Below are 144,179 nucleotides of genomic sequence, written 5' to 3' on the forward strand. Positions count from 1 at the left end.
AGGAATGTGACACAGGGCTCGTCTCCCTCTTGCCAGTATCTAGTTGCTCCCTCCGCTTATCAGAGTAATCTGCCAGTGTATCCTATCGGTACTGTACTTCACGGCTCCCTTAAGTGGAAATTCGCTCAGATTGCACAGTCGCTGCTAATTGAGACTCTCATACCTCTACTACGTGTTATTCATATAATACTGTATTAGCCTCTTATCACTGCTACTATTTACGACATAGATTAGCTATTATGCCTGCTCAGAACCTTTAAACATATATTTTTCTGGGACAAAAGTAAAAGTGTACTCATCTGCTTGAAGAGCAGGAATAGAAGAGGAGGAGTCTAGGGGCAGGAAGTGGTCATAAACTGGACTGATATTAGGAGGACTACAGTGTCAGTGGGATTTGTAGTTTAAGAAAAAGAAAAGTTGAAGATAGACCTTTTCACTGTTTTCTTATGTTTGTTGTTGAAACTGCTGAAGAGTGAATAAAAGAAGTGAAGCATAATGCTTACCTCCTGTCTTCAATCTAAAATATCTCCATCCAAATTGAAGTAGGGCATGAGGGTGGAGGGTTTCGAAATTTCAATTCAATGCTCTGTCATACAAATCCACCAAAATCGTAAATTACATAAAACCTGCACAAATTGTTTTATCAAGAAATTGTTCTTGATGTTTATACACCATGGAGCTCATTTTCGAGTCCTCCGGCCTCATCACGAGTTTGGCGGTAACCTTTAAATCCGGCGGATTTAAGGGTCCGCCAAATCAGGGCTTCGTCAGATTTCTCCCCAGCTCTGAGCTGGGGGGAAATCCGCAGAAAATGTGCGCTATTACCGCCGGCGGGAAATCCGCCGGCGGTAAGAGCGCGAAAAAATCCCCATTGAGCCCAATGGGCAATGGGGCATTCCCGAATGGGCTCAGTGGGGAATGGGGAATTCCATTACCGCCAAACCCGTGATCCGGCGCTAATAGCGCCGGGGGTTTGGTGGTAGGGCTAATATCGCCGGCGTTACCGCCCAACTCGTGATGAGGCGTGAAGGGAACCTGTTACGTTTCACTTTGGTATACACAGGTCCTATCTGCATAATGTTCCTCATTTGCACATCGGAGTGCAAAAGAGAGTAAAGTGTGTGCAACTTGAGAAAGCACTGCGTTCTCCTCACTTAGGAATCCACAGCATTTGCACAAGCATGAACATTGAGTATTTGTATGGTGGAGAGGAAGGGGGAGGAATAGTAACTTACAATACCCCCTCCTCTCTTCCATACAAACAAATGACAATGAGTCTCACTGCTAATTAATTGTGTAAAAGTCCTATGCAGGACTTTCACACATCTAATTAATTGTACGGCTCATTGAAAATGAGCTCCCGTGCATACTGTGCTGGATTGAAAATTACCCCCAAGTGTCTAATATGTTTATTCATTTAAATTCCTTGCCAAATTCAAAATAGTTATACATCATTATTATGGAATCCTGGAACAGAGAACATCACATTCACAACAAATTTGGTCTGTACTATTGTTGTGAGTACACACTGTGTTTAATCGTTGAACAAAGTCCACAAACCAAACCACTCAGTATGAGATGTGTACATTTAGGACCAAAAAAATATATATAAATGTGCCTTTGCGTCAATTCTGCAATGCACACGTGGAAGAAAGAATGCAGTTATATATGTCCATTTAGTGAATGAAAATGTGCAAATCCCAATTCTGGCCGTGCGTTTCCATAAATACATGTACATTAAGCAGTGGAAATTGTTCAATGAATAAGGTGCACATGCAAAGTGTTTGGGCATGGATACTAATGTGAGGTAACATACTGAAAGTGTCCCCAATAATGAACAGTGCCACAGGGTACTGTCCCGAGCGTATTATGAATTTCAGTGTGGTCAGGACAGAAGCAATTAATATCACTGTGGCCGTGTTGTCACTGATTTCCATATATTCTTTTCAGGATCAGGAGTAACAAATATTCACTCTCTATGGGATAATCACAGCTGGATCCCAAAATCTGGTCATGTGACAAGAGACAAGCAAGTATATAGACAAGTATATAAATGGCTATTTGTTTGCGGCTGCTTACCTGTGGCCCGCTTGTTCATTGAGGAGGACCGGAAATACCACAATCCCTGTGGTGGTGACTGTCGGTCTGCATGCATCGTTTTAACTGCCGTCCCAGCACTTAAAACACCTTGCTATCTATGGGCTATACACATTTTTTAATTGGGGAACAAGGGGGAAGATTAAACCAGCGCAGCTCCAATGTGGGGTTATTAAATAAAAGGCTGGCAGCATGGTGGGAAGGACTAAGTCCAGAGGACAGGAAGGTAATGTGCTCTCTGGCATCTTTTCCGAACCTGTTGGAGAAAGTAGGGAAAGTGGGGGAACTGGTGCAGGGACACCCCTTAAAGTTGAATAATGAAGGCCACTGTCACATGTATGATAGGGAGGTGAGTGAGAGGAAGCGCCTGCTAACTGAAGAAATCATGTCAGTGAAAAAGTCTAAGGGGCAGAATAGGCTAGAGAAGACAAGGGCCCTAAGTTCCCTGAAGCAGAAATATAGACTATGGAGAAAACACCATAAGATACGGAAATACATCTACAACAATCAGGTCATCCTACTAAAGTTGGTCAAGAACGATACTCAGGGAATATGGTGGATACTATATCAAAAGAGTAGACTCCAATCAGTGATTCAGACGTCGGTTGTGGGTGTGGAAGATTGGGTACATTTCTTCCAGTCAAAGTTTAGCAATGACACTGTGCAATATAGCCAGGAGGCTTCGGACGAGGCACAACTGCAAGCGTGGGGCATTAAGTTCGAGAAGGACGATCTGGAATTAATCATTAAGAACCTACATAATTCCAGGGTAAGTGTGCCAGATGGCGTTAGAAATAACGTATTTAAAAATAATCTGCATTTATGGGCTGACATCTTGCGGAATTTATTTAGGCAGATAGCTGAAAAAGGGTAGTGCCCGGATTCACAGCCCAATTCTATTCTGATCCCTATTTTTAAAAAGGCCGATAGGGCGTCCCCTGGGAGCTAGCAACCTATTTCATTATTAGACACCACCTCCAAGGTGTTTGCGACAATGGTCCTGAGAGAATTGATAATCTGAATTGATAATCTGAGCAGAGAAGAAAAACAGAGTAGATCTGCTACAGACTGGCTTTAGGAGGGGGGTGGGCACCTTACAGAGTGGACTGACTCTCCACGCCTGGCTGTCAGAGGTCATCGGTGGCATGCACGCAAATCTGTATGTAACTGACCTCTCGGCAGCCTTTGACAATGTTGATCTCCATCGTCTTTGGAAGAAGCTATTGGACTGGGATATTGACCCGGGGCTGTTTGCCATGATTCAAATGCTATACTCCGGCAGAAAGACGAAAGTCAGGCTTAATCGCAGGAGAGTTCTCTCCAGAGACATTACAGTGTCAAGGGGTGTCCAACAAGGCTGCGTAGTTACACCGACCCTCTATAATCTGCACAAGGCCGATTTATGGAAGGAAGCTAAGACATGGGGGGATTTGCACTGAGGTGGGGGATTTGCAGCTGAAATGCATTGCCTATGCAGATGACGTAGAGCTGATTGATTACACCCCGGCACGCTGCCTGACAGGACTTGGAAACTACCTGCAAAAGAACCACCTTACGGTGAACCCAGCAAACCCCTTAATGACATGCTGTAAGAGGAGGACAAAATCAGTTACACATGGAGGATCAATGAGTCACCGATAAAGAAGGTGGATTGTTTGCAATATCTGAGCTTCTCCGTGTGTTTTTAAAGAAAAAGGAGAACTGATGATGGTAAGATGGAAGAAAGGGTTGGGGCATGTTTATCTTTGGCTAAGAGGGTGAAGGGTACTCTATGTGAATTCTCACTCCTGCCTCTCATGGAATTTTATCGGGCCAAGATATCTAGAGTGGTTTTGTATGGCTGTGAGTTAAGTACCGGCAGGTGTAGAACGTTCTTCAATGTCATGGAAGAGAGGATTCTGAAAAGAGTCTTGGGGCTTCCAACCTCTGTGCCTGCGAGTCTCATTAGACTCGAGTTCGATTTGGGGCTGGTTTATTGGTGGGCACCACTGATGTGGGCACCACTGATGAACCACAGCCTCACTGTGTGCTTTAAGATGGTGAAAGCAGAACATCCACAGATAGATTACTTCTTAAATCTCACAATGGGAAAAGGAACAGATCCCTTCCATCTAAATTTAAAAAAAGAGTGAAAGGTTCAAAGAACAGCTGGATCTATGGGGTCCAGTTTCGGATGCCCTACTTAAAGCAAGGATAAAAAGGTGGAACAATATAGCGGACTTGCGAGACATAAGTCGACTGAGCGGATGCAGGTGTTATGAAGCAGTGTTCCTACCAACAAAGGAACACAGACTATATGTTAAAAAATTCACTTCAGCTAAGCTTCGAGAGTGGTACCTAAAGTTTCGGTTTAACTGCCTGCCAACTCTGAAAGTAAAGGGGCCAAAGTGGGGGATGCCTCCAGAGATGAGAGCCTGTAGACTGTGCGGGCAGGAAACAGAATCACTGAAACATTTATTAATGGACTTTCAAAGGTTACTAGACAAAAGGATTCACATGTTGGGGCTGTTTGTCAATTCACCAGCGGGCATTATAACAGCTGACTTGTGGCACAGGCTCTTGATAACGTCCCACCTTCCACTTACATTGGCCTTGGTGAAATTCTTCATTTTGATTTTTGAAGGTTTCGAGGAAGTGATGAGGGCAGCCAAAGTAGAAGACGAGAAACTGGGGATGGTCTAATCTAGGGGGATCTTAGAGGCCATTCCAAAACCGCATGAATAGAAAGTTCAGAAGTATCAGGGTAACTTGTGGAATGTGATTTGGATTGTTAAATGATTTATTGATTAACTAGGAGGGGGTAAGGCCAAATTAGTTTACTTATTTTAGAGGGCTTAAGTGCTGTGCATTTGATTTTGTATCATGTTAGTCAGTGTGTGTATTGGGATTTTTATAGTGAAAGTTACATGCAATATAACGTAACCATGTGTACTAAAACATTAATAAAAAAACACCTTGTAGAGCACTGAAGTGGTACTATTTCTTTGCTGCTGCTTACCTGTGATGCACTTGTTCATTGAGGAGGACCATTTTCGATTGGCCCTGTGATGCAGGAATTATTTGTATCACCCAAGTACACAAAGAGGTGCAAGCGTTTTCGGAAGGTTAACAAGCCCCTTATGAAGTTCCACAGATTAATACTGAAAAGATAGGAGCGAAACATGTTGGGCAAATGAATGGAAAATACATCTCTAGCTAGATCTATACACCAGCTGCAATATTTGCATATTTTGGGTGTTTCATACACTTGGTTGCATTCTGCATGATTACACTTTTACACACTGCACTTTATAGATGGTTTTATCATAATGTGTTTTTAAATGGATGTATGTATTCTACTCTGTCTTGTATGTTTATAAATATACCTTCAACTGAAAATCACAAGTGATCATGAAATCTTTGATCAACTATAAAATATTAAAGTAATTGTAATTCTTTGTTGATTTAATTGTTTGACTCTACCTATACTAGCAGCCCAGGTTGGTTTTGTATATGTAGAAGCTTGTTTCACCAGGGTCAACCTTTCTGCTGCTTTATCAATTCCCCTGGTATCTACTGTTATGATGTACTTGCGTCATGTGAGCATGTGTGCAAGGAATGCTGATGCGAGCCAGCATGGAATGCTGCGTGAGCCAGCAGAATGTTTGCTGATGAATCTAGCTCCAAGGTTCTAGCTTGGGCAGTTGAGCCTGGGTGATGGGACCCAGTGGTCTCCAAAGTTAACAGCGTAATGTAACTTGCACTAAAGTACTTGTAAATAAGCTCAAGAAGACTACAGAAGCTGCTTTCTAACATCTACCATAGTATACTCAAGGGCCACAATATCTGAAAGGCTTAAACAATGTTAAAATCACTGCTAACATGAATCGGGCTAGAATTATGGGGTTGTGGCATTGCAAGAATCCTGGATCCCTGATGAATTAGTAATTGATGGCACTATTCAGAGGTTGCCTACTACAGGTCCTTGAAGTCACCCCAAAGGAGGGGTACTAATTTGTGCTAATCCTTCTTTTAGCCTTGATAAGATTGATGTCCCCTTTGAGTTGATAATAGTTGGCACCTTGACAGTTCATGCTTTATTGATCGCAAATGTATACATCCCCCAGGCCATTAGTCAAACTTTACCCTCATTCACTCTGTGAAAGACCTCCTAGCGAGATACTACATTAGCCACCGACTTATTATATTGGGAGACTTTAATTCCAGAATTAGTTGACCCTCTATACATGAAGCTACCCCTATCACAATTCTTAAACATGCTAGCTATGCTATATGTGGGTTAACATGGGCAAAGCTATTATGGTTGTTTGGCCTCATTATTTTAAATGGTCATTGCCAGGGAGATTGGCCATGATATTTCACAAGAGTGTCTGCAAACAGCGCCTCAACCATTGACTACATTTTTGTTTCACAAACTCTAATTAGCCAAGATACTAACATGACTGTCATACCAAAAGAGGAGAGCAATCACTTTCTGCTGGTTGCTTATTTGGGGCATCTGATATCCAAGACCACAAATTAAAATGTTGGGAGTCTAACGATTAATGGTGGTCAAAATAGGATCAGTTGGAATCCTAGAAAAATTAGCAAGGCTAATGTGTACTTGACAACCATCCACCTCTTTCTCCTACAATGTCCCAGTTGGCAATTTCTTCCTTGTTATGACATGGCTAGCAGAGTCACTGTTATGGCAATCTTGGTTCTAGTGAACCGAACCAGATGTAGCTGTTGCAGCGGCTCCAATACCAACTAGTGCAAATGATAAACCCATATTAGCCTGTTACGAAGATACTATGCAAAGATGATTAGATTACATCAAGGGAAATAGGAAGGGATTTACAAATCGGGCTGACTTGCACTACCGAGTCAATCACAAGCATGCATATGACTGGGCAATATGCAATGCAAAGAGGTCTTTAAGACGCGATCAGCATCTACTGACATCTCATTTGAAACATGGAGTCACTCTCAGTAATGAAGTCAGACATAGGAAGGCTACTGACATTAAATGGTTACGAATGTATCATAAGCAAAACATTCTTAATCAATGCCTGACTCTATTTATGCTTTCTAGAAGAACCAACACCACAGGGTTGTGAAACCTTGTTAAACCTGTATCCACCTCAACAGCAATCATGGGTGGTGCCTCCCAAGGACTGGGATAAACATATAGGGGAAACTATTGGCTCACCCGCCTCCACTGAGAAGGGGTTTCCTGATATACCTGCGTAGTGGTCCTACACAGGTGATATATCTACGATTTATCACCAACATTAAATCTTTAAAATTCTCTGGCTCCTGGTCCAGATGGTGTCTGAAATTATTTGTTAAGAAATTACCCTATTTTGATGGAGATAAGTAGGTGTGGTACTGTACCTTCCATAAGGCATAAACATATCATTCATGTATCATAATCCTTGTCTTTAAGAAAGGGGCAAGATGAAGGAACTGTGGGATTGTAGCTATGCTAGATATTCTCTTAAAAATCTTTACGAGAATCTTATGAGCATAATTAAAGAGTTGAATCTTTACCAATGACATCATCTCCTTAAATCAGACCATATTCCGGAAAGGTTATTGTGCTCAGGTCAATTTATTAACATTATCCTCTATTGTTGAATATGCCTGTTGGTTGTTAAATCTGACTGTCTATGTTACTTATATCGACTTCAGTTCCGCTTTTGACACTGTTCAGATGAAAGTTTTCTGGCACAAGTTGACATGGTTGGGTATCCCTATGAGTTTATTAAAATTATCATACTACTGTACAGTAACACCAGTGTCAAAGTTAGATTGTCTGCTGCTGGAGTTGCAACTAATTAGCTGCCAATCTTTGTCGGCCTAAAGCAAGGCTGCATATTGGCTTCTGTACTTTTGAATCTCTATCTTGCAGATGTAACGCATTCACTAAAAACTGCAATTAATTCACCCCCTGGATTAGGCCCAACCCATATTCAATGGCTCAGCTATACTGATGACCTAATTTTATGGGATTATACTGAGGTCTTCAACAACAATTAAGCAAGTTGAGTGATTATACAATCAAGAACGGCCTTACCATCAATGCAAATAAAACAGACATAATGATTTTAAACATAGGGACGAAGAAACCCCCACATAAATACACCTGGACGATTGGCTAACAGGACCTTACATTTTATCATGTTATAATTACTTGGGAGTAACCATAGATTATAAATTAGCCAGGCATCCCCAGATAGAAAAACTAGAACTAAAACTGCATCAGCAAATTGGGGCTATTAAGACATTTGCCAAAGAACATAGTTGATACTCCATTGCCTCTCTTTTGAAAGTATACAAGGACAAGAACCCTTAAATCATTGTGTATGGTGCAGAACTATGGGGATATCTTCAAGCTACCAAAATTAAGAAGTTGGAAGCATGGTGTCTTAAATCACTCTTTCATTGCCCAAGCAACTTTCCGATAGATTACCTTAATATTGAGTTCAGCCTTAGCAGTATCATTAGTCAATTTAAGAACCGCAATGCATCACTCTTCTGGAAATTGGTAAACAGTCCTCAGAATACCCTCTTGTACTACATCTTTGAGGCCAGACAAAATACCTATTGCGGGTATGGGAATGATTGCTTAATTAGGCTCACCATTAGTGTAAGCTATTGTTATCCAAGCCTTGGGTTAGACCTCAGTTTTATCCTATTACAACACTAAATACATTTGACCCTCTTTGGATAAGGAGTAAATTGTTACAGATTGGCCATGTAAATCAGATGGCTGCAAGTATATTAACCAAATCTTGAAACTGACGTCTTTTCCCATCTACCTATTGGATTCCCCTCATAATTTCATAATCCAAGAATTCCTCTGCTTTAAATTTAATCTAGTCAACATCAGAAGTTATGGGATTGAGAATGGGACGTTTTTATAGGTAGGCGGTTAGGCAGACTGTGTGGCAAAAATATAAGTGTGACTGCTCATCATCTTTTGATACATTGTGAAAGCCTATTGCTGATATGGCATCGGATGTATCTGACTTGTGAGAGGCATGTGCCTGAGGAAGGTAGGAATGAAGGGCTTTGGGAAAGATATTTTGTTTGGAATAAATTGGTGCTTATTTATCATATGACTAAAATGGAGTGTCCTGTTGAGCAGATTTAGAATATTGTGACCATTTAGTTGTATATTCTGGGAGGAACCTGAGGGCTTACTCACTTCTTTCCCCCATGTATCCTCCTCTCGGGTGGCCAGGGAAAAGCCATCACTCCTGGATTCTGACACTGGGGTGGATATGCAAGGAAGGATCACCTGGGTGGTGGAGACTTGGGAAGTGGGGATGAGGCACCTTGAGGTGAGACATGGTTTGCACCATTTCCCTTTCACAACAAGTCTTCTGTCCCTCAAGCTTTTATAAGCTATTGTCAATCCTTTCCCTATTATTCCTCTAAAGTATTCTCCAAGAAACACCAGTTTGGTACTGGGATGATGAGGAGACCAACTAGAGAAACACATCCTCACTTTATTAACACACACTCATGCAAACATCAGTAGTGTACTGGGACAAGGAGGAGGTCAGCAAGAGTAATGCAGGACTCCCGATTCAACAAAGAGCAGTCTAGTCCTTTTTGGACCAATCAGTCTGGCAGGAACTTTAAAAGCAGGAAGTACTGTGAAAATGTAATTGGCTGTGAAAGCAGGGCTAAGGACTGCTCAGTGAGAGCATACCTCTCAGGCAAGGCGCATGGCAAGCAGAGTGCTCGAGAACCATTGGAGGATGCAGAGTGTATTCAGTATCAATCAAAGATGAAGGAAGCTGGAGGCCGGTGGCAGACCACGGAAAGAGAACTGGTGTGACTAGGTGAAGCTGTTAGAGAAGCATCGCTGGGTGAGCGAAGCCACAGAGAGTTGCTGGGAGACAGAGCAAGGCACCTCACGAGAGAGTGAGAGCTTGTGGTGGCAGGAGGCCTCGCTGGGACGCCGTAAGCACTGACTGTTGAGTCAACCAAGCAAGAGCGACACCGGGATGGCAGATGAGCACACAAATCTAGTAATGAATACTGATTTGAATGAAAGCAAGTATTTTCTCGGATACTGATGCAAATGAAAATGAGAATATGCACTTTTGAATACCGATCTGGTTGAAAGCAAGTTTGTGAAACTTCCAGAATATAAGGAACTGTGTGATTTGGGAAATCAAGCATTGGTGTAGAAGCATTGGCAAGAACCATGACAGTATAAGGAATTCTTGTGTGATCTGAAGTCAAGGAACTGAACTGTATATATAAATTGGTGAACGGTATCCAAATCAGAAGAGCTGGGAAGTGTCCCAAGGAATCGTGTTGTCTTTGGAAAGCTGAAAGATTTCAGTTCTTGGCAAAGGGAACCCCTGTGCATTGTGAACTATTTTGAACTTGGGGAAGAGAAACCTGTTTACAGGCCAAGAGCAGGAAGAAGTTCTGAACTTTTATTTGAACACTAGTTATTTTGATGTTGACATCCCTACACATTGTATACGTTTAGATGTGAGGGCAAGTATAGGTTTTGGACACAGACAGACATGTGCTTTGAACTTCCTGACACAGACTAGTCTTAATTTCCTTTAGGTAGGAAATCTCACCTTAACATCGGGCAAGTTAGGCCATTTTCCACTCTATCTTTGTAGTTAATAAAAGTGTATAGCCTAAGATGTAATCTGTTGTCTGTGCATGCTTCGTAATGCCTTCGCAGTTCTTAGTTTGTATATATGTTTTATTTGTCTGGTTTTTATTCTTCTGTATAAAAAGCCATATTGGCTAAAATATAATAAATAAATGCATTTCCTTGTATTTGCATTTTGGATGCATATGCATCTTAGTCTGCATGCATGTATGTATGTAGGTGATGTATATAGCACAACCCTATCTAGAAAGTAAAGGAATGCTGTACAATAAAGGGAATGGAACATAGTTGGGGGAGGTTGTCTTGTCGGTCTATGGTCCTCATTTGTCAGTGAAGTGTTCCTTGAAAAGCAGGGTCTTCATATCTTTGCTGAATTGCAGAAGGGAGGTAGCCATTCTGATGTTAGTAGGAACACTCTTTTCCTACTTGTTTTCTTTGGATTGCAGTCTGACACTTCTGAGGGTCAAGTCTATTTTGGTAGGGTGAGTTTCAGGTAGGCATTTGCCATCCAAGCTTGAATGGTTGTAGTGATGAAAGTGTATCAATTATTGAATGCTTTTGAGGCAGGTGATGTTCAGGTGTAACTGTGAGTCAGAATATTGGTGAATGTTGATGTTGCGTTTGCCAAAGAGTGCCCGCAGGGGCTACATCTAGAGGTTCAAGTTGACAGAGCAGAAGATGAGGCCTTGTGGGACTCCACAGGTCATTGGGCACTGCAAGGGTCTGCAGGTGCCCATCTTGAAGAGCTGGTATACTGGGCATTATTAGGATCTACAGGTGCCTATCTGGATTAGCTGGTGTCTGTGGATGAAGTAGTAGTGAAACATTGATGGACTGTGTCATTGATAACCATGACGGCAAGACAGCCTGTTGAGCAGCACTTTGTGGTCAACCAAGTTGAATGTGGTAGAGAGTTTGGGCAGGAGAAAGAGGCATTAGTTGCCTTTTTCCATGATGAGGATTGATGGCCTGGATGAAGACGGTCTCGGTTCTGCATCTTGATTGGAAGCTGGTCTTGTATTCTTGAAGTAGATTATATTGGGAAATATTTAAATGTAGTTGGCGCATGACAGTTTTCTCAATGATCTTGCCAATGATGCTTAGAGTAATGGGGTGGTAGTTTTCTAGGTCATCTGGGTCAAATGTAGGCTTCTTAAGTAGGGGTAGGATCTGGCCAGTTTTAATTGCTTCAGGGAAGATGCCTTACATGAGTGAGGTGTTCATAGTATGAAGGAGAGGAGTGAGAGCATTTCCTGTGATGCCTTTCTGGTTGCAGGCTTAGAAGATGTGATGCTCACAGGAGGTGGACTTCAGTAATGCAAGGAAATTTGCACATTCTTGAATTCTGACCATCTTGATCTCTCTGAACATTTCTCAAGTACAATCTCCCGCCCAGATTTACACTTGCCAGGTACACATTTAAAAATTGTGCAACCCATTATTGATGATATGCATATGTTGTTCTGATATAGCCATACCGATGGTAACAGCAGGCTTCAGTCAGTCCACATAACTTCCAAGTCCACATGGAAGACTTCAATGTCCATGCCATAGCTTCTTTAACTAGATATATATTTAGACAAGCATTACATAGTTTATTTTAAAATACAAAACTAGAACAGAATCCGGGTTCTATCTGGTCAGACCATACTTCAGTGAAGTTTCCTTTTCCCGTTTTACACAATTGGCAATTAAAGGTTTCTTCGAGACCTACCTCATCTCAGCAACTGGTTCTCTATGTAGAGAACCTTTCTTGTAGGTAGCCTTCCTGCACCTGGATCCAATACTATCACATTATTTTTATTTCCAAATCTATATTAGTTAGAAAAGAAGAGAACTGAAGAACCGGGACAACATTGGGGAAACAATATGCTTCTCAAAATAACATATCCTGCAACCAATTGTTAGCTTAATACATTACTGAATCAAAGAAGTCGAACTATTACTGTTGTCCAAATACTCATTAAAACATTTGGGTCATTGATTTGCATAGTAATCAATCTATGAGCATGAAATCACTGCGTTATCACCTCCCATAACCTTGCCAATATTATAGGAACAAAGTAAGTCTGGGATTAGTGCTAAATGCGAGTTGCTGTAAAATGCACATCTCCTGCCATTATTCTTTACTGCCCTCTATCTATTAAGGACACAAATGGCAGCTCCTAAAGTTTCAGATTTTCATTGATACTGAGGGTGATTAAAATGCTGCCTTTAAATGTATAGACGTTTGGAATACGGATACAGAGGCAGCTGGGTGGATTGCAGGCATTTATTAAGACATCTTCATCAAGCCCATTGCAGTACAGCCGGAGCACCCTTCCAGGTCTCTCCACACCTCTCACCTTTAACTGTCACTCTCCATCTCATTCTCATTCCATTCCAGAACACACTCAAACACATACATTCCACTCATACACACACATACCATAATCTACATGCATCACTAATCCCACTACACACCTCCCTCCCCAAACACTCAAAGGATGACCTAGGGGTATGTCACATTCCATTCATACACACATACCATAATACACATGCATCACTAAGCACACTGCACATGTAGATGACAATTTCCCTATTTTAATGTATAGAATTGTGATGCATAAACACATTGACCCATCACACAATCCTTGACCTTCATAGGACTCACCTTTTTCCCCAATGACCTCCTTCCTATGGCCTCCACACTCTTCAAGCTAGCCTCACCAATTGCATCAGGAGCACTCTGCTCCTCAACCTTCACCACTCTACTCACATTCCATGTACTACAATCCTCAGTCATCACTGCATTGTGAAAAACGTTCACAACTTTACATGGTTTTGACCATTTCAATGGCCCATCCCTCAACGGTGCAGGTAACTTCACTCTCACCACATCGCTGGTGCTCATGCAACCATCCTTGACAGCTTTTCTTCTGTCATAGTTACTTTTGTTAGATAATTGTCTCTCCTAACTCGCAACTTCGCTTGAAGCACACTGTCCCATGACTACTTAGCCCTCATCATCGAGGGGGGACACAACGTGCAATTTTCTCATGTTCCAACACTTAACTCAAATGGTGACACCCGTTACACCATGTGGCAAGAATTGGTGTCCTTCGATTCTGCTTTTCACCACACTCTCCCAGTCTTCACCATTCACCCACGCCCATCTTATACATACCTTCTTGTTGAATCTTTCAGCCATGCCATTGGGCTGTGGTTGATAAATGGAGGTACATGAATGGCCAATACCATTCTCCACCAAATATTGACACATTTCTTTGGACTTAAATTGGACCCCATTGTCTGGGATAAGTATGCATGGATATCCTTGCTGCCTAAATACCAGTTCCATAAATCCTATTACATAATTAGTAGTGATACTTCTTTTAATCTTCACTTCTATCCATTTTGACAGTATGTCAACTAGAACTATGCAGTACTTCTGCACTCATTCTGCACTCCTTTACTCCATATTGGTTAATTCTCATCCCAACTTTCTCCCATGGCAAATTCTGATGCACATTGCATAGACCATTCAAAAAGGACTTTTTTTTTTATAACAATCTCATATGAATTGTTTTATTTGCAAAATTGTGTATGAACATTGCATAGAATTCAGCCATGTCGAGAAACGAGCGCAGTTGCTCTTTACTATTTTGCTTGCCTACATTTGTCATGTTGTCCACTCATTTTTTTTTTTACATTCACTCAATTAGCTGATCGGTGTGTTCAAGAAATTGTTTCCTGGTTGAATTTACACTTTTCTTGACCTAGTGTTACACCCCTCTTAATCCGCATGGTCATTACTCTTTCCAATCTGCTATCATGTGTCCTCTGATCAGGACTGAAGACTAACACATCGTCCTGGAAGCATTTCACTCCTTCATCTTTGAATATCTGATGCATAATCTTATGAAACATGGAGGCTGTCGACACCAGTTTAAATGGCATCCTCATGAAATGAAAAAGCCCTTCTGCAGTGATAAAAGCAGTCAATTGTTTAGATGTTTTGTGTAACTTTATCTGGTGGTATGCTCATTTGAGGGATAGTGATGAAAATATTTGTGCCTCTCCCAAAGTTGAAAGGGTTTATGTAATGTTTGGAAGGGAATGGCAATCTGGAATGACTCCTATTCAGCTACCTCAGATCGACACTGAATCTTAGTTTGCCGTTGGGTTTGGCAACTACTGCTGAAGGTGACACCCATTCTGAAGATTCAAATCTCTCAATTATTCCCTCCTGCTCCAGTTTCAATAGATCACTTTGAACTTGTTCTCAAAGAGTTATAGGGATAGCTCTCAGTTTACGTACTACCGGTTTTGATCCTTGAGTGAGACGTATCTTATACACAAAGCCTTTTAGACACCCAGTTTTGTTACTGAAAATCTGTGGGTGTAGTTTCTCCGCATCACATAGGAGAACACATTCGTCATCATTTGGGTTCAACCGGATGCTCAAATGTTTTTGTTGTAGCCAGCTAAATAGTTGCATGCTCCCCTTTTCAGTTACATACACATTTGCAGATGCAGATTTGCCTTTGAACTGAAACTGTGCCATGAACCAACCTAGTACTTTTATGTTAGCACCACAATATGCTCATGGATTAATGTCAACATCACTTAGTGTACTGCTAGGAAACTCTTTCTCCCAGCCGCTTTTGGGCATCAATGCATACTTAGCTCCAGAATCTAGCATCATCCATACTTGTTGGCTATTAATGCAAACCAAATCTTTAGGAGCATTTTGGTCCTCACCTTACTCATATACTACAGCAAACACAGCTTCTTCTGCTTAAGCATACCATTCTTCTATCATGTTGATAGTATTGGCCCTGCAGCACTTAGCTAGGTGACCCTGGCGTTTAAATTTCTGCACTTCACCTCCCACACTGGACAACAAGTGTAGATGGCTAGATGTCCTACTGCATCGCATCTGTAGCAACGTCTCTGTGAAGGTGCATTCAATTGTTTTGCCTTATTGGTGATGATCTTAGATTTGACTGCATGTTTGTTGTTTGTAATGGCTACAGAATTTTCATTAGAGGCTTTAGCTAGTTTATTATGTTGTGCTCTCTTCTTGAGGGTCTGTACACACTTAGTGGTGTGCTCCACTTCTTTAGCCACTCTTGAGTACTTCATCTAAAGGGGGGATTTCTCTTTTCCCCATAATCTCTCTCCTAGCTATCCATCGCAACACTCAAGTATTATACTAATTTTTGTTTCATAATGTTTATTTATTTGTACATTTATGAAGCAGTGCACAAAGCCTGCTGGTAACTAGCTACTGGTTACAAAGGTTGAAGGAGAACAGAGATTGGGGGGGAATATCTCAGATACCAGGGGAGGGATACATAGGGTCTCATCACAAGTCTGGCAGTATCCTGGCTACAATACCTCTGGGATACCGCCAGCGCAAATAGTGCTACTGATTCTCGGTCTGGTGCTATTAGTGCCGGAACAAGAGTAGAGTTTGGGCTTTTATTGCCCATTTCCCATTGGGTCCCGGGTTGGGGGCGCTAATAGCATAAAAAACGAGTGCTTAATGGGATTTCACCTCCAGCAAAAAGCTGGAGGTAATACAGCCCATTTAGAGCCCAACTCCTGATCGGGCCAGCCCTTAAATGCTGCGGTAACAGCGCTACCAATACATTTAAGGGATACAGCCCAACTTGTGATGAGGCCCATAGATGAAGAAGGTCAGTTAAACAGGAATGTTTTGAGGTTCATCCTGAAGCAGCTATAAGATGGTTCTAGTTGCAGGTGGGGTGGCCGCATTCCATAGGGTGGAGGCTCGCACTGGGTATCTGGTGCCCCCTTTTTTTCCAGTGGAATCTTGGAGTATTGAGGTGGTGAACACAGACAGATCTTACTGGTCTTGTCGTGGAGTGCTTTGTGATTTTCTGGGATGGGTAGGGGGAGCGTCATTCGATAGGCATTGATAGGTGATGGACAAAATCTTGAAGTTAATTCTGTCCTTAATCGGGAGCCGATAGGGAGATTTTCTACCTTGCGAGATTTGTGTGACAATCTCAAGTGCAGCCAAAGGGAATTGTTTTGTTTGGCCTGCAGTTGGTTTACGTTTTTTTCGGTGGTGCTGCATAGGAGTGAGTTACAGTAGTTGAGTGTGTATCCTATAAGGGCATGTGCTACTTCAAGCTGGATCTTGGTTGAAAGGAAGAGGTTGCTGGCATCAATTAGCTTAGTTGCGTAGCCTGAGGATGCTGCAATGTGGTTGATTTGTCTGGTCCTAGTGGGGCGGAGTACAGGTAAACACCCAAGGTCTTGCTGCAGCAGCTACTGGGGTGGTATGGCCCTAATGGTGAAGGCTTTATAGGCTTGCCGGGCTGACAGGCCGATGAGGAGGAGCTCTGTTTTATCATCTTTGAGACAAAGGCTGTGTGTGGCCATCCAGGATTGAATGGCTACATAGATAGATGATACTCTGAGTGAATCCAAGAAGTGATCTCCGATGTGAGGGATAAGGATGTGTGTGTTGACAGAGTAGTTTGTGTATGATATGCGGAGTCCAGGTGGTCGGAAAGCAGCCTGATGTACTTGTAAAGTGTGGGGGAGACACATGAGCCTTGGGGTACACCACAAGAGATGGGTGTGGGTGTAGCTGCAGCGTCTCCAGTGAAAACATAAGAACTTCTGTTGGACAGGAAGGAAGCACCCCACTTGGCTGCTTCCACTGAGAAATAGGCTGAGGAGGTAAGGGTCTGGCACAGGATCTCGTGGTCCAAGAGGTTGAACGCTGCAGACAGGTCAAGCTGATTCTAGAGTTCTACGAGGGCTGTTTCGGTACCATGCTTATGGTGGAAGACGGATTGCTCTGTGCATACTATGTATGGATTTGCAGATAGGCAACTCTGTCCATAATTTTCAGGAGGAAAGGGACAGTTGTTATTGGTTCATAGTTGGTCGGGACAGCTGGTTTGAGTGTGGGTTTCTTGAGCAGGTGAGAGATCCAAGATTCTTTCAAGACAGAGGGGAAAGTGCATGTGGCAAAAGATGAGTTAATGATAGTAGCGATGAGAGAGTAGTGGTTCTGCGCACTCCTTCACCAATGAGGTGGGGCAGATGTCTCCTTTGCAGCGTGAGGGTTTGAGCCCAGCAATGGTCTTCACGAGGGTGGTTGTGCTCACAGGTTTGAAGCAAAAGAGAGGGGAGTCTCTTTGGATGTTGGGTGGAGTGGCCCTGTGTGACATGTATAGTGTGCCGGTTAGCTTGGTTTTTGTCTTAGATTGAGGTTGTATGATTTTCCCTGTGAAGGTGTCTTGGATGGGGTTACACCAGGCGTCTTTTGTGATGGTGGAGGGCGGAGTGATGGGGGTCTCCAATTCTCTGAGAATCGAGAACAGCTCAAGGGAGCTAGAGGCCGCTTTGGAGATTCTCTCGCTGTAAACAGCTGCTTTGGAATTCTGGATGGCGAGTATGTCGTGATGTGAAATATCAGAGAGGTGGGCCTTATTGACGGCAGGAGGTTATTTGTGCCAGGCAACTTCAGAAGCTCTTTTGGAAGCACAGGTGCCCAGAGATCTGGGGTGAAGCAAGAGTTAAGATGTGATAGCTGCTTGGTTTTCCTGGTTTTAAGGGTGGGTAGGAGGTTTACATTATTGCTGAACAGGGTATTGTAGTGCTCAACCAAAATGGTGGTGTCCTGGGTGGAGGGAAAGGGGGGTGCTGAGGAGGGGAATACCTTGTCACTGGTCAAGTTTTGAGTGCTGTGGTCCAAGGTGCTTGTCAGGTCAACTGCTGGTTTAGGTTGTGTAGTGGGGCATTTGTAGCGCACCTATACACAAGTGTTTCAAGACGCGATGAGGCAAGGAAAGGGGAACAGAAGGAGGACAGAAAAAACAACCTTACTAGGCTAAGTGACATTAAGAGCTCGTGCAAGTGCAGGGGAGTAGGGAGGGGAAAAGTGCCACAGGAAAGGAGAGGGGGCAGTGCTATACATGGGATCAAAACAATAACAAGAAGTGCGGCCAGCAGGTGGCAGGTGCACGGGTAAGTGCAGACAGCATGTGTCCAAAAATGCAGGTCGCGGGACTGTAGGATTACAGATACAGACCCAAGTACAAGGGTTGGTGGGAGGCAGTGCGGCGGTGCAACTGGGTGGGTTGGGACCTGGGCCCGAAATCAGAGGGTAGCCAGGTGACCAGTGCAATATCAGACAGGAAATCAGCAGGGGAGAGGAAGAGAGAAGGCAGAAGCAAATAGGAAGGTCTTGAGGTGCTTCCGGAACCAGAGATGGTTCTCCTCAAGTTTCATAGAGGCAGGGAGGTTGTTGCAGAGAGAGGCCCAAGCCGAAGAAATAGATCTACCACAAACTTGTTGATTGAAGAAGCGACTGACCCTGAGGGAGTTGGAGGTGGAGGAGTGAAGAGCTTGAGTAGGAAGGCATTTACAAAGAGAGAGTTGGAGGTATTGAGGACCCAGGCCCCAGTAGGCCTTGTGGACAATGCAGAGGGTCTTGAACTTAATCCTTTCAGCCACTGGGAGCCAATGCAGAGATTTCAGTGCTGGAGAGATGCGATCCCTGGACTTGAGGCCAAGGACAAGTCTTGCAGTCCTGTTCTGGATGAGTTGCAGAGGGCGGAGGGTAGAAGCAGGCAGATTTAGAAAGATGCTGCTGCATTAGTCCAGCCTGGAGTGAACCAGAGCTCTAGAGACAGTGAGCTTCTGGGGTGAGCTTCTGGGGAAGGAAAGGAAAGGAAGAATACCTCTGAGGAGGTGTAGTTGGTAGTTTGACTTCTTAGAGATATCAGAGATGTATGGAGAAAAGGAGAGTGTGGAGTCGAAGCTGACCCCGAGGTTCTTAGCCTCAAAGGTGGGAGCAGGAAGAGGGCCAAGGGAGGCCGGCCATAGAGTCTGGGAGAAACCAGACATATTAAACCATAATATTACTCCCATCCAGGATGACTGTATCAGAACTCAGAAAGCTTTTGCCGATAAATTGCTATGTGTGCAAAATAAAATTAGAAAAGAGCTACAGAGTCATAAATTAGACACAGACACCTCCAATGTTGGGAGTCTGTACTCTAGTTGTGCCATTGACATTGACTCGTTGACACCTACTGATAATGGCCTAAATCGGGAATCATCCCCGACAGGTTTTCAATTTCCTGAGATATCAGTTACTGAAACTGTTAATATCATGAAAGCTATGAATCCGACTAGCTGCCCTGGGCATCTTATCCCCTCAAAGGTAATTCTGAGTCACCAGGATATCTTTGCACCATTTCTATGCACATTCATAAATGCCTCCTTTAGTCACTGTATTGTTCCGCAAGCCGTCAAAACTGTGGCGGTGTCACCCTTTGAAGAAGGCAGGTCTTGACCCTAAGGATGCCATTAATTTTAGGCCTATTACTAACACCTAGTTTTTCTTGAAGCTGATTGACAAGGTGGCAACAAGCTATCTCCAACTCCATATGGAAAACTCAGGTTGGTTGCTTGGAAGACAATCAGGCTTTCGACATTTACATGGTATGGAGAGTGCTTTGGTAGACCTCCAGACTTATATGTTGACCATAGTGGAGAAAAGTAGGTCAGGGCTGCTGATATTATTGGATTTGTCAGCAGCTTTTGATCTGATAGATCACAGGATCTTGCTAAAGTGGTTACGAGACACAGCTGGTCTTGCTGACGGGGCGGTAAACTGGGTCAAGTTATTCTTGGAAGACAGAAAATCTAGAGTGTACTGGGGAGACTCTGCTTCTGAGGTGGAGACCATCATGTGTGGTGTCCCCCAGGGGGCATGTTTATCCCCCCTACTTTTCAACATCTATATAGTGCCTTTATGTGGCGAACTGGAAAGACTTGGCTTTCTCTTTACAAACTATGCCGAAGACTTCCAGCTGTCCCTGGTGTTGTCAGGTGATTATCAGGAGGACCAAGACAAGCTCAGTGATATCTACCAAGTCATAAAAAACTAGATGACCACAAATTGGCTGTGTCTAAATGCCAGTAAAATGGAATTAATGATATATGGATCCAAGAAATCTATGGAGAATTTAGCCCCTACCTTTTCCAGTTTTTGGGTGGAGGGCAGCCAGATAGCAGTTGTAAATAAGGTAAAGACCTTGGGCACATACCTGGAAGCTACCTTGAACGCAGGTGCACAAGTAGACACCATTGTGAAAAATACCCAATATTATTTGAGAGTGCTAAGGCAGGTGGCCCCTCTAATCTCTAAAGACAATCAAGAAAAACTGGTTAGGGCCGTCATTCTTCCACGAGTGGACTATTGCAATGCCTTACTGGGTGGCGACAGTAAGAAAGACATCTTTAGATTGCAAAAAATACAAAATGCGGCCATCCGTATAATCTATGGCATGAAACATAATTAACCTACCACCTCTGCCAGGAAGGAATTGCACTGACTGCCTATATCAGCCAGGATCTCTTTTAAACTCCTGACTCACTGCCATAAGTGCATTCATGGATCAGCAACTAGTTACCTGAAGGAAAATGTCTCTATACATAAATCTACTAGAGACCTTTGATCTAATTCAGCCCACCTCTTGAAAGTGGCTAGGGTCAAGAGAACACAGGGAAATGGACGTTCCTTCCCAGTTTTGGCCACACATGCGTGGAATGATCTACCACAAATACTTAGGGAACAAACGGACCACCTAGCCTTTAGGAAATCTCTGAAAACGACGTTATTTATGTAAGCTTCCATCACAGCTGCCATGTCTCTTCTGTTTCTTGTTTGTAAGTAAGCGCCTGGACGCCCTATGGCTTTTGGCGCTATACAAATGTTATAACATAATGGATATGTTACTTGTCATGACCCTTGCTCCTGGCCCTCACTGGCAAGTCAGCCTTCCAGTTAGGGCCAGGTCAAAGGCCTTAAAACCTCATCCAAGACTCTCTTGGAGTCAGTGCTGGCGCCTTTGGCACCAGGCTCATAACCATCATGAAGACCAACATTAGAATGAGACTATTTTACTTGGGATTATTTAACTTGGGGGGGTTCAGCCAACATGGAGGCACAAAACATAGCTCAGTTCCAAGGAACTGAGCTATGCGGTCTAGTCTTTTGGGTGTGGCAGGCCTGCGACTACTTTACCTGGACTACTTTGGGTGTGGCAGGCTTGGGACTATTTTACCTGGACTACTTTACCTGAGACTATTTAAACCGTAGGCAGCGTAACGCTCACCATGTCCAGTTCTTTGATGCCAGCTTACCTGAAACCAAGGACCTGCAGAGAGAGAAAGAACACTACGAAACTTACCTGGAACAGTATCCTGTCTTCAATCCATCGCAGACTTCAGTTCCACTCACCTGAAGGTACGAACTCCATCATCCGGCACCGCATGCATCCTGGAATACCATAACCTGGAAAGAGGAGAAAGAAAGACAGAATGAGTAAGCGTTTAGTCACGTTTCCTCTCGAATGAAGAAAGCCACACAATTCTTACCTGGTTAGTCATCTCCTGGCCAGTATCATTGTTGGAACATTAGGGCACTCGGTGAGGAACATCGCAACCTGCAAGGAGAGAAAAGACACAGGTTAGCAATATAAAAGGCGAAACAGCGCTGCGCATCGCGCATTACTCACCGGACAGCATCGCATACACCGCGCTTTCGCCTACCGGCACATGCTCATCTTCAAACTGCATGACAACACCAAAATACCTTTCCATACCTAAAAGGAAAGAAGCAAGACATTATTATTCGAACTAAAAGAAACATAAGAACTGCATATAAAGACTGTAAAGCAGCAAACCTACGGAGTCGCAGCAGGCCTGGATTCCCACAGGGCGGCTTGCACCAGTGAAGTAACTTGGTCGCTGCTCCCCCCCCCACATCTACGTGCCCCTGCCATGAGGAGCAGGACGGAGAATGCACCTTTTACAATATTAAGGTGAGGAGAGGGCCCAAGGGGAAGGAAGGAGTTGAGGCCAAGCGAGGTGGGAAAACATAAAGACAATCTGGCATTGAATCCAGCTCTCCTATATTGCAGACCCATCTTTGACCAGAAGCCTTACCAAGGGACCGGGAGAGGGTTCGAGAGTGCAAATCATCCAACCAGGGCTGGGTGGCATCCCTGTGGATACCAGGTGAGCGTAAAATACTATTGTGGTCCACTATCCAGTATAGGGTGCGACAGAGCGAGTGTGTGTGTAAAGTGATATGTTGGGTGCATCCAAGGGCTGTCAGAGAATTAGATAAGGTTGTGGCATCAGAATCCATAGGGTCATTGAATCCAAGATTAAGGTCACCCAGGAGTAGGAGTTGGGAGGCGGGCTTGATGTTGGTTGACAATAGCTGGATGAGATCGGTTTCAAAGCTGTTGATGTGGCCTAGGGGTTGGTAAACGAGGTAGATGGTGATGTGGCATTTTCCAGATTGTTTGAGTTTAGCTGATATTAGCTCACAATTAGGGAGAGTTGTGGTGTTGGTGGGGTACAGTGTGAGGGAGTTCTTATAAATAAGGGCAACACCTCCTCCCTTTTTGAGTATCCTATCAAAGCGCAACATACCATAACCCGACCGGATAGCCAAAGATAGCGCTAGGCCGGCTGTTGGAGTGAGCCATGTTTCGGTTATGGTAAGGATGTCAAGGTTGTTCAACGTGATGAGATTAAAGATTTCATGGGCATGGGTTGTCAGCAATCTGGCGTGAGGAGAGTACAGTGAAGGGATGTAGATTGCTGCTTTGCAGAGGGCGTGTCTGTTGAAGCTTGCAGGGCAAAGGACAGGGTGGCTACTAGTGGGCTTGTTGGTAATGGGAGAGGCGGGTGGCATAACGTGATGCAGTATTGTCAGTGAGCGTTGCAAACTTCTGTTTTGGGGGTGAGCTTAAAGGTAGTTGGAGGTGTAGAGCGAGATGTCAGAAGGGCATTATGTTCTTGGAGCTGGTGCTGGCATGTAGTATGCTGTAGGCAAGTTCTAGGTTTTCTTGCAAGGTTGGTAGTGGTAGGGCGCAGTGGGCAGCTCCTGCCTGTGACATGGAGATCCTTATTGCAGTGAGAGGCATCTGAACAGTCGGTGATGTGTGGCGATGGAATAGGCTGGCACGTGAGCGACGGCAAGAAGGAGGACATGTCTTTTGTGAGTGCATGAGAGGGTTGCTTAGCATGGACAATGAGCAAATGGGAGGGCGTTGTGAGATAGGAATCTCTCTGTTTAGGGGATGGTGATGTGGGCAGTTCGACTGAAGGTGCATATGTATCAAGATGAGGTGGCATGGCATTGCCGTGTAACTCGAGAAGTGCAGGTACATACAAGGTGGTCAGGGACTCCCCCTGGATGGAGAGGGAGAGGATGGCGGTTGGCCCATATATGGGGCAACAAGGGTGCTGTATGGTTCTTGGAGCCAAGGTAAGTACCGGGTGGCTGGGGGGGTGATAGAAGATGAGAATAAGATAAGGCACATGGGCAACATTTGGAGTGCAGGGGAGCCACAGAGCTTCGAGAGCACAGATGGGAGGGCAGCAAATGTGGGGGGGGTTGCGATAAGAGACAGGGGTGAGTGGACCACATTAGGGGGAAGGAGGGTGGGGCACGATTCATGGAGCATAGGTAGAAGGGTAGGGGTCAGTACGGACATAGCAATTGGGTTGCATATGCCTAATGATATCATGCAGGTAGGGGTGGTACTGGTAGCATGGGACCGCAGGGGAGGTTGAGATGATGGATGCAAGGAGCCATGCGGGTTAAAGGGGTACAGTAAAGAGAGGGGTGGAGGAAGGTTGTAGGTGGTGGCAGATAGGTACAAGCAAGACTGTGACAAATGGTGACATAGTAAGTGTAAGCATGGCCTGAAAGCACATAGGGTGAGGCGGGAAGGTGTCAGGCTAAAGAAGGATAGTAGGCGTCAGGTAATGTTTCATCACTTTGCTGGCTGAGACCAGCAGAGACCACAAACAATGGCCTTACTTGCAAGCGTTGTCTGCAGACTGGCTTCACCTCCTGGCTAAGCACTGCCTGGATAGGGCTACACGTTATCCAATCGGTTGAGAGCAGGCTGGAGGCAGGCTGGGAGCACTGCAGTGTTCCCCACATGATAGTGGCCATCTTCAGGTGGTCCAAGCTGCTCTGGACTTCGTTGCTGTTGTGGAGGCAATCTTGGCTTGGCTCCCTCGTGGAATGGGGGTCAAGTGCAAATCAGGCACCGGCAGAGACCATGGACAATGGCCTTACTTGCAAGCCTTGTCTGCAGGCCGGCTTCGCCTCCCAGCTAGGCACTGCCTGGATACGACTACATCTAAGCCAGTCGGGTGAGAGCATGCTGGAGTCAGGCTGGGATTACAGCAGTGTTCTCCGCATGGTGGTGGCCAGCTTCAGGTGGTCCAGGCTTCTCTGGACTTCGTTGTTGTTGTGGGGGTAATCATGGCCTGGCTCCCTGGTGGAATGGGGGCCAGGTGCAGATGCAGCACCCGTGGAGACCATGGACAATGTCCTTAATTGTCATACTTATCTAATTTCATTATGCACTTCTCGTTTTCATTGAGTCCATCAGCTTCGTCATCTCGTAAGTCAAGCAGGTCATCACATTTTTCTTGACCAGCTGTTCACAGGCAGTGCATTAAGAGTGATTTCTTCCTCTATTCACTGAAGTCAGTCCCACACACAGCTGCTGTGCTCAAATGTTCAAATGATTTCTTCCATCTTTTCCAGGGTACTTGAGGATCTCCTGGACTTTGGAGAAATGTAAGTGGAGGAACAATGTTTTGCATCATTTCTACACATCTGGAAGCTAAGAGTTGCCCCTTAACTAATGATACACTCTCGCTAAACCCTATATGAAAGTCGCAGCTGTTTGCACCAATTAAATAACATTATTATTTTTTAAGTAGTTTCTAAATAATAATTCATGAATCCATATGAAAATATCCCAATGTCACTTATTTCATCATGAAAAGTAGTATACATCCAGCGAGTCTCCCAAAAAATTGCCAATGCACTTCGGAATGCAGTCCATGATCAGGGCTGGACACTATTGTTATAATGTTATACAGGTTACCAAAAATATAATGCAATAATATATAAACAAATCAAAACCATATATCACAAAAGAATATGATGCATACAGATACATACCCCATAATTGGTGCAACCAAAGCACAGAAAAAAGAAAATGGAAACAAGAAAACTAGTCAGAAGTCCACAAGTATAATTCAAGCAAATGTTTCCCCAAAAAGCCAAAATGGAGAATCACAGTATGTTTACATGACTGCTTTTAAAACCTAACGACATCTAGAAAAAAACAGAAAATATGTGGAGAATTCAGTGTTAATGTATGCTCCATAGTTAAGGGAGCTAAGTAAACTGATACACATAACAGTGGTATGCAGAGTCTCTTTTCCTGGGAGCTTGGAGTCATCAATGCATGATGCTGTAAACAGAGATAATGATATAAAGTAATCCATAATAAGTTTTATGTAGGACCTTCATTTTATGGAAAGTGTACGTTGTTGTTGTCTGACCGGGTCAAGAACAACAGTTAGTGGAACGCTCACTTAACAAGCGTTCTCATCCTTACTTACCCTTTGAAATTGCCGCAGGGCACCGGGACGTCACGCGCACGGAAACCCTGCGAACCAAGCAGCATAACTCTACCCTTGACAAATATTTCAGCTGTGTATGTACTTTGTAGTTGGATATTAATGTGTTTTCTGTGACCCTATATTGGTGATTTTCTACTGTGTTAGAATTGTATGAGAGGAGGGGTAAGGAAGAGGAGTATTGGATATTGTGGAGATCTTTTATTGATTTATATGGTAATAGTACATGATTACTCTAAGGAAATGTTTACTTGTATTTGTGTTTGTCATGTTTGCTGTAGTGTATGTTTCCGCCCACCTGGTGCCTTTCTGCTTCCCGCTCTTTTTCACCACTTAGCAAGCCACGCCCACCTGGTGCCTTCCCTCTTGCAGCTCTGTTTCCCTACTTAAGGAGCCCTACAGCTTCTTTTCCTTTGCAGATGGGGAGCAGGTGCAAGTGGATCTAGGTCACCTGGCCTAAGCCCCGCCCAGCTGGTGCCTTCCTGCCTGCCGCTCTGTTTCCCTACTTAAGGAGCCCACCAGCTTCTTTTCATTTGCAGATGGGGAGCAGGTGCAAGTGCATCTAGGTCACCTGGCCTAAGCCCCGCCCACCTGGTGCCTTCCTGCCTGCCGCTCTTTTTCACCACTTAGCAAGCCCCGCCCAACTGGTGACTTTCTGCTTGCCGCTCTTTTTCACCACTTAGCAAGCCACGCCCACCTGGTGCCTTCCTGCTTGCCGCTCTGTTTCCCTACTTAAGGAGCCCTCCAGCTTCTTTTCCTTTGCAGATGGGGAGAAGGTGCAAGTGGATCTAGGTCACCTGGCCTAAGCCCCGCCCACCTGGTACCTTCCTGCCTGCTGCTCTTTTTCACCACTTAGCAAGGCCCGCTCACCTGGTGCCTTCCTTCACCATCACTGTCTTGTGGCCAATGCTGGATTTGACTTTTATGGACTTCATTCATTCACGGTGCGTCACTCTTTCTCAACTCTCATGCTGGACTTCCTTTGCATCTTGTACTCATGGTGGCCCTGAATCATGCTGTTCCCATCTTCATCTTGTATCCTGGCTTGCAACATTATGTGTTACTACTGACTTCTGCAATTGTATTCGCTCTCCACTCTTGCTTCTCCACTCTTTTTGACTGCTTACTCTCTTTTCTCTCCTCCTTTCCCTTCTCCCTTTTCCTATCTCCTCCCCTTACTTTCTTCTATGCACTTAATCTATCAGAATTGTCCCTGGACCTAATATGATAGCAACCTCGTCTGTTTCCTCCACCCTTCCATTACTGTTTTTTTCCTCCCCACCACCCCTCCAGCACTATCTGAAATGTCGTCAGGCCTAGTATGATAGTCGCTTGTTTTGTTCCTCCCCTCCCTTTCTGCACCCCTCTCCCTCACCTTTTGTTTTTCTCCGGTTCTACCAGAAATGGCGTCAGGCCTAGTACGGTAGTCGTCTGTCTGTTTCCATTTCCTTCCCACTCTCCCCCTCCCTTCCTTATCTATGTCTTAGCTCTTGCACTATCTGAAATGTCGTCAGGCTGAGTACGATAGTTAATTTCACATCCTTACTGTTCATGGCCTGTAAGAATGTGGTTGTATTTTCCCTTGTTCCCTCCCTTGCCTTGAAGCGCTTTGAAACACATTGTGTATAGGCGCTATATAAATAAACTATCATATCACATCATATATCATATCATATGTTTTATGTTTGTATGTTGGTAATTTGAATTTTCTTTTGTATTGGATTGTTTCATTTGTAAATGCAGTATGACCCCAGTGCATATGAATTTGTTTAATCTATGAATATTTCCTTGTTGAATTTTCTGGGGTATGATAAACTCTATAAGATGTATGTGCGAGATATACTGTATTTTGTGTTGAGTTTGGATGTATTATATCTTGCATGTACTGTGTGAATAAGATAAATAAAGAATACAAAAAAAAGAATTGTACAAGTGTATGAATGTGCCTTTAAATTTGAGAAGTTTTATCAGGCAGTGCACATGACGAATGCTAACTTGGTTATGATGTTCAACAATGTTCTTTTGCTTATTTGTGGAGATGTGTGGATTCTGCTAGCTTACTGGGAAAGGTAATTTGAACTGGTAAGTTTGGAGTGAACAATTCTTCTCTTGAAAAGTGGTATGGGAATTGTAATATGAAGTTATGGCTAAGTATGCCAAGTATTATTAAAGTCTTTTTGCATTTCAGGCAAAATACACTAGTTAAAGGGTTTCTGAGAAATTATGGAGGAAAGTGAAGAAGGTGAATTTATAGTGGCAAAGTGGGTAGGGTCTTATAGTTTGCATTTCAGCTTTTATGCCGTAATGTATAACATGTGTTTGACTCTTTCTATATAGGTATGAGTTTGCAAATGACAGGTTATGCATATATTTCTCTTAATATGTGACTTCTTTATCATGAATTGTTAGGTTATGAAAGAAATGGGTATTCTGGCGTATACGATTAGCTCACTTTTCATTTAGGCTTACATTCAAAAATTGTACTGTGCGACCCACAGATATATCACAACTCAATAAACTTAATGCCCACCTAGTGAAACTCTACTTTTCTCATCTTATTTACGGTATATGAGCTGCTGAATAGCATCCCACATTACTCAAGCACTTAGAGGAGAGGTCTACATGGGGCATTCTTTTATACTGCAGTATTTCCACTCCCATCTAATTGTTGTTAGTAATTTAGCAATAATAATCAGCAACCATTTTTGGCAGTTTCAAATTATGCTTAGAAATGGTGTGCTTTGGAAGGGCTGAACCTATTTGGTTTTCATGCTATGTAATCTCATATGTTATGCACTGACATAGGGAGATGTAACTTGAATAGGGGTGCATAGTAATTTTGATAACTAAACAAGCATCATACCTCTACCCTTGTCAATTATTGCTGCTATGTTTGTGCTTTGAAGCTGGATAGCAAGCTTGTCACTGTGATCCCATATTTGTAACGACTTTTGTGTTAGATTTGAGGATGATTTTGAATGTAGCCTTAAATATGAGAAAGTCACATGATGGAGTGTAGCTGATAAATGCTAACTTGGTTTTCATGTTGGCAAATATATTTTTTTTATTTGTGGTAATTCATGGATTCTACAATGTTACAGGGAAAGTTAATTTCAATTGGTAAGTTCCAGCAGACATTTCTTCTCTTTAGAAGTAGTTTCAGAGTTGAACTCCGAAGTTATGGTTACAGTATGTCAGGTATTACTGAAGAAATGTTGAATGGGATGGGGACAAGGGTATTATTGATGTGGGTAGCTTTCTGGGGCTGCTCAGGACACTTGGCCATTTAAACCCTAGTGAGAGTGTGGATGGGCAGTGGAGGGAGGACATTCATGCTGATATCCATTGTTGACTAGCAGTTGTAGCAATTAGTTTGTAGGTGAAATGCAGAATAGCGTGTCAAGCCATTAGCCCTATGACGCTTGAATAGGTGCAAACAGGTGAGGTGCATGACTTTGCATGTTCTTTGATGAGCACGCCTAAGGAGTTCTGAATAAATTGGTGGTTGGAGAAGCAATGGTGTGGCAGGGCCCAGTAATGGAATCAACAGTATACTCAATGCTGTGTGGCCTGGAGTTGACCTACATTTCTTAAGTAGAGGCTTGAAAGGCGTAAACATAGGAGCTGGGTGGAGCCACTAAGTGGCAGTGTATTATCTTGCAGCTCTATTCTCTTATCACCTTCCTCATGAATTGAGGACACACCAGACATGCATGAATTGTAGGTTGGTACATAAAAGCAAAGATGTGTAACAGGTTATTGTGCAACACCTTTATGAATGTGAATTGTATACTAATGTATGCCTTGTTTACTGTGCTGAGGTCTAAGATTCACACTTTACACCTTTAGTTTATAGTGATCAATTAATGTAGAGAGAGAAGAGCACATGCCCTGCTTTCAAATTTCTGGTGAAGGAATGTCTTTTGTCTAGTAGGTTGACATACCTTTTAAGTGTGTGAAGGATTGCATGTAGTGTAAATAAGATAAGCAAAGTAGAGTTTGGATGGATGGTAATTGAGTTTCTCAGTTTGTGATGCATTTGTGGTTGGAACAGTACATTTTCAAGATGGTAATACTGCATGAAACATGAGGTAATTGTATAGGCGATAGTGGCCATTTGTTTTACAGCCTTGGAAATCATAAAAAGGGATGCACATATGAAATGAAATATATGGCCAACTAAGGGAATTGCCAGGTCATACATATAGAGAAAGAAGGAAGGACATTTGACATGGGAAATGTATTTTGTTTCATCTATAACTATAGCATACCATGTGCTACTGCTTGAACACTCCTCAGAAAACACTGACATAAATTTGGAAAACCTTACTTTTCAAGTAATACCTATAAAGTGTATTAATTTACAAACCTAAATATACTGAATACATTTTATATAAAGAACATTTCATGGTATATATTGGCAATGTAAAGAAACACAACGACTGACCTTTTTACCATCCAAATTTCGTTTTTACAGCTTTTTTGTGAGATGCCTTTAGAAAGCAACAACAATGTGCCATAAAAAAGAATTGTGTGCAGGGAAGTCAAGTTTTGAAATATAATATTTTAAAAAGTAGTGTTCTTAAATCTGTAGGTACAAATACTGTAGATAATACAATACCTGTTATCGAAAAAAATACTTTTCAAAATCTGCAATTTCAAAAAGGAGATGTGCCAACTGAAGAAATTTTACCAATGTTGAGTTTTTACAAATCTTTGGAGAAGTGTGATACCAAAACCTAGATATGTGGTAAAGCATTTTTTTCAAAAGAAAAAGTAGAAGTAAAAATTAAAAAAGCTTTTCATAAGAAAAGAAAATTGTAAATTTTCATATTGAATAAAATTAAGAAATTACTTAAGGTGACTACTCCATTCTATACAAATATAAAAGAATACATGTACTTACACTGTACAACTTTTGTGATGTGTTTGGTGGAGAGTGGAAACACACCTCTCATACTGAAAGATTTTTTAATGAAGAGAGTTACATTCAAGGAAAGAATGTTCCCCTAGCTATTGATGAGAGTGGACGTAGCTATGAAGTCCGAAATGGTGTGATTTCTGAAAAATAAGAAATCCTAAGGTCTAATAATACAGAAATGGAAAGTTTAGGCCAGTCTATAATAAAACCTAAAAAGCATTGTGAGGTATGGATGTTTAATTTTGTGTGCAATATTGATACATTTTCATGTAAAGTATTAAAGAGATTTTTGTAAGATTTGCACAAAAAATAATAATGTTCAAATACAGATCAAGATGCTACAGAGTATGGATGACTGTAAAGTTTGAGAAAGAAATAGGACTTCTGGGTCACTCTCTAGCTTGTCTTGATGAAAGTAGATGTAAGAGTCAGTTTCATCATATACGGATGCTGGATTCACATCATACTAAAATGAAATACCTTATCGTTGAACTGTATGAGTGTAAAACACCAAGTATGTCTCTTGCACTTTTAAATCAAACACTTCTGACTGGAACTGTAGAAAGTTTAGTTTCTACAATGCAAATGATAAATATCATGCATTTAAAAGAGTATGTGTACATAGATGAAACACTTACAGGAAGTGAAAATGATGATCCTATGGTTTCAAAGGATCTGATTTTTCAACAGTATAAAAAATAAATTGCGATGTTTGAGTTGCCTTCTACTGAAAGACCTAACATTGTTTGTAGATCTTGTTGACACAGTTTTTATAAGTCTCAAGTGCAACTAGTGTACATTGAGGAGAAAACTAAACACAGTGTACAAGATGTTTGGAAAGCACTTTATCTGTATACGTTCGTAGAAGAACGATTTGACACAAGTGAGGCACTTTATGTTTGTAGAAACTGTGTTGGTTTATAATTGAATAAGTATTCCTCCTAGAAGTGTTTTGAACAACATGGTAGCGCCAGATATCCCTGTTGTGCTTCAGAAATGTAACATGTTTGAAGTGATTGGATTGCAAACTGTTTGTCCTTTCCAAGTTATTGTTAGATTGCTAACAAAGATGGCAAATCTGCCTAAATAATCAGTGCAATGAGTGAGAGGCAAAGTTGTGTATTTACCTCTCAACTTGGAAGAATATGTGAACACTCTAGGAGTGAAGCATACCATTGCAGATTCTTTGTTTGTTTTAGTAAATTGTGTTGCCACTAAAGATAAAAGCATTTGACAGCAGCTTATAGATATTGGAAAGGTGAAAAACGCATTGGCGTTTTTATTGGCGCACAATGATTTATACAAAGGCAGCCTTACTCTACCAGACTTGTCTATGCTTGATGTTGAATCAAAAAACAAAAGCAGTGAAGGTCAGTTCCAATGTCTATCTGTTGCAGAAGGAAATAGATTGTATGAACATTACACTATTCATCCTCTACAGTCAAATGAAGTCATGGGTGACAGTTTAGAATTGTATCAAATGAAGCAATGAAAGGTGCACCAATCAGTGTCTGGGAAAAGATGTTAGAAGATCATTATGTCCCTATGCTTTTCGTACTAATACAGAAGGTAGATTGGATGATTGGAAGTTTTGAATATCTTCTTCAGAATATTGTTGTACAAGAATGTATACTGAAGATTCCCGATTCCGCATCAATGTTGAATATGTTTTTCACTAATTGTATGAAAGTTCATTTTCAACATTATGTTGTGCTGTTGCTCATACACTTCAGACCGGAACTAGATTTCAAAATGTTTCTGCATGTGAGATGCTGCAACAGGTGAAAGAAAAAAATGAAGTTTTAGAGGGTTAACTTGCCAATATGCTTGCTATAATGAGAGGAACCAAGGAATATTTGTAATCTAGACACTCCAAGGTTAGATACATGATCAGAAACCTGGGCCCTCCAAATTGGTTTGTGACTTTAAGTTGCGCTGAGTATGGTTGGGATGACCTTGCAGAGTGGATTTGTTAAAGTAATCCACAGAACGAAGACATGGACCCTGTAAGTGTATCAAGGTTCTTTCATCATAGATTTTTAGCCATGTTACACTTTATATGTAATAAAGAAAATGGGCCATTAAGCACTGTGGAACATTTACTTTGGAGGAAAGAGTACCAAGCATGTTGGGCTCCATATCTAGATATGCTTGGACTGCACATATACATATGCTTTTGTGGATTAAAGAATCTCCTCAGTTTGGTAAAGAAAGTGATGGTGCTCTGATGGACTTCATAGAAAATTATGTTACTTGTTCCATTCCTGCTCAGCATGTGAATTCTGATGTACGGAACAAGGTGGAATGGTTTCAAAGCACTCATGTGGAAAGTACTGTCAGAGAAAATAAAAAAGTAAAGAGAAGTACTAAACTCAGTGGAGATTTGACTTTCCAAGGCCTGTGACACCAGTTGGTCGAGTGAATAGTTGAATGTCATCTGTTCAACAACATGTTATGGGTAAGTCACCAAAAATAAAATAATTTAAGAAGAAACAAGGAATTCCAATCCTTTAATGATTACAATGCTGTCATTGCTCAGCTTTGGAATGCAAATACTGATGTAGAGTATATTGCTAATGATACAACAGTTGTTGCTCGTTATGTTACAGCATGCATAACAAAAGCTGAAAAGAGCAATGCAGCTAAGGTGTGGGCAGATTTATAAATCATGAATGCACTTAGGTTAAGTCTTGGCCCAGCTAGTTCTAGAAATCGGGTAATGAAGCCTTTGAGTAAAATTCAGCAGTTAGCTAAAGCAGTACCTGACAGTACGGAGATTCTGAAAACCAATTTGATTGATACATATTATCCAAATCAATCTGTAGTGTTGGAGGATCTTTGTTTATATGAATGCTACTCGTGTCCAAATATTGAAGCAAACAGTGACAGAGGACGGTTTAAAGTACATGGATGTACTGGTTGTCCAGTGAGACATGGAAGGCAAGTCTTATCAACCACATGAAACTGTCTTGCCAAACAGCAAAGAAAAAGGAATTATTTTATTTTTGTCTTTTGGAGTTTTTAAACTTTCGAAGAATCATTGTTTGGTAAAAAAAAAAGGCTTCATTACATATCCAAAATGTGAGGAGTATTTGGAGTTACTGGAGAAAGAACAACGGCAAGAAGAACTTTTGGAGGCTGAACTGTCAAAAGAGACTCACGAGGGAAGTCAAGATTCGGCAGCAGGAAGTCAAAATGTGCTTGGTGAGCCAATTATTCAAACTGAAGTTGAGCTTGCCATGGAAGAATAGAAAGTACAATGCAACAAACTTAAGTTGCAGATGTGAATTGTGATGAAACAGTTAGTAAACTTAATGTAGAGCAAAAAGAAGTTTATTACAAAATTAAAGATAGCGGGCCTCATCACGAGTTTGGTGGTAACCCTTAAATGTGGCGGTAGCGCTATTACCGCTGCATTTACAGTCTGCCAAATCACAGCTTCAGCTGATTTCCGCCCAGCTCTTAGCTGGGGGGAAATCTGCCAAAATTTCACGCTCTTACCGCCGGTGGGAAACCCGCCGGCGGTACGAGCGCGAAATTTCCCCATTGAGCCCAATGGGGAATGGGGAATTCCCGAATGGGCTCAATGGGGAATGGGCAATACCCGTTACGCCAAACCTGTGATCTGGCACTATTGATATGATATGATATGATTTGGCATTTGTAACGCGCCTATACACAAGTGTTTAAAGTGTTTAGCGCCGGGGGGTTCGGCGATAGGGCTATTAGCGCCGGCACTAATAGCGCCGGCGTTACCGCCCAACTCGTGATGAGGCCCAGTGTCTTACATGGGTTACAGCATGACAAGCATGAATGTTCTTGTGTGAAATACAAACCTGTATTGTTGTATGTTAATGGACATTTTTAATTCATGCAACAAGAGCTATGATCCAAAATGTAATAGATTGCTCTTTGTCATATACTGTAACTGCTCCAACAGATTTAGCAGCATTTAATGTAGGAGCTGTTACTTTATATTGACTGTTGATGCTACCAGTGGAGCATTACAGCAAACTAGAATATCAAAAACTTGTATCAAGTGAAGCACAAGAAGTAGGAAAAATTCTTAGAAAATGTAAATCTTGATTGTAGATGAAGTAAGTATGATGTCTAACTTGATGCTGGCTTTCATTCACTTGCGAATGAAAGTGGTTTTGAAGACGGACTACAATGTTTTGTTTGGAGGTAAACATGTACTTGTTTTTGGAAACTTGTCTCAATTAACTCCTGTGATAAGTCAATCAGTTATCAAAATGCTGCAATCTAAGGATAGTCAAAAAAGTATAGGAAGTATTAGTCATTTTAACCTTTGGAATTGTTTTGAATTCCAGGAGCTTACCATTAATGTGAGGCAATCTTCACACTTAGAGTATGCAGAAATGCTTAATGAGATTCGTATAGGCATTCTTGAAGAGAATGTGAACGCAGTCTCAAGCGGAAAACTGATTTTTAACATGTTTCCTGCAGATTGCAGTCTGTCTGATGTCATGTTGACTCTTAAGGAAAGAAACATTTCTTGTGTTGCTTTGATGTGCACACTTGCAGAGTGTAACAAGTTTAACTCTACAATGTGACTGTCAGAGAAGCAAAATATTGTGGAGATAAAATCATGTGATGTTTTAGATGGTCATGTTATATGCCATTAGAGTTGAATAAGAGAGCTTGATTAGGTTAACTAGAGAATTCAATTTCTAAAACAGAAGGTCTGGTAACAGTTTTAAAACTGTGCATTAATGCACAAGTAATGTTAAAGAGGAACTGCGATGTAGGACTTGGTCTAGTCAATGGAGCAATGGAAAGAGTGAATGCATTTCACACTTTTCCTCACAGTACATATATTGAACATGTTGAAGTAAAGTTTGATCGTGTAGCAGAATCTCATTTGATTTCTCAGACCTCTGCACATTTCATGCTTTTGAAGGATACATTTGTGAAAAGAGCGCAGTTTCCATTGTGTTCTGCATATCTAATAACTATTCATAAATCACAAGAGTTTAGGAGCAGCACTTATTGACATTGGTCATACAGTGTTTAAAGAAGGCATGTCATACGTAGCGTTGTCACATGTGAAAAATATAGAAGGTTTATTTTTAATAAACTTGGTGAAGGAAAAGTGACAGCTGACATTTCTTGCATTAAAGAATATAATAGGTTACTTGTACTGTATGCTCCTCACCTGAACCTTATACCTGTAACTGCTAAGCTCTTAGTGAGGAAACATGAGTCAGTGAAAGTACATTCAAATAAAATCATTCCTCTTAACGCTAACAAACAAGTGAATCTACCCGGGTTGGAGAGTTGTTCAACTTTAACATACTCTCATTGCAGATTTAGTAATGAAACAGGAGTTGAATGCTATTGTAATGCAGCTTTGTGTATGTTGTTTCAAATGACTCAATTGATGTGAGAAGTAGCTTCCACAGCAGAGAAGCAGCAATGTGTGGAACTTTCATTTCTTAAAATATCTGTAGGTGAAAAACCTACGGTACACATTCAGCAATGTCAATCCGAAATGTAGTAGCTGTTACAAGTGGAAATCAAACATGTTCTCAAAATACACAGGAATATAGTCAAGAATTTGTAATGACTGTCTTTGATTTATTAGTGCAGGAAAGTATTAGTGTAGATAGGTATGTAGGAATATGTTACAAGTGGATTCATATGTGCCCACAAAGTAAGAAAGATTACAGTACTCAGGATCTTTCTGAAAGATTTGTATAGGTTCCTATCCCTGATCTGAAAAGTCTATATTGTTCTGATCTTCTAACTAAAGTATTCCATGACATGCAAATGCAGTAACTGGTAGGAAAATTAACACGTCAGTAATGCATTTTGTAAATAGTCAAGTTTCTATTAGTATTGTATTGTATTATTGTATTAGCACATGTATTAAAATGTTTGATACATGTGCAATTATTTTTCATGAGGGGGAATCCAATCACTGTGGACATTTCACAACATGGGTACATACAGAAGTAGATTGGCTTGTTTGTATTGACTCTATAGTCACACACCAAGCTAGATTGCCAAAAGGCTTCAAGAATGCTTACTTAATGTTATTAGAACAAAAGTTTTAAAATGTATGTTTTGAATTCTTTGTTAATATAAACATGTAAAATAAAAGTTTGAAATGGAAGAATAGGGTAATATGTGTTTCATGTAAAGTCGAAGATAGATTGCTGATAGGATGTATTTTAAAAACAGTATGAAACAATCTTCTACTTCAGTTTTATTGTATAAATCGCTGTATATTTTAATATGTACAAGTGTTCCCTATAAGTGCAAGGTTACATAAATGGTTCCATGTACATTATTTTGAGTGTTAGGGGATGTAGAAGGTCATGACTGTTTACATATGAAGCAAGTAAACAGTAGGTTGTAGATACTAAAACTATAAAGAACAATGTTTGTAAAATAAATGAGATATAACTACTAATAAGAGTTTTGGGAAAGAATTTAGATATACTGTGTTTAGTTGTTTTGTGCGTAGGTGGTGAAAATATGTATGCACACATTTAAAAAAAGTATTCCAATTCAATAAAAAAAATGAAAACAGCTTACTTGAAGTGTTCCTTTGTTCAAAGTTTAAATATGTTCTATGTGCAGTTTGGACATTTTCAGAAAAGTTGTACAATGTATTGAGTCATTAAACCATGATAGTTGTTCACTTTTTTATAGAAGGTTTTAGAAAATTGTCATTAGCTTTTGAGGTGTGTAGGCGGCTAAAAAAAAACGATGTGTACCAAATTATAAAAGAAGTATTGACTTGGCAATGTATACATGATTTTTATATTTTAGAATTAATTTTGACATCATAAAAAAAGTATTCCACAATCCACACAACTATCTGTAGCAATAGAAGCTTGAATAACAATTCCCAGTTTTTTAAATTTTTAAATATGATGGTACAAATTGAAATGTCATAATGAACTCATGTGTGTAGGTGGCCAAACAAAGGATGTACACATATTTTACTAGAAGTATGGAAATTACATTAGTTAGTTTATTAGTGTAGTTTTTGCTAAGTGTTAATATGTTTGCACCTACAAAGGTTCGTATTGTCTACCTATTATTTGAATATTGGTATGACTATACTAAAAAGATTTATACTCAAAATAATGTTACACTGGTGATATGTCTTCATTTATTTATTTGTAAAACTGAAAACATAGTTAGGTTATATGTCTTGGTTTCCTGATTAAGGTTGCATGAATTAATCTGTGAATTTGTCATCATTTAATATAAAATAATGTTTGTGCAGTATTTTAACATATTTTCATTGTAGTGAAATGGCTGTGTGGGTGCAAAAGCTATTGAGATTGCGGGCTATTCTTTTTAGAATTTGCTGATGTAAAACCAAGGTAATCAAACTGCATTTTTTTGCTATACTACACTGTAGCAACCCTTTCTTTTTTAAAGGATTATTTTAAAGTTTTTCTTGATACAATGTTATTTTATAAAATTGTCTACAGTTGTATTTCACATGTTATATAGGTATACTTGTAGAAAACAGGATAGTGTAAAATTTGTATATATATACACATATATATTGTTAAATATTTTGAAGAACTGAATCGAGTTATTTTACTCTATAACACAAAGTTTATTTCCTCTATTGTATGATTAATGATTACACACTTTTATTTGTTGTGTACTAGAAATACATTCAGAATTCATTTAGTACCATTATGAAAAAAACATGAATCTTCTTGGTTTTATTTTATTATGAAATACATAGTTATGGTTAAGTTGCTGTTTCCAGAGGAAGAGCACTTTTTGGGCGGCTTATAACTTTGCTCTCCCTGGATGGATCCTCACCAAACTTTGCAAAAAAAGTATTTGGGTCACCCTGAATGTTTTGTGCAAAGTTTGGTGAGGATTCGTCCAGGGGGGGGCAAAGTTATAGGTGGGGTCCCAAAACATTTTTTTTCCCATAGACTGAATGGGAAAAAATGTTTGCTCGCGTCTACAGCCCAAACCGCTGGACGGATTTTCACCAAATTTGGACCAGGAGCAGCGGCTTGGTCCCGAAAGTGTGCTTTTGCAAATTTGGTGAAAATCCGTCCAGTAGTTTTATTTTAAAATGACCAAAAAGTAGGTAAAAAAAAATGAGTGATATCTGTGTTCGGTCCGTGGACACACTTCCCTGTTCGCTCCGCGGACAGTGTCCTGATTAGCCAATCGGCTTGCGTGATGTTCGCGGACATGCAACGTGTTCGCTGATTGGACGGCGTGGAGCGTGAAGCTCGTCAGATTTTCGGTAGCGCCCGCCATGTTGGATTCGCGGTCGTCCGTGGACAGCGCGGTGAAACTTTGTTCAAAATGTGTATTTAGTAGAGTGTGTTGGTGTGTAGGAGTGTTTGGGGAGGGTGGGAGTGTATGAGATAGGATGAAAGTTGTGTTTTTTATGTGTTAGATGTTCTTTTTGTGTTCGATTTGTCTGCGGACACCACGGGTGTTCTGAAATGTTCTAAATAAACTGAATGGGGGGTGTTCTGAGGACTCAATATGTGTCCATTTTGTTCGCAAGCAAACTGAAACTGTTCTAAGAACACTCGCAGTGTCCTGAAATGTTGCCAAATAAACAAAATGGGGGTGTCCTGAGGACGCTGTCCATATTGTTCGTTGTCAAGTTGAATATGTTCTAAGAACACTCGCGGTGTCCTAAATTGTTCGCAAATACACAAAATGGGGGTGTTCTGAAGACGTTGTCGAAAACTCGCTGTGTCCTGAAATGTTCGCAAATATGAATGGGGGTTGTGGCTGACAAGTTGAATGTGTTCTAAGAACACTCGCGGTGTCCTGAAATGTTCGCAAATAAACAAAATGGGGGTGTCCTGAGGACGCTGTCCGTATTGTTCTCTGTCAAGTTGAATGTGTTCTAAGAACACTCGTGGTGTCCTGAAATGTTCGCAAATAGACAAGATGATGGTGTTCTGAAGACGCTTCTAAGAACACTCCTGGTGTCCTGGAATGTTCGTAGGGGGTGTCCTGAAGGCGTAGTCCGTATTGTTCGCTGGCAAGTTGAATGTGTTCTAAGAACACTCGCAGTGTCCTGAAATGTTCACAAATAAACAAAATGGGGGTGTCCTGAGGACGCTGTCCGTATTGTTCTCTGTCAAGTTGTATGTGTTCTTAGAACACTCATGGTGTCCTGAAATGTTCGCAAATAAACGAAATGGGGGTGTTCTGAGGACGCTGTCCGTATTGTTCTCTGTCAAGTTGAAGGTGTTCTAAGAACACTCGTGGTGTCCTGAAATGTTCACAAATAAACAAGATGATGGTGTTCTGAAGACGCTTCTAAGAACACTCCTGGTGTCCTGGAATGTTCGTAGGGGATGTCCTGAAGGCGTAGTCCGTATTGTTCGCTGGCAAGTTGAATGTGTTCTAAGAACACTCGCAGTGTCCTGAAATGTTCGCAAATAAACAAAATGGGGGTTTCCTGAGGACGCTGTCCGTATTGTTCTCTGTCAAGTTGTATGTGTTCTTAGAACACTCATGGTGTCCTGAAATGTTCGCAAATAAACAAAATGGGGGTGTTCTGAGGACACTGTCCGTATTGTTCGTTGTCAAGTTGAATGTGTTCTAAGAACACTCGCGGTGTCCTGAAATGTTCGCAAATAAACAAGATGGTGGTGTTCTGAAGACGCTTCTAAGAACACTCGCGGTGTCCGGGGAATGTTCGTAAGGGGTGTCCTGAGGACGCTGTCCGTATTGTTCTCTGTCAAGTTGAATGTGTTCTAAGAACACTCGCGGTGTCCTGAAATCTTTGCAAATAAACAAAATGGGGGTGTTCTGAAGACGTTTTTAAGAACACTTATGGTGTCCTGGAATGTTCGTAGGGGGTGTCCTGAAGGCGTAGTCCGTATTGTTCACTGGCAAGTTGAATGTGTTCTAAGAACACTCGCAGTGTCCTGAAATGTTCGCAAATAAAGAAAATGGGGGTGTCCTGAGGACACTCTCCGTATTGTTCGTTGTCAAGTTGAAAGTGTTCTAAGAACTATTGCGTTGTTCTGAAATGTTCGTAGGGGGTGTCCTGAAAACGCTGTTCGTATTGTTCGCTGGCAAGTTGAAAGTGTTCTAAGAACACTCATAATGTCCGCGGATATTAAAAGTTTCCATAGACCATAGTTGAAATGTTTGACTCTATGGATGTGATATGCTACGGTGGTTGTTGCCAGGGCATAGAGTCTTGGGTGCATGGCCATTTGGCCATGCACCCAAGACTCTATGCCCTGGCAACAATCACCGCAGCATATCACATTCATATTTGCTTATAACTTTGGGTGAAAAACAAATGTATAAGGAACAAAGGTATTAGATACTATGGATGTGATATGCTGCTATGGTTCTCCTTATTATTGTATACTTACTGTTTGGTCTAGTAACGGGAGTCCATGTTTTTCTTGTTCATTTCTGTGATAAAAGAAAATAGCATGTTAGTATTAGTATTTTGTATTGACTTATTAAATTGTATAATCAATATACTTTTTTTTTTTTTGGACCCTCATATTTAATAGATTACAAATCAGAGTACTGTGCAATTTGTTCAGTTTCTGTATTTGTTGCTAAAATCATTGGGTCTGTGGGAGAAAAAAAAATCCATGTTGGATTAAAAAAAACCTTTTCTGTTATGCTACAGTTTATTTGTTTGTTTGTTTTCAATGTTCACTTGTTGTTTCTGGCTAATGCTTTATAATTTGGCTTGTTGTATTTTTTTGGAGCAGTAACATATTATTTATTTGTTTTGATATTATAAAATTTTGGAGCAGTAAGATACTAATTAGCGTATTCTAACTGTCTATTTTTTTATATATTTTAGTGGTATTTATTTATCTATTTGGATATTGTTAAATTTTGGGACAGTTAGATACCAATTGGCGTATTCTAACTGTGTATTTTTTGGTCTAATTTAGTGGTATTCATTTATCTGATTAGTTGTTGTAGAATCTTTGAGCAGTTAGATAGCTTTTGGAGTATTCTAACAGTTTATATTTTTTTAACACAAGTTTACTTAGGGTTTAAATACAGTTTAGTTATCAAATTTTGGTTTTAAGAACATCAAATAAGCGTTTGTAAGATTTCCTGGTAATCTCTGCTTTAGAGTAATGGTACTATCATTACATTCAAACCATCCACATTTCTTTTTTATATATGCAGTGTAGTGCCCTGAATTGGTTGTGGCTCCTGCGTGGTAGATTATACCTATTGTTGTGAAGGTTTTCTTACCAAGTGATATTTGACCATGTGTGAATCCAGTCAGCTTGCAGTTGTTTTTGGTACCATCTGCATTGTAACGTAGAAGCATTAGTATTATATATTCACTATGTGTTTGTATTACTAACGTGGAGCGATTATCTGAATTGCACGTAGAGCATAATCTACCATGGTTTGCATTTTGTACAAGTCGCTGAAATGGAATGGATTCACAATTTGGTATTGATATATATATGAAGCGTTCATTGGGGATTTCTTCTTGTGTCACATTGTTGCAGAGAGTGCATGTATGTTTCCACATGTATGAAATCTGAAAGATTTCATTTATAGGTATGTTTTGGTTTTCCAGTACTTGTAGTAAGTACATTAGAAATTCTTGTGGATCTTCCTGTGAATTTATAGTGAATGTCACCATTCCAGCACAGTAGTCCAATTGTTGTCTTATTCCAAAAACACTATACATGTTGTCAGGATTGTTTGCTGCATTTCTGTGAAGAACTAACATTTGCAAACACAATGGGTCTGTTCTGTGTAAGTAAATGTTGTCAACAATTGGTGGTAATTGAAATAGAATATTCACTGCTACATTTGCGTAGCAACTTACACCAACTATATTTGAGAATTTAAATGGTCCAGGTAGTTCTGTATCTAACTGCTTCTTTTGGAGTTTGTCTTCCTTCTTTAAAGAAGTAATTGGTTTACTTTCCCTAATTGATTCTTTTTTGCTTGTGGTACTTGATGAAGTATTAGTTTCTTTTACTCTCTTTGGAGGATTTGCAGTGACATCCTGTTGCATTTCTGTTTGATTTATTTTTCTTTTATAACATTTTACTTTTTGTGGAACAGAATATGTGTTTAGGTGGGGGGTGTATAGTGAGCGAAGTCTATTGTATTCTAAAATGCAAGGAATATCAGCGTTTATTTTACTTGCATCAAAGTTGATTAGAAATAGACCGTCAAGTGTACGAAAGCGTGATAGTGCTACATAGCTCATGCCTTCTTTAAAGACTGTGTTACCAATATCTATCATTGATTTGTCTAGGGTAAGACCTTGTGATTTATGAATCGTGACTGCGTATGCAAGAGTTAGAGAAAATTGTTCTCTGCGTACATACTTATCTTTGAAGAGAAGGAATCTAGCTGTTGAGCGTCCTATCCTTTTTGCTTCTGAAAGTTTGTCAAAGAGTATATTGACAAACTGAATTCTGTTGTCGCGTGGGTATGTTTGAAAGCCAACAACTGTACCCAGTGCTCCATTAACTAGTCCTTGGTCCACGTCAAGGTTACGTTTAAGCATTACTCTGCAATTTAAGGATAATTTTAATATCTTTTCTAAGCCTGCTGTGTTTGAGATTGATTTTTCTAAACTATTTAGTCTTGTTGTGGCTTGGTCACACATGGGTAGTGTCATACCATGGACACAAAGTTTGTCTGTGGCTCTAACTTCCATGATTGGTTGCATTTCTTTACTTAGCATGATTTCATTGAATTTGAAACAGCTTGCAAGAGTTGGCATTAAGGCCATACAATTGACATTTCTGTGGGCAAATTGTTCCATAACATCTGTAGCACATGCATTATCGCCATACAGTGCATTAATGTGCCGGGTTTTCAATATTGCTTCTGCTTCTTTAGAATGTATACCAACTCTGATACTTTTTAAAATGTTGGCATAAGTGAGATCTGCAGATTGGCGCATGTTTTCTGTTAATTCTCTGTATTGTAAATGTTGCCAAAGGTTGACATTTCCAATGCTGCCAACAGTTTTACGGCAGAGTTTGTGTCCTAATGTTTTAAAAATAGGCTCACCTTTTGCTGGTGTTAATTGAAGCAGATCTCCAAAAACAATAATGTGTCTTCCTGCAAAGAGCTCTTCATAATCTGTTTTGAGTACTTCTTGTAATCTGAGGTGAATCAAAGCTAACATCAGGTTGGGGACCATGCTCACTTCATCTATTAGTAGCATTTTCATTTGTTTCAATACTCTGCGTAATTCCATTGCAGCTTCTGCAGAAAGTTTGTAATAGTCTAATTTGTTCTGGTGTTCTACTGGTAATAGTAGTAATCGGTGTAATGTAACACCACCTATGTTGTAGGCAGCTAAACCTGTGGGGGCAGTGACAACAACTGACAGTTTGTTGTTTGTCAATTGTTGAAGGAACTTACTAATGATTTTGATTAGGAATGTTTTGCCAGAACCAGCTTCACCACTGAAGTACAGTAGTATAGGTTTATAATTATGGCAGGAACATTCTTTATTTTCATGTTTTACACCATGTGCAATTTGTTTTGTTACTTCTTGAAAAATGCTACTTTGCTCATTGTTTAGTTTTGATTGTAGTATAGTTAAGTCTTCCTTATCTTCATACTGACACATGGTGTTTTCTACTTCTATCATAGCTAATTCTGCATCATTTATTATTAGTGGTTCTCCCAGTGGTTCTTGGCTTCCTGTTACAAAAGGTTGACTACTGTCAGGAATGTCCTTATCTAGTTGGGCTTGGAGTTCTTCTTCGTGTTGCTGTTCATTGTGCAACTTTTTTTGTACTGTGTAAAGTTTACATCAGTTATAGTGCTTTCATTTGCTTTGAAAGCATCCTCATATGAGTCATAGTTATCTAGTAATTGTTCTTCTTTTCTCCATGGTTTGAAGAGTTGTAGCAGGGTCATGTAATATACTTCTTTATGTTGAGGAGTCTTTAATGACAATTTGATATGATTAATTACATTTGGTTTAGTGAGTTTAACCTAGCTGCCTTCACAGTTTGCCACTCTATATTTACCTTTTTTTTCATCAGGTTTCATATTATTTTTGTATGTGTAGTTTTGGGCTATGTGGTATAGACATATGTTTTCCAAAGTATTACTTCTGTTTGGGTAGAATGTGTCAAATACATTGTTTTTTAAAATGTCTTGGCTGTTGGGATCATGTTTGGCTATTGTTTCTATATCTTCATATGATTTTAGAACTCTTTTTCTAGATTTTGCTGGACCAAGACTTAGCCATACTATATTTTCAGATTTACCATACAATGCAGTACCAGTTAAACGATCAGCTGCTTCATATGATCCACATTCTCTATGGGTGAGCATTTTTATGCCCAAGCTGTATAATTTCTGAGATACTGTTTTATCTGATGACAGGTCATTCCAGAGGTCTTGGAGCTCTGTCTTTTCTGCTTTAGTTAAGTATGCTGTGACCAATGTTCCCTCTAATAATTTTGCTCTGTGTGCAGAATTGCTAGGCTATTGTGCGCACATTATTTTCCATGTGCGCAACTGACCAATGAGGTAAGCCACTTTGAGAGCATGTGTATTTAGTGAACTACCGTCGTAGAAGAGAGCTTGAAAAAAATGTCCTCTTCCCAGCCACTGCAATTCTTGACAAATCTTACAACACTTTTTCCAAACACAAAGGCTAAAATAAAATATAGTATATGTGATTATACAGATAACTCATCAACCAGTCCAAGACTTCAACATCTGCCACACTACCTCGTAAACATTTTAAGCCACTGGAGAATCACTCAGGTGTACTACAAAATACAAATATCTCTTGTCCTAACTGATGTGGATGTCATGAAATTCAGACAGAAAACATTTGCTGATGTATTAATAGCAATTGAAATAAATGTTTCGAAAACATGCTGATAGGAGTTCAAGCCCCACTTCAATGAAGTAATTCAAGGGCCAGGAGAACATGCTTCTAATAATTTGTATAAGGATGATAATTACATCAGAATAACTGCACCTCAGAATATGATGATCAAAAATTCCTGTTCCTCTGCTTACTATCCACATTGCGTTCTCCTGTGTGCAGTTATAACACAAGCCTACAGCTAAGAGACATATGCACCATACATTTTGGCTCCCTAAAAAATGAAAATGTGCCTAGCAAAAATGAGAAACAATGAACATATCGTTGTTTCAACCCACAAAGCTCCACTGATATTTTTTTGAATTAGTGACCAGTAAAGCACTGGAATGGGAAGGAGCTCTAATATTAATGCCCGATCTCACGAGGAATTTTAAGGGAAAGAACATCTTTTAATAAACAGAAAGTATCCCTATTGGCAAAGCTAATTACCTTTTCACTCCCTGAAAAATCATTTGATTCCATGTTAGACCCCTGACATAGGAAGTGAAATAACAGGGCACATAATAACGTCTATTGTTTTGCCCACCCTTCCGCACCATAGCCTAGACAAAATTAAACAAGAGCCTTACTGAGGTTTATTATGGAGCCCTGCTAAAGAAAATAACATATATATGCCTTTTTAAGTAATAGCATCACTTCATTAGGGATACAACTGATTGAGTGCCTTCTTCAGTAACTATGGATGCCTCTTCTATAATTCTTTATCAGTTGCATACGATTGGGGGGATGCTAGAGACAATACACACAGAACACATGGTGACATTGAAAAGCCCTCCGCAGCTGAGCATAGAAAGAAAAAGAAGGTGCTGTTGTCTAGATGGGTGCTAGACTTTCCTATCCTTTAGCAAACAAACAACACATTTCCTTCAGTTTCCTGGACGAAACGTATGACTTGTTTTTTTTAATTTGCTGCTTTGTTCATCACCCACAAGGAGTGATGACCTGTGCTCCTCCACCCATACCCTTCCCCGGACCCTGTGCTATCCTCCAATCCTAGTTGATAGCGCACTGTAAAAAGTGAGGGATTTTAGCAATAAACGCTCGCTGGGATATTTGCAGGCCCACAATACTTTTTAAGCAAGGCATATTTAATGCCTCACATATTATGTGCATTTTAAGAATGGCATGCCTCTGCATGTACATAATTATTTTGCAGTGCATACAAGATTGTTTGCAGCATACCCCACCCTTAGATCATTGTGTAGGATTATGCAGTGCTCAGTGAAACCGTTTTTGTACAGCAGAGATTCACCCTATAATGTAAGAAGGTCTATGACCAAAGGAACCATGAACACTTGAAAACTATTCAGATTGTGTAAAAAGCATTCTCCTGTCTGAATATCCGGTGCCGTGATACTATGGACGAGTAATCCCAGGCATAGTCCATACCCATTATCCATTGTAGGGAAAGTAAATGATATTGCAATGTTGCTCTCCACTTATAGGGTAATGTTAGTGATGCTAAAGTATGAGACACTGAGCATCACATTTGTCCTCTCAAAATCCTTACAGGGCAAATTAATATTTGAGTTTTAAAATATGTTAATTTGCAAGGGGGCTGCTTCAAAGCACTTGCGTGATCTATGTACAAAGAAGAGCAAGTATGGGATAACGTTACACATCCAAGTAGCCTGCTTATTTACAGTCATTATCCGATATTTGAACTAGTTGTTTGATTGTATAGTGTGGATGATGCTTTTGGTAAGGCACAATGAGTATCAGAAATTCTGGCGTGTGTCTGTTATTCATATTACAACAAACATAAAACAAGTGGATGTAGGGACATCACTGCTACCCTTTCGCAGAGCCAAGAGAGGAAGAGTCAAGGTTTTCTGGTTGTATCTTAATGTGTTCTGGGGCAGAAGTTAGTTATAAGGTAAAAGTGTGGTAGAGTCAAGTTTAGGAGTCATGGGTGGGGAGGGAACATTATTTGGTTGATGATTGCAGGCATATCCTGGTTAGATTCTTCTGTTCTTGGAGCCAGTTTTTCATATTAGTTTTTAACCTCTTTTGTGTGTATTTTGCTGTTAGGGATTTTATGTGTTTACGGTCACCCTTGCATGGTAGTGTAATGCAAATGACCAGAATATCAAGACTAGTTGCTTATTTTAAGAGAAAGAACATTTCAGGTAATTACTGTGGATTGTGCCTTATTAAATCTTTTTGAATAGGTGAGAATTGTCTGTGTGCGCTGCTAAAAATCTTATGAGCGGCACTCAGAAGGAAGCTGGGCAAGCGCACATGCGCACAGCTTAGAGGGAACATTGGCTGTGACATATCGTGCAACTGCAGTAGAATTGTCTGCAATGTACTGCACATCTATGTTTGCATTCCATAAGTGGGCAATGATTGCATTATAATCATTGATATATTATTCTTCTTTTTTCTTTTTATGTAATATGTATTTTTAGGTGACTTACCTTTAACACTATGTCTAACTGAAGACATGAGGTTGTTCACTTGACCTGTATTTGTAACTGGTCTAGGGAAACCAAATCGGCATTTGGTGTAGTATTTCCCTTTGTTTTTGTATTTGCGACGACAATATTTTCCACATTTGTGTCTTTGAAATTGTAACATTTGTGCATGAAGATCACTATTTGTGGCTTCTGATGGAATTTCACAAGTGACATATTTTTCAATAAACTGTAAAACTGTTGCATCACTGTCTTGACCAAATTTAGGCGCATCTTTAATCCATAAAAGCATGTGGATATGTGGTGCTCCTCTGGCTTGGTATTCTTTTCTCCAAAAGAAGTGTTGCACTTCTCCAAGGGGAGGAACAGTTTTATTAAAAATAAAATGTAACATAGCAATGAAGCGATGGTGAAAATACCTTGAAACATTAACAGGATCCAAAGAACAAAGTTCTCCAGGTGTTAGTATATCTATGTTTGTTTTGTTTTTATTTGATATGCGTAGGAAATCATGTAAATCTTCCCATGCATATTTTGCACAATTTAATGTAACAAACCAAGTGGGTGGGCCAAGGTTTCTGATCATACAACGTACATCTCCATGACGTCGAAACCAGTACTCTTTAGTACCACTTATATTTGCTAATAGATTTGTAATATTTGATTGTAAAACCTCATCCTTTTGTTGCACTTTTTGTAATAATTGTGTAGCTGTCATATTTTGTAAGTGTGATCCTGATTTTAATATGTGTGCAACTCTGTAACATAAAGTTGCTAGTTCACTTTCAAAGAGTAGGTGGAATATGTATTACACATTTTGTCTAAATCTGGGATGTTCAGAATACATCCGTAATGAGCGGTATTCTGAAGCTGATATTTGAATAGGTCTATCATCATACCTTCCTCCTTTGCCAGTAGGAAAGAGTAGAGGAAAAGCACGTGCTTCTATACTTTTTTCCCATGTGCTGATTGGCGATCCTTTTGTTTGACGCATTTGGTAAGTTTCCAGTACATCTTCTACGGTGTCATTACTTTGCAAAGGATGAATTGTATAATGGTCTAAAGTATTTGATATTGTAGCAGGATCTAGTAGCTCTAATTGACCAGCTTCTTGTGTTTCTTGAGTTTTTTCAGTTGTATCTTTCAAGTTTTCTTCAATATTAATTTCTTTGTAATATTAATTATTCTCTTTAAGATATTGGAAGGCTTGTCTAACTTTATATAAATCTACCAGCTGTTGCCATATTTTTTTGTCTTTTGTACGTACTCCATTTACTAAGATAATTAAAGATTGCTGCATTGGACGTTGCACTCCTAGAGTATGCACATTTTCTTTTAGATCTAATGGTAAATAAACTACTTTTCCACGAATGCCTTTTACCAATTCAGAGGGAGGTAATTTTGCTGTTTTTGGTTGAAGGCGTATTATTGCTTGAAATGGGTGTACTGTTTGAATTATGATGCTCTCATCTAAATTAAGTTGTTGTAGGGGTTTTGGTACTGGGTATGATTCCAAATTATTTGTGATAGCACGTGAAGGAGTTTGGTTGTTGTCAAGTTTTGTAGTGCAGTAACTGCAAAGTATTAAGGGCTCAGTTATTTCGTGTTTGTTTTCTGTTACAAGGTAGAGAGCTAATTCAAACCATTTTGAATCTTCATTGTCTTCTATTTTGTATGATAGGTCTACAGTTTTTGTGTTACTTTTATAAAAAGTTCTACGGCAACATACACATATATGGTTTGGTACTTCAGCTGATGTACTTTTAAATTTTAGTATTTCTTTTTTGTATGTGTTTAGCAAAAGGTGCCATATGTAGAATTGTTGCTTAATTGGTTTAAAGCTATTTCATTCTGTAAATGGCTTTCACTTCCAAAATATTTTTTCTGGATATAGTGAATTTCTTCAAGTAGGTCTTTTGCTGTACCATGTAGAATGATATTATTTAACTTTGCTAGGGCTAAAGCAGGACTTTTAGCATAGTACAGTTTATAGACTAGATGTCTTATAGTTGAATGATGTGTTGATATCCTTTTGATATCAAGGAAAGTGGTTTTACAAGTAGGTCCTGTAATGCAGGCCAATGAATGTCCTTGTAGTCCTGTGTACTTGCGCACTGGACAGCTATCCATATTTTGCAGTAATTTAATTTTGATTTTGTCTTTGCTTTTTAAATATTTATTGAGGAATTGGCGTAAAGATTTGAAACATTGTTTGGGAATGTTACACATTGACGTGCATGGCCATTTGTACACTAGACGTTCTGATTCAGTTGAATCGAGGGATAACTCTAAGTTTTCAGGGCATATTTTTGTAAGGAGTACTTCTTGTTCCATTATGGTATTATTCACTTTTTCATAACCTCGACCACTGCTATGTATGGCAATTGTATTTGTTTGCTTTTGTTTGTACGCTTCTTCATTAAAATATGGTTCTGTGCTCGTAGTGTGATTCCATTCACCTCCGCAGATACTTAAGAAGTTCTTTCTGTTGACATTTCGCTTATTGAGAAGTCTTTTTTGTAATGTAGTTATTAGTTTTGTTAGTGGTTTCATTTTGTTTAACAGTAAAATAAATAACTTTCTTTTCAGAAGAATTGCACGGTCCATCAACGCTTCTATGATTAATTTCCTACGATAGGTTTTAAGCATTGAACCTGATTTCTCTCCTGTTCTTATAAGATTTTGAAGGACTTTGTGACGGTACATTTTGGCTAAAATACTTTTCTTGGTATGCTTACTTTGCACTATATTAAAATTTGAAGAAGTAGTTTTATCTGTAGTGATAGCTGATTTTCTGTTAATTGTTTTTTGGTTTGTTTAACATTTTGATAGAGGAGGCAACGTTTTTGTACTTGAAACTTCTTGTGTTTCACTAAATGACTGTATTAGCTGCTTTGTTTCAACTTTTTTTACAAATTCTGCTAGAGATGGATGCTTATGTTGGACACTTATTTTCATTTGCTCTACTTTTGCGTTGCTTTCTACGGACTTGACTTTTGGTAGGCATTCTTTAGGGTCTGTTGAAAAAAATAAAGAAGATATGGGTTGGGTGTTCTGGAATGTATGTGTGCTGTGTGCATGAGTGTTTGAGTAAGATGATAAAGATGTATGTAATGGTGTGTGATTGTGCATTGGGAACTACAACTAGCAGGGATAGGTATTCTTGGATTTATGTGTTACTAAACTGGGGTTCAGATGACAAAAAAAAAGTAAGCTAGTGGTGTGGAAAAGTACAAATAGTAAATCTAATGTATACAATTAAAACAGTTGTTTGTTCTATAATATGAAAATTGTAGCGGTTCAGTTGGGTAATTTGTGTGTCCAAAAATAGGAATTTGTGGGCCATTCTGGCTGTAAATCGCTGTTTAAGACATGGAGATTTTTGGACAAAATGGTACACAATCTCTATTTTTAGGCACCAAAATAGCTTGTATTAACGTTATAGTATGTTTGATTAATAATACAAATATTATGGTGATATTCTACTTACTTTTTTTCTTAAATTAACAGGTAACTTCTTAGTTCTTCTTTGTTCTTCGAATTTGGCTGCTTCTTTTCAGGAGACTGGTCTTCACTGCAATTGTAAAAGCTTCAAATTAGTAACTTTGTTTGTATATAGCGCTGTTTTTAATTTAGATATTGATTTTCTTAATTGAAATCCTCAGTGCCTTCTTTAAAACCATTAAACTAATTTATTTACATAAGATAGATTGCATCAGTTCAGTACATATGATATGTTCTTAATGAACAAATTGTATTGAATGACTAACTGTAGCAAAAAAATATATCTTTACTATGTCTTGTGAAATTTATAATATACCAGTGAATACCACTATTTCTGTAGGTAAGCTGTTCTAGGTAATAGCGCCTCAATGTCATGTCAAAATTAAAGTAATTAAGTAAATAAATAAATAAAAACAAAAAAATATGAAATTGTATAAGTATTTTTTTAAAGATTTAAACATAGATTGTGCTTGCTTGCAATTTTGTTTGAATATATGTAGTCTATATATTTCATTTAAAAAATGTTAGTTTAACATGATTTGAGTGTGTGTGTATAAAGAAAGTAAATAGTATAAAGGTTTATAAGTGATAGTTGATTTTAGGAAATTGAAAAAATACAGTAAATTCATTTTACAGATTACACAAGCTAAAAGTCTGTTTGAAAATGTGTTCATCTACTGTACAGAAAATATGCATACCTGAAGTTTGTGTTCATGCATATGGATATGCATGGAGCTGCAAGTAGAAATCTTGGAGACTTGTACAGTATTTCTGGTAGATGGTGCTTGCCAATGATATGACACTTGTACTCAGAGAGATTCACAGTACATTTGCAGTGCTGATCTATGATGATGCAGTTAGATCTAGAGGTCTTTAATGTGATTGGTGCATGGTCATGTGATTTTATAGCTACATCCAATGAGGGAATGGCAGAGAGAGTGAAGTGGAAATGGTAGAAGGGCTGTTCATGTTACGATATGTCCGCGGACATGACGGTAGTTTGCGGACATCGGGAGTTACATCCGGGGATTTTTGGGTTCAGAAGTCATGCAAATGAGGATCAGCACTGAAAGGGATTGGTCAGGAAAGTTTAGTGGGTGTGTTGTGCCAGGAGAGAGTTTCTCAGATACTGTTTTTGCTGAGAGAACAAAAGATAGCTATGGCTGTGTGTTTCAGAAAACAGATTGTTTGGATTTTGGGAGCTTCGTGGATACATTGGTTGAAGGTGCATGCAGAAAGCTGTGGAGTAGCTGTAGATCTTGGATTCCCACATATGGAAGTACACTGGCATGGAGTACGTGGAATGAAGTGGTTGGACTTGCTACCTATCTGTGCTACTTTGGAGACAAAGCAACATCCAGACATAATTGTAATTCATTGTGGAGGGAGCAGTTTAGGACATGTGACTGGAATTGTTTTGCAATTTGCTATGAAAGAAGGACTTGGGAAGGTCCATGTTTCCTAATTCTCAAGTGATATTTTCATGGATTGCGCAGAGACAAATGTGACTTCGTTCTTCTTCATTTGGTCCACAAATGGAAAAAGCAAGGCGCAATGTTAATAAGGCTGTTTGTGCCTTTGTAAGAGATTTTGGCATGTCCTCTTTTCACAATGAAAATATTATGTTTCGTAGTACATACATTTTTCGCAGAGATGGAGTCCATCTTACTTATGCTGGCAATCAGATTTTTCTGAGAAATGTACAAAATGCATTGCGACCTTTTTTGGAATTACAACAACCATTTTGAAGTGGGTGTTAAGCATTTCTAATTTTTGATTTACAAACACCACCCAAAGGCTCTTTTCAGAGCCACCACTTCTTCCCAGAGAAAATTGCAATGTTTGTGATGGGGTAGCAACACAATTTTTTAAAAGTTTGCGAACTGTCCGCAGACTTCTAAAAAATACAAAGGGCCCTGCTTCATTTATTTTCACTCCTATTTTTTAACTGTGAAAGGCGGCTCTGAAAAGAGCCTAATTTTTTTTTGATTTTTGATATGTTGTATTTTTTTGGGTTTTTTATACACGACACACTAGGAGAGGAGGGGAAAGGAAGGTAAAGGGGAGACACTAACCACAGGGATAAGAAAGGGCGAGCTGAGAGAGGAAGATGTAGAGTGGGTTTTATTTGGGTAGTGAGCAGATCTTCTCGTGCTCTGAGACGATAGTCTCAAAAGCACTACGAAGTCGCTCCCCCCTGCAGAGTACTGTGTCAGAGTACATACATACAACTGTGACCCTCGAAAGGTAAGGGTCATCAGCATTCTGTATGGCCTGTGAGGCAGCTTGAGGAAGACGCTGTCCCAGAGAGGTGGTCCTTGTGGTGACAGGATCAGAAACAGAGGATGAAGTAGAGGAAATCAACCTGCTACGTTCTTCTCAAGGTACAACCCTGCGAATAGCCCCAGAGTGAAATGACCTCAGGTGTCGCTTCATAGTAGTGGTCCCAAAGCTGTACTAACCGTGCTTCCCGCGACTGAGTATCATTTTGCACTCATTGCAGGTAACACGGTTCGCACGAGCCTTAGGAACATTACCATGAATGGTAAATAACCGCCACACCCAAGACTCACGCCTAGTGTGGGTAGTAGGGTTTTCCTCTACCTCATTCTCATCATCCTCTTCTTCCTCCTCCGTATCCTCACTCCTGTTCCCCTCTTCAGGCCCATGGGGAGGTGGTGGTGGTGGAGGGGGTGGTGTGGTGCTGAAGCAGGTGCAGCACCAGGTGGCAGTTCTGCAGCCAGGGATGCCATCTCGGTGGTGTAATCAGCAAGTTGCTGGAGAAATAGCTGTGCTCTGAAGAATAGCCAGAAACACAATTAGAATAAGCTCTAGGGCGTGGTCTTTTATAGGGGTGCTTGTGCACGGGTTCGCGGACATGCGCGCTGTCCGCAGACAGATCGAACACAAAAAAAAGTTTGAAAAGTTTCAAAAGTTATGCAGAAAATCAGGATTACTATGTGGGACTTGTGCCATGGTGAGATTTTATTGAAAAATATTATAGATTAATTGAAAATGTACTTTTAATTTGTTCGAGGACCCGAACAGTGTCCGCATTCAGAACACGTGATCAGCGTGGGCGCGGTCATATGATCCGTTCGCGTACAAGTCTGCGAAGGAAGGTCATGTCCGCAGGACACCAAATACATGGAGATTGGCTAGCGCATGCGCGTTGATGTTCTACGGACACTGTTCGGGTCCTGAACTAATTAAAATTGCGTCACACGTGAAACGAACATTTCAGGACACTGCGCTTGTTCTTAGAACAGTTTAAATTTGCTAGCGAACAGTAAGGACAGATATAGTGTTCTTCAGGACACGTTCAATTTCGTTTATGTACGAACATTTCAGGACACCGCGTGTGTTCTTAGAACAGTTTGAACTTGCTAGTGAACACTACGGACAGATATAGTGTTCTTTAGGGCACTTTCATTTTTTTTTTTACGAACATTTCAGGACACTGCGTGTGTTCTTAGAATAGTTTCATCTTGCTAGCGAACAGTACGAACAGGTATAGTGTTCTTCAGGACACCTCCATTTTCATTTATTTACGAACATTTCAGAACACCTGCACTGTCCGCGGACACCTACATTGTTTTTTTTTTTTTTTTTAAACGAAACTATTTACAACACAATATAAAAATTAAACTTTATTTAACATATATTAATAATTTATGACAGAGAAGGTGAGGCAGAAACAGAAACAAAAACAGGAGAATTAGGGGTTTCATCATGATTGTTATTAGGTGAAGAAGGGATGGAAGTCTCATCAAAACGTTTTGGGTTATGGAGAGGGTTTGGGGATAATTGACTGGGATATGGTGAGGAGGGACAAGTACATGTGGGGCAATGGTACGAGGTTTTTGGTTTAAAATGATCTTCCACAAAAGTTTTCAAATTATTAAAATTAGTCAACAATAAATCCATTTTTTCTCCTATACTGTGAAAAGTGTTATCCATAACAGGTTTTTCTGAAGTATTTTCTATTTTGGTATGCTCTGTACAAAAAAAATATATATATATATGTTAAATGTATACAAAATAATAATAATTAAATGGTTTATATTATAAAGTGTTTAGCATTAGTTTCACTATCTTGTGACATTTCTTCATGTGGAAAATGTTCCTCTAGCCATTCCAGAGTACTAGACATTTCTGTGAGAGAAAAAAAAAGATAATATATGTTTTTATCTAATACAGAAAGTTTATAAATATATGAATACAATTAAGTATACTTACTATTTCAGGTAAGATATGTCCTATGTACTCAGTGGGTCTGCTCTTGTTCTCAGTTCTGTTGTGTTTGTGAGGTAATTATGTTGGAAGCCAATTTATTTTTTTGTGGTATATTCCATTTTAGAACATAGTGCATTTAAATGAATGGTTAGTGTGTTGTATATATGGGTTACATTTCTTATGTATTAGTACATATAATGTGTTTGTGTGCTTTTTTTGGAATTTGTTAAATGTTCCTATGTTATGATATAACAATCAAACATACCCCCCAGAGTTTTTTAGGTAGTGGTACTGTTCTTCGAACATGTCCGCGAACATTAAATGAGTTTGTGGACATCAAGTACAGTAGAAGAGATTCAGTCAGTTCCATATGATATTTATATAAAGTGGAAGTCATTATTGTTAAGTTGCACTACTAAAAACCTACGAAATTCAGTGAAAAAACTTTGTTAAAGGGACGTTATGGTTAAGTTGCGCTACTAAAAACCTATGAAATTCAGTAAAAAAACTTTGTTAAAGGGACGTTATGGTTAAGTTGCGCTACTAAAAACCTATGAAATTCAGTGAAAAAACTTTGTTAAAGGGACGTTATGGTTCCAAGTAAAACCAAAAAACCTTTGAAATTCGCCAGTTATGGTAAGCTAAGCAACCATAACTCGCGCCACCACTGTGCACTGCTAAGACTAACACCCAGATCATCAAAGATGACATCACAAATGTCATTGATGACATCACTGATGACATCACATGTCTGGCTCACTCTTTTTTCTTTTGCTGACATATCTAGGCCACATGGTTTTCTTCAGTAACAGTCAGAAACTAAAAATTTTATTTTATTTGTAGACATATCCTTCAAGTAGGTTCTTACAGTAATTCCCTTAGAGTCCAGTCACATCATATGAAACATATCCATAGGGGAAGACACTAACTTGAACGACAGCAATCCTTTTTGTGCATAAAGATAATCAATAGACTTATCAGCACTTTCTGATAGTTCTGTTTTTTTTTTATGGCTGTACTTTCCCTGTATATGGTCATATTTGTATACATTGTACTCACACTACTTTCCGCCCGAATAGGGACCCTCAAGATTGATGCCATCTTGTTGAAGTGTTGGTGCGGCTATCGGACCGGGATCGGAAGGTGAGAAAGGGGGCCTCTTCTTGGATGAGACGCGATACCTCAACAGTACTGCACGACCCGATCCCTGGACGGTGAGCCCACGGTCCAAGATGGCATCTTGACGAGGGTCCATATATCGAGGTGGGCATTTTTGCCGAAATCACCAACCACGAGGGTCCTTTGTTGTCCTTTGTAATCCGATCGGACCTCCTTTAGTTCTTTGATCAGGTGAGTCGTGACCCAATTCTTAAGTATCCTGATAATTTGATTTGGCGTATTGTACTCGCGAGCACAATTATTGACCAGGTAACATCAGGAATCTGATATGCCTGAGAAATTGTCTGCCTGTTTCAGGGCATTATTCCGCAGAGACAATCTTTGGAATTTGGCCATCCGGCACCACAGGAGGGGTCGCTGGTCATGTACTATGTACTATAAGCACGGCATAGGTAGTATAGCGTTTAATGATATTTGACACAGACAAACTAGACATGCTTCCAAACTTCAGTGGCCATCCAATGGTAGTTTTGAGATTCCTTCTATAGAATATTTAGACTCTATATTGTTAAAGAAAAAAGCTAGACCAGCAGCATGTGATGTATTACAAAATTGGAAGAAGGAAGCTATGCAGCAACTTAAAAGTAAAGAGAAACATGCGCACCGACATATGTCCAACGCAGAGAAAACATTATTATATGATCAAAAGAAACAGTCAGAGTCGGTTAGAAATATGGATAGGGCTTTTCAACTTGGCATTCAGAAAATATATCCGTCTAAAGATTTTCATGTGTCTGATGAATGAATTGACAATCTTCTAAATGAACGAAGGCCTGGTGCCACTGCGCCACCTCCTTATGTACCTATTCCTGTTGTTTTACCTCTTCCTGCTGTCGTTCCTCCTCCCGTGGTAATTCCTGCTCCTCTTATCGTTCCGCCTATTGCTCCTCTTCCTCCGGTTATTTTTCCTCCTCCTATCGCTGCTCCTCCATATGTACCTCCGCCTTTGCCTACTATTACAGGTCTGGTAGATTTGTCTTCTGCACCAGTGATAGCACCTTTGTTACCGATTGTACAAGATGTGTCTACTCTTTCTCTTCCAAGTGGTTCTGTTCCGCTTGTAGTTGATAAGGGAGTGGAGTCAAAGATTGTAACTCGCAATACTGTGTCTAAAGAGAGAAAGCGCGATTTGACTGCATGGACTAGACAGTGCATGGAGAAGGGTGAACAATCCGATGTTTTTGCTACACTCTCTAATCTAGAAAGGTTTCCTGAGAAAAATGTTTTTATTGAAGGACTGGGAATTATTTTATCCGTAATGTGGAACAGACTGAATGATGCAGATCTCCCACAAGGTTTGGGGTATCTGAATGTTTTAGTATATTCAAGAGATACTGCGGAGAAAGTATATGAGCATGTTGAGAGGGTTTTTGAGTATAGAAGGGAGTTAGAAAGGTTACGGAATGATGAAATAGATGGTGAGAGTTTGGGCACTATGTTTGTACAGAAACGGTTCCTTCCTCTTTGCATATCGATGAGTGAAGTAACGCGAATTTGCAAAAGACATGCACTTAGATGGATTTCAGACATGTCGATATCTCCCATAGAAGTATATGACACATATAGTCAGTAAACGCCAGAAATGTAGAGGAAAGTGATACAGGTTATGGTAGAATACCTACAGGATGAATGCATAAAAAGAAAGATTTGTTGTCCCGCAGAGTTATTGAATATCTATAAGAGAGCATTTTCGTCTGAAACTTCTTTAGCTGCTTTAGCGCTCGATTTGGCTCCGTTGCTCAGTAAGCGTTCGGAGTTGCCTACTTCTCAGTTGCCTATGAGAGAGGTTCCTCCGACATTTGTCCCAAAAGTTGAGGTTCCGGCTAATGCCGCAGCAGGTACTGCTGCTTATGACATACCTGCACATTATGTATCACAGTTTGTTCATGTCCCGTTATCAAGACAGGAAGTGAACACCATTAGACAATCCATCCCAGATATTAGAAAGAATCTGACAGGGTTCTATAAAGAGATAGAATCGGTCTTGCAGTCGTCAGTGTTTACTCTGAGGATATAGATTAGTTATTTCCTGTGCTCCTACCTGCTGATTTGTGGAAACAGATTAGGACAGTAGATGATGCAGCAGGGTTAGGGGGCACATGGGATAATATGGTTAGACAAGATAGAGATGAGAGACCACCGCAGGTAATACTGACTTTGCCTGATATAATAGTGACAAAACTGAAAGCCTTAATTCCTGAGAGAAGGATTGTCTGGGACAAACGTACTGCTTGTGTCCAAGGAAAGTCTGAGGGTGCTACCGAATTCTTTAATCGGTTTGAACAAGTGTTTGCAGATTTCAGTGGACAAGATTTAAGCACAGAGTCAGGAAAATGATTATTTGTGGACAAATTTGTGCGTGGATTGTTACCTGACATTCAGTCGCAAATTATGACTTCAAAAGCGCTTGGCAAGCTAAGTCCCAATCTGAAGTGTTGCATATCAGTATTATGAGAACCGAGTCAATAATGAAAAAGAAAGGATTGAAAAGAAAAAGGGAGACTTGAAAACTATGGTTTTGTTGCAACAGATTGTTAGAGGTCCTAGAGGGGTTAGTGCACAGTTTAGGGGACAGTATGTACCACAAGGTGGTGTGCCGTTGGGTCCTGTACATGCGAACCAATGTGCTTATTGCAGACAAGAGGGTCATTGGCGAGCACAATGCCCGATGCTCCAGCAGAGGTCGAATAACACATTTGGTATTATGGGTAGATGATCCAGAGGCCGCCCTGGGGCAGGAGGTCCTGGTAGAAGCCAGTTTTCTCAGAATTCAAAGCCTTTTTCACAAGACAATCAGTCACTGAGTGTGGATAATAGAAACATTTTTGATCATCCTTCTACTGCATATCTCTCTGAAGATCTTCCTTTTGATTATGTATTGTTTCCCTAGGATTGCCCGAAGCAGGGTTTGGAACCGACGCCCATTCCCGTTAATCAGAAAGGCCCCTACGTTGAAATGATAGTGGGAAATAGGAAACATCTATTCTTGATAGATACAGGAGCACAGAAGTGTTCCATTGACCATACACGGGTTCCAAACATTCCACTGTCAGGGCAAACCAATGTTTCTGTAGGGCTTTCTGGTATGCTAGTGGTTAGTCCGGTTTCCTCGCTGGTTCCGATTACACTGGGTCCATTCACGGATCGCTGTCCGTTTCTTTTGACATCGAACTGTGGTGAGAATTTTCTGGGGTTGAATCTGTTGAAGGAAATAGCTGCGGTAATTCATTGTTCTTCGGATGGAGTGCGTTTGACGATTTCACCACAGCAACTTTTTGCCTCACAGTTCCTGACTAGACCTTTGCCGCCGGAATCTAGTGATGTTCCCGAGTAGTTATGGATGATTGATGATAACGATGTTGGTGTTCTACAAATTGAGCCTGTTAAAATCATTTTAAAACAAGGAGTAAAGTTGCCAATATAAGATTTCGGTTGATGGTGAGCAAGCTTCGAAGAGTATAGTTTCCGATTTTGTACACCGTGGGGTAATTGAAGAAATTGCAGGTAGTTTGTGCAATAGTCCGATTTTACTGGTGTATAAGAAAGGAGATAATGTAATTCCTTTTCGTTTTATCATTGATTTACGTGCTATCAATAAGATTGTTGCTCCACAATTTCCTGTTTTGCCCGATGTAACAACGATATTAACTATGATCCCAGCTTCTGCTACTCATTTTAGTGTCGTAGATCTTAAGAATGCTTTCTTTAGCATTCCTATACACAAGGATAGAAGATACCTGTTTGCGTTCACCCTTGGGGGACGCTCGTTTACATTCACCCGTGCGCCACAAGGATACATGGAAAGTCTGAGCATTTATAGTAGAACTTTGAAAGAGCAGCTTGATACACTCGAGTTGCCTACCATTTGTACATTGCTTCAATATGTAGATGATCTTCTTTTAGCTGGTGATTCAGAAAGTGCCTGTAAGGAGGGCATCGTGTTGTTGCTTATTCACCTAGCAAAACATGGGCATAAAGCTTCACTCAAAAAGTTTCAATATTGTCGACAGGAGGTCACCTATTTAGGCTATCTCCTGTCAAAGGAGGGAAGAAGGTTGACGCCTGAACGGATTAAAATCACGGATTAAAATCATTTCTAGCATGTCTGCCCCAAATACACAGAAGGAAGTCAGAGCCTTGATAGGAATGGCTTCTTACTGTAGGCAGTAGATCCCCAATTTCTCACTAGTGATTAAGCCAATGTTGGTTTTGACAAAGAAGGGCATTTGTTTGCCATTTCCGTGGAACTTGGAACACCAGAAAGCTTTTGATCTGCTCAAGACTGCACTGTGTTCAGCACCAGTTTTGGGCACACCAAATTATGAAAAGGCCTTCGAGTTGTATGTGCATGAACGTGATGGATGTGCTTTGCCTGTATTAACGCAGGAACATGGAGGGAAGAATAGGCGGTGCAGTTACTTTTATTCCGCCCTTGATCCTGTTGCATGCGCTTTGCCAAGATGTTTGAGAGCTGTCGCTGCTGCGTCTGTAAAACAGAGTGAGGGTACGGTCCTAAGTCATGATTTAACCTTGTTGGTACCTCACTTTGTAGATGTTCTATTAAATAGAACACAAACACAACACCTCACTTCCGCACGACTGACGAGATATTAATTGATCTTGTTTGCACCGCATATACAAATTAAGAGGTGTTGTGTATTGAATCCGGCTGAACTATTACCTTTCCCGCAAGATACTGCTTGCAGTGACGAAATGTCACATGACTGCCTTTACACCACGGAACAAAAGACTAAAGGCAGGATTGATCTGAAAGATACACCTTTGAACGACCCACAAGCGGAGCTGTTTTGCGATGGCTCCTGCTTCAAGCTTCCGGATGGTACATCCACTGCTGCTTGTGTCATTACTACATTAAGCACGATCGTGGAAACCAAAAGAATTTCGCATAACTCCACGCAGGCCGCAGAGATTATTGCATTGACTCGAGCTTGTAAACTTTCCAAAGGGCTTAGAGTAAACATATATACTGATAGTCAATATGCTTTTGGGGTAGTTCACAACTTCGGTAGACTTTGGGCAGAACGAGGTTTCTTGACCTCACATGGAACGAAGATTCAATATGGCTCTTTGATAGTGCGGTTACTTTCAGCGCTTGCACTTCCCACTCAGTTAGCAATCATGAAATGCACAGTGCATCAGAAAATCATAAATGATGTAGGAAAAGTGAATGCTTTTGCTGACCAGATAGCCAAAGAAACTGCTACTGATCTCTATCCAGATATGTACACTACAAGGGAAGCCACACATGTCTGTACCATAGATGAAGGAATTGAATCTGTAAAGAATATCCAAGCCGATGCCACTTTAGAAGAAACTAAGCAATGGGCTGAGGGTTTGGCGAGGATGGATGATGACGGGTGTTGGGTGGATAAGTTAGAGGGAAAATGGATGCTGCCAGATGCGTACATTACTATGATGGTCGCAATGGCTCATGGCCCCACCCACATCTGTGCCAGGAAGATTTGCAAAATGTTAGAAAATGTCTGGGTGAACGATAACATTTTGAAAACAGCTGAGCGTTTTGTCCAGAGTTGCATGATTTGTCTACAGCACAATATGGGGAAGGGCACATCGACACCAAGGGGTAGTTTTGGTCCACCTTCTGTCCCCTTTGAAGTGATCCACTTTGACTTTATTGAAATGGAGGGGTGTAACAATTTTAAGTTCATTTTGGTTGTTATTTGCTCCTTTAGTAAATGGGTTGAAGCCTTTCCTGTGAAAGAGGCCACAGCAATGACAATCGCGAAAACCATACTTAAGGAATATTTTCCTAGGTTTGGTTTGCCGAGGGTCATCTGGTCGAACAATGGTCCACATTTTATCGCTGCTGTAATTCTGCAGATATGCGCGGGATTACAGATCGATAAACGGTTCCATTCGGCTAGACATGTTCAGAGTGCTCGATTGGTAGAGAGACACAATGGAGTTTTAAAGAACAAGCTTGCTAAGACGTGTGCCGGCGCCAAATTAAAATGGCCGGACGCCTTACCGATAGTGTTAGTGTCAATGCGCACCACCCCACAGACTAAGACTGGGCTCTCCCCATATGAGGTGGTTATGGGTAGGCCAGCTAACATTTGGAATTTCCCAAAACCCCGGCCTCTGAGGGATATTGAGCATGTACGTCTTTCCGATTATTGTGACCGGTTAACTAAAAATCTGTATTTGATTTACCAACAAGTACGAGAAGCCCTTCCGGTAACGTACGAGGGGCCACGTCATAGTATCCGACCTGGACAGTGGGTGCTCGTGAAGGCATTTCTAATGAGCATACTGTCTCGCACCGCGGTGGAGAGGGCCACCCAGGTCCTCCTGGTCACACCGACGGCAGTTCGGGTGGAGGGCAAGAGGCACTGGATACATGCGTCGCATGTCAAGAGGATAACCTTCCCTTTGCCACACGACAAAGAAGGTACCGAGAAACTCACCTGCTCTGCTCCCAATGATCACTCAGCATTGAGCAGTATTGAGAGTGCTTCGGAGACACTCCCTGAGCCTACGGGGCCTGTGGAAACAGCTGCTTCATCTCCACACTCTCCTACAGATCCTTTTCATCTCTGTCTGGTTCTGCTGCAAATTCATCACTTCCATCAGGAAGCAAAGACACGCTGTTCGCAGATCACAATGTACCAGGAGTCACAAGGTACAATCTGTGTCCACGGAGCTATACTTACAGCACGGTTTGGCTGTGCCAGCAGGGAAAATCATTATAGGGCTTGTCCTTTGCCGTGTCTTTTGCATACAAAGGAAAGTTGTTGGCTGCGGATAGGGAAAGACTAAGAAAACGCGTGATCTGGAGATCACCAACAAATGAACTACGGTGCTTTTCGTTTCAAAGGAACAATGCCTGTTATCGCCTCTACCCCTATGGAACAAATAAGTGACTATGTGGCCAGCAAAGACAATGGACGATCGAATACATGGTCTTTTAAAATGTATTGCTTTCTTGTAATCATGTTAAGTGGTTTCACAATAGTAATTGCTTTAGGATTTTAGTACATTGAAGAAATACATCCGCTCGAAACATTTTTGCCCACTGAAAATTTACCCACTGTATCTACACCTTTCGTGCATCTGCACACTCTATCTCCTAGAGACTCTCAACACAGACAGATTTATCACAATAACACACTACTGCTTATAATGAATACAACACATGCCATTTTGAACAGGTCTCACTGTTGGGTCTGCTCTCATTTACCGCAACATGGCGACAAAGGGTTAGGCTGGTATATTTATCCTTTCCCTCTGACTACTGCATGTTATGCTTCTATAAGGGCATTATTCTTTGGCCGATGGAATGATAGCATCTCAGGGAACTTTGATGGAACAAATTTGAATGAGTTTGAAAGACGAGTTCTAACGCCCCTGGGATGCTCACTTTTTGCAAATAGAAGCAAGCTTAATGTTGCTACCATTAGGCCTTCTGATAGACTGTCTCGACCTTTTCAATCTCTGATCTCTTTCAAGATGGCTCCTATACGCAATAGGGATGCCACGCCACCTTCCTACACTGTTAACGATAGCCCGACTCTGTTTCTTTCTGCACACAGAGGAATGGCACTCAGTCAATGGTGATTTCAAGGGTTGCACCACTGTTGCAAACTTGGCCAGTGAGGACAGACCTTTGTATGTAGGCGAACCTGTCTACTTTGTTTGCGGTAATGAAGCTTTCCCATGGCTAGCTAGAGATTGGCAGGGAACCTGTTATTTTGGAATTTTGTTGCCTGGGGTATTCATATCTAGTACTACAGAAATCTCTAGGGCTCGTCCAAGGCGGAACGAGAATGGTGATACTTCTTCAGGTTCTGGGGGACGTAGCGAAATCCTTCGTACCTTTTTGCGGGCAAATATTAAATTCCAAGGGTATCAGAAGACTAGCGAGAGTACTGGAGAAAACCATCAACCGGACCACTGACATACTCTATAACATGACTCTAGAACAAAAAGCAATAAGGTTAGTGTCACTACAGAACCGGATGGCGTTAGACGTCATCCTGGCTGAACGTGCTGGAGTACGCAAATTAGTGGGGTCCACGTACTGCGTTTTCAGACCGGATTCCTCCCCAACCATTTTTAAGGCTATACAAAATCTGCACATCCTTAGTTCAGAAGTGCATGTTCCCGAGGGTAATTGGGATCTTGGTGCTTGGTTCAGGGACTTTGGGATGGAAGCTACTTTCAGTCTTATTGATTATTCTGGGTGTTCTGTTGTTCTGCTGTTGCTGTATACAATGTCTTCCTGCCATATGTTCAATGTTAGGGGGATATTGTGCACAAACTATGGGAACATTAGGACAAAAGGTACACGCACCAGAACGAATGACCAACAAATCTGTGTTGAAGGAAATTTCTGTTACAGACCTTATGATCCAGGTTGTAAGGACATTGAGACGTGGAGTTACTCATAGAGTGACTAGTTGTAGATTAGCGCTTGGCTTAGGCCAAAAGGAGGGTTTATTAAACGGGAAATCATATCGTGCCTCCTTCTGGTTTATATTGGCCTAAGCCTAGTCGCTCTGTGAAGAAAAAACGCATTTCAAAATTCCGATTTTAGATCGACTTCTCTGCCATTTTAGAATCATCCGCCATTTTGATTTTTGTTTGTATGTGATTCTTCGTTCTAAAATATGGATTGTGTTTCTGGCTTGCAGCCAAGCATTCCTGACCTGAGTCCTATTAATGGATAGACTGTCCGAGGGCCGACTGTTTAAACTAGGTAATGAGACCTTGCACTAAGCATGACTTGTTGTTTTAGGATTGTCTGCTTTAACAAGCCTCATCCACAAACACACATTGAGGACAATGTTATGTAAATATCGAGCGTGGATACTGGCAGAACTATATTTTGAAGGAATATGTACTAAGGCTCACTGCTAAATCCAGCAATACACTTTGCCATTGTAACTTGTTGGAAACACAAACCTATGTAATCCATGTGCATATTATTGTATAAGCTATATGTGAACTCGGCACAAACTCTAGACCGCAAATTATTAACATGCAGAGGGGCTGGATAATATTGTTGCAAATGTATAAAAACCCAGATGTTTAGATGTCCAGCACTCTCCCTCTTCACTCTAAAGGGATGGTACTCATTGTGGGTGTTGAGAGCCAGATAGCTATCTGTATCAGATCTGTGTTTCTTTGTAACTGCGCAATATTAAAGATCTGTGAATCGTTATAGCCCATGTTTGGTGTATTTCCTTTTTTGGTACTCAGCCTCGATATTTCCTTGCTTTTATAATGTGTGGGTTTCGTCAAACAGCATGCGTGTACCTGCGTCAACACATTGCATTGACTTAGGCTGATTACTCTATTGGGCTGGACATAGTGTTGTAAGTAATGGCTCTGAGCCTTCTTTGCTTGCTTTTGCGATTCATGTTTGGTCTGACAGTGCTGCATGGGGTGATTGACTAACTGCTGTTGGCTGCATGCAGGCAGCACCTTGATACTTAGCACAGAGAGAGTTGCTGGGCTTTATCCTCCTGAACTTGGTGGCTCCAGGGGACACTGCGGAGGGAACCTGTTTTGTGAGTACTGGCTGGGACTGCACCCATCCCCCTTCCCCCAAAGCCTCCTGTGGGAAAGCAGCAGCACTGTGTCAGTGTCATACAGAACTGTAGAGGGGGGATTGGGGAAACCCTGCAAGCCCCCTGTATGCTGCCCTGCTGAACTCCAGAGGGCGCTACATTTGGCGAAGGGCAATAAGTGTTAGTCCCGATTGTCTTTCTCCCAAAAGGAAGGCCTGAGTGGCAGGGGTGCCCTCGATAAACCTGGCCCGGCCCACTCAGGAGAAGGGGAACACAGCCCCGGCAGCAGTGCATCGACCCCATATCTTGGCCTGGTGCTGGCTGAAATTAGGTCTGGGTTTGTATCCATTAACACCAATTTGGATGGATGGCGTACAAGGTAGACCGCATGCAGGAGCGGCTATATAAGGAGAGTGAGCAGATATCAGAAGCAGAGCACAGGGTGGGGGTACTCAAAGATACTAGTGCGGAGGTGATGCAGGCAATTCGATCTTTGCAGAGGGAGGTCAAGGGGATCAAGGACTTGCAGGCGAGGTCCCACAGGAACAGCATACGTGTGGTGGGGATCCCAGAGTCCATGTTACAACGCAGCATGAATGGCTACATGGAAAAGCTTATATGGATTTGCTGCAATCCTCCCCACTGTCCTTGCAGTTCCTGATTGAGCGGGCGCACAGAATCTCACAGGTCATTCCTAAGCCGGGCCAAAGTCCCCACCTGGTCATATCTCGATTACTGAACTACAGAGACCGGGGCTTGATTCTCAGAAAAGCCTGTGAGTTTGGGGACCTGCAATATGAGGGAGCCAGGGTCTCGTTCTACCCAGACCTCACCCCACCTGTCCAGCATGCTGGCCTTTCCTTTTGGCAGCTAAGTGCACTCTTTGAGACCGCGGCCTGCAGTATGCTATGCTGTATGCATCTAGACTAAGAGTCCTCCATCGGGATAAAACTCACTTTTCCACTGATTCCGGAGCAGTCCATGATTTCCCAGACTGTGGTTGGCTGTCCCCATGGGAGAGGCGGGTAGGTGGATGAAACCTTGTGGTCTGGGAGTAATGGATCTCTCACTGGGTGATGCTGTGTTTGTGCAAGTGCACACATGGCTGTGATACCTTTGTTGCTTTTAGACCTCCCCCTGAGGGCAGTTGGTGCTGGTGGGTCAATCTGGTGGTAGTGTCTGGTGCCCCCAGGTGGCTACCCCCGTTGATTGTTGGGTTAACATTGGGGTGGGAGAATTTTACTGCTAGTTGGGAATAGGCAGTGTGGGTGCGGTGGGACGTGGGGGGATGGTGGTGAAGATTTGGGGGATGGGGAGGGGAGGTGGGGTGAGTGGTTCAGGGAAGGTTTTGTTTGGAAATTGATTAATGTCGTCCTGTGGTGCGGTGGTGCATAGTCAAGCAATGCTGCTGTACAGTGAGGGCTAGGCCCCTGAATTGCAGAGCTGAACGGGCACCTGATATTATGAAGCCATGAGGCTTCATAATATGATATGAGGCTGTAATATTATAAGTTGGAATGTAAGATGGCTGAATAGCCTGTGCAAATACCGTAAGGTGATAAATTACTGTGACCGACATGACGCCAAGACCCATTTGATCAAAGCAGTCAATGAAGGGGTGGCTAGGCCCTGGGGATCCAGTCCATAATATACATCATATTTCACATACTCGGCTGCGGTCATGACGCTTAGCCACAGATTGCTCTGATTCCATCTAGTGGAGAAGGTCATTGATCCTCTGGGCAGATTCATAATTGTGTCAGGAAGTTGGACTCATATTCCGATAACGTTTGTGATTATTTATGGCCCCAATGTGATCGACCCTGGGTTCCACTAATCACTCCTGGGCAGCTTCTATAAATATATGCATGCAAACATTGTTTTGGGTGGGTGACCTCAATGCTACTTTAGAGATGGGAATGGATGGATCCGATGGGGCGGCTCACCCCCTCTCCCAAGCGGCTACTGTGGTGCGAAGGTGCATCTCTGAGATGGGGATACAGGATGTGTGGCGGTTATTTCATCCAGGGCTAAAAGAGTTCTATGTCTATTCATCGGTGCATGGCACATCCTCGTGCCTGAACTATGTTCTTGCTAGCCTGCCCCTTCTACATAAGATGATTGACTGCCTGTTGCTGCCAAGAACCTTGTCAACCACTCCCCTGTCTTATGGTCAATGTGTATGGGCTGGGAAGGGATGCCCAGACCTCATTGGTGATTCAAGGCAACGGCTGTGTCAGACATAGTGTATCGAGGTGAGGTGGTCAGTATTGTGTGATCATATTTTCAGAATAAAATGGGCTTGGTGCACACAATGGCCTCTTTATGGGAGGCATTAAAGGCGGTCCTCCATGGTGGTTGCATGTCTATAGAACTTGGTGTGTTGAAAACAATCAGGTGACAGCTGCAGGAACTAGAGGATGAGATCAAGGTTGCAGAGACCACAGTGGCATCAGCAAATGAGGCGGAGACCAGGGCAGGGTTGAGGGGGGCTTTAGACTGATTCAATTAGTTAACTGACCGTTAAGTCAAATATCTGGACCACCCGTTGATGGTGCGCCAGTATTATGAGGAGGGAAGACCAGGCCATCTACTGGAAGCAATGTTGAGGCAAGAGCGTGGGGCTTCCATTATCACGGCAATACGTTGGATGGATGGGAGTGTGGTAGTGGAGTCTGACGCCATCCTTGATACTTTTAGGGAGTATTTTTTGCTGGATGTGTGAGTCGCGGGGACCCCCAATCGAAGGCGACTTAGCTGAATATTTGTAAGCAGCATCATTATTGAGGCCGGCCCCAGAGGCGGCAGAGGCGCTGACCGGGCTGATTTCGGTGGATAACATCCTAGTGGCTGCCTGAGCTAAAGCTCCCGCGTCTGATGGCATAACGTTGGAATTTTACAAGGAGCTGGGACCAGAGGTCGCTAAGTATATGGTGGAAGTTTGGGAGGAAGCATTGGGCTCAAGACAGTTGCCCCCTACGATGCGTGAGGCTGTGGTGACTATAATTTTAAAGGACGGGAAGGAACCCTTCGAGTGTGCCTCCTACCATCTGATATCCCTTAATAATTTAGACACCAAGATCTTTGCTAAGGTCCTGGCAGACAGACTGCTTCCATTCATCCGGGAGGCGGTTTAGCAACGGGGGGGGGACAAAGAACTGGTACCTTTATATGCAGGTGCATACGTTCATCCTTTGTCGCAAGAAGTCACTGTTTTTGGTATTTTTTGGGCTCCTCTGTGAATTGGTCAAAATCCATTCTGTTTCCCCTCAAAAAGGCTACGGCCAGGCCAGCAGATATTGGAGGATACAGGTGGGAACAACTGTCTGTCAGATACCCGAGTGTATCGGTTAGTACGAGCTCCCAGTCTTTGCTAGAGGACAATCACTTGAAGTACTTACAGGTCCTGAGAAACAAAGTGGAAAAGTGGTGTACATTGCCTTTGACCCTTTTAGGTTGGGTTGCCATTGCCAAAAAGAAAGTGGTCCCTAAACTGTTGTACATGTTTCAAAATATCCCAGTGTGGCTGGGAGCAGTGTTTTTCATTGACTTAAAGGCCTTACGGGTGAGATTGGCGTGGCACTCGAAATCCCCTCGAATTCGGTGGGACACCCTGGTCCTCCCATGGGACCACTGCGATATAGGTGCCCCGATATGGAGTTGTACTTCCTGGCAGCACAAGTGCATTTTGTCACTTACTGGATGCCGGAGTTCCCGGCATACCCGCATGTGTGGATTGAAAAATGCTTGGTGTGCCCTTTCGCAGCTCAGGGTGTGCTAGTGTAAAAGAAGGTTGCTGATAAGTGTAAATTTGACCCAAAGGCATGCATGGTGCATGCATGGAATAGGATCCTTAAGAGGCTGGGAGTGGACATCCCGTTTTATCTGGGGCTCCAGCTCTGGAACATTGAGTGTCTTCCGTCTATCTGTGATGAAGCCTTGGTTCAGGAATGGAGAGGGGTGGGGAGGGGTGGGGATAGGCACTATGGCTGACTTGTGTCCAGACAGGGTATTTGTATTCCAGGAGTTGTTCTCGGCTAAGATGGGGGAGGGCCTCCGTAGGTGGTTGCAGTATTTTCGCATGAGGGCCACCTTTAAAATATGGTCTCCTACATTCACCTACATTCCCGAATGCCCCCCGCTGCAATGTCTTCCTAATTCGGCCTCGGCTAAACAGCTTGTCTCCACTATTTGTATTTGTATTTATTGTGTTTATATAGCGCTTTAATCCAAAGCGCTTTACATTATAACAACAAGATACATAGAAATGTATAACAGTAGAAGCAATTTACAAGACATGAATCAAAGCAATAAAACAGTAAGGTCAGGTGCAGCAAGACTCTGCCCAAGTGGCCCTGAAATGTAAACAGCGCTGGGAAAATGATGTTGGGTCCACATTTACAGATAAACAATGGGCAATGCTATGTGAGCGGTACCATAATGGAGCGTTCAATGCCTGCCTTCAGTTGATCCAGCCTAAGACTCTTCATAGGGCATACCTTGCACCTGCCCGGCTGCTCCTTTTTGGCCCCCGCAAAGAGCTTTTTGTGCCCGAGATGCCGGGCAACCCCGGCTGACTTCCTTCACATGCTGTAGTCGTGTCCCCAATTAGAAGATTAGTGGGGAGGGATGGAGTGTATTCTTTCATGCTGGAGTATGAAGTGCACTGTGAACTGTTATGTTGTATTTTTGACTGGCGCACTGAGCTCCAGCCGAAAGTTCCTGACCACTAGCATGATAGTCGCTCAGAGACGTGCATTGATGCGATGAATGTTGGGTGTCCTGACCCACGTTTGGACTATATTTGCGCCAGAATCCAGGAGAACCATGCAGTTTTGCGCACACCAAAATGGTCCCCTGACCTGCCACCCACCAGTGCAAAGAAAGATGGTTCTGTTCAAAACCCGTTTTTATTAATGTCAAAAATTGCTAAGATCATGGGCCCGAAACCACCAAACAAAAATCCAACTATGGTTGAGTGTTTTATTTTACTCTACTACAGATCCACATCAATGCCATGTCAAGCAAGGATCATATACTATCAAGTAAAATCCTTTCCTTTTGAAATGTATTAATTCAAGACAGCTGTCAAAAATAGGTGCAGTACCGGCATTGGACACTGACCGGCGCTGGCGCTCTATAAATCCTGACAGGAGAGCAGTCTTGCAGAACTGTGCAGTGAACAGAAGGGGGTCTTATGTAATTAAGAGTTCAAAAGACATGCCTTTCCTGAGAACTCTTAACACCCCAGAGACCCACACCAGGAGGCAGGATATCACATGGCCCTGTTGATGGAGAGGGAGGGGACTTCCCTGCAGCCTGCTGGACCCAACACAATAGACCCTTTCATTTGAATGGAGTATGCTGATTTTGGGTGTGGACTGTAAACATAGCTCTGCATGAATGGAGAGACATGTGATCCCTGACTCCCCCAGTTCCTAGGGGCGGGCCAGACAGGACTGTGGATTCATATTGCAGCAAATATATGTTTAAGTTAAATGCTTCTAAAATCTTGTGTTAAGCTCACAGAAATGTACAATTTGGGGATCATGAAATTGAAAAATGCCCTTACGATTTGAGCCCAAATTCCACTTTGTACGGTGTTCTGGGACCGAACCACGCTATTTATTAATATTGCAGACACTGTGTTTACGATAGAGACATAGTAATTTCCAGTAATATGCTCAGGGAAGGGGTGCAGGTCTGTGTAAATTTTGAGGAAAAACCAATATGGCGAAAGTCACTTAAAAGCACAAAATGTTGCCATTTGTGAACCCAGGCTCTGAGGGGGATCAGAGTTGGGCGAGAGCGTATCTTAAATTAATCTGTGAAATGTGTATGTAATTTCAATGACGTGTGTATCTGGGAAACCTGTTAGTTATGAAAAATTAATTTTCTAAGTAAAAGCAAAGGGGCGTTTCTTCAATAGACTGTAAGACTCTCACTCTGACACACTATCCTATCTCAAATCAGGTCACCGAGAATCCATGACCTATCAAATCATGAGAGGGTTGGGCATGCAGAATGAATCGACTCACCCACTTTCAAAACACATAAAAAGAGATTTCTTGGACAGGCAAGACATTCATTTTTCCATTTTCTTGCGGGGCATTTTGCCGGACCACACAACATCTAGAAGGAACATCCAGAACTTAGACTCCAGAGAGACTACAGAACTTAAAGCAAAGGCTTAACCCACAAGCTGAGAACTCTTCTCAGCAGGCCTTCAGAATCCAGCAATCCAACCAAACTATTCTACAGCCGGGTGAGCTGTTGGATTCTTTGCCAAGAACTTTTGCCAGAACCGGTAGCAGACCTAGAAAGCAGTGCTCTAACCAGAATCCACTTGATCCAGACCAGCAGAACCACAGACCAGACCGCTGTGAAGTGCCGACAGCAGAACCACAGACCAGACCAGAACCAGAGATCCAGACCAGACCAGCAGAGCAGAGCTGACCCAGATAGATGTGACTTCAGAACCAACCGCCCGGAGTCTAGTCCCAACCTGACCAGACCCTGATGGCCTATTTCAAATTCATAGTGTGAGTACTCAGCCAGAACTGTGAAAAACCAATCTCTTAGTTTAAGATAATCTAATTCAAACTATTTTAACCTATCAGAACTGCATCGTAGAATCGTGTGTCCCTTCTCCGATTTTAAACCTGCAAATGTGTCATTTTGCCATTTTGAATCATTATTTCATTTCTAAAAAACTCCCTTCCCAAAATCGTCCGTATCTTTGGAATCGTAGGTGCTAGGGACGTGGTTTAACTGCCATCTTAAAGCTAAGAGTCTAAGCTTTCCAACAAGCCTAAAAGCGACGTGTTACTCCTTACAGTTCCACCATAATCGCGATCGACACACTCGAAAAAAAGTGCTGCGAATTGACAGTTTGCTTCATTTCAACCACGTGTAAAAATATCTGCCTTTTGCTTCCATTACTGAATCCCGTTTTCAACCTTATAACCATCCCTGAATCATTGGTAGGGCTGACCTGAACTGATTTAAAGTATCTCTCATTCACCCTGAACCTCTAGAGGGAATTAAAAGCATGTTCAGCATATTTTTCACTTCATTGCCACCACATTTAAAAGGATCTTGGCTGCTTTAAAATCATACCTGTTTTCCTCTAAGCTTGCTGGGGGGAACTGGAAATTTGTATTGCATTTTGTATTCCTGAGAATTGTGTGCTCCCCTTCCATCTCCTTATCTTGCATAGGGGGGGAGGGAATTGTCAAAGAAAAAGTGATCATATTATCTTTTGTTGAAATCATATCAAGTTTATTTCCGTGCTGCATTTTTCCCTCATTGCTTTCCTTGAAACCATAAAAGTATTTTCTGCTCCCTTATCCTTCCTATACTAACTCCTCATTGATTGTAAAGAAGTATGCTAGTGTCAGATTATCTATTGTTGATCAACATTATATTCATAAGTATGCTGTTATATAAGGGTTTATCATCCAGAGTATAACTTGTCATAAAAAGATATAAATAAGGGCTTCCCTTGAGCAATCCCAGACAAGGCACTGACTTAGTGGGAGGGCTTGATTGGAGTCACTTGACAGTTTGGGGGCTCGAGCCGGGGATTCTGGATTAGATCTATCACTTGTGTAGATTAATACAGTGTGCTAACTGACAGTATATATAAATTCTGTTGGATCACCACACCGTGTTACACTGTAAAAACACCCCTCAAAGGAACGCTCTAAGGAAACGGTCTGTTTTGAAAAATAAAATACAAACTTCTGTAAGTCAGGAAGGAAATCAATTTCAAGAATGACGACCTTGGTAGATATCAAAATAGCCAGAGAACACCTCTTACATAAGATATTTGTGAGAGGTGAGTGTGCTCATCAGGACCAGGCGGTCTGGTTGCAGGCAATCGCACCCCAGATCACTGAAACATGGTCAGATGTGTGGAGAGATCAGGGTCCCTTACATGTGGCCCTGAGTGAACTATATATGGCCCCTAAGGCCAAGGATGAGCACAACAAGATTGCCAGGGTAGCAGCATATTTATATTTATATATGGGAGCCATACAGGACAAATGTGCCGAAGGGCAAGATCTGGCAAATAGGCAACTGATGGCATTAGAGAAGGCCCAATCTGACCTGGTCTCTTCTGAGCAGAGGCTGCAGAGGAGCCAGGAGTCAGAAAATGATAGTAGGCAGTATATTATTAAAATAAAGGAGGATATGGATATCCTGCAACAGGAAAAGGCTGACCAGGATACCAGATTTCTGGCCTTGCAGAAGGAGTACCAAGAAGGTTTGGACTCCCTACTGCAGAGCCAGAAAAAGCTGGAGCAACAACTAGACTTTAACAGGGCATGCACAGAGCAGGTAGCCACCCTGCAAATCCGACTAGACAGAGAGAAAGAGGAAAGCAATAAATTGATTTTGAAAGACCTGGATACCCAGGCAGAATTTGATCAAGAACGCCAGAAAGCTGGTGCCTTTCAAAGGCAGAGGGACGACCTGGCGGCACAGATGAAGGCTCTTAGTCAGGAAAGGGACACCTTAGGCCAGGAAGTCTGCCAATTAAACGAAAAAAATGAAGGAAATCACCTGGCCCTCCAGGGGCTGGGTGACCTCCAAAAAGAGCATCAGATCTTGTTAAAGCACACCAGGAGGGTGGGAGATGCTCTGGCAAGAAAGGAACAGGCCAGTAGGGATGGGACTCAGGAGGTAACCCTCCTGCAGCAAAGACTGGCCCAGTATTCCAGGACCAATCAGGAGGCGCAGAGAGAAAATGAGGCTCTCTGTCAGCACAATGATAGGCTCCAGCAACAGGTAGCCATGCAGGAGAGACTGATAGAGTCTAGTAAGGCCTTAACTGAGGAACTGAAAGCGCAGGCTCTTGCATTGCAACAGGGAGCAAGGGCTGATAGAGATGAGGTTCGCTGAGAAAGGGAAACACCGGAGCACAACCTCAGGATCCCTAGTACCAGAGGCCTTCATCTCTCCCAGTCCTTGGACTCTGCCACCCCCATGTCCCATGGCGCACATGAGCCTAGGACCACGGGGATGGCAGATTACTATCCAGCCAAAAGTATGGGGTTCTTAGGCCAGTACCTCCCAGGAATGGATGGGCGGGCATCCGGGTATGGGCACCCAAGCACAGTACAATTTAGTGGGGAACCCCAGGAAAGTAGGCCCACTAAGGGCATCCTAAAAACCTGTGCCCAGTTTAACTGTGGGGGGGTACCCATCAAATCCTGGCAGCAAGGAGGGATCTGAAGACTCCTCTGAGCGGCCCAGGACACAGGAGACCAGGCCCCCACATTCTGCCAGCCATTCCCAGGCTTGCAGAATCCAGGAGAGCCTGGAAGATCAGACGGCACCTCTAAGAGCAGTGCTTCTGAGTCAGAGGATGAATGGACCAGGGTTACCCGAACCAAAAAGGCCAATAAGGCAAAAAGGGCCTTGCTTAAGGACCCCTTAAAGCAGATCAAGGCAATAAGGAGTGTCATCACACCTTATCACAAGAACTCCAACTATTCTGTTTGGGAACACTTGGAGCTTTATGAGCAAATGATGGAGACTTTCCATTTTAAAGACAGCAGTAGCTGCATTCAGTATGTTAAATGGACATTCTCCCCAGAATACTCCAGTTTCTTTGTGGGGCTGGAGGACCAAAATCATTCAAGATGGTACACCTACAGGGTGGCCATCTTGAAACATTTTTCTGTTTACAGAAATCCCCAAGAGGCTCGCAAGGCAGCCTACAATTTGCAATGTGGGGAGGATCAGGCCCCACAAGAATTTGTGCAGGAGTTAAAGCGTGCTTTTGAGCAGACTACAAAAAGGGTACGCACGGACATTAAAGAATTTGTTAATACGTTTTTCCTTGCTTACCCAAATACATAATGACCCAGCTCGTGAGACACTTTCACGAGAAAAGATCTTTAGACTGGGTCATTGAGCAAGCCACCGCATCTATGAGGTGCAGAAATCAGTGGAAATAAGAATCAGCCCAAAAACCCCAAAACCAACAGCACCCCTGCTGCTGCCAAGGTGGCAGAGGTAAAGGTTGCCCCCATTTTAGATTTGGAGATGGGGGTGCCTAAAAACCTGCCTGCACCAAATAATTCTAAGCCAAGAAGGCTCTCGGGCCAGTCACAGACAGGGAGTCGAGGAGGTAGTCCCACAAATGGGGTCCCTCGCTCCCCTGACTATGTAAGTCCCCACTATAAGGGAAACAGTCCAATCCTGGGTTATGTGTGGACTCCTCCTGCCCAAGGGGGGGATCCAACCAAGCACCCAACCCAGGGAACTTCCCTCTGCACTTCCCCCAGGAGGGCAGAAATTCACCAAATCCTGGGCAGAACTTGTTCCCCAGGTATCCACCCAACTTCCAGCCCCAAAATCATCCATCCTTCTTTACCCAATTCCCTGAGCCCAGACAACCGAATCCGGGGGAGGGGGGGCCAAGGGTGGAGGGGTACCCAAATCTTCCCAACCCGGGGTACTACCAGAGAAGGGATAGCTACCCTTCCCGGGATCAGCCCAGGGGAGAAAATAGAACCCTGTATCAGCCTGAGCGGGATTCACAGTTAGAGCGCCAGGTCCAAAATATGGCACGGGATCTGGGTCAAATACTGAGGGCTCAACAGAACCCTCAGATGAGCATGCCACCGCAAAATGCCCCAAACTCTGGGCCTGGTGCTCCAGAACAATGACGGGGCAGCACCCCGATAACCCACCAGTTCCTAGGGAGGAGGCACAAGTGGAAGGGGGGTGTAAAGCCTTGGAGGAAGCTTCCTTCCCCACTTGTAAACAGCCCCTGGAAACCCAGGAACCGGAAACAAAATCTCCTACCCCTGAAAGTCTGCCACCCAAGGAGCAGAGAGGAGGTAGGAGAAACAAAGGACCCAATCAGACCCATTTTGTGGAGGAGGTACAGGTCTTCCAATTTGAGGGAGAGGGATCCTCAGAGGATCCTGGGAAAAGGATCTTCTCCTTCAGAGATGGGGGAACTCATCCCAAGGAAAAATGGGCCCCAAGGGATTCCAACCCAGACTGGGTAGATGTGGGGATTGTGCTGTCGCCGCCCATCATTCTATCCCAGAACCAACAATACCGAAAACTCGTGGTTCAAACCCATCCTGGTGACTGCCTCCAAAAAGGGGGGGGCGCCCAGAACCGGAACCAGGGGAACCCAAAACCGTATCAATAGACTGGGTAGATGTGGGGATTGAGCTGTCGCCGCCCATCATTCTATCCCAGAACCAACAGCATCAAAATCCCTGGGTTCAAACCCATTCTGGTGACTGCCTCCAAAAAGGGGGGGAGCGGCCCAGGACCGGAACCAGGGGAACTCGAATATCCTCTTTCAAGTTGCCAACTTTTTCTTTCAGATTCCTGAGACTCTCCACAGAATTTTGCGAAATCTCTTCTCTCTCAATGTCCAAAACCAGAGAATTAGCCCACCAGTTGTCCGAAAATGTGCATTATCTGTGCCCCCTTGAGGAGAAGGAGGGAAGATACTATGCCCCAGTACAAGTACAGGGGCAGGGTACAATTTTGGCACTGCTGGACCCTGGATCCCAAGCTACTCTTCTGTCCAAAAGGGCCTTTGATGAACTAAATGCAGGAAGGGGGGTGAATTACCGAATTCCTCTCACCTCTCTTCCTGGACAACTCCAGAACTTTGATGGGAAGGAAATTCCTGTCGAGGGGACTGCAGATTTGGACATCAAAATTGGGCGACACAAGGTGAAACACCTGGTCATAGTAGTAACTCCAGAGGGCACCCCTTGTTTACTACGGAATGACCTCCTGAGAAGGTTGTCACCCCTAATAGATTGCGTAAACAAGGTCCTATGGACCCAGACTAGCCGACTAATAAAATTAAAACAGAGCGTCAACCATGTTAGTTTAAACGGCACCTGCCACATGGTTGAACAAAAATCTGACCAAGTAGAATTTCACTTCCAGAACAACCAAATTCCAGACATGACAGTAATAGCAGTAGGACAACAGACTGGTGATGGGGGGTCCTCTCTATTTCTGAAAATCAACCTTCCTTCCAGTTTAAGGTAGTATTCCACACTGGAAGGAAACACTCTGAAATTCTTTACTAATCCACAATCAGAACCTCCCACTCCTATGGTCCAGAAAGAGGTGAAATCAGCCCAGAGCCTGGCTGATGTTCAGCAAATTGGAGAGCAGTTGTTCATCCCTGTTCAGTTAAATGATGGGAAGGACTCTGTTCTCGCCCAAGTGTGTGTGAACAACGGAAAGAGCATCATCAGCGAAGCCATGTTCCGCCAACTCCCAAAAGATCCAGCCATTCCCACATTCAAACTGATAGACAAATGGGAAATGGATCTGGAAACACCCAATTCCAAACATCTCCTGCCAAGCAGGTGTATGCTCCAAAACTCCATTGGCAACAAGAGCATAGTCCATAATTGTTGGGTCGTGCGAGACGTCACTGCCGCCTTTTACTTAGGCAGTTACATTCTCAATCGCTTTGCCATTAGTTTGGACCTAATAAACTTCAAAGCTTGGTCCCGATTAGCAGATAATCCCATGGGCTTTGATGATCCAGAAAAAGCATTTAGGTCAGCTCAATTGCTACCTTATGCAGTTGAAATTCAGATTAAAGAGGAAGTCACCATCCCAGAAAGGACCTGACAATTCTCCCTGGGAGTGAAAGTTAAAAGAGGACAAAAATTGAAAAACCCTGATGCTTATATGCATCTAAATGCTTCTGTCCAACAGCAAGGGTTGGGGGTAAACCCAACACCATTAGTCAATATAGAACATGACACCATTCCAATAGAGGTGGATAACAGCGACTTAAAGAGTATTACTCTAGCCGCAGGCACCATTATTGGAATGGCAGTTGATGACTGACATTTCTCCATTGATTTAGGGAATGAACTGTTAGGACCGATCCCCAAGGACTGTTTTGACAGTGACAGTGATGACAATACAACACCAGACAGGATCTTTACTCGGCATGGGGGGGAACTTCCTGGTGTACACTTCCTGCCCTTATGGTAAGGAAGATGTGACTTGTGACTTCAGGAGGGATGAGGTGATTTTCCAGGTCCATGAGGCTGCCTTTCCCACCTGAAGCATCCAGTCCAAATCAGCACTCTGACCAGGGACTTCTCCACCCAGCTGGAGGAGGCCGCTGAGGTAGCAAAACCAGAAGTCTTTCCAGGCGTCAGGCAGATGGTGGAAGAGAGAGTCAACCTAGCTGATGCCTGCGTGACTCTGGAACAGAAGCAAAAGTTGAAACAAGTTTTCCTGGATTTTCAAGATCTCTTTGCGGTAGACTCATATGACTGTGGTCGCACGGACACCCACACAACAAAAATTCCCACGGACCCTGGCATGGCTCCAGTGTTTGTGAAGCAATATCGCTTGCCTCTCGCATCCATGGAGTCCCTTACTGAAATAATTAACAACCTTGAGTCCCGTGGAATAATCCGTCCAGTCCACAGCACCTTCAATAATCCGGTGCTGGGAATATTGAAGCCAAACGGCCAGTGGAGACTCTGCGCCGACCTTGGGGAGCTCAACAAACGGGTCCATACTTCCCGATGGCCTCTTCCCTACATTGAGCAAGGGCTGGCCCAGATTCAGGGGTCACAGGTATTCACTGTAATAGACCTGACCAATGGATACTGGACTGTGCCTGTCAGTAGGGAGGACCAATACAAGCTGGCTTTTTCCTTCGGGGGCCAGCAGTACACATGGACCCGGACTCCCTTCGGATACCTCAACTCCGGAAATGAATTCAACATTTTCCTACACAAAGCCATGCCCGACCTGGGTGCGAGGGGTAACCTGGCTTATGTAGATGATGTCCTCATCAAAAGTTCAACTGTGGAGGAACATATAGCACAGATCGGTTATGTTCTGACCAAGTTGAGGGCCGCCGGAGCAAAACTTTCCTTTCAGAAAGCACAGTGGTGTAGAACCTGTGTTAATTTCTTGGGGCATGAGATTACTCCTCAGTGTCTCTGTCCCCAAGAAAAGAAAGTGAAAGCACTTCAGAAACTGAAAGACCCCACAACTCTGTGGGAACTAAGGAGCCTCCTTGGACTGACTAATTACAGCAGAAAGTTCATTGAGGGCTACGCAGAGATCACTAGAACCCTGATTCATCTTTTGAAGGGGGGGGTTAAGTGGGAATGGGGTCCAGAACAATCCGAGGCAGTAAGACAACTCAAAAGAAGCCTCTCACAAGCGCCTTGCCTAGCTTACCCTGTCAGAAACAAGAAGTTCTTCCTGGAGACAGGGTTCTCTAATACGTGCTTGATGGCAGTATTATACCAAAAGCATGACAAGGTCAATAAAGTAATATCCTATGCGAGAAACACATTATCCTCTGTGAAGGAAATATTCAACGATTGTGAGAAGGCACTCCTGGCAACGGTGTGGGCATTGAAGAATTACCGCCCGTTCATCCAGGGGGAACACATTGTAGTGGAGACTCCACACCAGCCTCTGCAATATCTCCAAAGTGACAGAATCCGGGCCGGAAATGTGAGTAATTCCCGAATTACTTCCTGGATTCTGTCAATGCAAGGCTTTCCTGTGGAGGTCAGATATGGCCAACACAAGAAGAGTCCCTTCGCGCAAGGTCTGGCTGACTTGCATGATTGTGCCAGAGAAAACTGTCTGCAGGACGAAAGTCTAAAAATCAAGGAAAACATGGAGGCATACCTTAATTCCCCACACAAAGTATTTGAAGAAGACAAGTGTGAGGGAATGCCCACTGTCTCTGTGGATGGATGCTCTTACCATGTTGACAACAACGAGGAAAAAGAACTGGTGGCCGGCGTAGGGAATGCATGGGTGAATTAGTCCCCAGAACCCTCCGCTGGATACAAAATTGGTCCCCGAAGTAGTCAGGTGGCAGAATTGATGGCTGTGTATCAATCCATCCTCACTGCTGTCCAACATCAACTACACGAACTGGTCATAATCACAGATTCAGATTATGTACGGAACGGGTTCGTGGAGAACCTGGTTAATTGGAAAACCAGAGGCATGTTATGTGCTAATAACAAACCCTTGAAACATGGGAAGTTAATCCAAAATATTGATGATCTGGTCACCGTGAATGGGATGACCATCTATTGGAAGAAGATCAAGGGTCATTCCAAAGTAGAGGGACCAGACAAAACTGGAAATGACTTCGCTGATCAGCTTGCCAAAACCGGGGCCATCCAAGGGAATCTAATAGAGATTGAGTCTCTGTTGGGGGAAATCCAGGTCACTGCTATCACTAGGTCCCAGACAAATGCTCACAATGATCTTTCAACTGCACAACGGAGTAAGGAGACCCTGGATGCTGATTTAATTATGGCTCAAAAGGGGGATCGAATAATTGGTAAGTTTTACCAACACATTGAGGACCCTGAAAACGTTCCCCTGATGGATACCGACTACATTGGGAAAGAGGACCTTAGAGTGTTGATGAAATGTCCAAAAATGTTCAGAATCCAAGACCGTTTGTTGGTAAGGAAATCCCAAGCTGGCCATGATCAGTGGGTGGTCCCTACCTCATTCTGAAGCCTGATGTTAAGTCACGCCCATGATGCGGCCACCGCCGGTCATAGGGGGTTTCATACAACACTTGAGATCTTAAGAGAGGTTTCATACTGGCCACACATGGGGCAGGACCTCGACCAATACTTGAAGGGGTGTCTTGTGTGTGCACAATTTCAGCAAACATCCCTCACACACCGGGCGCCTCTCCAAAAGAGGGGGATGACACTGCCATGGTCAGATTTGCAAATCGACTTCATAGGCCCCGTGATTCGCTCCGCTAGGGGGAATAAGTACATGTTGACAGTGACATGATTGTTTACCAAGTGGGTGGAATGTCTCTCGGCCCCAAACTGCAAGGCAGAAACAGCAGCTGCCCTGATGATTAACCACATCTTTTCCCCTTTTGGGATACCTCAAAGGATTGAGTCAGACAGAGGTAGCCATTTCACCAGCGAGGTAATGACAAAGATGTGGGAGATACTGGGGGTCAAAAGGAAGCTACATATTGCTTACCGGCCAGCTTCTTCTGGGGCAGTAGAACGCTACAACTGGACCATTGTGAGCATATTAAAAATGTTTGTGGCAGATTCTGGGCCAAGTTGGGATATCCGATAACCTTTGGTCCTAATCGCCATCAGATCTACCCCTTCATCTGCAACTAAAATGTCACCATTTGAGCTGATGACTGGATGCAAGATGGTGCTTCCCCAGCATTTGCTCTACAGAACCCAAGAGCAAACGTTGATAAATGCCTCCACAACTCATGAGCATGTGGAGAATTTAAGGAAACACCTCCAACATGCTTTTGCCTATGCTCAGCGAAATCTAGAAAGATCAGCTGATAGCATGAAGACCCATTACGATTTGAAAACTTCCAGGAAAGTATATAATGTGGAAGACCGGGTCTATCTATACAATTTCCAAAGAAACCAGGCCAAACAGCGAAAATGTTTGCCTACATGGAAGGGACCTTTTGAAATTATAAAAGTAGTTTGGCAGAAGGGGAAGACAAGTGGGTCCATATAAATCAGTTAAAGTGTTGCCATCCCAGGCACACTCTTCAGCAACTGGAGGAGTCCTCTGCAATACCAGAGGGGGCCGCTCCAGAGTAATTCAGTTCCAACCCTAAAATATCCCAATATTTAGTAGTCTCTAAAATATTATGATTCTTGAATGAAAATGTCTTATAATTATATCTTGTTTTAAAAAAAAATAAGAATGTAAATGTCTGTTGATTTATAAAATGTATATGCCGCCCCACTATATCAATAGTGGGGGAGAAATGTCTACGAATGTTTATTGCCACTTTGCTTTGTCATCCTAGGAGAAAGAAAACCTGGAGACTGACCACGGAAGATGACCTGGGGACTGGGAGCAAAGATCCGAGGGGCCCGGGGTACCGCCCAATACTCCCATCAGGACTGGAGAGGAGAACCGATCGATCCACCCTGATGGAGGAAACGATGCTGAACTTTGTCATCTGCGGAATCGGAAGAAGATGATGCAGACATCCCAGTGCGTCGATCAAAACATCCTTTGCACCTGACTCCCCCTCGACTCGAAATCAAAGCGCAGTCGGGCGGGGGGCTTGTTGGGTGTCCTGACCCACGTTTGGACTATTATGCTGCAACATTTGGTGCTGTGGGCTTAGGAAATCCAAGATGGCGGAAGAGCCCACATAAGCGCCAGAATCCAGGAGAACCGTGCAGTTTTGCGCACACCAAAATGGTCCCCTGACCTGCCACCCACCAGTGCAAAGAAAGATGGTTCTGTTCAAAACCCAGTTTTATTAATGTCAAAAATTGCTAAGATCATGGGCCTGAAACCACCAAACAAAAATCCAACTATGGTTGAATGTTTTATTTTACTCTACTACAGATCCACATCAATGCCATGTCAAGCAAGGATCATATACTATCAAGTAAAATCCTTTCCTTTTGAAATGTATTAATTCAAGGCAGCTGTCAAAAATAGGTGCAGTACCGGCATTGGACACTGACCGGCGCTGGCACTCTATAAATCCTGACAGGAGAGCTGTCTTGCAGAACTGTGCAGTGAACAGAAGGGGGTCTTATGTAATTAAAAGTTCAAAAGACATGCCTTTCCTGAGAACTCTTAACACCCCAGAGACCCACACCAGGAGGCAGGATATCACATGGCCCTGTTGATGGAGAGGGAGGGGACTTCCCTGCAGCCTGTTGGACCCAACACAATAGACCCTTTCAATTGAATGGAGTATGCTGATTTTGGGTGTGGACTGTAAACAGAGCTCTGCCTGAAAGGAGAGACATGTGATCCCTGACTCCCCCAGTTCCTAGGGGTGGGCCAGACAGGACTGTGGATTCATATTGCAGCAAATATATGTTTAAGTTAAATGCTTCTAAAATCTTGTATTAAGCTCACAGAAATGTACAATTTGGGGATCATGAAAATGAAAAATGTCCTCACGATTTGAGCCCAAATTCCACTTTGTACGGTGTTCTGGGACCGAACCCCGCTATTTATTAATATTGCAGACACTGTGTTTAGGATAGAGACATAGTAATTTCCAGTAATATGCTCAGGGAAGGGGTGCAGGTCTGTGTAAATTTTGAGGAAAAACCAATATGGCGAAAGTCACTAAAAAGCACAAAATGTTGCCATTTGTGAACCCAGGCTCTGAGGGGGATCAGAGTTGGGCGAGAGTGTATCTTAAATTAATCTGTGAAATGTGTATGTAATTTCAACGACGTGTGTATCTGGGAAACCTGTTAGTTATGAAAAATTAATTTTCTAAGTAAAAGCAAAGGGGCGTTTCTTCAATAGACTGTAAGACTCTGACTCACTATGACACACTATCCTTTCTCAAATCAGGTCACAGAGAATCCTTGACCTATCAAATCATGAGAGGGTTGGGCATGCAGAATGAGCCGACCCACCCACTTTCAAAACATATAAAAAGAGACTGCTTGGATAGGCAAGACATTCATTTTTCCATTTTCTTGCAGAGCATTTTGCCGGACCACACAACATCTAGACAGAACATCCAGAACTTAGACTCCAGATAGACTACAGAACTTAAAGCAAAGCCCTAATCCACAAGCTGAGAACTCTTCTCAGCAGGCCTTCAGAATTCAGCAATCCAACCAAAATATTCTACAGCCGGGCGAGCTGTTGGATTCTTTGCCAAGAACTTTTGCCAGAACCGGTAGCAGACCCAGAAAGCAGTGCTGTATCCAGAATCCACTTGATCCAGACCAGCAGAACCACAGACCAGACCGCTGTGAAGTGCTGACAGCAGAACCACAGACCAGACTAGACCAGAACCAGAGATCCAGACCAGACCAGCAGAGCAGAGCTGACCCAGATAGCTGTGACTTCAAAACCAACCGCCTGGAGTCCAGTCGCAACCTGACCAGACCCTGATGGCCTATTTCAAATTCATATTGTGAGTAGTCAGCCAGAACTGTGCAAAACCAATCTCTTAGTTTAAGATAATCTAATTCAAACTATTTTAACCTATCTGAACTGCATCATAGAATTGTGTGTCCCTTCTCCGATTTTAAACCTGTAAAAGTGTAATTTTGCCATTTTGAATCATTATTTCATTTCTGAAAAACTACCTTCCTAAAATCGTCCATATCTTTGGAATCGTAGGTGCTAGGAACTTGGTTTAACTTTCATCTTAAAGCTAATATTCTAAGCTTTCCATCAAGCCTAAAAGCGACATGTTACTCCTTATAGCTCCGCCGTACTCATGATCGACGCACTCGGAAAAAAGTGCTGCGAATTGACAGTTTGCTTCATTTCAACCACGTGTAAAAATATCTGTCTTTTGCTTCCATTACTGAATCCCGTTTTCAACCTGATAACCATCCCTGAATCATTGGTAAGGTTGACCTGAACTGATTTAAAGTATCTCTTACTCACCCTGAACCTCTAGAGGGAATTAAAAGCATTTTCAGCATATTTTTCACTTAATTGCCACCACATTTAAAAGGATCTTGCCTGCTTTAAAATCATACCTGTTTTCCTCTAAGCTCGCTGGGGGGAACTGGAAATTTGTATTGCATTTTGTATTCCTGAGAATTGTGTGCTCTCCTTCCATCTCCTTATCTTGCATGGGGGGGAGGGAATTGTCAAAGAAAAAGTGATCATATTATCTTTTGTTGAAATCATATCAAGTTTATTTCTGTGCTGCATTTTTCCCTCATTGCTTTCCTTGAAACCATAAAAGTATTTTCTGCTACCTTATCCGTCCTATACTAACTCCTCATTGGTTGTAAAGAAGTGTGCTAGTGTCAGATTATCTATTGTTGATCAACAATATATTCATAAGTGTGCTATCAATTATTAATTTATTCATAAAAGTGTGATATATATATCTTGTTTACTTTTCCAATAAATCTTTTAAATTGCAAAACAAACCTACTTCTTGGATCAGTGAGGTCAGGGGGGTTCAAAGAGAGGGGTGTTATATAAGGGTTTATCATCCAGAGTATAACTTGTCATAAAAAGATATAAATAAGGACTTCCCTTGAGCAATCCCAGACAAGGCACTGGCTTAGTGGGAGGGCTTGATTGGAGTCACTTGACATGAACCAGTCGTGCTCTCCCTACTACTCGAGTTTGGCTGGAGGACTTTGTCTGGCTGAAGGACATTGATGGGGAATATGGCGCTCTCTGTGGGCCACGGACAAGACCTAAGAGCATACGGGGCCCCTAAGTGTTGTACCTCCTTGCTCAATACTCGGGACTGCTGGCTGCAATTTAGTAAGTGGCAGTGTCTCTATCAGTTTTTGTTTTTTATATTTTCTGATTGTTTTGAAGTGCAATATTGATGTAGCCTGCAAATGGTGCCCATAATGCTTGACTGTATCTATCATTATGCATTGATGTAATGCCTGCTTTTTGTGAGGTGTGAATCTTTCTTAATAAATAAATGTAAAAAAAATGAATATATATATATATATATATTCAGTGAAAAAACTTTGTTAAAGGGACGTTATGGTTAAGTTGCGCTACTAAAAACCTATGAAATTCAGTGAAAAAACTTTGTTAAAGGGACGTTATGGTTCCAAGTAAAACCGAAAAACCCTTGAAATTCGCCTGTTATGGTACGCTAAGCAACCATAACTCGCGCCACCACCGTGCACTGCTAAGACTAACACCCAGGACATCAAAGATGACATCACACTATCGTCTCAGAGCACGAGAAGACCTGCTCACTACCCAAATAAAACCCACTCTACATCTTCCTCTCTCAGCTTGCCCTTTCTTATCCCTGTGGTTGGTGCCCCCCCTTTACCCTCCTTTACCCTCCTCTCCTAGTGTGTTGTGTCTGAAAAACAAAAAAAAATACAAAATTACAAAAATCAAAAAAAATAAGGCTCTTTTCAGAGCCGCCTTTCCCAGTTAAAATATAGAAGTGAAAATAAATGAAGCAGGGCTCTTTGTATTTTTTAGAAGTCCGCGGACAGTTCGCGAATATTAAAAAAATTGGGTTGCTACTCCATCACAAACATTGTAATTTTCTCTGGAAAGAAGTGGTGGCTCTGAAAAGAGCCTTTGGGTGGTGTTTGTAAGTCAAAAATTGTAAATGCTTAACATCTACTTCAGAATCGTTGTTGTAATTCCAAAAAAGGTCGCAATGCATTTTGTACATTTCTCAGAAAAATCTGATTGCCAGAATAAGTAAGATGGACTCCATCTCTGCGAAAAATGTATGTACTACAAAACATAATATTTTCATTGTGAAAAGAAGACATGCCAAAATCCCTTAGAAAGGCACAAACAGCCTTATTAACATTGCGCCTTGCTTTTTCCATTTGTGGACCAAATGAAGAAGAACAAAGCCACATTTGTCTCTGCGCAATCCGTGAAAATATCACTTGAGAATTAGGAAACATGTCCATAACCGTCCTAAGTCCTTCTTTCATAGCAAATTGCAAAAACATTCCAGTCACATGTCCTAAACTGTTCCCTCCACAATGAATTACAATTATGTCTGGATGTTGCTCTGTCTCCAAAGTAGCACAGAGAGGTAGCAAGTCCAACCACTTCATTCCACGTACTCCATGCCAGTGTACTTCCATATGTGGGAATCCAAGATCTACAGCTACTCCACAGCTTTCTGCATGCACCTTCAACCAATGTATCCACGAATCTCCTAAAATCCAAACAATCTGTTTTCTGAAACACGCAGCCATAGCTATCTTTTGTTCTCTCAGCAAAAAGAGTATCTGAGAAAATCTCTCCTGGCACAACACACCCACCAAACTTTCCTGACCAATCCCTTTCAGTGCTTATTCTCATTTGCATGACTTCTGAACCCAAAAATCCCCGGATGTAACTCCCGATGTCCGCGAACTACCGCCATGTCCGCGGACATATCGTAACATGGACAACCCTGCTACTATTTCCACTACACTCTCTCTGCCATACCCTCATTGGATGTACCTCAAAAATCACATGACCTTGCACCAATCACATTCAAGACCTCTACATCTAACTGCATCATCATAGATCGGCACTGCAAATGTACTCTGAATCTCTCTGAGTACAAGTGTCATATCATTGGCAAGCACCTTCTACCAGAAATACTGTACAAGTCTTCAAGATTTCTACTTGCAGCTCCATGCATATCCATATGCATGAACACAAACTTCAGGTATGCATATTTTCTGTATAGTAGATGAACACATTTTCAAACAGACTTTTACCTTGTAAAATCTGTAAAATGAATTTACTGTACTTTTTTCAATTTCCTAAAATCAACTATCACTTATAAACCTTTATACTATTTACTTTCTTTATACACACACACTCAAATCATGTTAAACTAACATTTTTTAAATGAAATATATAGACTACATATATTCAAACAAAATTGCATGCAAACACAATCTATGTTTAAACCTTTATAAAAATACTTATACAATTTCATATTTTTTGTTTTTATTTACTTATTTACTTAATTACTTCAAATTAGACATGACATTGAGGCGCTATTACTTAGAACAGTTTACTTACAGAAATAGTGGTATTTACTAATATATTATAAATTTCACAAGACAAAGTAAAGATATTTTTTTTTTGCTACAGTTAGTCATTCAATACAATTTGTTCATTAAGAACATATCATATGTACTGAACTGATGCAATGTATTTTATGTAAATAAATGAGTTTAATGGTTTTACACAAGGCACTGAGGATTTCAATTAAAAAAATCAATATCTAAATTAAAAACAGTGCTATATACAAACAAAGTTACTAATTTGAAGCTTTTACAATTGCAGTGAAGACCAGTTTCCTGAAAAGAAGCAGCCGAATTCGAAGAAGAAAGAAAAACTAAGAAGTTACCTGTTAATTTTAAAACAAAGTAAGTAAAATATCACCATAATATTTGTATTATTAATCAAATATACTATAACATTAATACGAGCTATTTTGGTTTCTAAAAATAGAGATTTTGTACCATTTTGTCCAAAAATGTCCATGTCTTAAACAGCAATTTACAGCCAGAATGGCCCACAAATTTCTATTTTTGGACACACAAATTACCCAACTGAACCACTACAATTTTCATATTATAGAACAAACAACTGTTTTAATTGTATACATTAGATTTACTATTTGTACTTTTCCACACACTAGCTTACTTTTTTTGTCATCTGAACCACACTTTAGTAACACATAAATTCAAGAATACCTATCCCTACTAGTTTTAGTTCCCAATGCACAATCACACACCATTACATACATCTTTATCATCTTACTCAAACACTCATGCACACAGCACACATACATTCCAGAACACCCCAACCCATATCTTATTTATTTTTTTCAACAGACCCTAAAGAATGCCTACCAAAAGTCAAGTCCGTAGAAAGCAACGCAAAAGTAGAGCAAATGAAAATAAAGGTGTCCAACATTAGCATCCATCTGTAGCAGAATTTGTAAAAAAAAGTTGAAACAAAACAGCTAATACAATCATTTAGTGAAACACAAGAGGTTTCAAGTACAGCAACTTTGCTTCCTCTATCAAAATGTAAAACAAACCAAAAAACAATTAACAGAAAGTCAGCTATCAGTACAGATAAAACTACTTCTTCAAATTTTAATATAGTGCAAAGTAAGCATACCAAGAAAAGTATTTTAGCCAAAATATACCGTCACAAAGTCCTTCAAACTCTTATAAAAACAGGAGAGAAATCAGGTTCAAAGCTTAAAACCTATCGTAGGAAATTAATCTTAGAAGCATTGATGGACAGTGCAATTCTTCTCAAAAGAAATGTATTTATTTTACTGTTAAACAAAATGAAACCACTAACAAAACTAATAACTAAATTACAAAAAAGACTTCTCAATAAGCAAAATGTCAACAGAAAGAACTTCTTAAGTATCTGCACAGGTGAATGGAATCACACTACGAGCACAGAACCATATTTTAATGAAGAAGCGTACAAACAAAAGCAATCAAATACAATTGCCATAAATAGCAGTGGTCGAGGTTATGAAAAAGTGAATAATACCATAATGGAACAAGAAGTACTCCTTACAAAAATATGCCCTGAAAACTTAGAATTACCCCTCCATTCAACTGAATCAGACCGTCTAGTGTACAAATGGCCATGCACGTCAATGTGTAACATTCCCAAACAATGTTTCAAATCTTTACGCCAATTCCTCAATAAATATGTAAAAAGCAAAGACAAAATCAAAATTAAATTACTGCAAAATATAGATACCTGTCCAGTGCGCAAGTACACAGGACTACAAGGAGATTCATTGGCCTGCATTACAGGACCTACTTGTAAAACCACTTTCCATGATATCAAAAGGATATCAACACATCATTCAACTATAAGAAATCTAGTCTATAAACTGTACTATGATAAAAGTCCTGCTTTAGCACTAGCAAAGTTAAATAACATCCTTCTACATGGTACAGCAAAAGACCTACTTGAAGAAATTCACTATATCCAGAAAAAATATTTTGGAAGTGAAACCCATTTACAGAATGAAATAGCTTTAAACCAATTAAGCAACAATTCTACACATGGCAACCTTTTGCTAAACACATACAAAAAAGAAATACTAAAATTTAAAAGTACATCAGCTGAAGTACCAAACCATGTATGTGTATGGTGCCGTATAATTTTTTATAAAAGTAACACAAAAACTGCGGACCTATCATACAAAATAGAAGACAATGAAGATTCTAAATGGTTTGAATTAGCTCTCTACCTTGTAGCAGAAAACAAATATGAAATAACTGAGCCCTTAATACTTTGCAGTTATTGCACTACAAAACTTGACAAAAACCAAACTCCTTCACGTTCTATCACAAATAATTTGGAATTATACCCAGTACCAAAACCTCTACAACAATGTAATTTATATGAGAGCATCATAATTCAAACAGTACACCCATTTCAAGCAATAATACGCCTTCAACAAAAACAGCAAAATTACCTCCCTCTGAATTGGTAAAAGGCATTCGTGGAAAAGTAGTTTATTTACCATTAAATCTAAAAGAAAATGTGCATACTCTAGGAGTGCAACGTCCAATGCAGCAATCTTTAATTATATTAGTAAATGGAGTGCCTACAAAAGACAAACAAATATGGCAACATCTGGTAGATTTATATAAAGTTAGACAAGCCTTCCAATATCTTAAAGAGAATAATGAATATTACAAAGAAATTAATATTGAAGAAAACTTGAAAGAAAGATACAACTGAAATAATTCAAGAAACACAAGAAGCTGGTCAATTTGAGCTACTAGATCCTGCTACAATATCAAATACTTTAGACCATTATACAATTCATCCTTTGCACTGTAATGACACCGTACAAGATGTACTGGAAATTTACCAAATGCGTCAAACAAAAGGATCGCCAATCAGTATATGGGAAAAAAGTATAGAAGCACGTGCTTTTCCTCTACTCTTTCCTACTGGCAAAGGAGGAAGGTATGATGATAGACCTATTCAAATATCAGCTTCAGAATACCGCTCATTACGGATGTATTCTGAAGATCCCAGATTTAGACAAAATGTGGAATACATATTCCACCTACTCTTTGAAAGTGAACTGGCAACTTTATGTTACGGAGTTGCACACATATTAAAATCAGGATCACACTTTCAAAATATGACAGCGACACAATTATTAGAGAAAGTGCAACAAAAGAATGAAGTTTTACAATCAAATATTACAAATCTATTAGCAAATATGCGTGGTACTAAAGAGTACTGGTTTCGACGTCATGGAGATGTACGTTTATATGATCAGAAACCTTGGCCCACCCACTTGGTTTGTTACATTAAGTTGTGCAGAATATGCATGGGAAGATTTACATGACTTCCTACGCATATCAAATAAAAACAAAACAAACATAGATAGATATTCTAACACCTGGAGAACTTTGTTCTTTGGATCCTGTTAATGTTTCAAGATATTTTCACCAACGCTTCATTGCTATGCTACATTTTATTTGTAATAAAACTGTTCCTCCCCTTGGAGAAGTGCAACACTTCTTTTGGAGAAAAGAATACCAAGCCAGAGGAACACCACATATCCACATGCTTTTATGGATTAAAGATGCGCCTAAATTTGGTCAAGACAGTGATGCCACTGTTTTACAGTTTATTGAAAAATATGTCACTTGTGAAATTACATCAGAAGCCACAAATAGTGATCTTCATGCACAAATTTTACAATTTCAAAGACACAAATGTGGAAAATATTGTCGTCGCAAATACAAAAACAAAGGCAAATACTACACCAAATGCCGATTTGGTTTCCCTAGACCAGTTACAAATACAGGTCAAGTAAACAACCTCATGTCTTCAGTTAGACATAGTGTTAAAGTTAAGTCACCTAAAAATACATATTACATAAAAAGAAAAGAAGAAGAAAAATATATCAATGATTATAATGCAATCATTGCCCACTTATGGAATGCAAACATAGATGTGCAGTACATTGCAGACAATTCTACTGCAGTTGCACGATATGTCACAGCATACTTAACTAAAGCAGAAAAGACAGAGCTCCAAGACCTCTGGAATGACCTGTCATCAGATAAAACAGTATCTCAGAAATTATACAGCTTGGGCATAAAAATGCTCACCCATAGGGAATGTGGATCTTATGAAGCAGCTGATCGTTTAACTGGTACTTCATTGTATGGTAAATCTGAAAACATAGTATGGCTAAATCTTGGTCCAGCTAAATCTAGAAAAAGAGTTCTAAAATTATATGAAGATATAGAAACAATAGCCAAACATGATCCCAACAGCCAAGACATTTTAAAAAACAATTAATTGGACGGACACATACTACCCAAACAGAAGTAATACTTTGGAAAACATGTGTCTATACCAAATAGCCCAAAACTACACATACAAAAATAATATGAAACCTGATGAAAAAAAAGGTAAATATAGAGTGACAGACTGTGAAGGCAGCTTAGTTAAACTCACTAAACCAAATTTAATTAATCATATCAAATTGTCATTGAAGACTCTTCAACATAAAGAAGTATATTACATGTCCCTGCTACAACTCTTCAAACCATGGAGAAAAGAAGAACAATTACTAGATAACTATGACTCATATGAGGATGCTTTCAAAGCAAATGAAAGCACTATAACTGATGTAAACTTTACACAGTACAAAACAATGTTGCACAATGAACAGCAACATGAAGAAGAACTCCAAGCCCAACTAGATAAGGATACTCCTGACAGTACTCATAGAGTAGTGTAACAGGAAGCCAAGAACCACTGGGAGAACCACTAATAACAAAGGAGGCAGAATTAGCTATGATAGAAGTAGAAAACACCATGTGTCAGTATGAAGATAAGGAAGACTTAACTATACTACAATCAAAACTAAACAATGAGCAAAGTAGCATTTTTCAAGAAGTAACAAAACAAATTGCACATGGTGTAAAACATGAAAATAAAGAATGTTCCTGCCATAATTATAAACCTATACTACTGTATGTCAGTGTTGAAGCTGGTTCTGGCAAAACATTACTAATCAAAATCATTAGTAAGTTCCTTCAACAATTGACAAACAACAAACTGTCAGCTGTTGTCACTGCCCCCACAGGCTTAGCTGCCTACAACATAGGTGGTGTTACATTACACCGATTACTACTATTACCAGTAGAACACCAGAACAAATTAGACTATTGAAAACTTTCTGCAGAAGCTGCAATGGAATTACGCAGAGTATTGAAACAAATGAAAATTCTACTAATAGATGAAGTGAGCATGGTCTCCAACCTGATGTTAGCTTTGATTCACCTCAGATTACAAGAAGTACTCAAAACAGACTATGAAGAGCTCTTTGCAGGAAAACACATTATTGTTTTTGGAGATGTGCTTCAATTAACACCAGTAAAAGGTGAACCTATTTTTAAAACATTAGGGCACAAACTCTGCCGTAAAACTGTTGGCAGCATTGGAAATGTCAACCTTTGGCAACATTTCCAATACAGAGAATTAACAGAAAACATGCGCCAATCTGCAGATCTAACTTATGCCAACATTTTAAAAAGTTTGAGAGTTGGTAAACTTTCTAAAGAAGCAGAAGCAACATTGAAAACCCGGCACATTAATGCACTTTATGGTGATAATGCATGTTCTACAGATGTTATGGAACAATTAGCCCACAAAATTGTCAATTGTATGGCCTTAATGCCAACTCTTGCAAGCTGTCTCAAATTCAATGAAATAATGTTAAGTAAAGAAATGCAACCAATAATGGAAATTAGCGCCACAAAAAAACTAGATGTACATGGTATGACACTACCCATGTGTGACCAAGCCACAACAAGACTAAATAATTTAGAAAAATCAATCTCAAACACAGCAGGCTTAGAAAAGATGTTAAAATTATCCTTAAATTGCAGAGTAATGCTTAAACATAACCTTGACAACATAATACCCACGTGACAACAAAATTCAGTTTGTCAATATACTCTTTGACAAACTTTCAGAAGTAAAACGGATAGGACGCTCAACAGCTAGATTCCTTCTCTTCAAAGATATGTATGTATGCAGAGAACAATTTTCTCTAACTCTTGCATACGCAGTCACGATTCATAAATCACAAGGTCTTACCCTAGACAAAGCAATTCTAGATATTGGTAACACAGTCTTTAAAGAAGGCATGAGCTACGTAGCACTATCACGCGTACGTACACTTGACGGTCTATTTCTAATCAACTTTGATGCAAGTAAAGTAAACGCTGATATTCCTTGCATTTTAGAATATAATAGACTTCGCTCACTATACACTCCCCATCTAAACACATATTCTGTTCCACAAAAACTAAAACGTTGTAAAAGAAAACTAAATCAAACAGAAATGCAACAGGACGTCACTGCAAATCCTCCAAAGAGAGTAAAAGAAACTAATACTTCATCAAGTACCACAAACAAAAAAGAATCAATTAGAGAAAGTAAACCAGGTACTTCTTTAAAGAAGGAAGACAAACTCCAAAAAAAGCAGTTAGATACAGAACTACCTGGACCATTTAAATTCTCAAATATAGTTGGTGTAAGTTGCTATGCAAATGTAGCAATGAATATTCTATTTCAATTACCACCAATTGTTGACAACATTTACTTACACAGTACAGACCCTTTGTGTTTGCAAATGTTAGTACTTCACAGAAATGCAGCAAACAATCCTGACAACACATATAGTGTTTTTGGAATAAGACGACAATTGGACTACTGTGCTGGAATGGTGAAATTCACTATAAACTCACAGGAAGATCCACAAGAATTTCTAATGTACTTACTATTAGTACTGGAAAACAAAAACATACCTATAAATGAAATCTTCCAGATTTCATACATGTGGAAACATACATGCACTCTGTACAACAATGTGACACAAGAAGAAATTCCCAATGAACGCTTCATATATATATCAATACCAAATTGTGAATCCATTCCATTTCAGCAACTTGTACAAAATGCATACCATGGTAGATTATGCTCTACCTGCAATTCAGATAATCGCTCCACGTTAGTAATGCAAACACATAGTAAATACGTAATACTAATGCTTCTACGTTACAATGCAGATGGTACCAAAAACAACTGCAAGCTGACTGGATTCACACATAGTCAAATATCACTTGGTAAGAAAACCTTCACAACAATAGGTATAATCTACCACGCAGGAGCCACAACCAATTCAGGGCACTACACGGCATATATAAAAAAGAAATGTGGATGGTTTGAATGTAATGATAGTACCATTACTCTAAAGCAGAGATTACCAGCAAATCTTACAAACGCTTATTTGATGTTCTTAAAACCAAAATTTGATAAATAAACTGTATTTAAACCTTTAAGTAAATTTGTGTTAAAAAAATATAAACTGTTAGAATACTCCAAAAGCTATCTAACTGCTCAAAGATTCTACAACAACTAATCAGATAAATGAATACCACTAAATTAGACCAAAAAATACACAGTTATAATACGCCAATTGGTATCTAACTGTCCCAAAATTATAAATTTGTGTTAAAATAATATGAACTGTTAGAATACTCCAAAAGCTATCTAACAGCTCAAAGATTCTACAACAACTAATCAGATAAATGAATACCACTAAATTAGACCAAAAAATACACAGTTAGAATACGCCAATTGGCATCTAACTGCTCCAACATTTTATAATATCAAAACAAATGAAGAATCTGTTACTGCTCCAAAAAAAATACAACAAAGCAAAGGATAAAGCATTAGCCAGAAACAAAAAAGTGAACACTGAAAACAAACAAACAAATAAACTGTAGCATAACAGAAAAAGGTTTTTTTTTTAATCCAACATGGATTTTTTTTTCTCCCACAGACTCAATGATTTTAGCAACAAATACAGAAACTGAGCAAATTGCACAGTACTCTGATTTGTACTCTACTAAATATGAGGGTCGAAAAAAAATAAAAGTATATTGCTTATACAATGTAATAAGTCATTACAAAATACTAATACTAACATGCTATTTTCTTTTATCACAGAAATGAAGAAGAAAAACATGGACTCCCATTACTAGACCAAACAGTAAGTATACAATAATAGGGACAACCATAGCAGCATATCACATCCATAGTATCTAATACCTTTGTTCCTTATACATTTGTTTTTCACCCAAAGTTATAAGCAAATATGAATGTGATATGCTGCGGTGGTTGTTGCCAGGGCACAGAGTCTTGGGTGCATGGCCAAATGGCCATGCACCCAAGACTCTATGCCCTGGCAACAACCACCGCAGCATATCACATACATAGAGTCAAACATTTCAACTATGATCTATGGGAAACTTTTAATGTCCGCGAACAATGTGAGTGTTCTTAGAACACTTTGAACTTGCCAGTGAACAATACGGACACCGTTTTCAGGACACCCCCTACGAACATTTCAGAACAACGCGATAGTTCTTAGAACACTTTCAACTTAACAACGAACAATACGGACAGCGTCCTAAGGACACCCCCTACGAACATTCCAGGACACCGGGAGTGTTCTCAAAAACGTCTTCAGAACACCCCCATTTTGTTTATTTGCGAACATTTCAGGACACCGCGGGTGTTCTTAGAACACATTCAACTTGACAGAGAACAATACGGACAGCGTCCTCAGGACACCCCCTACGAACACTCCCCAGACACTGCGAGTGTTCTTAGAAGCGTCTTCAGAACACCACCATCTTGTTTATTTGCGAACATTTCAGGACACCGTGAGTGTTCTTAGGACACATTCAACTTGACGGAGAACAATACGGACAGCGTCCTCAGGACACCCCCTACGAACATTCCAGGACACCGGGAGTGTTCTTAGAAGCTTCTTCAGAACACCACCATCTTGTTTATTTGCAAACATTTCAGGACACCGCGAGTGTTCTTAGGACACATTCAACTTGACAGAGAACAATATGGACAGCGTCCTCAGGACACCCCCTACGAACACTCCCCGGACACCACGAGTGTTCTTAGAAGCTTCTTCAGAACACCACCATCTTGTTTATTTGCGAACATTTCAGGACACCGCGAGTGTTCTTAGGACACATTCAACTTGACAGAGAACAATACGGACAGCGTCCTCAGGACACCCACTACGAACACTCCCCAGACACCGCGAGTGTTCTTAGAAGCGTCTTCAGGACACCCCCATTTTGTTTATTTGCGAACATTTCAGGACACCCCGAGTGTTCTTAGGACACATTCAACTTGACAGAGAACAATACGGACAGAGTCCTCAGGACACCCCCTACGAACACTCCCCGGACACCGCAAGTGTTCTTAAAAGCATCTTCAGAACACCCCCATTTTGTTTATTTGCAAACATTTCAGGACACCGCGGGTGTTCTTAGAACACATTCAACTTGACAGAGAACAATACGGACAGCGTCCTCAGGACACCCCCTACGAACATTCCAGGACACCAGGAGTGTTCTTAGAAGCGTCTTCAGAACACCACCATCTTGTTTATTTGCGAACATTTCCGGACACCGCGAGTGTTCTTAGGACACATTCAACTTGACAGAGAACAATACGGACAGCGTCCTCAGGACACCCCCTACGAACACTCCCCGGACACCGCGAGTGTTCTTAGAAGCGTCTTCAGAACACCCCCATTTTGTTTATTTGCGAACATTTCAGGACACCGCGGGTGTTCTTAGAACACATTCAACTTGACAGAGAACAATACGGACAGCGTCCTCAGGACACCCCCTACGAACATTTCAGGACACCGGGAGTGTTCTCAAAAACGTCTTCAGAACACCCCCATTTTGTTTATTTGCGAACATTTCAGGACACCGTGGGTGTTCTTAGAACACATTCAACTTGACAGAGAACAATACGGACAGCGTCCTCAGGACACCCCCTACGAACACTCCCCGGACACTGCGAGTGTTCTTAGAACAGTTTCATTTGCTTGCGAACAAAATGGACACATATTGAGTCCTTAGAACACCCCCCAGTCAGTTTATTTAGAACATTTCAGAACACCTGTGATGTCTGCAAACAAATCGAACACAAAAAGAACGTCTAACACATAAAAAACACAACTTTCATCCTATCTCATACACTCCCACCCTCCCCAAACACTCCTACACACCAACACACTCTACAAAATACACATTTTGAACAAAGTTTCACTGCGCTGTCCGCGGACGTCCGCGAATCCAAGATGGCGGGCGCTACCGAAAAATCTGACGCTCTTCACGCTCTACGCCATCCAATCAGCGAACACGTTGCATGTCCGCAAACATCACGCAAGATGATTGGTCAATCAGGACACTGTCCGCGGAGCGACCAGGGAAGTGTGTCCGCGAACCGAACACAGATATCACTAATTTTTTTTTACCTACTTTTTGGTCATTTTAAAAAAAACTACTGGACGGATTTTCACCAAATTTGCAAAAGCACGCTTTCGGGACCAAGCTGCTGCTCCTGGTCCAAATTTGGTGGAAATCCGTCCAGCGGTTTGGGCTGTAGGCGCGAGCAAAACATTTTTCCCATTCAGTCTATGGGAAAAAAAAAAGTTTTGGGGCCCCCCCTATAACTTTGACCCCCCTGGACCAATCGTCACCAAACTTTGCAAACAAATTCAGAGTGACCCGAATACTTTTTTTGCAAAGTTTGGTGAGGATCCGTCCAGGGAGAGCGAAGTTATAAGCCACCCAAAAAGTGCTCTTCCTATGGAAACAGCAACTTAAACATTACTACATGGCCACTACAGTGGCCATGTAATATATATATATATATATATATATATATATATATATATATATATATATTGGCCTTGGCCTTCGCAGCAGAGCAGGTTTTCAGAAATGAAAATCTGTCATTGTTTTCAGCACGATGCAAGCGATTCCCACGATACTACCGGGAGAAGGTGAAAATGTAAAAACTCAAAATGCTATTTGGAGGAGGAAAAGGGATGCATGCGGTCAAGCTTTGAAATTAACTCCCACATGACCTTAGAGAGTCTAATAACCTTCTCGAGTTCAGAAAGAGTCTCAAAACTCTTTTGTTTATGTAGTCACTCCTAGGGGAACACCAATTGTTTTGAACAACAGCACTTTGATGGCCTGGCCGTAGAAGCTATATATATATTCAGTGAAAAAAACTTTGTTAAAGGGACGTTAGGGTTAAGTTGCGCTACTAAAAACTTATGAAATTCAGTAAAAAAATCTTTGTTAAAGGGACGTTATGGTTCGAAGTAAAACCGAAAAACCCTTGAAATTCGCCAGTTATGGTAAGCTAAGCAACCATGACTCGCGCCACCACCGTGCACTGCTAAGACTAACACCCAGGACATCAAAGATGACATCACAAATGTCATTGATGACATCACTGATGAAATCACATGTCTGGCTCCCTCTTTTTTCCTTTACTGACATATCTAGGCCAGTAACAGTCAGGAAGTAAAAATTCATATACTCATAATTCATAATCAAATCCAATCATGCAACAAGAAAAGGCAAGAATGGCCAAAGGCCACGGCTAGTGGGCCCCAAAGAAAACTACTGGTGCAACATGCACAGAGGCCACGGCCGAAGGTCATGGCTAGTGGGACCCAAAAAGCCTTTTGGTGCAACATATGCGGTGTCCACGGCAGAAGGCCATGGCCACTGGTCATGTCCAAAATCTATGGCTAGTGGGCCCCAAAGAAAACTGTTGGTGTAACATGTACAGTGGCCAAGGCCGAGGAAGGTGTCCACTGGTCATGGCCAAAGACAATGGTTAGCAGCTGTGACCAAAGGCTATGGCTAGTGTGCCCCAAAGAAACCTATTAGTGCAATATGTGCAATGGCCAAGGCCAAAGGCCATGGACCCTGACCATGGAAACCACGGCTAGTGGGCCCCAAAGAAACGTATTGGTTCAACATGTACAGTGGCCATGGCCGTAGGCCATGGCTAGTGGACCCCAAAGAAACCTATTGGTGTAACATGTGCAGTGTCACTGGCCAAAGGCCCTGGCAACTGGTAATGGCCGAAGGACATGGCTGGTGGGTTTTAAAGAAAGCTATTGGTGCAAAAAGGACAGTGGCCAAGACCCAAGGTTAGGGCCACTAACCATGGCTACAGGACATGACTACAGGCCATGGCAAGTGGGTCCCAAAGAAAACTATTGGTGCCACGTATACAGTGGTCATGGATGGCTGCAAGGTGACATGTTTATTAACTTCTGGCCACAGGCCTTGGCCACTGATTGGGCCCCAAAGAAAGCTACTGGCGCAACATTGCCATGGGCCAAGGCCAAAGGCCATGGCTAGTGGGTCCTAAGAAAAATATTTGTGCAACATGTTCAGTGACCAAGGCGGAGGCCATGGCTAGTGGGCCGCAAGGAAACATATTGGTGCAATATGTAAAGTGGTCACGGCCGAAGGCCAAATCTAGTGGGTGTAAACACTTGAGGGGGTGTCTGTACTAATACCCACTATAGGGATGGGGTAGAGGCACAGAGGTACCCCACCCAATGCTCTCAATTCATAGCAATGGGCGAGCAGCCAAGGCTGACACTCAGTGGAGGTGATGCAGGCCGGTTCTTAGGTACAGTGAATTCCCTAACCCCCACAAAGGAATGTCTATACACTATGTTATCTGCTAGCACAGTTGTTTTATTACAGGTTAGAATTTTATGTGGATATATACAAATAAATAAGACTCACTTTGTACTCAGAAATGAAATCAAATAGTTAACTCGATATATACAGTTTTATGTGGTACCACAGTTACTCTTATTTTCAGTAATAATGCACCAACTACAGAGTTATTATAAAGCATTAAATAACTAGGCATTGTTTAACCTCATAGACATTGATGTAGAAATGCAGTTAATACTTATAACATTGGCAGAAGGCTTCCTTCAGTGTAAAAATGCAATACATTGTGAGGATCCCCCAACCTGGACTACCTGTAAGAAAACGTTAGTTGTACTTTACTTTGTATATTACAGCCCGCTCCTTAAATGTTTAGTTATTGCCTGATTTTGTTTCTACAGGCCTCACCACCACCAAAGTGCATGGAAAGCCACAGGAAAACAGGATCCAAAATGAAACTAGGACCCTCTGGATGAACCCTGAGGATGGAAGATGCCCTTCCATGTCACACTACTTTGGGTGCCCTGGAGGATAAAGTGGTGGAGTTTCTTATTTTTACTTGATGATGGTCCTCAAGGATGGACCCCCTCTGGAGTAAGGAGTCACTGGGACGTTGGTGTCGAGCAGGAGAAGGGGACAGGAAAGTGTCGGAAAGGCAGTAGTGAAGTTATGTCATGGTGCTCTCCTTTGTGGGGTTGCTACACCGACTGTGGATGTCCCACAAAGCTGAAACTCACTGTGAACCTCAACAAGGCTTGGGTGGCGATGACACATTCTTTGATTTCCACAGATGACCTTCAGTGGTGGTGAGTGCAATGACAGAAGTAGGTGTTGAGTTTCTCCAGTTCACGGTTTGTTGCTAATCGGTTCTTCAGTGTTGCAGCCACAAGTCTGATGATAGGATGGCTTCTAGAGAGTTGTACCCAAGCACTGGACTCATCTGCAGAGCTTCACCAGGTCTGGACCCTCAGGACTCAATCTTCGGTTCACAATGGCAGGAATCCACTGGCAGGCACTTCTCTGCAGGCAACGACACTGGACTACCTCAGCTCAGGAAAAGTGGTGTCATGATGCCTACCTCCAAGGAGCCAGGTCCGACCCAGCAACCCCAGAGGCAGGCATCATTTCCCCCAGGGGAGTGCAGCGGGCCCTATCTGGGGCCCTTTGGACGCAGTCCTGGCGCCTTAGGCGCCAGGCTCATGTTGGACCCCTGTCCTGGCGCCTTAGGCGCCAGGCTCATAAAGCTAGACATGTGTTCAAGTGTTTTAATGTGCACTTACCTGATGCAGACCATGCTGCCACATCCAGGCCCTCTTGAGGCCTGAATGGAACTACTTTACCTGTGGGATTACTTTCCACCCGGGTGTGGTCGGGGAAGGATACATACCTGATCAGAGGAAGGATACACACTTGGAACTTCTTCCAAAGCTATTTAAACCACACCCGATCAGCAACTCACGCTTCGCGTTGTTCTGCTCCTCGCAGCTGGACGCTCACCGTGTCAGCTCCTGCTTCTGGACCTCAGCCACGCCTATCAGAATCCTGGGTCACCTGCAAAGGGAGACAAAAGACCTTACCTCCTAAATCAGCGCCACAGAGACATCACACCGACGATCCTGAAAAGGAAGACAACATTTTAAAGGCATTTCACTACGATCGCTGCAGCGCTGCATTTCACTCACCTTTCCTGGACGCCACCATCTTCAGCAGCGATCATCCGGATCCACAGCCACTTCCCAGAACCTAGAAAGAAAGACAAGAACAAGGTGAGAGAAGGAAGGGAATAGGAAAAGCTCAGTTTCCTTCTAAGTCTTACCTGTTGGGTTATTCCCATTTCATTTCGGGTCTTGCCGCTTCCAGGAATCCGGACCCCGGCCCCTATGGGGAAAAAAGACAAAGACATTGAATGAGCAAATGCAAGACATTACCCGAGCGCTCATCCAGAACTTACCTGTCATTTACTGGAACTGCACGTTTCACTTCGGGTCGGCGCCATATCTCCGGCATTCCGAACCCCGGCCCCTAAGGGGAAAAGACAATGAACATTATTAATAAGCTAGGACTTTTGGACTTGCAACAGAACTTTTACAGAGCCTTACCTGAATAGTCAAGCTTACCTGAACTCCCATCAATCCTCAATCCAGTGAAGTAACTGGGTTCAACGCGCCCCTGCATCAGAAGCAGGATGGATAGCTCATCTTTCCTGACCCTAAGGTGAGACTTCACGGGGAATCGCGGAAGGGAATCGTGGAGGGTTGGAAGAGAGTGGGAGGCTTGAGCATAACCCAGTCAGTAGGTAATACTCCCTTTTCACGCACAGGGTAATATTCCTGCGAGCCGGAGAAGCCAGAGTAGAGGGGCCCTTCCTGCCCATCTTCAGAGTCCTGCGCTTCACCATTGAAGAAGCATCAGCACTCGAAGCCAGACCTGCGCCTCCGTGGAATCAGGTGAGCGTTACAAGTGGACAGATGTCGTGGTTGCAGTTCCCTTTGAATATTTCTTCAGTTTGTCAGAACTTGGAAAGGTCCAGGTATTGGGCAGATGGCAGGGTACCCCCTCTTCTGGGAAATACACAGCTATCTGACTTCCCATTGGTCACGCACAGCCTCCGGACCCTGGATGTCGCTATAGGATAGGACTTCTTAGGATCAAAATGTTCAGACACTCCCCTTCATGACCCCTGAAGATACCTTTGCAGGATGGCAGGCACACAGGAATGGGCTCCATGACACTTAGGGTGAATAACAGCAGTCACACAATGTCCCCTTACAGCTATGGGAAGAAGTTGCCTCTCCAGTTCCTCTCTGGTCAGTCCATGAATCAGCAAAGCAACCTTTAGATTTGTTGAAGAGTTGCACCTGCAGTCTTCTTCCACCAGCTGGACTCAGGATACAAGTTTCTGGGACTTCAACCTCTTACTGGGAGACCCCATGCTTCTGACAAGGAGGTAAGTGAGGAGTCCCTTGTTATACAAAAATGTACCCCATTCACTCAGCTGAACTAGGCTCAGCCAGCCAATCACACTCTAGTGCATTCATCAGGCAGCATTCAACCAGACTCACAGGCATTCAGGTCATTCACCCAAATCTAGATACCCATGTGTATTGGAGGCAACTTTCAGCCTTCCAGAGCACACACTGCATTCATTCCAGTTTCAGTGAGGACTGGCTCAGGCAGACCACAGACATTGTAACACACAATCAAAACCAGACACCCACAACACAGAATGTGATTTGACTCCTCTCTCTAATCATACAGGCCCCACCCATAGGGTGTACCCACAACAAGCAGTCCCTGGAAAGGCTCCAGCCAGCCTGGCATAGGCAGCCCCTGTAGCCAAATATGGTTCTTCCACTCAAAGGCCCTTTAGGGGAAGGGAACAGAGACAGGGCTTTTCAGGACTTTGAGAAAACATACAGAAAACACATACAGGGAATTGGTAGGACAAGGATGAGAAGGCCCTGTCCCTCCAAAAACATTTCCAGCATCACAGTGGTCCCCAAAGAAACCTATTGGTGCAACATGGGCAGTGGCCAAGGCCGAAGGCCATGGCTCTAATCATGGCTGAAGGACCAAATGTGCTATTGGTGCAACATGGACAGTGGCCAAGGCTGAAGGCCATCGTAGCACAGACCATGGCTGAGGTCCATGGCTTGTGGACCTCAAAGAAACCTATTGGTGCAACATGTACAGTGGGCATGGCTGCAAGGTGACTTGTTCATTAACGCAATGCCAATGCCTTGCCACTGGTCATGACTGAAGGCCATGGCTAGTGGGCCCCAAAGAAAGCTATTGGTGCAACATTGACAGTGGCCAAGGCCAAATGTCATGGCTAGTGGGCCTGAAGAAAGCTATCTGCAACATGTTCAGTGGCTATGGCCAGAGGCCATGGACACTGGCCATGGCCAACCATGGCTAGCGGGCCCGAAAGAAACTTATTGGTGCAACATGTACAGTGGCCAAGGCCGAAGGTTGTGGCAACTGGCCATGGCCAAAGGCCATGGCTAGTGGGCCCCAAAGAAACCTATTAATGCAATATGCACAGTGGCCACGGCCAAAGGCCATCAGCACTGGCCATACCTCAGGTCCATGGCTCGTGGACCCCAAAGAAACCTATTGGTGCCACACGTACAGTGGTCACGGCTGCAAAGTGACACGTTCATTAACGCAAAGCCAGTGGCCTTGGCCACTAGTCATGACTGAATGCCATTGATATTGGGCCCCAAAGAAATCTATTGGTGCAACATTGACAGTGACCAAGTCTAAAGGCCATGGCTAATGGGCCCCAAAGGAACCTATTAGTGCAATATGTTCAGTGGCGAAGGCCATTTACCGAATAAATGTCACACTGCCAGCATGCAAATTCACAACACCTCTTCAGCACATGCTTATATCACACATATTGACCTTTCAAAATTATAACACACCAAACAATGATCACACTCAGCTTCACATTTCACGAAGCACATGCATTGCCCCTCCCCACCAACATGCTTTGTACCCTTTGGAAGTTCTTCATATTTTTCTACCATACAAATATAACACTTGTATCCTTAACCAGTATTACACCCATACTCTTCACCAAACACATGTTACTGTTAAGGAGCTGCAAGGTGACAAGTTAATTAACACATGATGAATACCGAAACAACTAAAGAAGTTGCATTGCTCCATTTCAACAAAGATGCCACAACCTTGTGTATAAGCGCGTTACAAATACCATATCATATCATATCATATCATATCATATCATATCATAACCAGTAAAAGCTGAATTCATCTTTGCCAAAGATAGACTCTGGCCACATGAAATTTTAAAATCTATACACCTTCATAGTCAGTCTCTCTGATTAACAAATTGATGATACACCATACAGAATTAATCAATAAAGGTGGACCTATTGGCTTTTTTCAATGTTGTTTTTACCTAGATTTGGCATTCAAATTGTACATCAATGCAAAGATTAGGTACTTGTTTACACACTGGTATGACAGCTCAGTGGGTTAATTCACCAAATACAGAAGTATGTGTCTAATCTTTGTGTCAGGTCGTGAACTCCAACATCACAAAGAATACAGTGCCTACTGAACAGTCCCTCTAGAGATAATGTTGTGTCTCTGGAAGGCGAGTGGATTGGGAAAATAGGTGAATGGCAGGAGAGTGTCTGACCCTCATCCGTGCAGCATAGAGGCAGGAAGGGCTGGTATGGATAGATGTGAGTGGGATGGGAGTGAGGATGGAAGAGAGAGACATTTTCAGAGCCCTTCTTCCTGCCCTAGTGCTAAGGATCTCTTGCAGACCCCCAAACTCACAAAGGCTGGTATTCTGACAGGTGATCAACAATAGCAGAGCAGGCCATGATGAGCATGGCCTGATGGATGACAAGAGAACTTGGTTGTAGGTATCATCAAGCCACAAACACAAGCAATGGTGGATGAGGTATTTTGCTGCAGATACATAAGTTGAATGAAATAGTGAGGCAAAGGATCTGGATACAGAGCCATCTGTTAGATATATTGCCTGAGGAAGATACACCTAATCTCGTGGTATTCTTTTATTGTGGTAAAATGGTGGTATAGTGTTATTGTGGTAATGTCCTATAGAGAGGGATAATGCTCCCCTCAGAGTATACCCTAAAACCTGTATTTCATCCCGGGGCCTCCCTAAGTGAAAGTTACCAGACTTATTACACTTGGATTTTGGCAGTGTCACGTTTTTCCCAGCAACTTATCTAAGAGACTGGGCTAATGCCTTGATGGCACATCTGTACAGCTGTAAACATGCAAAATGAAATATTGCACACCCCCAAACTTTCTAACTACAGTGCGCACAACAGATTAAATGACATAACCCAAATGCCATAAAAATGTATCAGAACACGTAGTGATTTTTTGTAATGTGACTTTATCGTGACAAATAAACTTACCGATCATGCAATGCAACATTTACACGGACACATTTGTCATTGCGAAAGTAGAGAAGCAAGAAAAAAGAAAAAAAACAATTTCAAAAGGCACAACTCAATAATAGAATGAACTGCAGTCAACTCAACCTTGAATCATGGGACTTGGCAGAAGATGCATAATTTAAAAAAAACCTGGTGACTTTAGAATGCATTTACTTATGATATTGAAACATTACACATTAAATGATTTCCCCCCGGCTAACTAAAACCACATCCAATCAGGCATGCTCTCAGTTATTAACTGTTATATTCACCTTAATCCTCGCTATGCTATCTGTGGAACACCCCTCTGTGTTGGTTTGGCAGCCAAGAGAAGTGTTGCGACCTCCGCATACTCCGGCAGTCCACAGGAGTGACACAATTTCTATGCCAGGAACCGCTCCTCAGTCTATTGTCCATCTCCTGCTATCTCCCAGTAAGTTTCTGCCAGTCTCTTGCCATTCTCCTGCTTGTCTGACTACACACCCTCTCTGACTTGAATTTAAATGCTATCACTGTCAATCCACAGGACCTGCCTCCCTTACTTGAGCTGCCTCCCTTCAACACAATAGTTTTGCCAACCTATCTGCAACAATGGCTTCCTGCGCATACAATGGTGCTTTTTCAACAGTGCATATTTCAGCCTTGATTTGTGCCATGCTGTGAAACCACACAACCAGTAAAATATATTTGCATGTTTTACTTCCATTACAGGAAAGCACTCATATCCAGTTCATCACATCTGAGTCCATTTTGCAATGATTTGTTAATGAAAGGTTACAAATTATGGAAAATGGGTTGTTAATTGATTAGTACAGGTTAGTATGTATGTACATAGTGCAAACCAGACAGATGGAATGTTACCCTGAACTCGTAGCATTTTTAAACATGTGCTCACTGCAAGAATGTGCATTTCTATTTGGTGCCCGCGTTGTCCATTTCTAATGTTTGTATTTTCTACTTAAACCCCCTAACACTAATGTCATTTCCCTCAGTGTTCCCAGTGGCTCTACATAGCCCTCCTTTTTTCTACTGCTGGGATCCCCTGCTTAATCACTGCAGGAGAAAACATGTCTGTTCCCAATTGAAGTGTCCAGATCTGAAAATAAATACTATACACATTGAAATCCAGGCATCGTAAATTATGTATATCCCCCACTTTCATGCAAACAATCAGCATTCCCAATCAGAGATACAATAGTGATATTTCAACACATCAATAAATGGTGTACATATTTTAGGTATTGATTTTTTTTTCATATCTCATCATCTTTTATCAGTGGTATGATCTCCATTATATATATATATATATAATGTCCTATAATGTCCTTAAAAGATATATATATATAGATATATATATATATATATATATATATATATATATATATATATATATATATATATATTTAGGATATATATCTTTTAAGGACACCTTTTTTTTAGATCTTTATCTTCTTTTTTTTAACCTATCACCATCTTTGAATATACAGATATTGTTATCATTATCATATAGTTGATCCAATGATATATTTTCTTTTTTTAAATGTCTCATTACCATTTCCAGACAACATACAATTAAATGCAAAACAAATAAAAGAAAAATGAAACCAAAAATAAAGGCTGCGTGTATCGTGTATTCTGTAGCAAGACAGTTCCTGGTAGCCAGAATGTAATGGACCATGCCTCCGGAATGTCCTGTCCATCAACCTTTTCACCACAAATGCACATAACATTGTCATCGGTAGAATTCCTCCAGTCCAGGACTCCATGGGACCTTCTCCAAATGTGTCACCTTCATGGCGTCTCAGGCTCCTTATCTTCACCTATTTTCTTCTGTCCGGGGGCTTTCCTGGGGCCTGTGGTCCCGTGGCATCCTCCAGGGCTCCAGTGCTCCAAGAATCCGGCACTGTCAGGGAAATCAACTAGTTATCTAGAGCAAAAAGAAAAAGGCAAATTAAGTACCCAGTACAATACATTTTTCATCCCTCTTCCACTGGAACACCTAAAAATAAAATTGGATTTATGCATAAACACAAGTCTGCCATGCTGGAACACCTGAAAATAAATGTATCATTATACAAACCACAAACATACATCTCATATCATGCAACCAACACAGTTCCACAAATACACCCACCCACATTATATCACTTTATACCAGAACCCCTTAGCCTTTTCCAATATCATTAAGGTTTACCTTAATTCCCTGGTTAGAGCAACCTTTCACTCTGCACTCATTCTTTTCTTTTAACTAGCCTCAACTTGCTCAAGACTTTTCACTTAATGCTTCGGTGAAAAGGTTTGATCTGGTTTACATGGACAAACTGTTCCACTGTCATTTCACCCTCCTTTTTAGCTATCCTGTACACCACGGGTGAAACTTTGTCTATTATTGTGAATGGCCCTTGCCATGCAGCAAGAAACTTAGAGTTTTTATGTTTACTCTTCCCAAAATTAAACTTGTAAACCTGATCTCCTACCTCATATTCCTCTACAGATGTCTTCCTATCATAATATGTTTTTGCACTGTCAGCAGCCTTTTCCAGATTCAGCTTCACAAACACAAATGCATGTTGTAAGTGCTTCCTCAACTCTTCCACATATTCGTGAATTGTGGAGGCATTTACAAGTGTCTGCTCATGGGTCTTGTAAAGTAAATGCTGTGGCAACACCATTTTTCTTCCTGCCTGTATTTCATGAGGGCTGAGATTTGTTGATTTAGTGTGAGTTAATTTAATGGCCATCAATACTAAAGGCAGCCGAAGATCCCTACTAGAACCTGCATCAGCCACAAATGTCTACAATACATCCACAATTGACCTGTTGTTCCTTTCCACCCCATCTGAAGAAAAAGGCCGGCCTAACTCTATCCTTTGGGGTAACACAAATCTTGAAAAAATATGATTCACCAGTAGTGTGGCTGTCGTTTGAGCACTGCAATCCGGTGCTGGAATGCACTCCACCTATTTGGACATTAAACAAACTTTCGTTAACGATATTTGTTTCCTCTGGCTGATCTTTTTACAGGCCCGACATATTCGATTTGCAAATCAGACCATGGAGGGTTCAAACCTCTTTTCATTAATGGGGCTCTATGCGTAGGTGAAGCAGGTTGAAATTGTGCACATACTAGACACCATCTTGGGACATGTGTGGCCAATAGGCATAATCCTTTAAAATGTCCAAGGTTTTCTGGGAACCTCTGTGTCCTGCAGTTATGTATGATGTAACATCAGTCCCCAAAATGACATGGGCATCACCCATTGGATTTGACCTGTCACAGATTCCCAAATCATCAGTCCATCTTGTAACCTAAATCACCCTCAATTCCTCTTTCCCTTCACAATCTTACTCAGTTAGGGGATATTGTTCTGCATCTGACAGGTGATCCTAGAATATGCCTAAAATTGGATCTTCCTTTTGCGCTTTGATCAGGTCCTGATCTGGGGTATCAAAACTCCATTGCACCACAGTCTGTTCAACTACTTTTGGAGATTTGGAGAGTGTTATCGCATCTACCTGTATTTCACCAAGTAGGTGTTCCATCAGAAACAACACTCCCATTACAGCTACAATTCTGGCTAACTGATCTGCCTTGTCATTCCCCTCTTTGTCCTCACCTGGTGTCTTTTTTTGGCCTTGGATTTTTCTCCAATTTATTAATTACCGAATCATTTTCTGACACAAGTCATCTATGGCTTAAATCATCTTGCCATGTTTGAGAGGTTTTTTGTTATAGGTGAGCATACCTTTTACCTATCTGCCAGGTAAATATTCTACAAAACTATTTCGTGCATAATCAGAATCAGTCACTAGAACTATTTCTTTGAGTTTGCTTTCAACTGCGGTAGCTAATGCTTTGTAAATAGCAGCCAACTCTGCCACTTCACTACTTCTAGATCCAATCCTCGTGCTCACTCTGGGAATGTTGTCACATTTAAACCAGATATTTCATATTCCTGCCGCAAGCTCTTTTTCTGTGTTATTTTCCACGTAGTATGCACACCCATCTACATACAATACACAATTGATAAATCCCTACACACTTCCTCATTAAATGCTTTGTGTGGGGACTGTTCAAATTAATTCAAACTTGATTCTATTTCTGCTTCATAGGGTGCACCTTTGGCTGCACAACCATGCAAATCTGCTAGCCCTTGGGCAACTGGGCTCTTTTTATTTTGTCCATATTTTACTTCCACAGGAAATCCCTGTAATGCTAACATCCAGGAAGTCATTCTGCACTGCGCCAAATTTCCTGATCTGATTCTCTTGCTTTGCAGAAACTGCAGGGGTTGGTGATTGTTTTCAATAATTACTCTTTCCCCTTGAATGATGGGACAGAAATGTTGTACCACCCAGACAGTGGTTAGGAGTGCCTTATCACAGCCACTGAACTTAGTTTCAACTTGTGATAAGGCTTTGCTAGCATATGCAACAGTTTTGTTATTCACATCGTACTTTTGATATAATATGGCTGACATGCACTGATCAATGAAACCTATCTCTACAAAGAAATCCTGGTTCTTTATGGGATATGCCAGAGATGGCGCCTTCATGAGATATTCTTTCAGCCTGGCCCCTGCTTCACATTGTTTTTTTCCCATTTTCAGTGTACTCCCTGTTTTAATAATCTTGTTAAAGGTTGTGTAATTTCTGCATAATTTTCAATACATTTAATGTTATAACCAGTCATCCCTAACAAACTTTTCAATCCTTTCAAATTAGTAGGATCTTTCAATTTATATATTGGGCCTCATTACAACTCAGGCATTAAGGGTTAACGCCGTCGTTAACCCTTAACGCCTGATTCCACTTTTAACGGCTGCTTTCAGCAGGCGTTAAAATCCATGGCGCTAAACCGCCTTGGTGCTAATTACGGCACCGTAATTTACGGTGACGTAATTAGCGCCTTCCCCACTCCCATTATGCCCTATGGGGCAAAAATGGGAATGGGGAAGGGTAAATGGGAAATGGGGATTTACCGCCCCACTCACCTTGGAATGGGGCGGTAAATCTGCCATCCACCATGGTGTAAACGTATTTTACACCATGGTGGTAAAGTTGGTGTACTTACCGCCTGGGTCGTAATGACCCCAATTGCCTCCATCTTCTTCTTTTGTGGATTGAATCCATTCTCAGTCACCTCATGACCTAAAAAGTTCATTTTCTTGTTACACCATTGTGCTTTCTGTAAAGGTATCTTGGCTCCCACCTTCTGTAACTAGCCAAGCACATGTCTAATCTCATTGAAATGATTTTTCAGAATCTCATTAAAATGATTTTTCAGAATCTCATTTTTAATTAGTACATTATCTACATAAACTATTGTCCCCCTTTCCGCTGCATCTGGGAGCGCCTTCCTCAAAAATATTCATATCCAAAAGGTGTCCGGAACTATGCATATTGGGATTTGTCAAAAGAAAATGCAAACAAGTTTTGGATATCTTCAGCCAGTGGCACACACCAGTATCCAGATGGAAGATGTAATATGGTAAACACGTTTCACCCGTGGACCTGTGTGATACCCTGATCAATAAATGGGAGTGGCCACCTGGAAACAGGTACTCTCTTGTTCAACTCTCTAGGTCTGCACACAAACGTCATTGGCCGTAAGGTTTTAACACCCCCAATATGGGAGTATTTGATGTGCTGTGAATGGGTCTAATGATCCCTCTGGATTCTAAATTCTTAATGATCTCATCTAATGATTCCAAACATGCCAGGGGCAACCGATATTGTCACACAAATACTGGTTCCCTACCATGTCCCTCTGGTAATGTGGCAACATCTAGATCTGTTAATCAAAAATCATATGCATTTTTGGCAAAAACCTCTTTAAATTCCATAAATATTTTCCTCAACTGATCCTTTTCTTCTTCATTTGTGCATGCGCCTGAAGCCTGATCCTGCTCTTCTATCATTTTTGAAAATTCTGGGAAGTCGTCTCCTCTAGCTGTGTAGCTGTATCTCTATGGATACTTGACACATTTAAATATTTTGGAATATTGACTTTCTTCTCAATATGCTGTTTCTCTGCTTTATCTTCGTTTACATTGAATAGGATGCAATCATCTCAGTGACAGCACACTGCCTCACTTGATTCATAAGGATACAAAGACTGAATTTTAAATATTCCTTAAGGTTGAGAATCCAAAGATTCTGGCAACTCACCCTGCGCATTCACATATCTTTCAGGAATATTCCCAATCACTGCATTACTGAAATCTGTAGTGTAATAAGATCTTTGTATTGCTATTCCTAATGTTGAGTTCTCCTCTAACTGAATGTCCTGGCATCCTTTATTGTCCAAATTATTGGAAAAATTTGAAGCAAGAGGATATCCGGATACAATTCTTGAGGAAGCTAAAGAAATATCAGAACTAATCAGCAAGGAACACCTCCTCATTCTAAGGAGAAAAACCAAAGAAACACCACTTTTGCATATTACCAAATACTTAAGACAAAGTTTCCAAGTAGGGAAAACCATCAGAAAACACTGGAATATACTTCATAACGACCAAACACTCAAGGAGTTATTTCCTAAAGCACCCATGATGGCCTTTAGACGTGGCAAGAACCTTAGAGACAAACTTGTGAGAGCAGAAATACCACCAAAAGACAAACAAATGGTTCTACAAATGAAAAGAATGGGAACATTCCCTTGTCTCTGCTGCTCACATTGCAACAACATCACTAAAGGTGACAGTATCACCCATCCATACACGGGCAAAAATATCAAACTTCGTGACTATGCTACTTGTATGTCCACTGGTGTGATTTATGCGATTTAATGCCCATGCGGCAAACTCTACGTGGGGCAAACTACAAGACCTGTCAAAGATAGGCTCACAGAGCACAAATCTAATATCAGGTGTAAAAACATGAAGTCACCCCTCTCAAGACATTTCATGGAGAACAACCACACTGTGGCCCAAGTCAAATTCCAAGTCTTAGAGGTGGTTAAAAAACCATATAGAGGTGGTGATTATAAAACAATACTCTCACGAAGAGAGAAATACTGGATCCATACATTGAACACATTACTCCCTAGGGGTCTTAATGATGAATTCTCACTGAAATGATTCATCTAAAGTGGCATGAGTAATTAGTCCCACTTCTCTCAAATTACGTAATCACTGTGTAACCTATCTGTTCATCTCACACCATTATTAGGAATGCCATGATCTTGTTTACAAATTGTATAAACTGGTACGCACTGTACAATCATGTAATCATACAGACAGAGATTGTCTGTCTCTGCACACAATGACTTATCACTCTGTGAGACATGCACTCACAATGTATCTGTTGAATAAAATTATGTTTTCTCCATGTTGCTTTTTTCCGTTCTGTAAATCCAAAGCCACCCAACTACAAACTTAATGACCTGGCATTAGCCACTAGGCCGTCAGGGCACCATTGACCCTATGCCATTGGGAGCACTATCTCCGTGCACCTCAGTGATCTCTATCTGTCTGAAGTAGCAAGAACACGTTCCAACATGGACGCCATAGTTTCCATATTCCCATGAGTTACATATCCAAGACCATGGACTCTGCAGCATACGTACAGCTGAATCTGCACAGGAGGGTCTTCTGCTCTACACAGAGCGTCCCTCGCTTAGCAACAGTCTCCATCCACGCACGAGTACCCTCTGCCTGGATACGCGATCTGAACTGCGGACCAACGCTACACCGGGTACAGATCTCTGCTACTGTACACCGCGCAACCTTTTGCTACAGTAAGCCTCTTTCCTTACATGAACTGTTTATACAGAAGCTGTTTTTTCTAAACCCCGCTCATCCCAGCTATTTTTCACATTTACTGATTACATTTCTATTGGGCCATCTGCAGCCTACAGACTCCATCAATGTGTCACAGCCAGCTTTGACCTGAGACTGCACGCTAATCCTGCACTTAGGCTCCAGGACCCCATTACACCTTGACTGTTATCCATCACGCCAGGGTGAGTCCCTGCCTTCTTATTATTTACTTTAAGTGTGTGGCCACTTTGTTGCCACCTCGTGTTCACTTACATACATTTAACTACCTGTATTGTCAATTGTAGGGCGCTGGTCTCCTGCATAGTTGAATCCCTGCTAGATTAACTAAGTGACGCATGTTCTATTGAACTCTCTCGCTTTATGAAATAACTAAACGCAGCAGCACCAAGGGACCTCCTGGTCATGGTGAGTGAGTGTTTAGCATTGATTTTCCCTACACACTTTGTTTCTGTCTCCTCCACTAAACTCTACCGTTCATATTGCCCCTGTTATTGACTGCTAAATCCATTCTAGATTGGGTTGCTTGTGGCTTTGGATATAATGAGGTATACATTGTAACAATGAAATATTGTGTTTTTTTGTGGCTTTGGATAGATCGTGACATACACTATAACAATGAAATATAATTGTGCTATTATGGGAATGACGTGTTTTGTTGAACCTGCTTTATAGCTAAACAATTGTGATTATCTTCGTTTATTTCTTATTTACATCATCTACAGTTAGTTCTTTTTCACAATTTTTGGCTCATGAAGAAGAGAATTTGTTTCTCGAAATGCATCAGCCATCCTCACTGAACTGAACCTTCTCTGCTATTTGCGTTCTGGAATAAACAAACCTTGATTTTTGTATATAAACAATGGACTGTATTGCAATTATTGGTTAAACCTGCTCAATAACTGAACATTTCTATTCGAATTTCCAAGAGGTTTCCTTGAATTAGTATGTATGCGTCTTGTTGACGCAATACAAAGGTGTGCAGGGGAACGGGAGGGTTCCGTTTTGGATCCTCTTTCTCTGTGATCCTTTATTGTCCACCAGAATTTTAATGGGTCCATTGCCAATCTCTACCAGTGGTGTATATTCACATTCTAGCCCTTGCTGCCTCATGGATTCAATAGGCACACAAATGCATCAGAATAAGCCTGTCGTCAATTGTATAATCTGTACATCAAAGACATTGATGAATGCGAAGTTGCAGTTCGTTCCTTTCCACCCATACTAGGAGAGGAAAAAATCCAGCATTTTCTCTATGCGGACGACATCATTTTATTGGATCAAAGCGAAGTCGATCTGCAGAGACAACTGAATATTTTATCCTCATATTTGAAACCAAATAAACTGGACATAAGCAAAGAAAAAACAAAGATATTGTCCCTGGGAAAAGGATCCCTAGGAACAGAAAAATTCAATTGGAACTGCGAGGGTGGGATGCTAGAAACAGTGTCAACATACAAATACTTGGGAGTCATAATTAACAAAAGTCCCATTGAAGCACCCATGCAAACAGCTTTACAGGAAAAAAGTAAGATGCTCATATCACAGGCAATTATAATCGACAAAAAACACAGCCGTTTTTCCTTAACTCGATTTTTTAATTCTACAAAGCCAAAGTGGTACCAATGATAATACACGGAGCAGAGGTCATGCCCGGCCTACCGAGTAAACTTTGGAAGAAACTGGAAGGCGGATTCTGGCGGCGCGTGTTGAAATTACCCAGTTCAACGCCAATCACCAGCATAAGGAAAGAGCTAAGTTTAGTCTCATTACAAGGCCATGTGGACAAAGCCAACTTGCAATTTTATGGAAAGATCCAATGAAACCCCAGACCAAACATTTTGGAGATAATCAAGAAGGAAATAAAGGGAGGTCAGAACACCATGCTAGCAAATTGGGCTACAAAGAACTTAAATCGTCTTGAAGATATAGGTGGCTCACTGGAAGAACTTAAACTCAATCCTGTAAAAGTCAACCTGAAATTTACAAAGTGGGATTGGATACATAAACTAGAAATTGCATCAGAATACAGTCTGATGAAACATCTGCCAACTTGCAACACCCAAAAGATAAACAAAGTGAGAAAATACCTTGAAAAACTCCCTGACAGAATTTTGCATGCAACATACCTGAAAACCAGATTAAATGGGCTGAAACAAAGGAAATTCTGGAAATCAGGGTGCAATCAATAAATAAACTATTGAATTGCCTAGGTACCTTCACACATGGAACTCACAAGACTATATGATGAGGACTTTTAGTGGGAGAGAATGATGAGTGATAACAGCACAAAACTGGTCATCGCTGTGGCAAAGATTCTACAAAGTCTGGGGTTGGAACAAATATCAAGACAGAGAACCTCAAAGACTTGTTAGGAAACAAACTGAATGGAATGGGTTCATCCAAAGATTAGGATGGAACTGATCATGGAAACAATCTTTTGTAAAAATTGTTTTGTTTAAAACAATAAACACAATAAAAAAAATACAAAAATAAGCCTGTCTCTTGTCTTCAAATTCAGGTGCAGGACCAAACCTTGTGATTGAGAAAGTCTAACACCATACACATTCTGTTCATGATGTCATTTCTCAGTTAAAATGTATTTTATGTCCCACTCACTATCCCCACGTTGTGATGAATAGTCCTAGGACCAATTGTGATTTTTAGCATGCATCTTCCTGTGTCCCTATTTCCTGACTCCGGATTATCCAACCCAAAAATGCGTTGGTTCTTTATTCTGAATTTCGGGATTTCCTCCCTGTCAATTATTTGCTGAAGTATTTTCTCATTAATGAAATTTCTTTCCTGCTCAACTGCTAAAGTGGCTTCTATTACTTCAGAATTCCCATTTACACGGATAGGGATCCATGGCTGCCCATCTCCCATGTATATTTCAGAAAGGGTTGAAATGTGTTTCTCTGTGTTTATCTCTAGAATAACATTTGGCTTGCATTTCTCTTCCTTTAAATAAAAGCGCAATGTGTTTTCATCTATATCTGTTTGCCATTTCTTCTTGGGGTCCAAATAAATCTCCAGAGACTGCTCCTCTTTTTCACCTCCCATGTCCCCCTAACACATGAGAATGACAGTGATACTTGGCACACAGCCATTCTGAAGAAATACTTCCACTGCATCATCTGACCTAGCCACTGCATGGCATTCATGTACACTGTTGTTTTGTAACATCACCTTCTTAGGTCTCAATCGTCTTTTGGCTAGGGACCATAAGACCCCCATTTACCCCATCAATGAGGGGCGGCAACCTTTTCAGGCAATTTTTCCCCATTAGGAAACGTATTTCGCTAAGAGATGTGATTAAAACTTCCTGTCTCATTCAGTGTTTCCCTATCTTTATGTCAACCTCAGTGACACCTTCGATAGGTATTTCCTCACCATTTAAATTGTACACAGGGCCTTCATTTTGTCTCACCTTTATATGATTTTGTGGAGATCTCCCTTCATTGATACTTTTTACTAACTCTTTGGACATGATCGTGGCCTGTGCACCCGTGTTAATCATTGCAAATTCATTGCATTTTTCTTCCACAGTGATGTCCTCAACTTCCTCCAGCACACACAAAAAGTGTGAATTTTTGCTGATTTCAGGACTCACATTTCTTAGCCCCTTTTCACTCCTTGCCAAACACGTGGGCATATGAAATGATATTTTTCCCTCCTTTTTGTCCCCTCCATTTTGGCTTTCATGGCCTATTTTTATGGGCTCAGAACCCATCTGGACTGTGGCAACTGACTGCCCCTCTCACCCAGGACTACCAGTGTTCTCACAACAGCCTTGTAACTGAGCCTTTTCATAAGTGTCACATGGCAGGCTATCATTTTCTGGCGCATGACACCTTTCTGACTTTGACAAGGTGTGTCTTTTCGGTCTCTCGAAACATTTGGGGCTCATAATACTCCTCAGGTGACTGTTCTGCACCCTCCTTTTGAGCTACCATTTTTCCTGTCTGGGTTTCAACAGTATTCTGACTATCAAGGGAGGATATTCTAACAACTAATCCTACCTCTTTATCAGGTGTTTTATTTTCACAGAGACTATTCTTTTTATATCTGTCCCTCTGTTCTTTAGATTTTTCATGTTCCTTTTTTTCCCTTTTGGTTCTTCATCAGCAACCACTTCAATAGTCTGGTTCAACTCTAAATTGAACCACACTCCTTTTTTTATGTGTTTGAGTATCCCTTGTCTCACGTTCATTTGTTTGTATTTTTGTTTTTGAATCAGCAAACAATTCAGGACCGTTACACTAAAATGATTCATAGGCTTCTGTTTTTTTTATCATTGCAGAGGCTATTAAATAGTCACTTGTTGTCAGAACACACAGGATCACTCATATGGCATTCCGCACCTTCACTGGGCTGCTCTTTTTGAACTGCACAGAGTTTTCCTATTTGATCAGGCAACATTTTCACTTGGGCCTCTAAGCATTGAAACCTGTCCATGTCTCTAGAATCCTCTCTTTGCGGCCTGGGCCGATATTGGTTAAATTCACCCTGATTGGCCCTATTCTGGTACCTCTCGAGAAATTAATTTATATTTGGGTTGTTTCTGAATTCATGGGCCATAGGAGGTGGGGAATGCAGTGTGACCATTCTTTGACTGTGGTCGACTGGTGGTGGTGACTGGTTAGAATGGTGCCAGACATAATTCATATTTTCTCTTTCATTTGGTGAGAACTGTCCCCTCTGTTGATTTCCATTTTCAATTAGTCTATCCACGTACCGTGGTCTTTCTTGGTGGCCATACACCATTGTATTAGTGTCAAATCTGCTCTGTGTCCCCAGTGTCTGGAACGGGTTATTGTACATTTGATTTTGATTGTTACTCCTCCCTGACATATCGGGCGAAACCCTACCATAGAGGTATGGCCCATATATCTAGGACTAATGTAAGTCTCTCTATTGCTTGGATCAACTGATTGGAACACAGCAGTTTGTTTGTTTGTTTATTTATTTCTAAAGCGCACCAAACCCGGGGGTATCTGGGCGCATAACAGAAGATTATGTTTGTTACAGAGAAAAGGCAATCAGCCAATTACAAAATACATACGGCATGTCAATTGCAATTACATACAGTGAGGACAAGAATATTGAGAAATTATGAAAGGGCCCGAGCAGGGCTTGAGGATACAGTCATGCATACATATGGAATGGCATCAGTTGCTATTACTTACAGTAAGAAGAAGTAGATTGAGACAGTATGAAAAAGGGCCTGAGTAGGGCTAGAGGATGCAGGCATATTAAAAAGTGATGCGCAGAGAGAGGCCTAGGGTTATTATGTTCATAGTGAAAGTCGCAATTAGTTGTTCATGGTTAGCCAGGTGATGGATTTTGTTCTGAAGTTAGTGAAGGACTGGGTCAACTTGAGAGAGGGTGGGAGAGAGTTCCAAAGTTCGGCTGCCATAACAGGGAAACTTCTCCCCCCTGACCTTTTAAATTTATATCTGGGGACTACCAGGCAGGATGTGTTGGCCGAACTAGAGACATGGGTTGAAGATCTAATAGTACATTTCTCAGTTAGATAAGGTGGGGCCGCATGATTCAGTGATTTGAAGGTCAGAGACATGGTTTTCAGCTGAATCTTGTCCCTAATGGAGAGCCATTTGTGTGTTCTGATTTCAGAAAGGTGTTCTGTCCTTGGGATACTCAAAGCAGTCCTCAGTGCATAATTCTGCAAGATTTGTCATTTTTTAAGAATACATTTACTGGCACCTAAGTAGAGTCCGTTACAATAATCCAATTTGGACAATTTAAGTGCTCTCGCTAGGGTCAGACAACTTTCCGTGGATAACAGATTTCGATTGTGTCTCTTTATTCCTAGACCCTTCCTCCCTCTGACAATAGATGACCTCATACAGTTTGGTCCCTTGCTCTATTATCCATTCTAAAGATTTTCCTGTCAAATTTGCGAATTAGCTGTGATATAATGGGGCTCATTCATTGAATTATTTGAGCCGAAAAACAGTGATTTGTGTGCCATTCTGCCCACAAATCCCCATTTGTTAAACAAGGATTTGCGGGCAGAATGGTGCACAAATCCCTGATTTTCGGCACAAATAATTCCATGAATCAGCCCCAATATCTTTTTGGAGACCAAAAAAGTATGCAGTCTTAAACTTCATTTAGGATGTGCCCTAAAATATGGGAATCGATAGCAAACTGACGGAAGCAGCATATTCAGAAACTGTAACATCAGAGGTGGAACTGTGTTGATGTGCAGGATGAGCAGGCTTGATAAAAGACACGCGAGACACAAGATGCATCCATCAATGCATGGGGAGTAGCTGTTTGGTAGCTACTGGAGAAATGAGTTCAAGCATCCCAAAGGGATCAACAAAGCAGGAATTGAGATGTGGTGTTACTACAGGATCTAAATGTTCTTGGTCAAAAGCCAAATATGATTCTGAAATGTGTCATTGTTTTTAATCAGCCAGGTGTGTGTGGGTGCCTTTGGCCTGTTGTAGTTCCTGTTTGGCGGTGTGGTGTACAGAGATCATCTTATTGGATAACTCCTGGCCTGCAGAGATGGGACTGGTTATGGGCAGTGGTACCCTGTCATCTCAGGCAGTAGACAGGGTACATAATAATAGATACATGATAATTTGTCTAAAGGAAGGAGTCACTCCAATGCGTGGGTGATAAAACAGTGGCAATACTGTTATATGACATGGTTAACTCATTCTGTGTGTCCATCGTTTTCCGGATGGAAAGCAGTGGAATAGTGAACTTGATAACATAATTGTTTGACCAGAGCATGCTATAACTTTGCTGTAAAACTAGGTCCCCGAATAAATACAACCCTGTCAGGTAACCAATGGAGGTGCACAATGTGATATATGAACAGGTGAGCCAGGCTTCTGTGGACAGAAATACTGTGAGTGGGATAAAATGCCCCAACTTTGAGGTGTTGACCACTACTCAAATAAGAGTGTGCTTATGTGACAATGGCAATTCAGTGATACAATCAATTTGTATGGCCCGACGGTCTGTAAGTTACGTCTCATGTTTGGAAGAGGTTGTGGGCAGTAGTCTGGTTTCTGATAAGAGGACGCCCACATTTCAGTGCACCCTGGGAAGGACAGTTGTCTCACATTCACTTTTACAGGATTTGTTTGCACAGGGGTTGCAGCATTTGCAATATGCCCCCAGACATCCATAATGATAATGAAGTATCAGACTTAAAAAATTAAATCAAAGAGTTAGTGAGTACTTCTGGAATTTGAGTTTCCGACATACTTTCAGGAATCTGCTTAGCCTCTCGGGAAGACCGCCGTTTCTTAACATTATAGCAAGGCAAGTGTTCCAGGAAAACAGCGTGTATATTTAAATGATTGTACATATATCACCCAACATTTATAACAGCGTATTGATCATACGCTGGTGCCAGCAGTTTAGATTCCCATCTATAATCCGTGCAGCCAAATTACCTGCTCCAACATTGCAAATGCACTTTCGATTAAAATTCCTCTCTTTAAATTCACTTCAGAGAGATCTTAAAGAACCCTCCTTTTCTTTGCAAATGGATTGGTTCACTCTTGCTTTATGCAACCACCAGACGACACTACACAGAGCATTATAATTGTATTAGACATTTAAATGTGCCGGCGCCCAGAAGCGATAGGGTCTGATTTCGGGTGCTTTCGGCAGACAGATGGACTTTTAGTAGATGACACAGATTTTGGTGCTGGAAATATATCAGCGACCAATCAGTACAATATGTTTGAGAGCCTGGGGGCTCCAGATCAGAATAATCTTAACCACAATCAATTCCAGGCTCGAGCAATCGCCCCCGCAGCTGAGGAACTCCACAAATTAAAGAATGCATAGCCATATGCCCCTGCCACTTTTAATCCTACATTTAATCACACAGTGGCCTTATGAGAAAAGCTATTTATTAGATACATTATTGTGGCTTACTTTTCCGCCCGGCCTTCAATGCACAGCTGTGTATTGCCTGCTGTTTATTTGACCAGTACTATGTCAGTTGGTCTCCATTTTGTATAGGGCAACACTTAGCTTTGAAGACAATATTTAACATTGTGTGAGCAGTGGCCTCGTGTTCTGTGCCACAGTAACCAGGGGCATGGGGAGTAAGAACACGGCAACCAGATTCTTCGTTTTATCTGCTTCTGTAAGAGGTCGTGTGATGCCATTCAATGTGATGTCCTTGGAAGTCGTAGGGTTTGTGATATCGCATTTGCTACCGCTATGATTTTGTTCAACTGACGCTAGGCTTGGGGAGCACCTCCCCTTTCTAGACTGTGAGGTGTGCCTGGGGTGCACCTCCCCTTTCTAGACTGTGAGGTGTGCCCCAAGACACTGTCATTGGAAGGCCTTTAAGAAATAGCGAGGGATCTGCATGCTCAGCAAGCTGAGATCGTGTTAGAGAACGTTTTGTCTAATGTTTAAACTTAAAGGTTTACTGTCCAGGCAAACCTTGCCTGACAGCCAAACCCACATGGCCTCTCACATGCGCAGCACCAATGAAAGGCGGACACCAGGAGTAGACGAAGACACTTCTTCATACTTGTAACATCTAACTGGAACTGCCCTCTCCCGCTGCCGACCCCTCCCCTTCCCGTTGCTCCCCCTCCCTCCCCATGAGACATGGGAGGCTTTAGATTTAAAGTAACAACATCACAAAAGCCATTTTGCAAATGGAGAAACGTCCTATTGAGCAAGCGGCGGACTTTCTGAATCAGTTTCCATGCTCAGTTGCTTTGACACGTCTTCTAAGAATGTGAACTCGCCTTTATGCATGTGGTTATTGAGCAGGAAATTGAACAAAGAAAATATTAAATGGACTGACCCATAAAAACAGTTTCTGGTGAGCCCTCATTTTTGTCTATTAAAATTTTTCCTACTACTGTTGCCCATTTTCATTTGAGGTGACTGGTGTGCTGCTCAGCTGTAGAGCAGCAGGGGACATATTGCCAAGCAATGTTGCGCGATTAGCTGAATCGTGGAAAAGCTTGGATACTTGTAGGGTGAGAGTTACTGGGAAGTTCATAATTTTACCTTCCCATAATAAACAACGCACCAGCAACTTATTTTATGGTTTACTAATAAATAAAATCTAGGCTATCAAAAGAAACCTACAAATACACACGCACTGGAATCTGGGATATTCTATATCCTGATAGCCCTGTGATATTTAACAGTGGATACTTGCCCAACCCCAAGTTAGGTCTGGAGGCAGAGGCAAGGGTTATACGCTAAGGAAGGGAAATTATCCTGATAAATAATGACCCCTCCCGAGCCACATAGTGGTCCAGGATTCATAGCTTTCTGTGTTCTAGCAGACCATCAAAATTAAATTGTTTATAGTTGGTATTACAGATCATTGATTGCATTCAATGCATTTTCATTGACTAAAGGCAGTCAATAATCAATGCTGTATTCTACTTATTGAAACCTAAGTTCATGTAACTTTAAACAGGATTAACAGTATTACCAATACTATACTTGCTACCTAGTGTTGCTTCTCAAATAGATCGGCCATGAGCCTGATTCACTTAAGCATTTTATAATGAGACAATCCCAGAGGAAAATGCTCTGTGAATCAGGCAATATGTTTCATACACCCTGGCCCTGCCGCATCACCTTGGACCACTCTGAGCTATCCTCAGATAAAAAGACTACAATGCATTATTTAAATTTCTCACAACGCACAATTTATCCATTCATGCATTCTAAAGTTTTAAATCCATATGCTTTACGGAATAGAAGATTATAAGTACACTAAATGGTATCGCCTAAATGGCCTACTTACTCAGGGACTGTCATAGGACACCGTTATTTGTCACCAATTGCAGAGTTTCCGAAAAGTGCCTCAGGCATAAGAGCATGGTTATTTTCGATGGTGCAGAATACTGTTCTAGATTGACTTCTTCGCTAGATACTCTCAGACACACACAAACTGCTACTCTTCTACTTTATGGCCCGCATTTAAATGTTCTCAGACATATTGCACTGAGCCACATTTATACACCACCCCAGACACTCTTAAATTACACCAGGATACCTGCAAATCTGTCCATTGTGAAACCAACTGTCTTACCTCCATTAGCATTAGTACCTTGCAAGATTAATGTATGTTCCACCCGCATAGCAATTGCATAAATAATTGTACTTATCTGCACCGTAGCAAATAGTGAGAGTGATTCCTTCAGCTTGCATTCATACCTAGCACAAAGCTTGTGTATCTCATTATGTTTGCTTACATATCTATCACATAGTCTGTTGAGTACCTTTTTTAATACTGTTAACGTTCCATCATTCATTATTTCTATTAGTCTGAATTCTTTGGGCCTCATCACGAGTTGGGCTGTATCCCGGCTGTAATACAGCCTGACTATAATAGCCCTAGCACCGTCCGTTCCGGCGGTATTATCGCCGGATCACGGGTTGGGTGTTAATGGTAAATCCCCATTCCCCATTGGGTCCATTGGATTCAATGGGGCATTTTCTGCGCTAATTATGCAGGCTAATACAGCCGGCGGTAACACAACCGAAAACGGGATTTTCAACTCCAGAGAAAGGGCCTCATCACGAGTTGGGCGGTAACGCCGGCGCTATTAGCGCCGGCGTTAATATCCCTACCACCAAACTCCCCGGCGCTAATAGCGCCGGATCACAGGTTTGGCGGAACGGGTATTGCCCATTCCCCACTGAGCCCATTCGGGAATTCCCCATTCTCCATTGGGCTCAATGGGGAATTTTCGTGCTCCTACCGCCGGCGGATTTCCCGCCGCCGGTAAGAGCGCAAAATTTCAGCGGATTTCGCCCCAGCTCTGAGCTGGGGGAAATCTGCCAAACCCATGATTTGGCAGACCCTTAAATGCAGCGATAATAGCGCTACCGCCGCATTTAAGGGTTACCGCCAAACTCGTGATGAGGCCCAAAGGCTGGAGGTAAAACAGCCCATCTAGCACCCAACTCGTGATAGGGCCAGCCCTTAAATGCGGCGGTAATACTGTTACCACCGAATTTAAGGGCTACAGCCCAACTCGTGATGAGGCCCTTTGTCTAAACTACTCTACGAAAGAAGTAAGTGCAATAATCTGGTATTGAAATCGTTGTGGGTAGACTCCACAATAACCAGCGGACAAAGGATGAGCTCTAGTTATTCTAGACTCTTTTTATGATCAGAATGTTTATGTTAACTGAATGTTTATGTTAATTGAATTAACAGGAACACATTTTTGAGGTTGTGTAATGTTGTGTAAGCAGACCTCCAGACAACCAGACACAAGTAAAACAATCCTCTGAGGAAAAAGGCTTGGGTATCTCTTTGCAAGGAAAACAAGATTGATTTTGTTTACAAAAAGGTAAAAAGTGACAGAGGGTGCCATAGAACCCAACTGCCACAGATCTCTCTGTGATTATTTAAAGCAGACAGATTATTATAAGCCTGACCGCTTTCAAGGGGAATCTCAAGACCTGGCTCTTCTATTGATCTTCCATTAGGTCATACTCTTGTGGCCTGGTGTGACCTACTGGGACATTGTTCCCGTCTGTTTTTTCATTAGTTTGTCTTGTCTGCGCCATTACGCCTCAGGGCCCATGGCTGCGCATTACAAATCAATAAAGTAAAGTAAGTCATCGTCACTCGTGATGCACACACTATACTGTACTCGCCACCCAACGTCATTAGCTACCTCCTATAGTAACTCAACCAATTGGCCGCATCTAATCTACTCCCTCCCCCTAACATGTGGTGTTCTGTTTCGCCGCCTTGGGTCTGCTTACATGATTGGTGGGCATCTGGGAATGTGGCCATCAAGAATCGGTCACAGGCTCATCCTTATGTCCAGCATTCGCGCCGTTCTACTCCTCCCCTTACTCCACTTAAACGGCAGAGCATCAATAAACTAAACATTTCTCCCGGGTATTATCGGGTTAAGGGAATCGCCAGCTCCCGTAGGAGACAGAAACAGCTGATGCGGCTATGTCCGCATTGGCGGTTACCAACGCATTTGGGGGAAAGACAGAGAGCCACATTCATGACCAGTCACGTGACGCACTAGAAGTCATGTGACTGATTACCCCGGCAACCAGCATAAATGAATGCCCGGCACTGAGATTCACTGCTTCTCAACTGTGTCTCCCGACCGGCTCGTAGCATTTTCCTCTTGCTGTTTATTTATCTTGATTACTTGGATTTCTGGACCTCGGCAATTCTCTTGGCTACTGCTTTTGGATTTTCCTGACTCAACTCACGCTGTTTTGCCCATCTGGATTACCCGTGCCTTTTGACCTTGGAACTGACTCTTGGATACTGCTTTTGGATTTGCATTGACTTTGCTCACGACGCTTTGTCCTGCCGCTCACCACTGCTTTTGATTTTGGAACTGCTTTTGGATTGAAACTTGGACTCTTCTTCACGGCACCTTGTTTTGGACTGCCTGGCTGATTACAATTCTCTGGACACATCACCTCAGGGGCTTGTAAGCGATATTCAATCAACACTACAGCCAAGTCAATGCCTAGTCTGGGATCCTGAGGAAAACCCTTATTAAGGTATTTTTATGTCTAGTTCAGTACTCTGGTTGACCACCCTTGTATAACACCCCCCTCTTAGAATCCCCCTGACTCCACTGAGCCAAGAAGTAGGTTTGTTTTGCAAATTAAAAGGTTTATTTGAGAATTTAAACAATATATATATATATCACACTTTATAATAAATTAATATCTGATAGTACACTTAGACATATGATGTTGATCAACAATGGGTAATCGGGCACTAGCACACTTCTTTACAATCAATGAGGAGTTAGTATAGGATGGATAAAGTAGCAAAAATACTTTTATGATTTCAAGGGAAAAGCAATGAGGAATAAAATGCAGTACAGAAATACTTGATATGATTTTAGCAAAAGATAAGATAATCACTTTTTCTCTGGCAATTCACCCCCCTCCCCTATGCAATGTAAGAAATGGAAGGAGATGGAAAGAGGAGCACACAGTTCTCAGGAATGCAATCAAATACAATGCGAAATTCAGTTGCCCCCCAGCAAGCTTAGAGGAAACAGGTAGGAGTTTGAAACACAGGCCCAAAATGCTTTTTAAATGTGATGGCAATGGATGGGAAAATGTGCCAACTGATTTTAATTCCCTCTAGAGATTCAGGGTGAGTGGGAGATGCGTGTTGGTATTAGTTCAGGCTCACTTTAGCAATGCTCTATGAGTTATTACCAAGTTGCAAACAGATTTTAACAAAGGAAAGAATGGAGCTGCTATTTTGACAAGTGGAGAAATTGAGCCAAAATCGCAAATCGCGGTAAATTTCGCGAGTGCGTAAATCGTGATTGCGGAAAAAGTATAAGGAGTAGGAAGTCGGTTCTAGGCTTGTTGGAAAGCTTAGATTCTAAGTTAAATCTCGTTCCTAGCCCAAACGGTTCCAGAGATACGGACGATTAAATAAAGGTAGTTTTTCGGATTTAAAGTAAACTCAAAATGACAGGTGACAGCTTGCAGCTGCAAATGACAGATGACACAATTTCTAGGAGGCTGTTCTACTTAGGTTAAAATAGTTTGGATTAAATTATTTTAACTAAGAGATTGGTTCTGCACAGTTCTGCTAGGTACTCACAATATAAATTTGAACTAGGCCTCGTCACGGATCTGGTCAACACGTCCGGCTGCGGTTCTGTCTGCTCGGTGGGTCAATCAGGCACCGGTTCTGCTCACAGCGATCTGGGTCAGCTCTGCTCTGCTGGTCTAGCCTCTCTGGATTCTGGATGTAACACTGCTTTCTGGGTACGGCTACATGTTCTTGCAAAAAATCTCGGCAAAACTTCAAAACAGCTCGCCCGGCTGTGGAATAGTTTGGTTAGTTTTGAGGCCTGCTGAAGAGGACTCAGCTGGTGGATTCAGGCCTCTCTGCTACAAATTCTGGAGTTAATTTCTGCTACAGGTTCTGGAGATTGATGGATTTGAAGTCTGGATCTCTGGATGTGAAGTCGTCGGTCAGCATGCTCCGCAGCAAATGGAATTGAATGTCTCTACCTGTCCCAGCAGTCTCTTTTTATGTGTTTTGGAAATGGGTGTGTGCCTGGGCCTAGCTAAGCCTGCCCCTCTCTACTTGTCATTGGCCCAGCTTTCCTCTCTCCCTTGATTGGGGGGAAGAAATGGAGTGTCAGAGTGATGCTGTAGGTTTTATGGTCAGAGGAACCTTCCCTTGTCAGATTGCACACAAATCTATTTCTGACCCAAATACATATTTATCTATGTACCATTTTTCTAATATTATAGGTCCAGTTAACATATTTTCTGTAGCACCAAACCATCCGATCCCTGTCTTTGTACGATGTCGTGTCCACTGATGACAGAATTCTTCCCTTTTCATCCAGATAACGACCTCTAAACCTTTCCAGATTTTACACAAATGTGCACCAGGGATATGGGTTACAGATGATAAAGTGTCAGATTTTTAATATGCATACATTTGGAGTGAGACCCTATTTTCCGCTAGCAACCCCCAGAATACACCACAGGGTCCTAACGCCTCTTAAAATGTTCACAGAAAAATCACAAAAATAATGATATTAGTTATCTAATTCTGACAAGTCCGCACTATGAGTTATCTATCTTTTTAAAATTATGCTCTGGTCAAAAAGGGGTGTGGCTTCCCACATCCAGGGTGGAATAACTGGTTTATCCACTTCCCCCAAGTCAGCTTGTTCACAGAGGCACAGCTGCCCCCCAGTTTCTCCCAAGAGGAAGCTATTTTACGACGCCCCCAATATAACATTTGCCTGAGTCCAGGACAGGCCTTTGTTCAACTCCCTGTAGTCCCCAGCTGCTCCACCCCTAATCTAATCAGAGAGTTGACAACTCCTTTTGGCAAGGGGAAGAGTGGCTGAGCAGGTTTCAACTCCTGTCGGGGGTAGTTGTCAGGCAGAATCCAGTTTCATTAAGCCAGGTTTCAGCTAAATGTCACTTTTTGTTCCCAGTTTTCTACATTCAAATCAAACTGACAATTTTTACCTATACATTAAATAATTACTTCCTTCAAGTCATTTCAGAATATAGTTTTACATTGTATCCACCTCTTAGCAAGTCTTTCCTTGGTCTGGTTTTGTTTCATTTGTTCAGTTTTACACAAAAGTCTGGTGGTTTTAAAACGCCGGCTTTCTGATAGTGGTGAGTACTGGTAATGCAACCATTTTTGGGATTAAGAAAATTAATTCCCCACAGTTCTGAGTTACTTTTTTTGGCAATCAGCATTGCCATTCCCAATGGTTTCAGGCTACTGTGTGTGTAGCCCAATGGTGGTTTTAGGCAGTGCCCTCCTGTGCTCACAACATAGGCAAAAATGGGTGGCAGCCTCTTCTTCATGTTTTCCCTGTGCACTCTCTGGGGAGTTCTGGCCACCGTGATGTTTTCCATGCCAATACTGCACAGTTTTATGGTAGGGCTTGTATGCATGGGTAAAAACATCCCACAAGCCGGCATTCTTTCCTTTGCAGATACTGTTGTTCCAGCCACCTGTGGCCTCAAAGATCGGTCAGCGAGTGTGTCATTCTCTCTGACTGGTACTTGGGGACTGAGATATTTTTAGTCCACGCGGTAACTCATGTCTTGACAGTGGCCCTCCCCATGGGCCTAGTCATATGGTGTGCATCTGGTCATTGACATGAGCTCAGTGGATACTTTTGATGTCAAATTGGCCCTCTAGAATAAAGAAGCACTTCTCGTGATCCCAGACACGCAGGCAACCCGGCTCAGAACTGAATTTGTTAGCATCACCCCTTGCTCCCTGTAGTAAGAATCATGGGACAACTCACTCCTTGCTTCCCCCTTGTCAGCTACCCCTGCCTGGGGCTTCATCATGGCATCCCCAGGACCACACTAATCAGCCAAATTGTGAAGGATTTAGGTGTTCTGTTTGTGGGCATCTGGAAATTCAAATGAGACGATCATCATTCTGGGGGGCGTCACTGCCCTAAATCTGGGCTGGGTTTTTTGGCAGCTCACGACCTCTGCCCTGGCTCCCATGGGTTAGTCCTTCTGGACTGGTGCAGCCCTACTCATGCTCGGCCACTCACATTCCTATTTTGTTTTTCAGGCTTGCAACACGATACAATTGTGTTTTATCTATCAGGCCTGAAGGAATCCTTACTGGGGAATGGGATGGGAAAGTGATTCAGGCTCATTGCCATATTGTGCTACAAATTCCACCATGGCACTTGGGACGTTTGAGGAGGATCTGTACAGCCTATTAACCAACAATGTTAAAACTACCTCACAACTGGTGGTACTAGGGGACTTTAACTTAGGATTTAATGACCAAGCAGATATGCACGCTTCGACCATTGCCAATACTCTCAACTCACTAGGACTATCCCAAAAAGTTACCAATCCTACCCATTTGAAGGGTAGAATACTAGATTGGGTCGCTGATTCCAACTGCACAGCCGCCATCTCCTCCATCACGCCTCTATCCTGGACCGACCACTCACTGGTGGCCTTTAATCTCCTAACCACCAGACCATCCACCTCAGCCCCACCCACGGCTCCATCCTGCCTAACCAGAAATAAAAAGAACATGACAGTGGATAACATAATTTCTGCTATCCTCCCAACTCTAAATTCACTGCCGGACAACTTAGACCCCACTGCACTAGTTCACGAATACAACAATATCATGCGTGATACTATGGACAAAATTGCCCCACTTAAATCGCGAACAAGCAAACCCTTACACCTAACAAAGAGAAAATGTGAATCGACTTGGAAACTCTACCCAGCTGATACGAATAAGGCTAACCTAACCCTTATTTCTCGCCACTATAAAAATGAAGTCTGTCTGGCAAAGCAAAATTCCTACAATGATCGCATTGCCAATTCTAATTCAAGTATGAAGGAACGCTTTTCCATACTGAAAGGATCAGACCTGGTGTGCAGATATCCAACATGCATTAGCAAATAAAATAAACACCCTCCAAAACAAAATCCAACTAAAAGAATACTCACTAAACCTCCCTAACCAGCGCAAGTCACTGTCTAATATCATTCTCAACAGCCATACCAACAAATTCTCCTTCACTAAAACCACCACAATAGAGGTAGAGAAAATCATCCTCTCCCATAAGCCCTCCAATGGTAAAGGTGATATCTGCCCAGCACAGATAATAAAAGACGCTGCCAGAGACTTATCACCTTTCATTTCCAAATGTATTAATGCCTCCTTCGCTACAGGTAACATCCCAGCCAACTTAAAACAATCCTGGGTGCTCCCGCTTCTCAAGAAGCAGACACTAGACCCTCTCATCCCTACTAACTACCATCCTATCACCACAGTACCATTTTTACTGAAGATATTGGACAAAGTTGCATAGACACAAATTCAAAGACACCTCGAACTACACAAATTACTGGGAGCTAGACAATCTGGTTTCCGTCCACTACATGGAACCGAAACAGCCCTCATTGATTTAAAGACACAAATAGATGAACTGAGAGATCAAGGAAAGACAGCACTCCTCCTTTTACTTGATCTCTCAGCTGCATTTGATCTTGTGGACCACACGGTCCTCTGCAGACATTTGGACTCTGCTGCTCATTTCTCCACCCAGGTTATCAGATGGATAGAATCCTTTCTGAGTGAGAGAACCATGAGAGTTTTTTCCCCCTCGGCAGGAGCAGACCCTACACCAATCACATGTGGAGTCCCTCGGGGCTCCTGTGCCTCCCCAACATTATACAACATATTCACCAAACCTCTTTTCTATGATCTGGACCATCTAGGTATCACCTACACTAACTATGCAGATGATACACAGATTCTCCTCCCGCTTTCTGGGGATCATAGTAAGGACAGGGAGTTGGTGAATAGGGTGTATCTTATCATTCAGGCATGGATGGCATCTCATGGTCTTTGCCTGAATGATGATAAGACAGAGTTGATCATTCTGGGCACGCAGGCCAATATCAACAAACTAGGCATTGACTACTTCATGTTCAGTATAGACAGCCATATCATTAAGGTCTCTAGGGAAGTAAAAACGCTTGGTTTTTACCTTGATTCCACCATGTCTTTCACTAAACAGGTCAATTCCTTAGCATCTACCACAGCATATACCTGTAAATGAATAAGAGCAGGCAAGCCCTTCCTATCCAACGATAGCTGTATGACCCTGACGAGTGCCTTAATACTCTCCCGACTAGACTACTGTAATGCCCTTTACAGTGGTGCCAATAAAGCCATCACCCAATGCTACAAATCTTACAAAACAATGCCCTTAGAGCTGCACTTGGCATAAATAAAAGGGAGCATATCTCCTCTATCAGACACCAAAATAAATGGCTCTCTACTGATAACAAAATTCATTTTAAAATGATCTCCCTGACCCATAAAGCTCTCAATAATGCTGCTCCCAGCTACTTGATGGATAAAATAAAAAGAAAAACTTCCAGCAGACCGACAAGAACTGCCAATTCCAATTGCCTGGTAGTACCTAGATTTAAACTCGTCAAAATTGGCGGCATCAGCTTCCCTGTGATAGCTGCCAAACTGTGGAATGCTTTGCCACATAACCTGAGAGCAGATCAACCGTTCTCACACTTTAGAACAAATTTCATCAAACACATCAACTCTAATAACTTGTAGTCACCTTTAGATACCTCCTTAGCTTCAGCATAACTGGATTGTATATATATATTATTAGAAATATATTAACAAATGTATATAACCTTAACATTGCATGTAAATTATTGCATCTTTTTATATTAATCGCCTTTAACCACTGGCTTATACTTGCACCAGTGGAAAGTATGTATATTGAACATTTTTGCATTATTGTAAATTCTGTAACATTGTAAATTCTTGATTCTTGTAACATTGTAAGCTTTGCATATTCTTTCTGCTGCGCCCAGTTACCTCTGGGTCTGGCGTGCATTACAAATATATAAACAAACAAACAAACAAACATTAATGCTGGTGTGCGCAATATGATAAGGTAGCTACGAGGGATTTCCATAAACAAACCCTGTTGAGTGTAGAGAGCATACTTTTTCTTTTTGGCCTACCCTTCCAATGATAACACACAATCATGTTCTATGGACTTCGGACCCTGATTTTTCCAAAATAATACCACCTCTGTGTGATTATACACAATATTCTGCATGTCCTTAATAATACTTTTAGTTCTTAATTTTGTATGCCCCAATGTCAAACTCTTAAGCGTTCTGCTTGTCGTCCCAGGTAAATTGATTTTCACCCAAAGTTTACACACAATCATCCTGCACAGAGAGCTCAGTGACTTCAGTCCTAGTTCTAGTGTAATGGCCTTCACAGGTACCACCCCTGGAAGGCCAAGTATAGATCGCAAAATGTTTGCCTCTAATTTAGGCAGCCATTAGACTGCCTTCTCAGGCAGGAAGTCAAGGGCATACAAAATACCTTGGACAATAGAAATCTTATATGTATTAAACGTGACCTCAATTGATTTTCCACCACAATTGTCTATTACCCTCTTTAAGGCCAACCATTTCTGCCAAGCTTTAAGTGGTATCACTTCAGATAAATACTTAAACAAGGGGCTTGCCTTAATAAATAAACCTAAATACTTGTATCCTTGGACTTGTTCTATGGAGAACCACCCAATCTTCACATAAATCATGTGCCACCATATGCTCTTTTACCAATAATAATTATCTTAATTTTTGTTGAATTCATACGAAGGCCATTTTCAGCCACATACCATTGGAATCCCACCAGTGAGTGTCATAGCCCAACTACTATCCTATCCAGAATGACAAGTTAGACAGAGAATACTCTCACTGCCAAACTTCAGGGGGAAATGATGGGCCATCTTCAAGCTCGGGGCAAGGTCAGTCATGTACAGATTAAATAAGAGGGGTGGGAGCATGCACCCCTCCTTAAACCTAGCATTAGCGGGTAAAGATTTTGACAAGGACCCTTCCCGTGATAGCTTCATTTTACCAGATGTCTCGCGATAGAGGAGTTTAATGTAATATAATAAAGAGGGGCGCATACCCCAAACTTTTAATTTCTGAGTTCTGCTGTGTTCTTTTCCCCCTCTTCTAGGTATCTTCCGCCGTCTGTTCTGTTTTTGTGGTAAATGCTCTTTTTGTACTGCTGTGTTCTCCCTTTCTCTGGGTTCTCTTCTTGCTGCTCTAGTTCCTAGTTGCACCGCTTACCTGGCTGTTGTTCATCATACTGTCCTGTGCTCTTTTGTGCTCTTCCTGAGCCCTTCATCTAGTTTAGTTTAGTTTATCTATTTTACCACTTGTTCTTGTATCGTTTCGTCTCTTCTGCTTATTACACTTTCAAAAGCTGCACAATAGTCAACATAACACATATCCAAGGAGGCCTTAGGGTTTTTGGAACGTGTCATAAATTAGGGTAACAAGCACCCAAAGAGTGCGATGTATTGCAACCCTTTCGAAAACCAAATTGTTGTATGGTCAATAAATCATTAGATTCACAACAAGATGTTAACATTTTCAACAAAAGACTTGCAAAAATGTTTGCGCTACAATCATATCCAGTAATCTATAGTTATCGGGCACCAAGTGCAATCCCCTCTTGTCTACTGGAATTAGGATTGAGTGTTGCCAGGACTCAGGCATTATTCCAACCTCACAAATGTGAAGGTATAGTTTGTGCAATAACTCAGCCTATAAGAAAGGATCAGCCTTGATGACAATAATTGACAACCCGTCCGAGCTCTGTGCCCAAGACACTGTGATCTTCACTATGACCCCGGACAAATCAGATCCAGCATCTGCGACCATAAAGCATTACCTACAGTAGGTTTCACTGCTACTGAAGAGCGGTTTTCATTTTCATTTAAATACATTTCACCCAGACATCCCCTGGCATCCCCTGTAATTCCACATATTTCATTGGCAGCTATACCAATCTATGTGTACATAATAAGTGCATTTTTGTATGCTTGGTTCTAATCAATGTATTAATAAACTTCCAGTTGGACATGGCATCCCTATATCTGTAGTCACAGAGCCAGGCCTTATAACACCCTCTAACACTTGCTATCTGTTATCTTTTTTCCCTTCCTGTAGAAGAACACTTCTTCTAATTCTCTGTATTGTTGCGGTTAGTTCTTGTTTCATCCTTGATATACCTAATTGAAAAAGCACACCTGATTTTCCCAGGGACTTATTAGTAACTATATGTCTAGTCTCAAGTTGCCAATGAGTGTTCCAGATACTATCAGTCAACAATTCCCTAAATGCACCCTCGTTTTTCCACAGCATTAAATTGAAGCTATTTATATTGGCTGCTGACAAAAGTAGTGGGTTTCCTGGATATTTACTGTGGGGTTGACAGACAGCTTTCCAGAACTCTAGATGACTTTAAATTACATTCCATGCACAATAGCGCATGGTCACTCACATCCACTGGGCTAATCAATAACTCAGGAGACAAAGCAGAAATAATAGAGTTCACAAATATAAAATCAATACGACTACTGTAAACTACATTACTCCAAGTGGTATACAATCTAGAATGCTCAGGTGGGATACAGATCGAATTCCACCAATGCAACCAGCCACTCCCTACCCCTTTTTAATGCCTTTACACTTTCTCCCTTTCTTTTTTTCCCAATACAGGTAAAGAGCAGTAAAAATTAAAGTCCCCAAATAGTATAATCCCGCCGTTATGAGCCTGAGCGCACCACACTTGGAGGACATCAATAACGGTCGACATCAATTCACCAGTGGAATTGCCCTCAGGTGGATCATAGAGTGTTGCCACCATTGTCCCGCTCAAGCCCTCAGGGAATCTAGGAAAAACTGCACACAGAAAATGATTGTGTGTTCTCGTACTTGTAAAGGCATGTAGAGAGAGGTCAACCTTGGCCGCTATACACCAACCCCCCCTATGGTCGACCCCTTAAAGATGGCAAAGTCCAACTAAAAAGTATAGTTTATCCATCTAAATCAAAGGGGGAAGTTAGCCAGGTCTCTTGTAGCAGAAATAGTTGTTAATTCATCTGATTTTCTTTACCCCTTGGATTAGTGATGGATGACTAATGACCCAGAGTATTCCAGGATAACACATGAATACAAATTTCCATCGGTGAGCATACTGGTCAGCATAAAGTTTCCATAACATTGGTCCAATGTCCTGACATCCTGCCAGGCTCTTGTTTCCCTCTTTGAATGGTCATTAAGGAGGATGGTAGATAGCTTTTATTTGACACTCTCACAAACTGGTTCATTTCAGCCTGCTGATTAAGGTGCCTCCTATATCGGGCTGAGGTAAGTTTGATGGTTGTACCGTAGGTTGAAATACCAAGACCTCAATTCCCATTTCTTGGAAAGCCCTGGCATTTTTACAAATGTGTTCTACCACCAATGGAGAAACAAAAGTAACCAAAGCCCAATTAGTCACTCATAGGCAATTCCAAGCACTCAATATCTTTTGTTAAAATAATATTCAGATCAGGAATCAAATTAAATATCTCTAAAGCTAAGTATGATTTAGAAAAAGGCTTGCCTCCATAGAATGGGTCTCAACAAATGTAATGATTTGTTAGAAGGAGCCATATACGAGGCACCAGTAGGAATGAGCCATGTATCCCAATCAGTGTTTGTAGCCACAACAGGAGCAGAACAGGACATTTGTACAGGGTTGTCAACATTGAAGATCAAATCCACTTTGCTATTCACTGCCACAGATTGACTGTTCTTTATGGCTCTTGAATCACCTTGACCTTCATTACAAACAACAGATCTAAATGCAATATTTGAGGAAGGGTTTCCAGATTTACTAGCTCTAGCATCTTCACATTGAGAGACTGCGGTTTGGCCTCTTTTAGATGAATTGCGAAGATTAGCCAACATATCTGCATCCAAATTATTAGATGCTGCAGAAATTTGATCGACCTGGCAGAAGGTTGGACAAGGTACATATAGACACTTATCCAAAGGGCCCAAAAAATGGCTTGGAATCCCTTGCACATCAACAGCCACTACATCTGCATTCCGCTGCAGTTTTTCAACAGTAGCCTGTGGTTTCAGCTGCAGTGGTAGTGAGCCTGTAATAGGCTGCTTATCAGAAGTTGGAGCCAGTTGATGCTTCCTAGTTCTTTTCTGCTTCCTTCTGAGGCATCTCTGTATACAGGTAGTACCTGAGAATATTTTTTCAAATGGCGCCGGTTCCATATTAGACATCTTGTTGGCACTTAGTGAAACTATATCAGCAGATGTGCCATTCAAATTAATAGTCTGTATTTTTGGCACAATACCTACAGATTGCATCTGTTCAGCCAGAGCAGCACCACTGATATTAGCTTCTATTAACAAAGATAGCAGTGTCTCAGTGCTAGTATTTGAATCACAATGTTTATCCACAGGGCCTGCACTATTTTCTAAAATAATATCCATTACTCTGGCTAATATGTTTTTAAAATGTCCCTGTTCCTGAGTTATATTAGAACAGAAGCCAAACACTGCATCTATTGTCACAGAAATCGAGTTCAGGCTGGTATTAAATGAAGGGGCATTGAGTGATGAGTATAACAAAGCCGATGAATTGCTTAAACACTCTGACCCCACATCAAGTCTTCCTGTCAGGTCCGGAGTTGAGAGAGGTCAGGAGATGCAATAATAATATCTGCACAGTCGGAGTTAGTTGGATAGCTCACAGGACTGAGGTGTATGTCATTGTAGGACCTACAACCATCCCTCCCCACCGCTCTGAGCGCGCAAGCCCAAATCTCCAGCCACTCAGATCAGAATTTGGCCTTCCTATTTCATGCTTGCCTGCTCCAGGCCCTGGACAAACATGCTCCTTTCCAATCCAAAATTCCAAAACCTCATAAAACGAATAACTCCTGGTACTCAGAGGATCTGGTCCAGTTACGATCCCTTGAAAACTTCTGCAAAAAATATTCCTAGCCCAAGAAATGTCAAGCCCTCACCACTTTGGCCCTCAACTATAAGAAAGCGGTTTTCAACTGCAAATCTTATAGTTATAATGACAGAATTGTTAATGCCACTTCCAATAGTAAGGAACTCTTTACAATACTCCGGGAATTGGAAACACCCACTCCTCCTGTGGTCTCTAAATGAATCGACAAACCACCACAATTCAAGATGCCCTCTCCCACAAATCGCTAAAATCAACATAAAAAAGCCCTGCTTGCCAGTGAGCTTCAGCTGCCTGACCTGGCTACCCCTACCACTGGGGCGCTTACAACTAGCATCCCCCTTTTCCATTCTGCCAAGTCACACCTCAGCAAGTAGCAGCCACAATTAGAAACTGTAAGGCGACTCGTGTCCAGCTCACATTGTGAAGCTCTGCGCACCCACTCTCATGCCTATCATCATGGACTTTCCTAATGCATCCTTTGCATCAAGCCCGGTTACTTCCAAGAGCAAATGACCCTTTACTAAAACAAACTTCGCTGGACCCTCCTATCCCCACCAAATACCACCTCATCACCACTGTCCCTTTCTTATTAAAAATACTGGTCTGCCTAGCCTACGCTCAAGTTCAGCAATTCCTAGAAATTTATAATTTGCTAGGCAAAAGGCAATCAGGCTTCCGCCGGAAGCACAGCACTGAATCAGCCCTTCCGGGAAAATACCAATGTATTAAATTCGGAACTCAGGCAACATAGAAATCCTGCTCCTACCCGACCTCTCCGCAGCGTTTGATTTGGTTGATCAAAATATATTTTGCCAATACCTCAACCAGCATATCCACTTTTCACTGAGAGCCACTATGTGGATCAATTCCTTCCTCAGTGGTGGACCATGCAAGTGTTCATAGGGGCTGAAGCCATGTATGCCATTCCAGCCCCACTGGCTGTACCACAAGGATCCTGTCTCTCCCGTACCCTTTCTAATACCTATACAAAACCCTTATTTGACATCCTCGACTCCAGAGGCATCATCTACAACAATTTTGCAGACGATACTCAAATTCTCGTCCCGCTCTCTGGTAATCATGCCACTGATATTGTCCAAATTAACACTGTCTAAGCACTATCAAAAACTCGATGGCTACCCACAACTGACATCTAATAAGAAGGGAGGAATCCCGTGGTGCATACTTGACGACACAAAGCGTCACTAGTGTCTAGTTCTATCTGATCCGGGGTAGGATAGACAGTAGATAAAGAGAAATAGAACTATAGTCGACAGGACCAGTGAAAAAGGTTACTGTGTACACTAGATAAGAACAGCCACTTAAAAACAAAAATTGTAATCAAAACAAAAGAATTAATTGGTAAAACAAGTATTAAATCTACAGTTGTGTGAAATGATAATCATAAATTAAGCAATTTCGTGAATTTCACACCATATATCATAGGCAACATAAATCTCTTAATGGAGAATGAATTGTCAACATAAGTACAAGGATCAGTGGTAAATCACTGTGTACAGTTTGCAGTTGGTTCGCACAATTTTCAATTCCAGAGAACTCTGATGTTATACAGAGTCATACAGTCTCGACATGTTTCAGTTCATATGTCAGTTGTACAGAACTTTCTTCAGGAGGGATGTACAAATAGATTTCCTATAGTTAACCAATGGGCGAAGGCCCTTCACCGGACCTGTCATGAAATAAAAAAGGAGAATGTGATCAGCCATTAGTGCTTTGTGAGTCTCCAGAGGAACCCAAGTGTGGTTCGTAGACCAATCAACCAAGGCAGCAAAATTACCTTGAATCGGTTCATGTGGGGGTGGACAACTCAGCAAAGAGGAGTCGAAGGATATACGCAGTGCTCCTTAGGCGTAACTACAAAAAAGCACAATGAATGGCTTTTAAATCGCTAGCAGGATTAGGGCAAACCTGGACAAACACCCAAAAGGTTTAGAAATTAAGCCGTGCAAGAGAGTGTGACACACCTTCACATGTAGTAGTAGAGCCGCCACAGTGGGTAGTTGGTGTTTGGTGGTCGGCTAGGATAGACACCTGCCAAGAACTTAAAGATGCTCGGGTTCGGCAAAGTAAAATGGTGTCATCTAGAGAGGTAACAGAGACAACTATAGGTACAAACGGTCTGAATACACACAGGCAGTACGACAAAGGTTTAGTACTAGTAAATTCAAAAAGGCCATAATTACCTTGTTCCCGAGGGGAGGAATTTGTTGACGGGCCTATTGGTCAGCACTCACCCTCTAGAACTTGTATGACAAGATAGCTGCACCATGTGAGGACAGGGGGTGCAGGATTCACTTACTCCGACACGACTCAATAATGAGGACTCAGTAGTTTGGCAAAGGGAAGTCCGTTTAATGATACATACATCAAACAGGGAAACAAATGGGAATCAGCTGTAGTGCGATCACCGGTCTCTCTCCGACTTCCACAAACTTTGGTAGAACAGCAATCCTTATAGCCAAAAATCGTCATCTCTGATGTCTAATGTCTATAAAAAATCATCATGCAATATAATTGGTTAGGAAAGGTAACTTAAGTATAGGTGCCATATCTGTACATAGAAATAAAGCATGTGCATTGGATAACTCTTATCGGGTGGGCGTCTACACCCATCCCTCTACATCACACGTGATTGACGTCACTACAAGTACGACTTCTCATTGGTTACAGTGTCTATAGGACCCTAAATTACATGGTCCATTGTGATTGGGCAAGTTACACCCCTAAACATAAATCTCCACTTTAATCAGCAGCATGCAGAATAGACACCCAGGTGCCTAGTACCCCAAGATTCACCCTTCCTCCCTTCCATCAATCAGGGTTTTAGGGCTATGTGTCAATTAGTTGGCTGGGCATGGCCTCAGAACTGTAGCCTCTTATTAGGAAAAGTTATGGCATCCTCGGGTTCTGGATGACATCAGGCGGTGGTACCTCTTCGCACCTGGCTGGTCACGTGTTGGTTCACCCGTGAATCTGCTTCAGTTTCTAGCCTTTTGTGCATTTAATTCTGTTTCAGCCTGGCCAACTGCATGGGCCTCTCTTATCTTGACCTTCATGGACAGGCTGGTATGCTCTGTAGTTGGAGTCTTGTGAGCTCATGCTCTCCTCCCCTTCTCTGGTTGTCCTCGATTTCCTAAGCATGAGCCGCTCTTTGCTGAGTTTCGAATCTGCTCCTTCTCCTGCCTTTGGCTGGGTTTTGAAACTTGGCCTGTCAGGCCTCTGGCCGCCTGGGTACTTTCTGCCTTTACAAAATGGAGTCGCACTTGAATAATGTGCCTTATTGAGGTAGTTATATGGTTGGCGCTTGCTGCTCTATCTTCTACTAAGCATTGCAGGCAGTATCGATTTCTTAGCATCTTGCATTTCAAGCCTATTTACACACGTTTAACAGGACGGTTGCTTCCATCTTGTCTCGTAGCACCATTTCCTTACGTTTTAACATTGTCTCTTCTCTATGTACATTCCATTCAATTTCGTAGTTACTTGCACTGACGTGTTATCTGCGATAGCTGCTCTTGTTCATTCTCAGGTCTATTCAGGCCCTTGTGTCATTTCCACTGGCCTTCCATTAAGGCTTTTGGGGTCTCTTTGTGGACCGTGTGTAGGTACTCCTCATTTCGTATCAGCGGCTGGTATGGCTGTCTGATAGGGTACCGTGCTGGCCAGGGTTGTCGAGTTATGGTTGCTTCAACCGGTACGGATCTTCTTATGTACACAGGGCAGAGTCCCAGTGCGGCTCTCTGTCGGTTCATTTGCTCCTCATATGTCACTTACCTTGGTGAATACCCTCTTGGTAGCTCGAACTGAGGGGCAGGGGTGCAGGTAATATCTGGGGCCTCCTTTACACTCCCCCCTCTGGTCGGTTCATCGACCACTTCTGCTTCATTGTTCTCCGATATGTCTTTTGATCCTTCAGTGTTTTGTTCATCATCTTCAGGATTGGTACATGAAGGCATGAACATGTGCGTTTTTGGAGTCCATATTTTTATCACGCCTTTCAAACTTCCTGTTGTTTTGACATGTTCATCTTTGTTCCAGGTCATAAACTGGCACTGTCCGTTTGGACTGCAGTGGATCCACTTTCCTTCATAATTTCTTTGCTTTTTAGGATATGTGATCTTCGTTCCTTCTGGTGCAAATTCGCTGGCCTTCACAAAGTCCATGATTTCTTCATCTGTCAGGTCTCTTGGCTTCCAGCCTGGCTCAACATCGACCATAGTTTTCATCCCAATGGCTTTCTTTGCAGTTTTCTGGCATTGTGTGATGATTATGTTGATAACGCAGAATCCTAGCAGTACCATGGCTAGTAGGGCTCCCAGGAACTTGAATATATCAGCCATCCATTGCGGGACCCATGAGAATAGGTTCCCAAACCAGCTGTCATCGTCCACCTCATCTGGTTTTTTAGAGCTGTCAACATGCTTATGGCCTCTGTTAGGGTACCATTTTCTTCATCATGTGATG

Source organism: Ambystoma mexicanum, chromosome 5p, assembly GCF_040938575.1.
Source record: "Ambystoma mexicanum isolate Mex_15411 chromosome 5p, UKY_AmexF1_1, whole genome shotgun sequence".
NCBI classification, from domain to species: domain Eukaryota; kingdom Metazoa; phylum Chordata; class Amphibia; order Caudata; family Ambystomatidae; genus Ambystoma; species Ambystoma mexicanum.